The following is a 144,179-nucleotide window of genomic DNA, read 5'->3' as shown; positions in this document are numbered from 1 at the left end:
TTTCACACTTCCTTGATTCAAACAAGCTTCTTGATCGATATCAGTACGGTTTTAGAGAAGGACGGTCTACAACCGACCATTTGGTGCGCATTGAAGCAAACATTTGCGACCCCTTAATACATAACCAATCCTTCTTATCCGTGTTTCTCGATATGTAAAGGGCGTACGATACAATTTGGCGTTACGGAATCGTGCGCGACCTGTCCGCGCTGGGCATCCGCGGCAATATGTTAAAAATTATAGAAAGTCTGAGCTCGGCATGCAAGTTCATTCTGCGCAGCACGACGGCGTCCGACGGGCTTGCCGAACAGATCGATGAGCTTTTGCTCACATACCTCCTGTTACGTTTCGCCTACGACGCGCGGTTTAGCCGGCGCGATTGCAACAAAGCGGCAGACATTTTGGCCCGTTCGGCGTCGCCGCTACGCTCCCCGCCAGGCGTTTCCAGGCGTTTCCAGGCGTTTCCAGGCGTTTCCAGGCATGTTCCGATGCCACGTGTCTTCATGTGCGTGTGTGAGTGTATGTGCCATTGTGCCCGACCGGCGGCGATGCGACAGCAGGGGGTCACCTTCTCCTCTCAGTCATTGTGCCCGACCAGAGGCGCTACGAGAGCAGGGAGTTACCTTCTCCTTCCAGTCATTGTGCCTGACCAGAGGCGCTACGAGAGCCGAGGTTACCTTCTCCTCCCAGTCTTTGTGCCCGACCGGCGGCGCTACGACAGTGTGCGTCACCTTAGCCCATTGTACAATCACGTGCTCGTCTATTGAGGGGTTCCTTCTTGCCCTCAACTGCGAGAGTATAAAAACAGCTGCCCCCGGACGCCAAAAAGAGGGCTCCGATTTCTTCTGTTGAGTAAAGTGCACTCCCGTCTCTCTACTTCGGTCAACCTGACCGCCAACTCTTTGCGATGTTAAAATAAACAAGTTGTTTTGTTGTTACCAGTCGACTCATGCTTTGCCGGGACCTTCGGATGCTTCCAGTTGTACCCCAGGCCGCCAGGCCAACGCTACCCTTGGGGCTTGCGACCCAGGTGCAACAACGGGCGTCAGCGCCGAGTTCCCAACCGATCGCACCAGCGGTGCGACCACAACAACTCGCGCCATCGGTGCGATCCAAACAACTCGTACCAGCGGTGCGATCCAAACAACTGTCTGCCAGCGGTGAGATCGCGACAACGGAGGCCAGCAGCGAAGATATGCAGTTGACTGTATGCTGAGCAGCTCAACAACGATCCGGGAGCAGTGCAACGAGCCCTGTGTGATGACTGGTTGCCTGCAGCGGAACGACTGCGCTGAACTCTTGACTGCGAGGTTTGGTGAGTGCGGGACTTTCTTCTTCTGAGCTTTGCCAGGCTTTTGTTAGTGTTAGAAACAGAGCTGGTAATTGTGGTTGTCGTTGCTGCCGGGTTAGTTTGCGGCAAGACAATAGTAAGCAGTAGAGAAAGCAGCATTCAGAGCAGCCATGGATTTGAAGTCGTTGCGCAAACCGAAATTGCTGGAGCTTGCAAGAGAGTTGGGTCTGGATGTCTCAGACAAACTCAGAAAACCTGAACTGCTAAAGGCTATTCTTGAGTTAGAGGCTGAGGATGACGAGCTGTCGGAATGCCTTGAGACTATTGAGGAGAGGTCAAAAAGACAGGAGCGCGAACTTAAAGAGCAAAAAGAGAAACAGGAGCGCGAACTTAAAGAGCAAAAAGAGAAACAGGAGCGCGAACTTAAAGAGCAAAAAGAGAAACAGGAGCGCGAACTTAAAGAGCAGAAAGAAAAAGAAGAGCGTGAACGTAAAGAACAGAAAGAGCGAGAGCAACAAGAGCGTGACCGTCAACACGCTTTGGAAATGAAGCGTCTTGAGGTAGAGATCGAACGCGCTCGTAATGGAAGTCAGGCACACGGTGCAGGAGAACGCGTATTGTTCAAAATGACTGACCTGATGCGGCCGTTTAAGCTTGGAGAGGACATTGGTTTGTTCCTGGTTAACTTTGAGCGAACGTGCGAGAAGCAGGGGTTCTCTCGGGAAACGTGGCCACAGCGCTTGCTCACTTTGTTACCCGGCGAGGCGGCCGACGTAGTCGCTCGCTTGGATAGAGAGGAGGCAGAGGATTTCGACACAGTGAAATCGAGTCTTCTAAAAAAGTACCGGCTGTCTGCGGAGGCGTTCCGTCGGAAGTTTCGGGAAAATGAGAAAGGCAAAAGTGAGTCATATACAGAGTTTGCGTATAGGCTTATGTCATACATGCAGGAGTGGCTCAAAGAAGAGAAAGCGTTTGGTGACCACGATAAAGTTCTGCAGTGCTTCGGGCTAGAACAGTTTTATAGTCGGTTACCTGAGAACGTGCGGTACTGGGTCTTGGATAGGCCAGACGTTTGTACGGTGGCTAAAGCCGCTGAGCTAGCCGAGGAGTTTGTGACGCGTCGGGCTCGCGGAGCTAAGGACGGTCAAAAGGGTGAATTTGGCTCGAAGTTTGAGAGGCCGAAGTTCACACCCATGAGAGCAAAGGGGAACACGCGCAGTGCGGATGCGAGTGGAAGCAGTGCGACCGAACCTAAGGAGACGGCGGCAGCCGAAGCCGAACGCAGAAAGCGGTTCGAGATGAGGCAAGCGCGCGTGTGTTATACGTGCCAGAAGCCGGGTCACTTTTCGGCGCAGTGTCCGGAAACAACACCAAAAGTTGTGTTTTTTTCAATAGGCAGCACTGACGAGAACATGAAGCTTCTCGAGCCTTACATGCGAGACCTCCTCGTGAACGGGAAAGAGTGCCGAGTGCTTCGCGATTCCGCAGCTACGATGGATGTAGTTCACCCCTCTTACGTAGAACCCCATATGTTCACGGGCGAGTGCGCATGGATCAAGCAAGCCGTGGAAGCTCATAGCGTGTGTCTGCCAGTAGCAAAGGTGCTTATTGAAGGACCTTTCGGAGCGCTTGAGACGGAGGCGGCAGTGTCATCTATGCTGCCACCCCAGTACCCGTACCTATTTTCAAACAGGTCAGATCACCTCCTGCGCGAGAAGGGGCTTTTGTTTGGTGAGGCTAGCGTTCAGGCCTTAACCAGATCGAAGGTTCGGCAGCTCGCTGCAAAGGCGGTAGTTGCGGGGCCGACGTTATCAAACAACGAAAAAGGGTCAGAGGCGCAGCAAGCTGATATTCAGAGCGCGCCCGAACTGAATAAAATTGAGTCTGTAGCTTTGAAGGCGCCAGATACTGGAGAGGAAATGCCCGATAAGGGAAAGTTAGAAGAGCTATCTACAGATTTGCTCATCGCGCCTACGTCAGACGGACTTGATAGGTTGCTAAAAGTCAGCCGGTCGGCTTTGATAGCCGAGCAAAAGAAGGATGGTAGCCTAGAAAACATACGCTGCAATGTCAAGGAAGGTATCGCCAGGAAAAATGCGCGTTTTGTGGAAAGAGGTGGAGTCCTGTACCGGAAGTATCTAGACCGAAGAGGAGTGGAGTTCGATCAGCTGATCGTGCCTCAATGCTATCGTCAGGATCTGTTGCGCTTGACGCACGGGGGTTCGTGGTCCGGACACCTAGGAGTTAAGAAAACTAAGGACCGTCTCTTGCAAGAGTACTATTGGCCAGGGTGTTTTCGGGACGCAGACCATTTCGTGAGGACATGTGACACTTGTCAGCAGGTGGGCAAACCAGGGGACAAATCAAGGGCGCCGTTGAAATTGGTACCTATCATTACGGAGCCTTTTAGACGGCTCGTTATTGATACAGTGGGACCTCTGCCGGTAACAGCCACGGGGTACAGACACATTTTGACTGTGATCTGCCCAGCGACAAAGTTCCCTGAAGCAGTGCCGCTTAAAGAACTCAGCTCAGTTGAGATAGTCAATGCACTACTGTCCATATTTGTGCGAGTTGGTTTTCCTGCGGAAATCCAATCAGATCAGGGCACAGTGTTTACTAGCGCTTTGACGACAACTTTTCTCGAAAGGTGTGGGGTAAAGCTGCTACACAGCTCCGTGTACCACCCACAGTCGAATTCCGTTGAGAAGCTCCACTCCGTCATGAAGCGCGTGTTGAGAGCATTGTGTTTTGAACATCGAACTGACTGGGAGCTGTGTCTGCCTGGGGTGATGTTTGCATTAAGGACCGCGCCGCATGCAGCTACGGGGTTTTCGCCAGCTGAACTGGTGAACGGTCGCTCGCTTCGGTCTCCGCTTCGCATGCTTCGAGAATCGTGGGAAGGCAGGGGCGACGACCCAGTCGTGGTGGAGTACGTGCTTAAGCTCCTCGAACGCTTAAGAAGGGCACAGGAGTTGTCAGGTGAAGCAATGGCAAAGGCCCAGCAGAGGGCCAATGTTTATTATGATCGGACCGCCAGGGCCCGTCGTTTTGAGGTGGGCGATGAGGTCATGATATTGCGCACATCGCTAAACAACAAACTAGACGTGCAGTGGGAGGGCCCAGCACGAATTGTTCAGAAACTGTCGGACGTTAACTACGTGGTAAGTCTGCCAGGAAAGCGGAAAGCACAGCAAGTTTACCACTGTAATCTGCTCAAACCTTATAGACAAAGGGAAGCAGTGGTGTGCATGATGGTAAACGTTCCTGAAGAGCTTCCGGTCGAGCTTCCGGGACTAGGCTCAGTGACGAACAGGGAAGACACCGGTCAAGTCATTAGTGACCTTATCAGTAAAGCACCGCTGTCGCCTGAGCAGAAAACCGAACTACACCAGCTCTTACAAGAGTTTCAAGGTCTGTTCTCTGAGAGGCCTGGTAGGACTTCTGTACTTACTCATGATATAGAACTTACCTCCCCAGAGCCAGTACGATCCAAGGCGTACCGGGTGTCACCCCGCCAGAGCGATATTATGGAGGCTGAGGTAAAGAAAATGCTACAGCTCGGTGTTATTGAGGCAGGTGAGAGTGATTATACCTCCTCTTTGATTTTAGTTGAGGTACCGGGCAAGGAACCTCGTCCTTGCGTCGACTACCGCAGGCTTAATTCCATCACTAAGGATCAAATTTATCCGATCCCTAACATCGAGGAGCGCCTTGAGAAAGTTAGTAGCGCTCAGTTTATTTCCACCCTAGATCTTGTCAGGGGTTATTGGCAGGTTCCACTTACAGAAGAGGCTAGTAGGTATGCGGCGTTCATTTCACCAATGGGAACATTCCGTCCTAAAGTGTTGAGTTTTGGTTTGAAGAACGCGCCATACTGTTTTTCAAGCCTCATGGATAAAGTGTTGCGGGGACAGCAAGAATTCGCTTTACCGTATCTAGACGACGTAGCGATATTCTCCGCATCCTGGTCTGAGCATATGGCACACTTGCGGGCAGTGCTAACCCGCCTGCGCGAAGCGGGCTTGACAGTCAAGGCTCCTAAGTGCCAGTTAGCACAGGCCGAGGTTGTCTACCTCGGTCACGTGATTGGTCAGGGTCGTCGCCGCCCCTCTGAAATAAATGTGGCCGCTGTGCGAGACTTTCCGCAACCGCGCACGAAGACCGATATTCGGTCGTTCTTAGGTGTCGCCGGCTACTATCAGAGGTACATCCCCAGGTACTCTGATATCGCGGCTCCCCTGACGGATGCTCTAAGAAAAACAGAGCCTCAAACAGTCGTCTGGGACGAGACAAAGGAAAGAGCGTTTAGCGCCCTAAAGAGTGCCCTAACAAGCCAGCCGATGCTACGATCGCCAGACTATACAAAAGGGTTCGTTGTTCAATGCGATGCTAGTGAGCGAGGCATGGGCGTTGTACTGTGCCAACGGGAAAATGGAGAAGTAGAACACCCCGTCCTGTATGCTAGTCGTAAGCTGACCAGTCGTGAGCAGGCGTATAGCGCCACCGAGAAAGAGTGTGCATGTCTCGTGTGGGCCGTTCAGAAATTGTCATGCTATCTAGCCGGCTCGAGGTTTATCATTGAGACGGATCACTGCCATCTCCAATGGCTGCAGACCATCTCTCCCAAAAATGGCCGCCTCCTGCGCTGGAGCCTCGCTTTGCAACAATATTCCTTTGAGGTGCGTTACAAAAAGGGGAGTCTCAACGGTAACGCCGATGGCTTAAGTCGAAGCCCCTAACGTAGGAATCAGCCTCAAAATTGTTTGTTACTGATGTTTTTCTTCCTGAGGCAGGATTTTTTTTAACATATTGCTTTTGTTTAGTGTTTCAAAGTGATGATATGCTTTCTAGTGCAATTTTCCAATTTGTGGACGCGTTCTGAGTGATGCTAGACTACTGTAAGGAACTAGGCAGTGGTATAAAAGGGGAAAGAGCCTGGCAGGGCTTAGTGAGGGTTGTGCCGTGCTTGCTGACTGAGCGCTTGAGTTTCAGCGTAATTCTAACGCTTGCCGGGAACGAGAACAGGAATGTGAACTCTCCCGAGGTCACTTTGCAGTGTCCCGTGCGAACCTGAACGAGAGAACGAGGCCTTCTCTGTGCGCTGCGCTCAAGAAACGTCGAGGGACGCCCGACTTCGGTTATGAGCATCATCGAGCGACATCCCTCCGGACAGCGGATGCAGTCCCCTGTCCATCGGGATCTCCTTCCCCCGGCGGGGCGGTCTGTTACGTTTCGCCTACGACGCGCGGTTTAGCCGGCGCGATTGCAACAAAGCGGCAGACATTTTGGCCCGTTCGGCGTCGCCGCTACGCTCCCCGCCAGGCGTTTCCAGGCGTTTCCAGGCGTTTCCAGGCATGTTCCGATGCCACGTGTCTTCATGTGCGTGTGTGAGTGTATGTGCCATTGTGCCCGACCGGCGGCGATGCGACAGCAGGGGGTCACCTTGTCCTCTCAGTCATTGTGCCCGACCAGAGGCGCTACGAGAGCAGGGAGTTACCTTCTCCTTCCAGTCATTGTGCCTGACCAGAGGCGCTACGAGAGCCGAGGTTACCTTCTCCTCCCAGTCTTTGTGCCCGACCGGCGGCGCTACGACAGTGTGCGTCACCTTAGCCCATTGTACAATCACGTGCTCGTCTATTGAGGGGTTCCTTCTTGCCCTCAACTGCGAGAGTATAAAAACAGCTGCCCCCGGACGCCAAAAAGAGGGCTCCGATTTCTTCTGTTGAGTAAAGTGCACTCCCGTCTCTCTACTTCGGTCAACCTGACCGCCAACTCTTTGCGATGTTAAAATAAACAAGTTGTTTTGTTGTTACCAGTCGACTCATGCTTTGCCGGGACCTTCGGATGCTTCCAGTTGTACCCCAGGCCGCCAGGCCAACGCTACCCTTGGGGCTTGCGACCCAGGTGCAACAACGGGCGTCAGCGCCGAGTTCCCAACCGATCGCACCAGCGGTGCGACCACAACAACTCGCGCCATCGGTGCGATCCAAACACTCCCAGCTCGTAAGTTCCTGCTCGTGGTTCAGAAACCACACTTGTGCCGTGTCCGCAAGGTAAAATATGATGTTCTCGGGCATCAGAATCGGGTCCCAGTTGTGCTCACCCGTTCGTACAGTTGAAGCCAATCTTCGGCGTCGGTGTCGTCAGAGCCAGAAAACGTACCTGGGTCACGCCATTGTGTGAAGACGACGGGGTGGGTGGCGGCGGATGATTAAGGTACGGTTGGTGACCTGCTCGAAGCATCCTCGTCCCCGCCGTGCGCTGGCATTGTAGATGCCGCCAAGGAGCGTCCGCTGCGTAGATCCCTCTTGAAACTTCAAAAACCTGCACCTCCACCAAAAGGTTACGGTGAGAAAAAAACGCTTGAGAATATGTTGCTACGGTGGCAAAGGAAGACAAGGTCGTCGACGTTGAAGACGACGAGGTGGCAACAGCCTCTCGGGATCCTCGGCTGCTGTCTATATTCACCCTGTAAATACACTGTGTAAATAGTTTTATACCTGTGACATTTTGGTGGACGTGCGGGGTACGCCTCTTCACCACGGAGCTCCGCAGCGGACGTCTCACCAAGCCTGCGACCATGCTTCCAGTGGAAGGCGCCGCATTTACAGCAGCAATGCCAACTACACACACCCAGTACGTTGCTCTACCTCAGCCGCAAGACCCCGGCAAGTTCAACGGCCTCGATGGTGTTGACGTAGAAGAATGGTTGAGGATGTATGAGCGCGTCAGCAAGGTGAGCAGGTGGGATCCGACCATAATGCTGGCCAATGTCGTGTTCTACCTCGACGGAACACCGCGAACGTGGTTTTACACACACGAGGAAGATCTAACCAGCTGGGACTTGTTCAAAGAAAAACTGTCCGATGTTTTTGGTAATCCGACCGGTCGACAACTACCTGCCAAGCAACAACTCGCCACGTGTGCCCAAGCTGCTACCGAGTGGTATGTCTCCTGCATTCAGGACGCCCTAGCCCTCTGTCATAAAATCGACACGTCCATGCCAGAGGCGGACAAGGTCGGGCACATTATCAAAGGCATTGCAGACGACGCATTCAACCTTCTGGTCTTCAGAAACTTATCGACTGCCGACGCCATCATGAAGGAATGCCGCCGTTTCGAGCAGGTGAAGAGTCGCCGTATATACAATCATTTTACACGGCTTCCAAATACTGCAGCGACGTCTTCCTGCACCAACCCCACCGACCAATCTAGCTCGCCACCATCAAGCGAAAACGTGACCCGAATTGTATGCCGCGAACTTGAAGCAACGTTTCCTGCCTCGCCTCAACAGGCGCCCTGGAACAACACTGCTGAGACGATATCGCTGATCCAGTCCGTCGTTCGCCAGGAAATCGCTAATATGGGTCTTCCCAGCGCCTGCTCCTTGAGTCGCCCTGACGCCCGCCCTGCTCCTATGGCTTGGTCCTACCGTAGTCCACCTCACAGTGTCCGTTATCCCTACACTAACAGGAATCGCTCGTACTGGCGTACACCCGACGACAGGCCGATCTGTTTCTGCTGCGGCCGAATCGGTCACGTTTCCCATCACAGCCGGAGCCGCTGGCCGCCCCCTCCTCGAAACACCTTCAGGAATTCAAGTTCGCCCCGAAGTTCCTCACCCCGTCGCTTCTACGACACTTCCGACGCCACTACCTCGACTCGCCGCTACGCTCACTCGCCGTCGCCACAACGTCGCCAGCCGCGTACGCCCCAACTTCACCGCTCGCCGTCGCCGACCTACCCAGAACCGTCCCAGCAAGAAAACTAGGCAATGCGGCACCTCGAGGTGGTGCTGCATTGTGGGATTCGCCGCAAAATCCTCCTTTGACGCTATTTACAAGACGTAACCTTCTTGACGTTCAAGTTGATGATACACCCGTCACAGCCTTCATAGATACCGGAGCACACATATCGATTATGACCAGCCGCCTACGCCACCATTTAAAGAAAATTGTTACGCCTGCCGTTACTCGGTTCGTACGAATAGCTGACGGTAGCATGGTGACCGTGGTCGGAATGTGTACTGCACGTGCGAGCATTTCCGGCGGCCATACTGTCGTCCTTTTCACCGTGCTTGACCAGCACCCCCATGACCTAATCCTAGGCCTAGACTTCCTCTCCGCCCATTCAGAACTCGTCGATTGTTCCTCAAGTACTGTGCGTCTTGATCTGCCCCTACTGGACGTTCCTCCAACACCACAGGAAATTCGACTGAGACCTACTGATTTTGTTCACATTCCACCACAAGTCTTGACATACATCGAAATGTCGCCTTCTACGCCACTTCCCGATGGTGATTACATCTCCGCTCCCATAACTGCCATCGTTCTCACCCGCAGCGTTACTGTCACGCATACAATACTGGGGGTCACAGACAATCGAACGTACCTCCCTGTGGTGAATTTCGGGCTCGCTAAACAAATTCTGCCTAAAGGTATCAACCTAGCTACAATCGCTGCCTTAGAAGCTAGTTGCGTTGAGACTTTTGCCGTCGACGCTTCCTGTGAGCCTTTCCGGTGTGCCGAATGTACTGACAACGACATTAGGAAAATGATCGCCCCGAATCTCACTCCTGTGGGGACTGAACAGCTGTGCAGTCTATTACTTTCCTACAAGGAAAGTAAGACAAGGAAAGTTCGACCTGAACAACCGAATCTTAGGCCAGACGTTACTTGTCAAACATCGTGTTCATACAGGCGATAATCCACCCATCCATTGGCAACCCTACCGAGTTTCAGCTTGGGAGCGTCACGTCATCAAGACGGAAGTAGACAAGATGCTAGAGAAAGACATCAATGAGCCATCGTCAAGTCCCTGGGCGTCCCCTGTCGTGCTGGTCAAAAAGAAGGACGGCTCATGGAGATTCTGCGTTGATTACCACCACCTCAACCGCATCACGAAGAAGGACGTCTACCCACTACCTCGTATCGATGACGCCCTCGATTGCCTATACGGGGCACAGTATTTTTCGTCCATCGACCTACGGTCCGGATATTGGCAAATCACTGTCGATGATCTAGATCGTGAAAAGACCGCCTTTATAACCCCTGATGGTCTTAACCACTTCAAGGTTATGCCTTTTGGGCTATGCAACACTCCGGCTACCTTTGAGCGTATGATGGACTCACTACTCCAAGGTTTCAAGTGGTCGACTTGTCTCTGCTACCTAGATGATGTTATTGTGTTCTCGCCCTCATTCAGCACACACATTGAGCGCCTTTCAGCTGTACTTGCCGTCTTTCGCAAGGCCGGTCTACAGCTCAACTCCAAGAAATGTAACTTCGGCCATCGTGAGATTACTGTTCTTGGACATGTCAATGCGACTGGCATCCGGCCGGACCCAGAGAAAATTCGCGCCTTGAAAGTGTTCCCTGTTCCACGGTCCTAAAAAGATGTCCGAAGTTTCGTGGGCCTTTGCTCTTACTTCCGCCGCTTTGTTAAACATTTTGCCACCATCGCACGCCCTCTCACAGATCTCTTGAAGAAAAGTGTGCCGTTTTCATGGGGATCCTCTCAGGCCACTGCCTTTTCGCGCCTTACCACAATGCTCACCACCCCACCGATTCTAGGACACTTCGATACTTCAGACTCTACAGAGGTACGCACCGATGCCAGTGGCTACGGAATCGGTGCCGTCTTGGCGCAAGTTCAACACGGCCACGAACGTGTCCTCGCGTACGCTAGCCGTCTTTTGTCACCTGTGGGGCGCAACTAATCTATTACCGAGCGCGAATGTTTGACAGTTGTCGGGGCAGTGGCGAAATTTCGCCCCTATTTATACGGCAGGCCTTTTTCCATTGTAACAGATCACCACGCTCTCTGTTGGCTTTCGTCTTTAAAAGATCCCACAGGGAGGCTTGGACGATGGGCTTTGCGGCTACAAGAGTATTCCTATTCGGTGGTATATAGGTCTGGTCGCCTACACAAGGACGCCGACTGCTTGTCCCGTTACCCTGTACACAAGCCAGCTAACGCCGACGTGGACGCCTCCGCAAGTGTTCTTTCCATTTCCCAGCTTTTGGACATGGCCAACGAGCAACGCCATGAAGCTACTTTGAGGACGCTCATTGACCGCATGGAATATGTTCCTACTGATCCATCGTTACGGTGGTTCGTTATCAACGACGGCATATTGTACCGACGTAGTTATCATCCGGACAGCCCTCCCCTTCTCCTTGTCGTCCCTCAACACCTACGCTCAACCCTGCTTCAGGAGCTTCATGACGCCCCAACTGCCGGACACCTTGGGTTTGCTCGCACTTACGACCGCATGCGTCGCCGCTTCTACTGGCCCGGCTTCGCAGGCCAAGGTACGCCGCTATGTAGCTGCTTGCAAGCCCTGTCAACTTCGCAAAAAGCCAGTCGATCGACATTCCACCTGAGCCATTCTTTCACGTGGGTTTGGACCTCCTTGGCTCTTTCGCCGAGTCCAGCGCCGGCAACAGGTGGATCGCTGTCGCTACTGAATACGTGACGCGCTATGCCATCACTCGGGCACTTCCCTCTAGCTGCGCAACCGACGTCGCAGATTTCTTACTCCGGGATATCATTTTAGTACATGGCGCCCCGCGACAGCTCCTATACTGACCGCGGCCGCACATTCCTTTCCCAAATCATCACCGATATCCTAGGCTCATTTTCTACCAAGCAGAAACTGGCTACCTCCTATCATCCCCAGACCAGCGGCCTTACTGAGCGACTTAATCGGACCATTACTGACATGTTATCAAAGTACGTTTCACCCGACCACAAGGACTGGGATGTGGCCCTCCCTTATGTCACTTTCGCCTATAATTCATCAAGCCACGATACTGCTGGGTATTCCCCCTTTTACTTGCTCTTCGGTCGTGACTCTGTATTACCATTGGACACTTCACTCCCCTTGACACAGGATTCAAGGACCGAGTGTGCCCGCGATGCCATCGCCCACGCTGACCATGCGCACCAGCTTGCCCGTACTTGTCTGTTGGCATCGCAGGAATCTCAACGGCACGCTTACAATCGCCGCCATCGTGACACCTATTTTTCACCAGGCTCTCTCGTGCTACTTTGGTCCCCTTGCCGCCGAGTGGGGCTCTCCTAGAAACTCCTTCCGTGCTACAAACGTCCTTACCGTGTTCCACGTCAAGTGACCAATATCACTTACGAGATAATCGCCGAGACTTCCGTCATGCCACCCGGTTCCGCATCACCTGACGTCGTCTCGGCTTAAGGCTTACTATGCCCTCACCGACGGCCCCGTCTGAAGCACCAGGACGGTGCTTTTTCCGCCGGGGGTCGTGTTACGGTGGCAAAAAAAGACAAGGTCGTTGACGTTGAAGACGACAAGGTGGCAACAGCCTCTCGGGATCCTCGGCTGCCGTCTATATTCACCCTGTAAATACACTGTGTAAATAGTTTTATACCTGGGACAATATTTACACAATATATACAACGGGCAGAAGACAGGCATACAAGATCGAGCACGTGCGCATGACTATCGACGATTGCTACCCAGTCCCGCATCACTGTTGATGCGGGACCAGGTATGTGTCACTCTTCAGTAAAACTCTTTCGCCCAAAATTGGAGCACTGGCAGGGGCGTAGCCAGGGGGGAAGGGGGTGGGCTTATGGGGCTTCAGCCCCAACCCCCGAAATTTTTCCATGCTGTCCATGCACCGCCGACCAAAGCAACCCCCGGTGCAGAAAATCACTCTCGATTTTGTCTAGAATGTCTTTTTCACGCTCGAAAAAACATTTCACCGCGAACATTCGGATTGGATTGGAAAACATTTATTGGGCTCTAGAAAAGAGATATTCGCGACTTCAGACGGCCTCTTCCATCTTCTGATGGATTCTTCTGTCTGCAATCACAGGGTTGGTGCCCTAGTCCAAGGCTCCACTGAGTATGGTCAACCCGCGAGCTCGCTCTACTGGGCGCTTTTGGCCGTTCAAGCTTACGCTGGAAAGCATACTCTCCCACTGTTCCGCACTCGGGTTTTTAATTTTATAGATATAGTTGGGAACTCAATATTTTGACAGGCCCATGATATGTGGTATAGATCTGGTTTCTCTCCGCACCATGGGCACTTAGCCTCATACCATGTAGGGAAAATTTTATTGAGAAGGTTTAGATTCGGGAAAGTACCCGTCTGCAGTTGTCGCCATGCAACAGCATCCTCTATGCTTAGATCCTTATCTTGGGGTGCGTACTTCAGTCTGACCCCTTTATAATAATTTAGGATATCTGAGTAGCCCATGGGTACTGACTCGGTTTCATCAAGGCTGGATGTGTTGGACGCCCGGTTGGTATGCCCTCGAGCTATCCTATCCGCCTCTTGGTTCCCTATTATGCCAATGGGCCTTGGTGCCCAGAATATGGTATGCTGAACTTTGTTTCCCGGGACACATGAGCAGAGTATGTGGCGTGCTCTGCGCCCAATTCTGCCGTTTGTATAATTACGACATACTGCTTGAGAGTCTGTTATTATTGTTAGGGACCTGCCAGATCGATAGCCCTCCAATGCTGCCAGAGCCACAGCTGCCTCTTCGGCCTCGACTACCGTGCAGTCCTGTAGTGATGCGCTGGTGATCTCCTTGAGGTCCGAATTAACCACTGACGCCACTGCTCTGCTGTTTTTGTCTTCCGTCTTTGACGAACGTTGCCGTGTCCGTATACCTTGTGTTGTCCTTGTTCGCCAATGTTCTCTGCACGTACTCCGCTCTTGCTTCTCTACGCGCCTTGTGCAGGTTCCGGTCCATATTCTTGGGTATCGGTGCGACTCGCAGTGTACTACGACACTTGTCCGGAATGGCCTCGGTACGTTCGATTTCTTGGATCATGTTGCCGCCGCCGTATCTTCGCAGGAGCACCCTTCCCGTGGGGGTCTGCATCAACCTACGTGCCTGAGAGCATAGTAGTGCTTCTCTTAGTTCACTGAAGGTATTTTGCAGTCCTAGGGCCAGCAGTTTCTCGGTCGATGTGCACTGCGGCAGGTGAAGCGCAGTTTTGCACGGCTTTCGCAGTATGGCGGCCGCTTGTTCTTCTTCTTGCTTGATGCATTTGTGGTAGGGAAGGCTATACACCACTCTGCTAACCACGAGGCTCCTGACTAGCCTGTGTGTGTCGCTCTCCTTCCACACCGTGTCTCTTGCTAGATACTCTGTTTATCATACGGGCTACCTGCTTGGTGGCAGTCTTCAGCAGTGTCAGAGTATGATTGCACCGTTGATTGGACTGAAGCCACATCCCCAGGATCCGAATGGTGGTCTTCTCCGGAATGCGTGGTCCTGCGAGGTATACGTTGAGGCTGAGCTCATCGCTTGTAGGGACCGTTCGATTTTGTTTGCCTCGCCACAGCCTTAGGAGCTCGGACTTCTCCGTCGAGCGGGCGAGGCCCCTGGCCCTAACGTAGGTTTCTACGCAGGTGGCCGCTTTTTGCAGGCACTCTTCTTTTTCGCTGAGCGATCCCCGGTTCACCCATACCGCGATGTCGTCAGCGTACATGGCGTGCCGTATGCCTTCAAGTTGTTCGAGTTGTCTTGCTAACCCGATCATTGCGACGTTGAAGAGGATGGGGGAGAAGACCGACCCTTGAGGAGTTCCCTTGTTTGGGGTGCGAAACTTCTCTGATCTGACTGCTCCCAGGCCGATTGTTGCTGTCCGGTTAGAGAGGAAGGCCTTGACGAAGCCATGAATCCTTCTACCACAGTTCAGACTATCCATTCCTGTGAGGATGGCTTCGTGGCTGACATTGTCGAAGGCTCCTTTAATGTCCAGTGCCATGATGACGTGTTCGCTGTTCCGTGGGACGTTGCTGAGCACCTCCTCCTTGAGCTGGAGGAGCACGTCTTGCGTCGATAATTCAGCGCGGAATCCAAACATGCTGGGGGGGGGGGTACAGCTCGTTGTCCTCCATATAATTTTGTAGCCTCATTGTAACCACCCGCTCGTACAGCTTGCCTAAGCATGACGTGAGAGAGATTGGTCTAAGTTTTTCTACTTGTAGTTTTTGCCAGGTTTTGGAATCATCATTACCTTCGAATGCTTCCACTCTTCGGGTACTGTCTCCTCCGCCCAGTGCTTGTTGAGATAGTCAGTAAGCTCGACTACCAGCTCATCACTGAGGTTGCGAATCAGCGCGTTCTTTACCTTGTCTGCGCCTGCAGCCGTATTCCTAGTGGTATTTCTTATTGCTGCGTATACTTCCTCTTTGGTTATAGGCCTGTCCAGATCAGAATTTTCTTTCCCCTTGTAGCACTCCGTGTAGGCTGCTGGGTCACCGTCCCCGAAGCACTTGTGCCTTACTCTTTCTATGAGCTCATACTCTGAGCCCCGAAACTGGTGAACCAGCCTCTGTATGGCCTTGTTGTTCTCCGACTTGGTTTTAGTCGGGTCCAGGAGTGCTTTGAGTATGCTCCACGTTCGGGCAGTACTCAGGGTTCCGCTTGAGGAATTGCTACATTGCTGCCAATTTGCTCTCCCCAATTGTTCCGCATACTCTTCTGTCTTTTGCGTAATTTCCGCAATCTTCAGCTTTAGCTTCCTATTAAACTTCTGTCTCCTCCACCTTTTGGTCAGGCTCTGTCTTGCCTCCCATAGCCGAAGCAGTCTAGAGTCAACCTCCGGTATTTGCTCTGTGCGGTCAATCTCCTTGGTGTACTCGCTTTGCCTTTCCTTCAGCATATTCCCCCATTCCTCGACTGACAGTATCGCGCCCAGCGGATGTCCATCACAGGCTTCTCTAAAGGCATTCCAATCCGTTATTTTTGCTGTACCTATCCGACGCTTTACGTGAGCCAGTCCGATTTGCGTCTTGATGATGAAATGATCACTACCCAGGCTTTCCAGCATATTTTCCCAGACCGCCTGTCTCGCTCTTCTTACGAAGGTGAGGTCAGGGCTGGTGTCCTCCTGGACGCTGTTTCCCATCCTGGTGGGGACCTCTGGGTCCGTTAGGAGTTGGCAGTTTATGTTGTCAGCCGCCTCCTTGACTATCGTACCCTTTTTATTGGTGGTCTTGTATCCCCAGCTAGGATCCTTGGCGTTGAAGTCTCCAACGATTACGAGCGTGTTGTTTTTAGCCAACCTGCTCACACCGTGAAAGAGGTGCGTGAATTTGTCCTTCTTCTGCTTTGGAGGACTGTATACGTTTACAATAAAAGTACTTCCCCCGTTCTTATTTTTCGGTATAATTTCGGTAATCTCATGATCTATGTCTGTGTCAGCAATCTTGTCGTGTGCTATGGCGGCAAGGGTGTTGCTGATCAGAATGGCTGCTCGACCAGTGACCTCGTTTGCTTGGCATGTATACCCCTCTAATTTTGGCGTGAAGCCCCAGGTCTCTTGCAGAGCAATGACATCGGGCGGAATTAGCTGCTTGTTGATGTACTGTTGTAATTGTCCTTGTTTTCTTCGGTAGCCTCTGCAATTCCACTGCCAGATTTCAAGTTTTTCGTTTTTGCCTTTTCCTTTATTAGTTCTGGCCATGATTAGTTATTTGAATACAGGCCTAATGTTGGACGTCGCTGGTCAAATTTGTCTTTGACCCCTTGTGTTCTTTCTTGTTTACGCATGTTGCGTATGTCTGTGTTTTGCATCTCTATTCGTTGCTCTATTATGTTGAATTTCTGTCTCATCTCTGCCATGAACTTGACAAAGTATTCGGGTGCTTCTGATGCCTGTTCTTGTGGATGCGATGCCCTGTGAGGGGCTCCCAATTGGAGGTCCCTAACTGCTCTCATTAGCTCTTCAATCTTTTTATCCTGCTCCTCTACCTTCTGTCTGAGGACCTTATTTTCTTTTTCTACATGAGTCTCGTGTGTACTGATGTTATTTCGACTATTGATATCCGAGTGCGGAAGAAGCGATTTGGGAGGGCCTGCATCCCAGCTCACTTTGCCGTTGTTATTGTTGTTGTTGGGCTTCTGCTTCTTCTGGTGCCGCTGCTGCTGCGGCTGTTGCTTGACTCCCTTGATGCCTTGGGACGACTGGGGAGCGTTGGTCCGTGATCGGCTTCGCGAACTGTTCCGTGAACGGCTCCGCGAACTCCCCCTCTGCTCCTGGCTCTGGTTCCGGGATTGGCTCTGGTCGCCCTCTGAGCTGAGCCATCTCTTCCGATGCTGCTGCTGCTGCCCGCTCCGGCTCTTTTGGCGGCTTTGCCGCCCGCCGTAGGCCGGCCCGCGAAGCTCCTTGAACTGCTTCAGGCGCTCCTTGCAGTCCCTGGACCCGGTGGCATGGTCGCCTCCACATACCAGGCACTTTGGCTGGCATTGATGTCCTTCCGGCGGGTTCCGTGCTCCGCACTGCCTGCAGGCCTTGGAATCCGGCATCGGACATACGTCAGATCTGTGGCCTTGCTGTCGGCAGTTGTAGCACACTTGCCTCGTCGGTCGGTATGGGTGGCATTTGTATTCGCCTCCCCACCAGTTGACCATCCTGGGAATGAAGGGTCCGTCGAAGGTAATGAGGGCTGTCTTCGACTTCCCCAGCATTCTGGCCCCCAGTATGGTTACACCCTGGGTGCGCAGTGTCAGGTTTTCCATCAACTCTTCTTCCGTGCTCCCGGCGTCTATCCCGTGGATCACGGCACGCTTGCAATCTTCAGGTGTCGCTACGTAGGTGTTGACTTGAAAGGAGCGTCCTCCGAAACTCAAGCTGGCGATTCCTCGAATTGTCTTCGCGGTGAAGATAATGCGGAGAAGATACTGCCGGTGAAGGCACTACAAGGAGCCGATGTAGCGAAAGCCATCGGTGCGGCCTGCGGAAACAAGATTAGAAGCGGCAAGGACTTTATCATCAGATTGCGACTAGGCTCCAACATCATAATAGCGAGCACACCAAGCGACGAGACCACGAACATTGCGAACTTCGGCTGGATTTCGCGGCAACGCCCATGCATCGGGAGTCACATAACGCAAGCAGCCCCATCCGAGCACAAAATTTAAAGGGCGTGTTGATGGCGAACGGGCTCGCCGCGGCATCTCGCGGAGGCCGCAGAATCTATGGAGTGCATGGATGTCAATTCCGAAACTTAATGGGTATAAAGTTCTCATGAACTTTTGCAGTGAAAGGTGCATCGGCATCTCCAAAGTTGTGCTTTAGATCTTCAATTGCAGAACTTTGTGATTTTAATGTAGTCATAAACATTTTATGCCAAAGGTGCATTGACTTTTCTAACGTCGTACATCGAAACTTACAACGACACAAGCCAAATCAACACACTGTCAGACAAGTTGACAAAGCACGCAGCGAGGTCCGATGAGACGAAGCGTTGAGGTGGCTCATTTGTGCCGTCATGTCACAAAAAAATATTAACATTTCTTTTTCACTTACGCCGAAGACTTTATGTCAAGATAGTAAAGCCAGCAAAGGTAACTACGTTCTTATTTATTGTCTCTATTTTGACTTTTATTCGCGAGGACACATTGAGCCTCTTCAATTTTTTTGTTCTTGTTACCCCACCCGCGGGCTGCCCGACCCAGCCAGGGCGCATGCGTTTTTCTGGTGTTGCCCCGACCACCGCGCGGCGCACTTCCGTGCGAGTTCAGTTTTCTCTGGCCGAGTGGATTTTCGCCTGGCAGAGTTTTGGACGCTTTCTATCTAGCAGACCAGAAAAAGAAACAATGGTCACTCGCAGCCATCGCTGTGGGGACTCGACGGATTGCACCGCGTTCGCTTGAGCGCAACCACTCTGGAAAATCTTGTCTCGCCGGTGTAGGATACAGAGCAGTGGTATGCGTATATGGTTCTCGGTGGACCAAGCGTCTCACGTTTTTTTCGATATTCCTTCGGTAGCCACACTAGGTGCCCAAAGTAGGCATTCGATTATGGCCAACATGCTTTCCTTCGCGTTTTTTTTTTTCAATTCCGTGTTGCCGCCCCACGAAAGAAAGAAAGACATTGTCGCGGCGCAGCAAATTGTCGCATGGTGAAAGATCGACTTTGTTACTTTTTTTGCAGGAAGTAATGGGCCACGGGACGCTTCAGTTACCGGATACTCTTACTATATTATTGCGATAGCAATTATATGGAAATCTAGGCGCATTCCTGCCGTCGCCGTTGTCCTCATGTTTCGTATAAAGACCGAGGGCGATAACATCGTGACCGCGCGCCGCATGCTGTATGTGCGAGTGAAAGCGTAGGGGGGGGGGGGGGGGGGGTGGCATGAGTGAGCCGACAATGGCGGCTCAGTCTTGTGTGCGCAAAGTAAAAAAGCGGGGAGGAAGCGTGCCGCCTTCCGTCGAGCGCGATATATCGAGGATGGAATGGGGGCGGGACCCAGGATTCTGTGAATTTGCGATTGCTCAACATGTTTGTTTGCCTTGTTTGACGCATTGTATCAGTGGTTTTTTTTAGATATGCAGATTTATTGGAGACTTATGCGTATATTTAAATATCTTGTGGCGAGGTTTTGTGTATACGTGCAGTGAACTTTGTTCCCGGTGACACCTTTTTGCCTTATATAAAGCTGTATCTCCGCATTCGTATATGCCATTGTATCTTCGCATTTATGATGTTCCAAGGCCAGTCAAATCAAAGTGAGCCAACCCACCCTGCGCAATAATGGGTCGGTTCATTATCTGCGAGGCATGCACGTGACCCAGAGGCATCTCTCTGTTACAAAAGTGACACGCAGGTGTGAGTATCAAGGTAGTTTAATGCTCTCATACACTGGATTGAACATGGTTGCGTGACGTAATGGACGCTCCAGAAGTTGAGCAGCGTGGTGCCGTGAGGTTTGGACAGCTGAACGTGTTTCCTAAAAAGAAATTAGTGGCCGTATGGCTGCCGTGTTCGTTAAACATTGCATTTCATTGGCCACTGTTAAGCGTTTGAACAAATGGTTCAAAGAAGGACGTGAAAGTTGCAAAGGTGATTCAAGACCGGGCCAAAGCCACCATGCAATCGTCGCCAAAAATGCAAATGTTGATGAGCTGGTAAGACAAGAACGGAGGATAAGCATCGATGAACTGGCAGAGCGTGTCAGCATCAGTCACGGTTCGGTGCACGCCATAATTCATGAGCATCTCGGTTATCGGCTCTTGTGTGCGCAATGGATGCCCAAGATTTTGAACCACCGCCATAAGCCGGAGAAGTTTGACGCTGTCTTGACTCATCTGATCCGGTATCACAGTCAGGGTGACGACTTCTTGTCTGCAATTGTGATTGGGGACGAACCATGGTGCCACTACTTCGAGCATGATGCACGACGGCAAAGCTTACAGTGGAAACATCGGTATTCACCACCCCCAAGAAAGCAAAGGCCGTCGTTTCCGCCGGAAAGGTGTTGACTTATTTTTTGGTCGTCAGGGGCCACAACGGATACAATTTGCTAAATCTTGAGACTATTAATTGTTTCCGATATCGTGAAACGCCAGATCGGCTGCGTGTCGCAATAAGAACAAACGACGTGGAAAATTGACGAATAAGGTCATCTTGTTCCACGACAATGCCCGTCCCCACGTCGCTAATTTGGTTAGCATAAATATGGCAAAGTTCAAGTGGGAAACGCTGCGACATTCGCCATGCAGCTTAGACCTGTCGCCTTGCGACCTCCATATTTTGGGGCAACTGAAAAAACAACTCAAGGGAACCAGATTTGTGCCGGACGATGACATGAAAGAGTCAGTTGCAGACTTTTTGAAGCATCAATCCAAATAGCTTTATGAGACGGGAATCACGCGACTCATTAGTCAAAGGGACAAATGTCTAAATGCTCATGGAGACTACTCTTAAATAAAGTACCCCGTTTGTTATATATTCGCACTGGCTCACTTTCATTTGAATCGCCCTTGTATATTTTGCAGACCTCCTGCTTTTTCTACATGCTCTCTGTTACGACTAGAATTTCGGTGCAATTACTCACGATACGTGAGTGATGACAGCTGCTCCTGCATAATACATTGGAACAAATCACAGAGTCATTGAGATATTTCACTGGTCGTTGTATGTGTACAAAAATGTAAACAAGGTTCTTGAACGACATAGTTTCATTAACATGTTTGTCATCAACTTGTTCATTTCATGGCCCTTACATTTTTCATATCAGCGGCATGCACTTCTTTGCTGGTTTCGAACTGATATAGTTCTAAAGTTCATGTGATATTTTCTTTACTTATTAAATAGACAAACAACATGGAAACATTGATATCAGTTATGTTGGGCGCAACTTTTGGTACATACGAGTGTATTCTTTTATTTAAAAGTACATAATTGAGTTGTTTTGACAGTGCGTAGCGTTCAAGAATTCGTTTGCAGCATTTTTGGCAATGGCAATGTAGTTATTCATGTATTTGATCGTTCGACAAATTGTTTAAGAGGAAGCTTTAGCTCGGGCCCAACTCTAACGCGGCCTATTCGAGTACATGTAAAACGCGGAAACGTTTTTCTAAGATAACCCCTGGATAGCGTTTAATGAAATTTGTTGCATTTGGGAGGGAAAATTGAATTCTAGTGTCTGTTGAAAGCGGAATTTTGATTGAGGGCCTGAATCTTGTTTAAAATATTTTGAAAACATCGAAAGTTCGAAAAAAATAGAACGACGTTTACAAACTAATAGCTCTGCATCAAGAAAAGTTATCGCGGTTGTGTAAACGGCATCTACTATAACAGTCAAAGCGGACAAATTTGGTATGTCAATTTGTATCTTACGTCAATTGGTTACGTTGTGTACAAGAGTTCTGCAAAAGCCGTATTTACATACTAAATTTTTTTACATTCATGTGTAACATATCAATTTTGTCCGCTGTAGATGTACTGTCAGATGCAATTCACCGAATTGTGATATTGTTTTTCATTACTGAGTTACAGAGTTTTAACCTTGATAGTTTCGTTTTCTGAAATTGCGATTTCTGTCAATTTTCAATATCGAATTGACAACCTAAATGAAAAATTCCAAATAAACAGTCACTAGAATATGAGTTTTTTTTTTAATGCAACAAACCTCGTCAAATTTGATGAAGTGGTTGCCGAGAAAAACAAATTCTCCTTCTACATGTAATTAGATTCGAGCACCCCAGCTAAAGCTTCCATTTGAGGATGAGGCCGAGCTGTAACTCTTTGATGCCGACTTCGAGCGCTAGGTCTGTGTCAGTCGGTCTGTGCTCGTCCCCAATACACCTCCTTGATGTCGATATGGGTCACCGGGCCTTTGTCAGTAGCTGTGTTCCGCTCTTCAATGAACGTCTGTGACGCCAACACGGCCAATTAGGTATGTGCCGCTGCGAATTCGCCGCTCTACAATGACGAAAAACGTCCATGTTGGTAGGCGGCGCAAAGATTTGCAGCGACACTAAACAAAGAACCAAACACCACAAGCACTAAATTCAAGTGAAATTTGATTCAGAAAGCGCATTCCTCTATGTCATGAAGACGTAGGAAACAGATTACACAAAAGAAACTCATCACACGTCGTGCGAAGCGCGCCAGTCATCCTACACTATCGTTCACACCTGCTAGATATCTCATTCCTTTTCTTGTGAGCAAAATTGACAGTGCGCTGTTGTCTTTCCGGCTACGAAAACCACAATCAAATTGAAACTGTCCCACATGACAATATCAACAGCGGCAGAGCTTGCTGTCCTGCGTTCTTCTGTCAAATATCTCCTGCAAGAGACTCAGAGAAGGGTCATATTTTGCGACTCTATAAGACAGCACTTCAGAGTATGCATTTTGCCCTATATCATAGGACTCATGAGCAGCTGACATATGAAATGAAAGAAGATCACCATCAAGCTATCACTAAAGGGCATGAAATTATATTGCATTGGTTACCTGGACATACCGGCATTGCTGGTAATGACCACGCCGGCGAAGCCACCCGGTATGCCCATCTGGTTGCCCGACCAGTTCCAATCCGCTTATCAAGAACCGACGCTGCAAGAAAGCTTCATATTGTGGCTAAACCTATGACAGACAAATACTGGCCTTCTCCCTGGCAACCTCCCGGAGTGTCATCTTCATAGGCTTGATCCATCCTTAAAGCTACAAGTGCCATCAAGAACTTCGCGCTCTGAGGCGACAGTATTGTGCCGCCTCTGGCTCGGGGTGGCATTTACGAAAGCCTACTCCTTCCGCATTGGAATGGGGGATACGGCCCTGTGCGACTCTTGCGGAACCACAGAAACGATTGAACACATCCTATGTACCTGTCCCCAATACCACACCGAGCGCGAAGTTCTTCGGACAGCACTGAACCGGCTGGACCATTTTCCGTAATGAAGATCCTCCTTGAACCCTGGCCGTACCCGTCGATGGCACAGAAAGCCACGAAAGCGCTCTTGAAATACCTCGAGTCGACAGGTCTTGGTAACTGTGTGTAGACTCGGTGCGAACCTTACACTGTGCGCGAAACTGTGCTCTCTCTCTCTCCTCTATCTCGCTTTATCCCCATACCGCCTTTCCCCAAACCCGACGAGTAGCAAACCGTACTTTCCCCAAACCGGGTAGCTAGCAAACCGGACGTGCGCCTGATCGACCTCCCTGCCTTTCCTGTGTTCTATTTCTCTCTCTCTCTCTCTTTAATCAACCTTTCGCCAACTTGGGTAACTGTGTATGTTCAACTGGGTGTGCGCCATGGGCGAGGAAGCAATTCTAGGTGTTTACAGACACCGGCGCGCCACGCTTCTATCTCGGAGGCCACGCGAGGACTTCGCGGCAGCGCTACCAGATGGCGCAGCGTGTCTCGAAAGAAGATTGAGAGAGGAGTGCGGCTGCCGCATGACGCGCTTAGGTGCATTCCCACGCAACGCTGCACCATCCATTTGGCATCATACGCACCGGCTCCGCGGTGGTGTTACTAGATGGCGCCAAGTGTTCTTAAAGAAATGCGAAACGGGTGTCTCGATGCAGTACATGCCTCATACATACCTCGTTTCGACAGTGGAAGTATGTTGTGCCACTATGTTGATTCAATGCTAAACGCATTACCGTCGACAATCATCGCGAGACTGATTCGAGCGCAATTTAGGTCATTGCCAAATGCTTGTTCAGAGACGTCCTTTCACGAAAACGTGCATTGTGGAAACCCTGCCATACGTTTCTCGCATAAAAGAGGTATCACGCACATGTAACCTAGACGAAGAAGTGAGGAAGGTACCCCTGAAGACGAGGAAGTGTGGGGCTTTTTGAAAACCAATTAGGCATTGCTATAAACATTAAAAACATTCTCTCCTTTGAGACAACTACATTGGGTTTTAGCCAAAGGAATATATGCAGGGCCGTATGCGATTTCCTCGGTGACACAAAGAGAATACCTTGTTAAATTACTTATTTATTGTGTATTATTTTACGAAATTCCTATTTACGTTAATCTACTTTTTTATTAATTTACGAAATTCCAATTAAAATGTATTACCTTCTAGCTTGCTCTCCTTTCAACACCACTCGTTTTCCTACAACTGCTTTCCGTTTAACCGCCTGCTTCTTGCCCAATCCCCCGTGTACGTGCCATGGATACGAAGCAAGCAAGCTAGGAGTGATGGTCGCCTTGATGGCGTAGTCACTTGTTCTTTTAATGCTCATTCACACAAGGCCAACACGAAACCGACGCCGATCTCGAGCAGATAACGACTAGACGCCGACCATCGGCCGACTAGACAGACTGTGTCGCTGAGAAGCACTCGCACTAGGCCGATAACGCCGGCGACACGACTGACGACAGCGTGTGGTCGCAGTGGGACAGGCTTTCGTGACGCCGACAAAGCCAGTCTGCCGACCGTCGTCCGCGGCAAGTCGCCGTGAGAGCGGTGGCAGGGCGAAAACGTCGCACTGACAGCGCGATTGCCGAAGCAGCTACGCTTGTATAAATGCTTAATCGCGTTCAAAATGAATGGAAACTTGCTTCAGTTGAAATGCACGATCGCCAGTATGCGTAAGCTGGCATTGTGCGCATTCGGAGTGAACGCAGGCAAAGGGGGACGGCGTCTGCAGTAACTCGAGTGTGTCATCTTTCAGTGCGTTGCCTCGTTGGTGCTGCTACAATTTCTTGCGTTGAATATGCAAAATGATCGGAGAATGTAGACACGAGACGTATTCCTATCCAGCGTCTGTAAGCTTCAGCGTCTTCGAGAACTAACTCCTGCATAAGGCTTTAACGCGATATCGAGTTAGGGGCCCCGTGTCGCAGAAAACCCGGCGCCGGTGTCCTGCGTCGGACGTTGCTTCGGCAAAAAGAATTTCGAACCAAATTGTGAACCACGCATACCCAACCACTCTTCTACCACCAAAGTTGCTCATACTTGTCTTTAATTCTTTACAAAGCTATTCCTCGTCATTTTCAGAACGGCAGCCCACAAACAAATGTAATTTTAAAAAAAAGCCGGCAGCGCCTATTTATTATTCTCATACTGAAATATTAACAGGAGATCGACCCACGCAAACGGCCGCGTTTCTACCAGAAAGCTTGCCTTCGTGCGTAGCATTCGCTGCCAGTGTTTCCCGCTAAACGTTACGGTTACATAAGCTGCAGTTGCCGGGAAGCATGAAAAGCAGTCGGGGGTCTTTGAATGCTATAGCGTTCCACTCTTAAAGGCGAAGCGTAAGCACCCTCCAAATTTGTTTCGTATGCTCCCTACGTCTTCTTTTGTTGCAACTTCAGTTCGACACGCTAGTCGGGTGCTCCTTCTGAATCCTCCACTTCCGCCGACTCTGCAACCCTCCTTCTCCTCTGTATTCAATCTATCCCGAATAAGCACGCCTTTCTGGTATCAGAGCGAATATGGAGCGGATTTTCTACCTTTGCTGTCACGACAGCTGATCTCGCTGCGTAGTTGCAGTCGTAGTAGATGCTGCAGCGGTCGCCGCTAGCACACGACAGTGCGTGGAAGGGCACTTTTAGATGTGTTCCGTGATTTTAGATGTGCCCCCCTGATTGGTCGAAGAAGCCTGTAGTTTCCACAGTGCTGCACGGTACTACTGAAAGAGTGTAGCGACATTGCAAGGCATATAGACTTGGAACAAATTCTAATAATGGCACCGGTTTCGAGTTATGCGCCTTCAAACTGCGGTAAAAAATGCCTAGTTGTTCCGCTTACTTGCTTAAGAAAACGCTGCTTTACACATTGAAGCAAAAAAGTGCCTGAAATTCCAATGCAATTCGTCGCACACTGACAACTAATATCTCGAAAATGCAGTCGCATTAAACCTGGTGGCACATTAAAAAGCTATCAAATACTTACCTGATTAAGTCTTTGGCACCACTTTTTAAGGATGGCTTTCTTGACAGAAAGCATGTGTTGCAGGAAATAAAGCTCCCGGAACTTCCTGAAAACGTCCTATAGAGCTTATGCTGGCCTCGCGGATCGCACCTGACGGGATCAAATCGTCCGCTGTGCAGCTAGATAACGGGTCGAATGCAGTTGAACATTTAAAACGAACTTTAGTTACACTAAGAAGGTCAAAAAAGCAAGTAAAAAATACACAAAACGTTCAATTTTAGCCCCTAAAAAGTGGTCCTGTCTCTAGGGACGCTGGGGCGAGTCTGCCCGTTCCGCGCTTTTCCAACCGCAGTTTCCATCCCCGTTGCCGCTTCCCAGGCCCGGGAAACATCACCCGACACCTCGAAGCGTCGTCACTGGGTCACTTCCAGGAACCTAACGCAGGGAGCGGATCCTTTCTCTCGAGCACAGCTCGTAGTCCGCGGGGGGTCCGTGAAAGAGAAAGCAATAAAAGTAAGGAAGGCTCGCTTCCCTCTTGAAAGAAAAGTCCGGCGGTGCATTCGTGATGCGCACAGAACACTGGCCGTCTGGTGTCTTTCGTTGTTAAGATGCCACCACTATATCACAGTGACAACAAACGCACAACTTCTGTGGTTGGTCGGAAGAATGTTTTCACAACCCCGTCTTTGGCTGTTTTCAACTCGACCTTGCGCACCCTTCCATCCGCGCTGGGCAGGCTTCGTGTATTCACTCCGACGGGCCAGTCGTTGCGGGTTGCTTCTTTATCCCTGAGTAGCACGACGTCGCCTTCTTTGAGGTCGGGTTTTGCTGCTTGCCATTTTCGGCGTTCCTGCAAAGTAGTGACATACGTTGTGCGCCAGCGCTTCCAGAACTCGTCAGCCAGGTTTTGCACTAGACGCCAATGCTGTTTGTAGAGGTTTCTTGTGTCTAATTGCCCAGTTGTTAAATATGTGCCTCAGTGTTTTGGGGTTAAGAGTGTCGCCGGATTTAGGATTGTGGGATCTTCGGGGTCAGACGAAGTGGGAGCTATGGGCCTGGCATTAATGATGGCCGCAACTTCTGCCAAAAAGATTGCAAGGATGTCATGCTTGAGCCGTTGATGACGTGACTGCATGGGCATTGAGTCAAGAATGCGGCGTGCAACGCCGATCATCCGCTCCCACGCACCGCCCATATGGGACGCGTGCGGTGGATTGAATATCCATTTGCAGCCGTTTCCACTGAGGAACTTGCCTATTTGTGAACGATGAATTCCCTCTGCTCTGATTCCAAGTTCTCTGCACGCTCCGATAAAATTGGTCCCGCAGTCACAGCGTATTAGCTTGATGGGCCCTCGCACTGCTAGGAACCTTCGGAAGGCAATAATGAAACTCGACGTATCCATTGATTCGATCAGCTCTATGTGCACTGCGCGAATGCTTAAGCAAGTGAACATGACTGCCCAGCGCTTGCTGTTTGCAACACCACCTCTCGTTCGGCGAGAGGCAATCATCCAGGGACCGAAAGCATCAATTCCAACATTCGTGAAAGGAGGATCTGCGTTGATTCGGTCTGCCGGAAGGTCAGCCATCTTCTGGTCGTGAAAGCGCCTTCGCAGCTTCTTGCATGAAATGCATGCTTGCAGCACGCATGAGATGCACCTTTTACCTCCGACGATCCAATACCCAGCAGCTCGTACGGCTCCTTCTGTGAAGTGCCGGCCCTGGTGTTGTACGCATTCATGGTGGTGGCGCACGAGAAACGTCGCCACATGGTGCCGACCCGGCATTAAGAGAGGGTGCTTCTCATCGTCCGGAAGGTCGCTTCTGTTAAGCGGCCGCCAACGCGGATCAAGCCTTTGGCGTCTAAGAATGGGTCAAGCCTTTGAAGCGGGCTTGTCTTGTGAACTTGCTCTCCTCTCTTGATACAGCATATCTCCTCAAAAAATGCGTCCGGCTGTACTGCGAGAATGATGACGAGCCTGGCTTTCGAGAGCGCGTCAACGGGAGCTATTCTTGGGACGCGTTTTTTGCGCGATGGACAACTTGGATCAGACTTGCCACAGCACGAGAGAGGGATTGCCAGCTCGAGAACCTATGAAAGTGTTTGGCTCCGAGTCGCTGTCGTTTGTTCACCTCCGTCGCCAGAGTGCAGACTTCAGGGCGTATTTCTTTGTCTCCATCAGGATTTAGGAGGATGAAGCTCGACGACCGTGCTTCCTCTTCTCGTCGTGAGAGAAAATCAGGTCCGGACAACCAGTTCGTGCTCTTAAGCTGTGCCGCAGGAATCGCTCTAGTGGTGTGGTCTGCTGGATTTTCGGCTGTGTGAACGTATTTTCATTGGCCAGGTTGCGTGCTGCTACGTATCCGCTGCGCCCTGTTGGCCACATACACGTAGAACCTTCTTGTTTCGTTGTTATATGTAACCCAAGACCACTTTGCTATCCGTGTAGAACGTGAACCTTCATTCGGCACTCTATGATTTCTCTGGAGATATCATTGCATGCCCTTAAACCAGAGGAACCTCAGGTAGTTCTGATGGTCCTCGCGAACCATGAAACTGTAGAACATTTGCTGGACGTCTGCTGTAACCGCCACTGGTCCTTGCCGGAAGCGCATCAAAATCCCCACAAAGTTATTCGTTAGGTCAGGGCCAGTCAGCAGAACGTTGTTCAGAGATACCCCTTCATACTGAGCGCTGGAGTCGAATACGACTCGGATTTGATCAGGCTTCTGCGGGTGGTGAACGCCGAATATGGGCAGATACCAGCATTTCTCGTCCACGTGAAGTGGTGGAGCTTCCGCTTCATGACCCGTGATGAAAATCTCGTTCATGAAGTTCACGAAACGTTCCCTTGTTTCTGGATTTTTTCTTAGGGTACGCCGTAGCGAGAGCAGACGAGACAGAGCTTGTTCTCTGTTTTTCGGAAATCGACTGCTCGGTGTGCGAAAGGGGAGAGGGGCGACCCGATTGTTTAATTTGTCTTGGGTGAATTCACTATTCATTATCTCGAGGAATGTCTTGTCTTCCATGGAGAGAGCACGCTGGTTGTCAAGTTCTGTTGTTTCGAAAAGATTCGGGGCCAGGGTGTCATCCAATGTTGTTGCCAATTGTAAGTATTTTGGGACCTTATCCGCAGCGTAGAGAATCGGCGTCTCCTTTACAAAGAAATGCCTCGGACATGGCTCAAAAAGAGATGGTCGCCCACTGTCCAGCACAAGGGTCTTGAACACGTTGACGCTGCCTGTTTTCCGCGTTCGCCAACGCAAACGTAGCCGACAATGACCCATCCGAGGGCGAGCCTCTGAGCATACGGTGCGTCGTGGGGTCCGTTGATTGTCTGACGAACCTTGTGAGCTATTAGGATGTCCCGGTCAAGGAGGAGCAGAATTCCAGCCTCCTCAAGAGGCGGAATGTGATTTGCTACAGACTTCAAGTGCGGGTAGTGCCGTGCAGCGTCAGGTGTTGGAATTTCATCTCTGTTTTCGGGAATTGCCTTGCACTCGAGGAGAGGCGGAAGAGGGAACTTGATTTCGCCTGACACGCTCTGCACGAAGAAGCCGTGAGCGACTCTTCCAACCACTTCGGTACTGCCGGAGCAAGTGCGGAGCGTGTATTGCGTAGGCGTCTCCTTCACTTTGAAATCGTTGAGGAGCGGTTACTCTGGTCGTCAAGAATCGCGTACGCTCTGACTGTCTTCTCAGGCTGAGTCTCATGGGTCACCTCTACGAGGCAGATTTTAGCACAGGACTTTGTGCCGTTACCAGCGCTTGCCACTTCAGTACGCCTAGATGTAACTCTTCTTTCTGAGTTATCTGTGGTACTGTCATCAGACCCATTAGTCCTTGACGGCTCTGAGGTTGGCGATGCTGGGTGAAGCGCTGTGCCGTACGTGGCTGTCGCTGTCGCATATGAGGCATATCAGAACTGCCTGACATTGCCACTGCATGTGGTTCTTGAATGAGCAGCATCGTAGGCAGATCCCTTGCTTCTTTATGAAAGATTGCCGCTCTTCCAAGGTTTTCTCATGGAAGGCGCGACACGTACCTTTCCAAAGGGTGAGGTTTCTTGTGATATGGGCACCACCTCTTCAAGTGCTTCGATTCCGGTTGCCATTCGTTAGCAGTGGCATCTTGATTAATATTGGCAGAAGAAGGATCCACTTATGTTTTTCTCGCTGACACAGATGGTCTTTGCCATGTGGTCTTGGTAGCATTGTCTTCCTTCCTTTGATAGAATTCAGACGAGGCATTTTGTGGATTCAAGATGAAACTCGGGTCGTTCCTCATGCTGGCCTGATCTCTAACAAATTTACAAAAGAAAGAAAAGGGCGGAAATGGAGTGTTGTGATCTTTCTTGTATTTCGACCCCGACGACATCCAATCTTCTTGAAATCCAGATGGCAACATCGAGACAATTTTGTTCACCCCTCTTGCGGTATTCAAATAGCCAAGACCGGCAAGATACGGGTCAGTTTTCGCAGCCTCGAGTTCTAGCAGGAGGTAGCCAAGTTCTTGGAGTCTGGCATTTTCCCGGTAAGATATCTTCGGGAAGTCTTCCAGCCGCTTCAGTAATGCATCCTCAATTGCCTCAGGGTGCTCGAAGACGTCGTCTAGCCGTTTCCACACAACGTTCAAGCCCGTTGAAAAGTCATCGACGTGCACAGATTTCAACTTCCGAGACTGATTTGACGATTCAGGGCCAAGCCATTTGATGAGAAGGTCGAGCTCTTCCTGGGCGGAAAGACCTAGATCTCTGACGACATCTTTGAACGGCGACTTCCAAGCGCGAAAGTTCTCAGGTCCATCATCAAACTTTATAAGACCGCTTGAAACAAGGTCTTTGCGGCACAGTAATTTAAGGACACCAGCTAGCTCCGAGCTTGAACTGTTGTGTGCCGGGGCGGACACAAGCGGCTGCGGATCAACTCGCAAGTCCATAGCACGACTCGTAGCTCCGGAATGCTTATAACTTGGGTTGTTAGGAGCAGCATGGTAGTCAGGTGGACGTTCATAAGCTCGCAGACACATGGAATTATTCGCAGCTGTGTTGGCCCTCGGCGACGTGTGAGCATTGTTTACATCGCCGCTGGAGTTGGTTCCTTAGTAAACACGAGCGCAGAGTTGCGCAGGGCATGCTGTTCATCGATATCGCTCCTAGTCTTCTGCGTTCGGTCCACAGGAGGGAGCGTGCGCATGCGCTCCCCGCCATCCTGCTCCACGGCTGCCTCGAGAGCATTCGCCTGTGCGTTTGCAGCTGCCGCTTCTTTTTCATGCTCCAAAATATCCAATTGAGCCTCGATCCTTGCCTTCTCAATACGCATCGCGGCCTCTCCGCGACCAAGCTCTGCTCTGGCCCGGACGGCTTCAGCTTGCGCGAGTGCCTGTACGGCGGCTAGGCTGATTGTTGACGAGCCCGACCGTCGTGACCTCGAAGAAACGCTTGAGTGGGCCGATAGAGAGTGCTGCGACGTTACCTTTTGTAGGCGGTCGCGTTCTCGTCCTGTAGCCTCACGTAATTTGTCGCTTACAGTCACATAACGATCTGCGTCGATTGCTTTCTGAAGCTCTCATTTTTGCTGGGTTTCAGATCTGCTCGTTCTGGCGAGAAAGGTAGCGTATCTGGTGGCGACGTGCTCGTAGCGCTCATAGCTTGCACGAAGCTGCGTTGTGGCGCTGTTAATGTCTTCCTCTTTCGCACATGACACTGTCGTAATACCGGTATCCCCGTTCTTGCAGGCGGTGTCTATTCTCCTGCAGTACTCTTCGCGGCTCGTTTCATACCTAGACGAAAATGGGAGGTTAATTTCCAGCTGGGAAAGAATTTTCCAGCTTCATTTCCAGCGGGATTTTTCAATACCAGCTGGAATGAAAGTTTTTCAGCTCGAAATGCGGCTGGTAATCACATTATCCAGCTGGCCCAGTTTCCAGCCGGACATGGTCCAGCTGGAAAATGATCGCTAGACTGGATGGGCTGCCAGCTGAAGCTGGAAACAGCTAGGAATGTTTCCAGCTGGACGATAGTTCAGCTGCCAGCTGGAAATGCTCAATCACAGAATGTGGATGGAAAATAATTTTCAGGAGGATGACTGTACTACAGAGCAAAAGGGTAAATGAAGCTCTGGAAAGTCCTGTACTGAATAGAATTCTTACTTTTAAAATGACTATGGCAAAGAGCTGCCCAATATTCAGATGAAGGCATGCAGCACCAAAAGCTCAGAGGATGTTGGTTTCATTAAAAAGTAAAACAACTGCCTGGCTTTAGTTTGCAGCGAATTGTGAAAAAGTGAGTATGTTTGCATTCCCTAGTACACGTTAGCAAACTTGAAAGCTAGGCAAGGCTTAGCACTTTTTCCGAAATCCTGAAAGTTTTCTTTTTGTTTCTAATACACATTGTTTTGGTGGTCTGATAGGCTTGTTGTGCCTTGCACATGGAAATTCAAGAGTTGTGAGAGTGAAACATTTTAGACCAAGTTTTTGGTTCCAGGCTCATATTTTACTGTCTTGCTCTTCTGTTTGCTTATAGGCAACAGAAATGATTAAGGCACAAAACTGCATTGTAATTCATTTTCAAGACAAGAGTATTTGATTCAGGACTGACTTCATTCTATATGATGTGCTTCAGAAATATATGTCCCTTCAGCACGTGGATATATGCTTTTAGTGTGCAACACTACCTAAAATATAATCACCAGAGATCAAAAGAATTTATGATAAGCAATAGTCTGATGCTGAACACTGCACCACATCATCTTTGAGTTCTGGAGTGCCATCATCACAGTCACACTTTCTTTTTTTTTTACATAGCACATGCTATTTGAGATGTTTTTCTAAAATAGGATGTTTCAGCACTAAAGTGTGCACACTTAAGTGCAATTTTGTTGAACAATACGCTAACATATAGCAAAAACGACTTGGCATACTGAACGTGATGTGTGAAACTTGATGTGCATTTTAGGATCGGCTGGAAAGTGAAGACACAAAACCATGGCCTACAGAAAAAAAGAACAATGGTGTTGCTAATGCTTTTTGTGGCTGATAAAGGCATCACAATAAACTACGTGGAAGGTCCCCTTGCTACCCAGCTTAGCATCCACGTCTCTGCCAAATATTTTTCTTATTAGTCACTTTGACCAAACATTATGGGTGTAAAGTTACTGCAGTTTGAGAAAATTTGGCACTAACGGAGATACAATATAGAGAGCCCCAGAAATGCTGCTACTACCACAATCTTGGTGCATACCCCAATTTTGTTGAGGGAGTTTTCAAGTGGGAAAAAGTGTGTATGCACTTCATAATTTTTTTTTGCGCAGGTCAAAAGGAAGCTGTATGATGAAACCAGCGATTCAACAGACGATGTTTTGCATCTTTTCGTGCAGTTATGAGCTCTTTTGAAGAAACCAGCGATTCAACAGACGATGAATCGCTGGTTTCTTCAAAAGAGCTAATAACTGCACGAAAAGATGCAAAATACTGGAAAATGCAGCGCCGCATTGAGCGGGAGCACAATGCGTCATTGAAAAAACACATAGAGTTTTTGGAAAATAACATTAGAACACAGCTGAACAACTGTAAGCATTACTTCATTTTTATTGTAGTTGAGTGTATTATATACTGTCGAACAATGACCACTTATCATGTTTTCCTAGTAGCCCAAATACTTGACATGCAGAGAAGTGAGAGATGTGAAGGTAAGCAATCATAAATGCAGCACTGTCAGCTGTGAGGTACTTAATATCCTGTATTATCAAGTGCTCATCATAGTGTCACTTCTGAAGCTATGTTCCTGGAACATTTAATAAAACAACTTATTTGCAGTCTTGTGGCAAGTTTGCAGGTGTATTTAACAAGCATTCTCTACAGTATACATTGTGTTTGTGTAGCCAACTATTTTTGTTAAGTATTCTGATAAGAGAGAAGAGAAAGCTTTGCATGGGGAATTACAGCATGGACATTCGTACGGGATAACAGCAGTTAAGCTAAAGACCATGAATACATAGTTTTTTTTTCAAACAGACAAATCAGCGCAGGTCAAAGTAACTCAAGTGTATAGTTGCACGAATAACTCAAGGTTTCATTACACAGCTGTGAGCCAGCACCAACTGCAACAGCAGTTGTATTGCCGCTGGTCCAACAGCTAGTCTCAAATGGCCACTGGCCGTAAGAGTGCTAGGTGTACCAGCAATACCACTCATTGCACATTTATGGTGACTAACGCATATGTATCTCAAACTTTTTATTGTACAGGTGAGAGACGACAAAATTTGGAAGCACCACTAGTGGCACCTGCTACAGAGCAGCCTCAACGAGTGGCTACTTTTATCGAAGACGGTGAATGTACTTGCAACATAATTAATTGAACGAAATTTTGATGCGAACATATTTTAATTATACTTAATGTCTGTCTCACATTTGCTGCTTTAGCACCAGATTTGCCTGTGCCAGATGCCTTAGACGATACGAAATGATGCCAGGACGGCAACTTTGTGGCCACATCTGATGGACGTGCGAGTATGGTTGTTGCTCACCTATACCACAAATTTATCGTTAGCACCCAAATTCAAATAAAACTTGTTCTTCAAGCTCTTCACATGGATGTGTTATAAGCAGCAGTTACCTCTAGTGCTGTAATTCTAGTTGACGCTGTATATAGCAATAAACACCTTTTTTTTTCGCTTTCTTCCAGTTCCACTTGTCTGGTGGAATTTTCGTCATGTCTGAGCAAGCAGAAAAACTGTTCAGAAATAAAAAGCCAAGCATCCTTGTGAGAGACACGGCCCAGGTGATCTGGGGCAATGAACTATTGGCAAAAAGAAGTGTCAGCGGCAGACTCGCACCAACAAAAAGTGGCAGCAGCGAGCAGCCATCCAAGCAGCTGACGCCTGCAAAGGTGGAGGTTGTTTATGGTAGGTACTTAAGGTTTGTTAAAGAGTATGCATTTTTCCAGCTGATCACTGTGATCATTTTCTTGAGATACATTATTTTGATTGTAGATTGTCTGCGGCACTGGGGTCAGATACACAACCAGGTCATCGGCGCTGCGGAGCGTGCTCTGCCAAGGACCCTCAGTGAAAAAATTCAAGATGTAAAAAGAAAACATCGCCTTCCACACTAAAAAAGTGCTGTCAAGTACTATAGTACCACTGTAAATATTTTTAAATATACGTACATTGTGTTTTGGATGCTGGAGTTCTTTCCTCTATGCATATGGCTGAGTGGTTGCTCAAGACAACAAGCTATACGCCCTTCTCCTTGGAAGAAAAGCACTGTATGGAAGTGTGAAACGTAATAGATCCTGTTAAACTTTTTTTACCAGTGCAGAACTGAGCTTGATTTAATTCTGTCTACCAGAAGGACATTTCCAGCTCGGTAGCTGAGACTCCAAGTGGAAATTGCTTCTATTTCAACTGGAAGCGGCTTCGATTCCAGTTATTATAGGAACCCTTTCAAGCTATATTGAGAGCATTCTCTAGCTGGAACAGGGACACTTTCCAGCTGGAATAGGAGCACTTTAAAGCTGGAATAGGAGCATTCTCCAGCTGGAACAGGAGCACATCCCAGCTGGAAGAGGAGCAATTTCCAGCTGGAAGAGGAGCAAGTTCCAGCTGGATCAGAAGTTCCAATCCCTGCTGAAAAGAGTCATTTCCAACTGCAAATTTTTTCAGCTGGGAAGGGGTTCCGGTTCAATAATCCAGCTGGAACTGGAAATTTTTTCTATCTGGGTACGTTTCTTTAGCTTTCATGGAAACCATAGTTGCTCTTTGTGGTCGAATATTTGCCGTGGAAGCTTCATGCTCTGCTGTCATAATTTGAGACGTTTCAGGCGTCAGCTTGTCCTGATCCAATTTGGCATGCGTGCTTCACGACATATCTCACTCAAAGCGGACGTATGTGGTGAAGCCTGCTAACCTGAGCGATGAAATTTGAAACGAGCCCACCTTGTCGTTGCCCTTTGTGCCGTCAGCTGCTCAACTTCTAGGCGATGCCGTGTCCTTGCAATAGGCGGATGTCGTGGTCAAACCGGAGGTCTTGCCGTGCGACGTATTCCACTGCATCGGATGCTGAGTTGGCGGCCGATGGCAGTCGACTTCACTTTTTCACTATGCTGGCCTCGCGGATCGCACTTGACGGCATCAAAGCGTGCGCTGTCCAGCTAGATAACGGGTCGAACGCAGTTGAACATTTAAAACAAACTTTAATTACACTAAGAAGGTCAAAAAAGCAAGTCAAAATACACAAAATTCAGTTTTAGCCCCTAGAAAGTGGTCCTGTCTCTAGGGCCGGTGGCGCGAGTCCGCCCGTCCCGCGCTTTTCCAACCGCAGTTTCCATCCCTGTTGCCGCTTCCCAGGCCTGGGAAACATCACCCGACACCTCGAAGCGTCGTCACTGGTTCACTTCCAGAAACCGAACGGAGGGAGCGGGTCCTTTCTCTCGCAGAAAGCAATAAAAGTAAGGAAGGCTCGCTTCCCTCTTGAAAGAAAAGTCCGGCGGTGCATTCGCGATGCACACAGAACAGAGCTTGCTCTGTGGTTCTATTCACGGACTTGCGAAAATTTAGATTCCTATTAATGAAAGTTATCTTGCATTGCCCAGATACAAAACATTTAGAAAGGCGGTTGTTCTATTGAAGTGGCGATTCCATGTAAGCGATTTCCATTAACTGAGAACATACTGTATGATATTCATAAGCTTAATAAAAAAAATTGTGATCAAGTCCGTGTGAAAGAATTGCAAGCATTATATCTATGATGAGCCGGCGGAGGGTCTACGATTGATTTTGATTTGTGACTTGCCATGCCAATATATGTATTGTGAACAATGAATTGCAGATGTGTCTTGCACGATTAATATGAAATTGTGTGATACAAGTGATCACATGGTAGTGGCTCATTGACTTGGCAACTGCACACTAGCCAGACAAAGCCATTGGCAACAAGGTGCACACATGGCCAGATCGTGCCCTTTTAACTTGCACTGGCCACATATTTGATATTTTTGCCACCAGAATACATATTTTGAGTAGCCAACCAACCAAATATTCACTTCGCTGATGCCGTTATTTCCTTGGTTTCTTCATCTTTTAGGTCTTGTTATGCAGTACAACACTCATTAAATAAAGCATGCCAAAGCAATTTCGATTTCCTTCGTTATATCCAATAAGTAGTTATAGGCATTTTCATTATGCCGACGTTCAACAGTAATAGACTGGCATGAGTCTTCTCTGTGCACACTTTTCAAAGCAAGTAAGTGTGCCAAATATATATATGCAATCTACTCCAACGCACAAGCGTTGCGCCAGGATTGAGGCAGGTTGTAATAAGAAACGAGTTGAACGAGACCTGTGCACTATGCTCTGGGGCTCGACCTCAGAGATGGTTTTCACAGTTAAAGGAAACAAGGCCAAAGCAAGTGAGACAAACAGCACAGCTTTAATAAAGCTACTTCATCGTCAGGACAAAAAACAAATAATTTATGAGCTGCTGTTGGAAGTATGTGTACATAAAAATTGCACTTTGATAAGGCAACGCTGGTGACAAAGTTGCAACAAGGTGTCAAAGGATAAAGGCAGCAATGAAACATGATTGAATGATACAACAAACGCACATGCTGACTCTTTTTGTACAGCTATTTACAAGTGCAAAAGTTATTCCTGAGTTTGTAAAAAACCACAAGATTCAGTCTTCACATCAAAGTTGCTCTCTACATTCCCGTGGAACAGCTCTTTGAACACCTGTCCTTCCTCGCGCACCACAACCAAACAGCGAACATTGTCGCTCACTGCCGCTTCACTGTAGCAGGTGCAGGCACTTGGTCTCTTGCATCAGGGATGACAATGTCGCACTCATGTCATTGATCACCATGTTGCTGGTGCACAGGAGAGGGGAATGTGGATGTGGTCTGTTCTCTCTCGCACTCAAGGCCCTGGCAGGGTTCACGGAGTTCTTTTGGACCGTTGCTTTGTTTGGTGAAACCTTAGGTGATGGCACCGTGTTGCAGTTTTCTGTTGCACTTTGCTGCGTCTGCTGCTGCTGCTGCTGCTGGTGTTGCTGCAGTCCTTCTACCAAGTGGCACTGCTGTACCTCCGACTTATCTGTGGTGCTGGTCACTTTGTTGCAACCGGGAGAGAGGACCATACCCGCCTGAGCTGGTGTGTCCGACGGCTGCAGCACAGCACTTGCTGGCCCCCCACCCACTGGCTGAGCAGCAGGAACGGCCGGCTGCACAGACTGAGGCTGCAAAACTGCTGCTGCTGCAGGCTGAACAGGCACTGGCGGGAACTCCTGAACTGCAGGTCCTTCGATGGCATTTGTGGCAGCGAGCTGCTGACACTGCTGCACGTATTCTAACGTGCGCCGATATGTGTCCGGAGGCATGGCTGCACGTGAGGACTGGCTAACGCTACGGCACTGGATCTCGGGCTGCGACCTTGAGCAGTTGCTGCACCTTGAGCATTTGTGGTTGCTGAGGCTCTGGCTAGCTTGGCTGTATTGAGCATGTTTCTCCAAACAGCTGTTTCTAGCAGAGGGCGGGTAGCTGCTGCACTGGTTGCTTTGAGATCTGTGCATGCAAGCTCCCTGGCAGCTGCTGGATTGAGACGTTCCATACGTGGCCACGGCGGACTGCACAGAGGGCGTCTGGGGAGCTGGTGACGGAGGAAGTGGAGCACTCATGGGCGATGCGGGTGGGTGGCAGACCTGCTGCGGCTGTACAACAAGATTCGGTTGAGGCATGTGGACAGCACTGTTTGGCATGGGCCTGTAGGCATTTCCATTTTCTTGATATGTTTGCGCATGGTTCGTTTGGTAAGTGCCATGGGTGGATGGCTGTTGATGATGCGGCACATTTTTGCAGCTAGTTGCACCGCACTGGCAGTACCAGCTACTGCTCTGATGGTGGCCAGGAGAACGTGGACCTTGGTGTGGCACATTGCCATGTTGCTGCTGGCAGTGGTTTTGCTGGTAGGGTGGCGGTGGTGGTGGTGGTGGTTGCATTTGAGCATACAATGGGGCCGGCGCATGGCCATTCACCTGGTGTGAGTGGCAGTCCTGTGGCAGTGGGTGACTTGTCTGTGGCTGATGACAGCAGTTCACTGGCTGGTTTTGAACATGGTTATAACTGCCTGCACAACTATGGCTGTCCATTTGACCACTAGCTGCAAACCTCTGCTGGGTGCTGCCACCATGCCCGAATTGGTTTCTATCACAGTAACTAGGAGGAGGCATGTTGTAAGTAGGATGGAAGCTTGATTGCTGCTGCTGCTGCTGCTGATGATGATGATAAGGTACTGAGGCTGAATATCCTGGTTGGCGGACACGGCCTGGCTGCGGAGCTTGCCTGTAAGGCTGCTGCTGGGGGCCAAAGCTAGGCGCTTGTTGGTGCATGTGATGCGAGTTCTGATGGTTATGATGGCCTGGAGAATGTGGACCTTGGTGTGGCACATTGGCATGCTGTGCGTGGAGTGCTTGATGGATGCCTGAATGGTGAACAGGCTGGTGAGGAACTTGGTGTGGCGGTGGAACATGTGGCACGTGACCCATTGGAACTGCGTGAGGTTGCTGCGTGATGGTTTGGTGCTGCTGCTGCTGCATATGCCAGCTGCCGGCAGGTTGGCAGCCCGGAAGAGCTTCCTGACTAGCTTGATAGAATGTTTGGTTGCCCCCCGTGGCAACGGAGGAGCCTGCTGACTGCGGACATGCGCCGCTGCCACAGCTCTTAGGCTGGGAGCCCATGGAACATGCGGCGTTCGGTTGCAGGTTGCTTGCATGAGGCTGATGACTGTTCTTGGCAAAAGAGGAGTTAGAATAACACGAGTGACCATTGCTCAGAGAGCCACTCGCAGTGGTTGCCCCACAGTTCTTGTTGCGGATCTCATCGTACTGGCTAACGCTGGATACAGCTTGGCTCATGGCAGAGCCCGGACGCTCCCTCTGCGCGAGGTAGTTGATGAGCTCGTCTGGCAGCACCAGGTCATCCAGCTCCTCCACTGCTTTGTCAGTTCCACAGCTGAGCACTGCTCCCTCGTTGGGGTGTTGCTGGTCACCACCATACTCCAGGGCTCCGGGAGGTGCACCACTTGTACCACTCGTTGTACCTTGAGCACAAGCGCCAACCTGCGTGTTCTGTGAGCCAGGTGAGCCCAACTGCGACTGCATACTGGAAGAATCTTCCTGCTCATGTAGCACTTCCATGCTCTGTGGTGTTGCGGGTGGCAGCATCAGGCTGGCAGTCATAGCTGCATTTTGTGGCTGAACAACAAGGTTGGAGGTATTCGCCAAGGTTGGTATATGGACCCTTCGGAAGTGAGTAGAGAGGCTGGAGATTGGATCGTGCGCCCTTCTTGAAGAGCAACCGCTGGCTATTGGGTCACATGACGAATTGGTTGCCAGACTGCGTGAGGCTTCGCTTCCAGTTGAGGCCTGGGGGCTTGCGTCAGAGCACATGCTGCTGTAGAAGGAGCTCACTGTGCTTGTACTGCTGCCTCTGCGACTTATCAGTAGGGTGGTCTGGCGAGGAGTACAACCTGCAAAAAAAAAATAGATCTCTCTTCACAAAGGTGCCATTGCAACTTGAACAAAAGTTTCATGGTTTTATACCTTAAAAAGTAAAACATTTGCCGATAAAGTGTCAAAACATTGAATGCTTTAGGATTCCAGAAAAGTACAGTGGATTCTTAACACTTTGGCAGAACAAGTGTACAAGTTTGTTGCATGCATCACTCCAATGTCCTTCAGAAAAGTGAACTGAGTACTATAGGAAGTACAATGATGGGCGTTGTCCATTGTGCATGTTTCAGCTAATACAAGCTCAGGGAACAAGAGTTGCTGAATGCTGACACTACCTAGTCACTTATCCTTGCTCCAGTCATTGTCCCTTCCTTACAATGTTCCATAACACCAAAACCATCTAACGCCTCCATATCATCACTTGAAATAAAGTAAGTTGCTTCTACCACATTAATATTACATCCAAAAGTAATTTCCAATGTCCCCACGCTACCTCTGATCAAAAAATACTGGGTGAAGGTACCATATGGTGGGAATGCAACAAAAAGCATGCAGCACACTAGCACTGTAGCATGCGGCTGCATTACTATATCTGTCTTTGGCAAGACACCTGTGTCTTTCCAAAGTGTCCGTTATGTACCGGGTGTAAGAGCCTATCAAGTTGCCCTCAGCGCAGCTGTTCTCTCACACCCTCATGTCACTGGAACACGGAATAAAGCCAATGCAATAAGGCCACACAAAATGATGCAGACAGCAAAAGGTCAAAACTGCACAAGGGTGACCCTAGTGTCTTCTGATCACCCAGTCACCATGAAGGAGTGTGTGGCACGCCAGGAGAATTGCTCAGGGAGAAAGTGCTAGAGTGTTAAACAAGTAGCCCCAAAATGTTAAATATTACCATAAATGTGCTACCATTGCAGAATACGCTGTCCATTTTGCAAGAGTGCTACCACAAAGTGGTCAGCATATTGTGGACGCAACGACACATAGCCTAAATTATGTATTACCTGGAGCCTGAATTGTGTTTGCCGAGTTGCAAAAGCTGGCCACACTTTTCTGGTTGTCGCCTCCATATGGCTGCCTGCTCCCGCCATGCCGATGCAGGTGTCCGCCTGCGGCAAAGACAGTGGCAAAAGTTGGTTAAAAAAAAGGTAAAGCGTGCATACAGCAAGATCGCACAAAACTTCAGGCAAACAGCAGAGATAAGAATGCACAATGGAGAGAAATAATGGCATTGTAGTATTTGCAAACCAGGGAGAGCATATTTTGTAACGAGCCTTCTCGCCTTACATTCGTCTTACCGCATGTCATGGGCCTGCCCGCTAGCACACTTTCATTATTGCCAAAATTGGCCATACAGCACAATGAACAAGCAGAAATGAATAGAAAGTGAAGGAAAATAATATTCACAAAATATGGCCCTCTGGCTGGGTTTCACTTTGTCCATTTTCAACATTCGTTAGTTTGGAGAATTCTCTGGAGAACAATCAGGACTGGGAGACTTAACTAACCTGTGCCTACTTAACACAGAAGCATTTTTCATGTTTCGGTGTTTAAATGTGTTCTGTGTTTAACATTACACCAATCATCTTGCACATCACTGCTCCAAGTACAGTCCTTGCATTTCTTCTTTTTCTGACCATGGCATAATGTATCAACGAAGTTCTACTGAAGCTGCCTACTAAGCTGAGATGTGAGCACTTGCCTATTTCACTTATGTGTGGCCCAGGTACATATGAGCCGCCTCCTATATTCTTGAACGGGGCATGCAGCTTCCCTCTCAGCCGGTTGTGGGCATTCCTCTCAGCTTCTGTGTGGTTGCCGGATGACGTTACTGCGCAGGTGATTGCTGCTGCAAACTCGTCAACCTGAAAGAACATGAGCGCCGATTATGTTTTACATGCCCTTAATAATGTAGGAGTAAAAATAATTGCAACGCAGCTCGACATCCTTTAACACAACATGCCCCCTATGCACAAACAGAGCAGAGAGAGGACTAACACTTCAGTATACAGTGAAGAGCTCAAAAGTATGGAAAGCTTGTTAAGCATTACCATAACTAAAATTTCCTTATGACATAACTTGGCGCCATTTTCAGTCATGCAGCTATGAAGATCAGGAACCACTTAAAGCGTTTTATTGAGTTGAGTTTTACAATTCCATAGCTGAACTTCAGATCCAATCTCTATAAGCACTAATTTTATTTTAATTCAGGATACAATGATACCCTTGTGCTTCTGATGTGGCAATATGGAGGAGCATCATTCGTTACTAGAATAAAATTGTTAGTGCTGATACCTTTTTGTAACAAGCAACTTGCCATTGTGATGCATATATGCTTAGGGACATCCGGCAGTGGAAGCACGCATAACTGCAAGGCTATCTGCAGATTTTATTTATAAAGAGAGGCATAGGTTATTGCCATATATGCTACACATATGGCTATGTTTGCCACTGACTTAGAAAGACCTGTAGCGACATGCAGGTATTGCAAGGAGACTGTAGGAAACCTTTGACTCTTACCTCGAGATCTGCAGGGTCCATGACATCCCAAGCATTGTCATTAGTGTCAAGGGCTTCCAGCTGGCCACAGGTGGTGGAAACACTGTTGTCACTAATCGGAGCATCCAATGAGCCTTGATCGAATGACCCAAGGCCATCCGTGGTGCTTTCTTCACAGGGACTGCTGTCATTTTGTGGGGAGCCCTGGTCCTGCAAAAGCAAAGACAAATTGCCACGCAGACGCTACAGGGGATGACACAGAATGTGCTTTTGTTAAAATAATACACAGCAATGTGATCACGAGCAGAATGTTGGGACGTGGCAACTACACAAAATTAAATCCTTCTTTTTTTTTCCTCATTGTCTGAGGCTTTCTTAAATTTTGGCATGACTGTCTTCCCTAAACTAAACGGTCGGACAATCACTGAGGTGTCCCAACTTTTTAAAAAAAAACCATACCTAGTGTTTGGCGCATGATAGCGTAAGCTGCTTATGTGCCATTAAACTCAACTCAACTCAACTAAATGGTCGGACAACGAAATGGTCGGACACCTATTCAAGCTTGAATAGAAGACAGCAGCATTTTACAAAGTGCAATGATTTACCACAATGGCTTAGACTTTACACAACTACTGCTGTGGCACTACTTAGGCCCTACAATGTTAGGGTTGCAACATAAACAGGAGTAATATGTACAAGTGTGGCTGTTACATATGCCTATACTGTATGGCCACGAAAAAATTTAGTCACAGTTTTGTAAATGTAAACATCAGACTTCCTTTGACACGAGCTTTGTTGGCTACATTGTGTGTGAGGCTAAACAGCTTGTAGTCTTGTCTTGCATTGCCAAAGTACACATCTCCTAAGAAGCACATTTAATAGGGTCAACAGATTTACAAGGTACCCCATTTATTGCTTGGGTGTTTGTAGGCACTGTTTTCGTCCTGGCAAAATAAGTACTATACTATACTATGTCCCGATAATGCCAATGGCGCCAGGGTGCCATTTTCAGACCAATTTTAGGATTGTTAAAATATGTTTCTCGACCTCTACACTTGCTAAGTCTCATACTTTGAGATGCAAGAAATGGATGTTATTTCAGTAGTTTATACAAGTATGAAAATATGGTTCAGTACTCGTGAAAGAGGAGATGCTTTTAGTGAATAGAATGACGGCCTTGCAAAAGTTTTCAGGTTCCTGTAAGATGTGATTGTCAAGGGATTTGAAGGTCCAAACAAGAACATGATCAGTGTCAAGGGCGACTAAGACAGCTATTTGTTGTTAAGCTCATGTAGCTCTTTCTTTTTGGAACAGTGTTTTGTCTTCTCAGTGCCTTAACAAAGTTATTGATGCAATTTATTGCACTTCAGCACCATCTACCACAGTAAAATCTCACTAATTCACATTTTACAGGACCGAAAGTAATGTGCAAATTAACCAAATGTCGAATTATCAAAGGTATCAAGAAAAAAATACGCAAATGCTCACTATGTCCACACGCTTTTATTTACTGCATGAATGGGCCAATCGTGCTTATATTTTGAACAAAAGCAGCGTGGAAGCTGCACTTCTCATCATCTCGTCACTTACTAGAGCTCACAGCGAAGAAGGTCTTGCGACTTCATCTGAGACAGGCTTATTACTACCGCGCGCACATCCCATCATATCTTATTTTGTTTTTGCCAGTGAGCTGTCCATTAACAAGGGTCGAATTACCGAGGTTTTACTACTTCCAAGGCAAGAGAGGCAGCCTGCAGGCCTGGACCTCTCTGGACATTATTTCTTAAGCAGAAGTAGCTGCACTCCTGCTTCTTAAAGACCAATTAGTGTGCCCAGGTGCAAGGACGAAGTGGGCAGTTGCTTTTTAAGGAATTAAGTAAGAATGAGGTCTCAGCTCGCCACGCATATAAAGTAATCACAATGCAACACCAATACACGAACGAGGCCAGGGCTCGCCCACCGTTCAAAGCAGCTGTGCTCACCTCCGACTTAACGCTGGGACTGGATACACTGGCAAGCTTGCTGGCACCATCATCAGAGCGGGGACTGCCCTCGCTGCTAGCGGCGGGATCCATGCCATCTCTGAGTGCCCCGCTGCCGTCTCCAGAGCCACCTTCAGAGCCCTTGTGCTTCTTGTTGGCGTAGAACTCCGCCCCATGCACCGTCTTCACATGCTTTCGCAATGAGCTCGGGTCCGTGTACCGCTTGGTGCAGCCAGGAGCCTTGCACACGTAAGGTTTCTGAAAGAATGTTGAGAAACGTTGCTGTTACCTAGGTTACAGACCGCAGCATACATGAGAGTCAACACGTCCCTTTAGACTATTCGGATTATCGGATTCTGCACTCTTTGCTCATATCTAATAAACACGTATGCAATGTAACATCCAAAATTTCATTTTAGAACATTTAAATAACCAGGAACAGGCGTTAAGCGTCGGCTATATCAACGTGTGACTTGACATGCAAGCAGGTAGTTCAATACACTCTTAGCTAGAGCAATACAGCGAAACCTTATTAATAGTAGGTTACACCACTGAGCTAGTTGGTGGGTCATCCTTAAAAGTATGCTTACAGTGCAAGACTTCAGGTGGATGAAAGTAGAGACTAGAACAAAGAGGCTAGAACTGTGTCCTAGTCTCTTCTTTTGCCCACGTGAAGCCTTGCCCTGCAAGCATACTTGCACCACAATTTCACATTTAGAATGGTTGAGCTGAACCCCTAACTGGACTCCTTACTCTAGCGAAGAGAGACGCTAGTGGGTCCAGCGCTACTGGCTCTAAATGCTAGTGAGTCGAGCGCTCCTGCTCAGCAATGGCTCTCGTGCTTGGAAGCTGTGACTGCCCTGCCCATCGACGTTGCACTGCTCCGAGCTCTGCCAAATTAACACCTTAAGATTACAAATAAAATACATTTAATGCCTACTGAGCTTATGGTGGCGTATTGTTCAACTGATAGTGAATACGAATGATTTTTTCCACATACTCAATCCAGGCTTGCTCTAACAGCAATCTCGTATAGTGACAGCGGGCTTTGATAAATATTAAGAGTACAAGAACAATGTCAGTACACCACTCGACAGATCACGTTTGACTCCAGCATCATAGCTAGCCATGGAATAGTGTGCAATTCCCTTAGTGTTGTTGGCACACTTGCAGCAGTGCAAGCATTTCGATCTTCTTGAAAGTAACAATTGTTGCCTTAATGCTGCCTCCATGTGGGTGCACATTTTTGCCCACTTTGAACATTTCAACATGTGTAATACATGTTCTTGAGAGGATGGCAGGACACAGAGTGAAAAACAGGCATCGCATTTCAAGCATGTTCTCTTTTGAGCTGTAGTACTTTTCTGTATTATTAGGGCAGAATGAAACATGAAAAGGAAGAAATTAATTTCACGATCTCTCACCTAATGTCACATAACCAGGTGACATGAATGGTTTTAGCACCAGAACTATCTTTGAATGAGTCACAACAGTGTCACACACAAATCTGTAGAGGCAATGAACGTTCTAGTACTTTCTTTCCCAGGGTTTGCATTCTATTCCAGTGAGATATACGATCAGTTACCTTACCCCCAATCCCAACAGCCACAATTTCACTAGGTTATAGAGGCATTGAAAGTGACAATCATAGAATTTGGCACTTTAGTCTGCCACCAAAATACTACCAGCATCTCAAATAGGGGTGCGAAAAGGGAGAATCCACAGTACAGAAACATTAAAAAAGACATCATGGATGTATGTAAATACATTTGTACATCAACTAACTCATTACTCTACAACCAAATTGCTCATCAAACACGGCGTGTAAGGCAGTTCTCAAATCCTTTAAAAGCCTCAGGGGTCTGGTTTGCAGCTGGCCAAATTCAAAAATTTGCAAACACTACATCTGAACTTAGTACCATTATGCATTAAGAATCTGAGGCATGTTCTAAGGGTGTTCCTGTACCTGCAACAGCTCTACCAATTTAAGCGCTTGGCTGCACGTTTCGGCCCTGTGGCCCTACGGCCATTTTAATGCGACAGCATTAAGGAGCTCGTGTCACAGAAAGGCCGGTGTCAGCGGCGTTGGCCGTGAGCGATAAATCTCAGAAGGCACTTTATAAATAAAAAAGATCTTGCAAGATGGGCTGGTGGGAATCGAACCAGGGTCTCTGGAGTGTGAGACGGAGACGCTACCACTCAGCCACGAGTTCAATCGTTCAAAGCGGGACACAATCGCCTCTAGTGAATGCGGTGTTGCCTTCGAAACGTGCCGTAGAAAGTTATACTGCGGTGTATATCGATAATTATGACCATGTAAATTACAGAAGTCGCAGTTTCACGAGTAGCAAAGTACGTTTCCGCTACATTTCTTCTGCGCTATGCGCACACGCAGAGCCATCTTGCAGCAAGCACAGAAGACCCCCTCCTCGCAATGTACGGCGCTGCCCCGAAATGTGGCATGCCATTCGCCCCATGATCGCGTCCGCCTTCATGGCGCGTCGCGGCCCGGCTGTTTGGCTCACATAGATCGTTTGAGTAGGCGGAGCGAACGGGGTGCGATAACGCTATCGCGTTCTACTCTTGTAGGCGAAGCTTAAGCGTCCTCCAATTTTTGGGGGACTGTGATGCAGGCTGCACTACTCACTGTTCTTAGTGATTGTTCATTGCAGATGTCTGGCTGTGCATATTTAATGATGCCCTGGTCAGACAAACCCTTCGTTTCCACTACACAGGCTGTGTGTGTTTTGCTAGGTGTTTACCCTCTGATAATGGATACAGTAACCACAGTGCCATGTTTCAGTGTTGCCGCACAAGGACTGCTCTGGAACTCTCCTTGACTTTACTGTTTAGAAAAAGAAAAAAAGAAACAATCGAAAGGATGCACACCTCATTGGAATGGGTACGGTTCTGGTGCTTGGCCCTGTCCGAAGCATTGCTGAAGGCCTTGGTGCATCCGGGAAATTCGCACATGTATGGCTTTTCACCTGTATGTGACCTCAGGTGTGTCTTGAGGTTCTCCAGGCGAGAGTAGGCTTTCGAGCAACCTTCAAACTGTTTTAGAGAGAAACAAGAAAGCACGTTACTTGAAAGGGTGCCACCAAAAAAAGTGAAATGCGAAGTGAAGAGGACAACTTACGGCAGATTAATTTAGTCAGCCGCCTCCCCACTTTCCAGATAGCCTTGCAATAAAGCTTTTTGACAGAGAGAGAATAAGGAAGCCTTCAACTTACAGAGCGCCACAGATGCAGATCCTACAGCATTTCGAAATTACTTTGCCAGATAGCAGGCAAGCACCATCAACGTTGAGGACATGTGGTAATACAGCTCCATCATTGTCCTACATTAAATAGGGGTCCTTGAATAATTAAATTTATGAATTGATTATGAAAATTTAAGAAAAATATGCAAATACCCTATCAAACGGAATATTTTCTTATTTCTAACGAAAGTGAAATATAGAGGTTGTGTGGAGCCAATTTGCCAATAAATAAAGAGGATGAATGCTTATTTACATTATTTGATACATGTATAACTAACAACTGAACTTCCAGTAAATTGAAGTACTTCGAAATAAGAAGCAACTAAAAATATCTGACACACTATGACAATGATAGTAACGAAACACAGGAACAACATGTGACCAGAAGCTGAAGCTGTAAGAGCAAAGTGTAAAACTATAATACAGCACCACACACTGTTTAAAGGTACGCAAACATTGTGACACTGTTCAAATGATAAATATTGGGTTTCTTAACTCAACAAAGCTGATTCATAGGCTACCTAAAGGTGTAGAGTCCTTCTTGAATGGCTGGAAATATTTTGGCGTAAGTTAGCTACTTCGTGCATTCTTTCGGCAACTACATAGTGAGGCTCCACAGCAATGCAACTTCCCTGCAGCAAAATCGTTTGAATCAGTCATCACTCCTTGCATCTGGCTTTCTCCCTGCAGAGTCTAATACATGTAGTTATCCCCTACATTTGCACTGCGAGCTCTCAAATGGAATAGTTTTAATCGAATAGCAAACACTATACGACTCATATTTGAAGTTTTGAATAACTTCAGATTTTGTTTCGTTCAATTACAGCAGAATCTCAATAAACGGAAATCTCTTAAATGTAACTGCCACTGAAACGGGATATCATTCTCATGGTTGGTTTGCGTTGTGTTCATGCAATCCTCTGCAATGTCTCGAAGTAAGTGGAACTCCTGATAAACAGAATCAATTTCCCTGGTCCCTTAAAGTTCCGTTTAAAGAGGGTCCACGGTAATTATCATTTTAGTATGTTAATACCCTCCACTGGACGAGGACCTCTTGATGCGATATTTAATTACCCCTGTCCTGCATCATACTTATACTTCCAAATTTCCCGACTCGATCACACAATCTTATCCCTTGCCAACCCCAAATGCATTTTCCTTCCATTTGTGGATACTCTGCCCAACATTCCAAATCTCCAACTGCCCACCTTGGGCCCAACTGCTCAAGATTATCAACAAAAGTGCCCAGTACATGCCCACTCTCAACTAAAGTATCAAGTACCTGTGTAAGATCTTTGATTATAGGGCAGTACATTGATCAATGAAAAGTATCCGGCTTCCTTCCAGCGCGACATCTCAGGCAATTAGCCTTTCATAAAAAAATTTAACCATAAAGCTTTTGAGCTCAACAAAACTATCATGCATTAACCACAAAATTTTTGTTTAGTGACAATTCCATCAAAACTAAAACCAAAGAAACCATTCGTTTAGGATTGTGCAAATAGCATATTTCGAGTTCAAATTGAATTAAAAGCAAATAGTAATTTTGCCTGAATATTTTCTAATTGAATAGTTGCCATTCAAAAATCTTGGCCGTGAAGTGGCAAGATAATAATTGGATATATGGAATTATTAACCCCACAAAGCCCAATGTATCATTTCTGAAATGCTGAATTTGATGCCTGAAAAGTCTGATTTAGTGCTGTAAACCCAATGTACAGCCCATACTAGCCTTTTTGATATTCTGGAGGGAATGTTAAGTTGTGGATAGTCCAGCAAATTAATTAATAATTAAGTATACGAATTAATTACTCAATTATAATTTTGCTGTTTTCTTCATACCTACGTACTCTCCATAACCAGAAATACATGAGAGCAAGTTGTTTTAATTTTCTCTGACAAGCAATGGTGTTTGAACTTTGTGGGGTTAAGTGGTGTAACTTGTGAGAATGATTCCACAAATACTTCAAGTACGACTTATTTATTGAAACACTGGGCTTTGTTTTCAGTGGGAAGTTTGAGATATATTGCCAAAGTGGATTTTTCACGCTGTCGTTCCAAGTCAATCTTTCTGAACAGCCAAGCTTTCGCCATATTGACAAAGGTGATGTCATTCACTCGTCTTATCGCTTTCTTTCGGAATATTATAGTTAACATTTTTTTTAAATGGTTATGATTTCTTTCACGAACAAAAGTTTCTGAGAAATTATGAAGCTTATGAGAAATTTTTAAAGGTATTTATTTTTATCTGAAACATGTTTTACTAACTTGGTGTCTGGACACGGCGGTGGTGAGAAAAGAGTGTGAGCAACCGGGGTGCCAAAAGTGTCAAAGGTGGCGCCGGCGTATACCGGCGTATCTGGAGGTCGTTGCTCAGTTTCTTACGCCCATTGTTTAATAAGGTTGATGAAATGACAGCAATTATTATATTTGCGAGCTCCCACCAACATAAATATCTATACAATATTGCCGAACGTGTCAGACTTTTCATTTTAAAAATTCTGCTTTACTGATAACAGTTACCGTCCAATTTTCAGACTCCCTAGGGGCTGCGAAAACGTCTGAAAAATTGGGCAGTTCAAAAAAACGAATGTGTGCCTTTTACTGCCCTCAAGGGCTCAAATCACCACAGGCACGTCCAAATAGCTCTGAAGGCTTGCCAGTACACTTATTAGGCATATCGGTGCTCGTACTGTGACAGGAGACTGTGGGTGCGCATGTGTACAATTAAGAAATACGTACTGTCTCCCATGACAATTGCCTCTTCCTGCTCTTGGTGTGCTTCACCACAAGAGTTCGCGTATGCTTCACCGCGCAACAATGCTGCATTGAGGCGATGCAGATTTTTGGGAACCGGTTTTATGCAATGTGTCGTGCTCCCCGAGCTGCCAAGATATTGATGAGGATTACGAAGGCGGAGTCCGTGCCAATGCTAACAGCGAAATTGTTCAGTGGAAAACACCGCACCGGACAGCAAGAAGCTTAGTAGCAAACGTCGAAGTAGCTACGCCTAGCGTTTCCGCGGTAGTGGCTACAACTGCCTGTTCGAGGTGGACGAGATAATCAAAATGACGGCAGTGGTGGCTTCGGTCAATGCCATTTGGGACCTGCGGCCGTGGCAACAAGTCCAGAATTTTTGCGTTTGAAATTTCAAACGTTCTTGTACTTTGACTCTATGGAGTACCATGGTGATGCCACGAAGGCTTCCAACTTATCGGGCATGTCCGAAAAATCTGGCGTCCGGAAAATGGGTCATTGGCTGTATTAGTCAGTAAACCAACTCGCGACTGTGAGTTTGTCAACACTTCCAAAAGCATGAATATTGCAGCTGCTCCCAAAGCAAATATCGAATTGCATAATAATCGAAACTACCATTCGAAAATCCGAATATTTGCACAACACTACATTCGTTAAAAGCATGTGAAGCAGCATTTTATGCGACCAGCAAAACATGTTGAACGATTGAACATTCAAAGAAAACTAAGTGAGGCAATGTTTAGTACAGAGCTCAGATCTGCAGCAACATGTAAATGAGTGGTCAAAAGTAGCATCTGCCTGCTGTGTGCTGATAATTACCAATGCTAGAGGCACAGGCAAGCTCAAGCGTATACACTTAGCGTAGCAGCTTTTGCTTGCGAGGACTCAAACACAAGCTGTGGGAACTAACTGATGCAGCTGTCAGCACAGACAGCTTGCAAGTAGTATTGTGTCATTCACGAGTACATGTGTTCATAGTTGTGACGCTCTTCGCAAAAGCTGCAATCCACACCTCTTAAAGCCTATTTCCCATGTTTCAATTCCTTCACGAATTCTACTTTGTTATGTGAAATGTACATGACTGGACTGTTTCGAATTGTACTGGCAATGTCACCTGCTGGGTGTCAGTAAAGTCACAATGCTGTCAACTGTGACACCAATATGCATCTGAACCCGCTATGCTTCCAGAATTCCACACACTGCGTGCAATGTGCACCCAATGTAGAATTCACCACTGCACACCAAATTTTTGTCGAATTGATGAGTATCTTTCGCCATGCATTTCTATGAACGTTGGCAAGGACATTTTATGAGTACAAATTTATCCACACATTCACGCTGGCATGTGCCACTTTAATGAGGTCTCACTCTAGTAATAACAAAGGTTTTTGAAAGATTGGCACACTTACAGTACACTTGTGAGGTTTTTCTCCTGTGTGGCGACGCATGTGGACAACTAGCATGTACTGTGCCTTGAATGGCTTTTCCTCTCGCGAGCAATCCTTCCAGTGGCACACAAACGACTTCTTGTTGCCATGAATGTGGTCGTTGTTGATGTGCTGTAAGAAAGGAAGCATTGTTGAGTGCTTTGACAACATAGGGTGCAAGACCACCACAGCCAAGCAGCTGACGAAGGGAAGGTCCTCTCTGCTTTCTTTTTTTATGTGTTCATTATATTCATATTCATTTGATTAAATGTATTTCTACGAAACCTACTACGAGGCTTTGCTTGTAAAAGAGGGCTATATAAAAGAGGGTGAGGGAGAGGGCTATATAAAAGTAGAATAAAAAAATTTGGCAGCTGCATAACTTGTAAAACGAGAGCAAAATTAGCGAAATAAAACCAGTCATTTTTGCGAACAAAGAAAACAAACAAAAATATTGCTCACAGTCATATAAAGGTATATTATGGCAATCACACTGAAAAGAATCAAAAGCACATAATACGAAGCACAACAGATGTAAAGTAAGGAATGCAAATCAGCAAATGCAAGGTGGAGGCAAAGCAAGAACAAGAAAAGCTTGTCATCATTTAAAGGAAAGAAAATTATAAACTACAATGCAGATGAAATATCACTGGTCACAAAATGAAATGGATGAAAAGGACACAAAGATTGTCAGTTAGGTAAGAAACATTATGCTGGCCACACCTATACACTCCAACTAATACAATCCCAAATCATCATTGTTGCCTACTTTCAATTGTGGCATAAGGGCAAGACCTCTTCTCGTACCTTCACTGTGAACAAATACCGTATTTACACGATTGTAAGTCGACCCCTTTTTTAAAATTTGAAAGTCTGAAGTCGGGGGGTCGACTTACAATCGAAACCAAAACATGGCCCCGCCAAGAAAAGCCATACCAACGAGAGCTACAACGTAGTTACAAATTTATGTTTGCTCTATGGCCCTACCCGTATCTTTTCGCTATCCCGCGTGTTTGTTCGCTTTTCGGAAGGGTTTTTCAACATTTTTGACAGTCTTACAGTGCATGCAACACTCATGGGGGGGGGGGGGTGTCGATAGTTGATAAAAGCGCCGCTGTTCCCATTTGCGGCGGCACCCTCAGAACGGCGGCACCCTCAGAACGGCGGCGTTTGCGGGGAGTATCGATAGTTCATGGAAGAGCAGACACCGCTCGCGGGTTTCTCTTTCTCTGTTTAAAGGCATTGGTATTGGTTTGACTAACTTCTTGACGCGCTCCACTTCGGCTACGTGCTACTTCTACGCTTCCCAAGTCGTCATGAGTGCTGCAGGCCCACTAATCTTTCGGCACTCGTTCACAGCAGCGTTCAAGAGGGCTGCCATCCTTTACGCCGAAGAAACAAATCACTGCGCAGCGGGCCGCAATTTCGATGTTTCTAAACGGGTGGTGCGAGAGTGGCGACTGCAGCGAAGCAAAATTTTCACCTGTGTGACGGCAAGTGAGAAATTTCCCACGTGCCGAAGTATGGACGCTTTCCGGAGCTGTAGGCTAAGCTTGCGGCGTACGTCGCTGAAATGCATGATCGGTCCCTGCCAGTGAAGTGCGACGCGGTCATGAAATAAGCCCGGACCTCCGCCTTAATTCTAAGGTTCTGCTCCGCCGTGAGTACAACGAGTGGCTGGCGGCAGAAGACTGCGAAATTACGCCAACCGGACCTGTCAAAAGAGCCTCCCTGACGGCTGCGTGTGGTTGGGTGCATTTGGCGTGGGCTGCTGTTCTGCAAGATGTCCTGGTGCGGTCGTTTGCCAAATTTGAAATTTCGCTGGACCACGACGCGCTGTGGAACCGCAGCAACGATGACGATGGCAGCACTAGTGAAGACGAGTAGTCCAATGACCATGTCAGCTACTAATAAATTTTCGTTATCGAATGCGCCCTCGGTTTTTTTTTTTTTTTCCGGTCAAGCGATATGGGGGGGTCGACTTACATTCGAGTCGACTTACAATCGTGTAAATACGGTACCAACAATCACATTAGCATGTGCCAAGAAGTGCACCTTTGCATTTGGGAGCAATCAGCGCATCGACATTCTCTTTCAACACCAAACATTAGGAAAGTGGCAAAACTCCACAGAAGAGTAATGGTAAAAACAAAAGCTACAAGTAAATTTTCGTCAAGGAAGAGGTTTTAGGAAAGAACAGTCCCCTGTTCTTACTTGTGATCATAACATTATATTTTATAGGGTGCTTACGGTGAAAGTATGGCACCAAAGTATGCGCACAATGCCCTTGCATCAGGCACTGCACAATGCCCGACGTGAAGTGTGGGCGGGGGGAGGTGCTCACCTTGACCAGATCGTCCTGCGTGGGGAACTCGCGCGTGCATTCCTTCCAGTGGCAGTTGGTCTCGATGAAGTCGCCCGGTTCGTCCTTCATGTCCCCCGAGCCGTCCCGGTCATCGTCTACCGAAGCACCGTCGATTTCCTTCTTGACTCGTCGCCGGGCCTCTTCCGTGTCCACCGTGCTGCTCACAATGTTGCTGGCTGTCTCCCGGCCACTGGCAACATCCTGCGTCACCAGAAGACAGGGTACAACATTATGCATTGCCGACATTCATAATAATCAAACCCCAATATAAAGAACACGGATCTAACGAAATAACGCATATATGCTTATAATGACTATCCAATATAGCGAAAATATTTGTGTTCGATGCGACATCATAACGCAATTCAACTGCATATGCATGGTTACTCGAAAGTCTTAATATCTTGAGTTATTAGCCAGCTGCCTGCTCCTAGATCATATAATACACGTACCTTATGATTACCTTAATGTCCCACTACCACCACAACAATTGAGTGGTGCTGGCTACTACTACAAACACATGCAGTACACAAAACAGTGAACACACAGACAGCTGTTACCATAGCTCAATTGGTACAGCATAGCATGCTTCGTGAGGAGGCCACAGGTTTGGAAAATGCCCTCTTTCACTTCATCTTTTTCGTTAGAAATAAAGATATATCAGTTTATGTCAAACTGATTCTATGCGGTCCTTCGCTTTACTATTAGTAGGCTTCATAAAGTGTGTGTACGGAGAGCTTCTCCATAAAAACACCTATGTATCCTGCCACACATTTTCAGCCTGGGTATCTTGAACAATCTTTTTCTCTCAATTGCTGGGAAGAAAGACTTGCTGGCCACTCTGATATGTCGTGCAAGTAATGCGTGCATCTCAAATAAACTGACTGAAGTAGCAGCATTGTGCTATTTGCCACAGGTGACCTCTAAGAAATCTGCATAACCAAAAAAGAAAAGCAGGATGTATAATGAGCCTTGCTCATTCATTCTACTATGAATTGCATTGAGAAACAAGAGATCACTTTTCTTATAAAAGATGTCAGATCAAATTATAGAAGTGTACAAATTAATGAAGAATAACAACTGCAAGAGTACGAAAAGGGAAGACAGAGAGGAAAAGAGTTAGGCCAGTCAAGCAATGCACAGAGCACATAACTAGACTGGAAGTATGGGTGTCAATGGAACAGAAATGCGACCGAGGGAAGCAAATTATTGGGTTGTATGATGAGATTAGGCAGTCTTTAAGCATTGGAGAAGCCAGCCGACAAAAGACAAGAGTAATCGGAGATCGTTGAGAGGTGTTTGCCCTTAAGTGAAAATAAAGGAAGATAATGATGAAGGCAAAGACGATAGCGTGCTAAATGAACACATCAGGTGGGCTTTTTAGTTAGGCTCGGAGTCTCTCAGTTCGCTGCAGAGAGCCAACACAGACATGCTCTGTCGGCTGGGAGCAAGAAAAGGAGATGCGTGCTCACCTTTGTGTCGACCTTGCCTTGCGGAGCACCCAGGACAACTGGTGCAGGTAGGATGGTCTGAGGTGCAAAGGCACCAGCCCCGGGCAACAGCAGTGGCCTCATTAACTGGTTTAGCTGATGAAGCTGCTGCAGGTGGCTTGCCACAGTAGGGGTGCCCATATTCATTGCTGGACTAAGTGTGCCTGTGGGAGAATCATGGAAGGACAAACTATTATGTATCAGATGTTAAGTTGACAGATGAAAAAAAAAAGTGTGCATTATTACAAATCGTCATGCACGAAGTATGGCTAAGCCCTTGTGCGGCCTTCCTTTCTACATAATGTATCAGTTAGAACTGCAAGGAGCTACGCATCATGCGTATACAGCAATATGCTTTATACCAGCTTGAGACCCAAGGTCTTCTAAGAACAGTATTTATCCGCAGATCACAAAAGGTAGATGCGCAGTTTATGAAAAGCTAGCAGCATGTGCATAGCAGTAACTCCAGAGAAGTGCATCAAAAGCTTCTCACATTAATCAAAAGGCATTCATACAAAATTTGTTACCAGATTTTTTTTTTTTTTTGCATGGTGCTGCACCCACTAAGTGCATTCCCATTTAATACTGTGAATAATGGCCACAGGACAATGCCTGATGACATGTGTTCCATGTAGTTAGTTGATCAATGCAAACACCCTAAGCTGCCTAATCAGCCATGATAATGATGTGACTATCACATAGTGCAAAATAAGCATGCTGATGGTAAACAACACCATGCCAGCAATATATCAATAACACATTCAAAATAGTTGCCGCTTATGTCACAGATATGGCATTCCGAAAGCCCACAGGCATGCGTCAGACGTGGACACTGCATACATTGCACCACAACTAATTGTTGCAGCCCATACAACAGTCCATTACATTTTCTAATTCCAGTGAAGGAATGTTCAACTTGTGTTGCCACGTACTATAGAACTTTGACAACTCACCAATTCTGGCCTTCCCAATATGAATGCACAACAAGTAGAGAGAAAAATAATTACATAAATGCAGTGACATTCAAATTACTTTTCAATTGTGGTTTTATAGTTTAAAAAATCTGCGCACAAATCGTACTTATCAAGAGACACTTCAGCCAAAAGTTAACAAAGCATGTTGAGGCCATTCCGGAGACTCAAATCATAACAATTACTATGCACTGGGGCAGGTTGCAGGGAAAGAGGTATACAAGCAATAATTTCAAAATTGTGCCATGACTCAATGTCATCATATGCAGGCAGTATATCATACGCATAAAATTAATGTCCGTTAAAAAAAAGCACCAGGAGGCCTTATGAATCCACATCATAGACATAAGGTTGTGCAATCAAGATTAATATTTTTGAAATTTGAGGTTTCTTGTGCAACATCTGTGAATATCACTTTTACTTCATTTTTGCTTGTACATTTTACGATGATGCCTTTAATAAAACATTTTGCTTTAACCGTTGTAGATTTTTCTTACGTGAAACACTTTCTTTTAATATTCATAGGCCCCTGTCATTTTGACCTGTACTTGACCTGCCCAATGTCACGTCATTATTTTGACATAAACCAGCACATAATTTAAATTGACTTTGCTCTCTATCTGCTCATTGCATATATTGTTTCCTGTTACTTTGCTAGTTGTGCAGTCTATGGCCCACTTTCAGGTTTCTCAATAATGCTCCAAAGTTTAGGCTCCAAAGGATTGATACACACGAGCACAACAAGACGATTGCATAACTTTCACCCGAAAGACATAACTTCCATCTGAAGGACATCGATAATCCACCATTTATGTTCTAGAATGCAGTTTACTACCATCTATTATTCCCTATTCGTAATGCCATGAATTTCCGAACTCGAAAGCCTTTGCACTTGACATACCTGCACAAGTAAATATTTGACAGATTACATTGGAATGCTAACATACCATAGGCATGAGGTTACACTAGACATTCATTCTGGCAATATGATGCAAACACATCTGTTGTTCCATATTCGTGATGGCACAGTGTTCTGCACCGAGAGCCTTTGTACCTGACATGCATGTGCACATGAACGTGCGACACTGGGCGCAGCGCCAACACACAATATCGTACCTGCTGAAAGGTGGCCATACGAGCCACTGGCACTGGAACTCCGGGATCCATTCATGAAGGAAACCAAAGAGTTGGGAGAGAGGCGAATCATGGAACCAATGTCAAAGCCTTCCGAGTAAGGTGAGCTGGAGAGTGCCCGCTTGCGGCCACGCGCTCCAGCTCTGGGACTAGCCAGCCGAGATCCTGCAAGGAGAAAAGATTTGACCAAGAATGTTACTCAACTAGAAGGGCAACCACAAAATCACAACACTGTGCAAAATCACAACGCTGTGCTTTGCAAAAGAATCAAAATACTATTTTACAATGTTCAAGTCTGTCAATTTGCTATTGGCTAAACATGAGCCAAAGAATGTGGCACAAGAGCAGATTCTTGTATGCACACACAACACAGCATTTGAATGGCAAGAAGCATTCTTGCAGAACTTCCACAGGCTTAGGCAACTCATGGCATGAGCGATAGCTCTATATATGTTTTTTTTTAGGTTTTGGGGGGTTTTATTATTAATAGACAACTAGTAATAGACAAGATATAGTACTTGTGACATCTTTTGTTTTTACAAATGGTTTACTATGTTACACTGTGTTACATTATGTTACTATGTTACACTGTAGTTTTCAAATCTAGATTTGAAGAAAGTTTCAAAAGCACTTGCTTTAGTTTTTCATACGGAGGGGGTGAGGCTGCGTATGAGACTGTATTGCAGAGACGTCTCCTCTATAACAAAAGCTGTTTTTTGCAATTTGCAAAGTTTTCATTGTTGTGAAACTGGTAATGGAGCCATGAGAGTGGGTGTGACCAGACAAAAATGCATGCCTTTCGGAGTTATTTCGCGTAACAATACCTTCGGCTGAGAATGCGATGTCCGGTGTGACCGCTGCACTCGCTGCATGAAAGTCCATAAGACCTCTTTGGCCCAGGGCTGCCATCTGCTGGATGTAATCCATGTGAATTCCTGAAAAGGCCCAACAGTTCATTAACATTGGGCACACACTTGCAATGTCAATGTGAATGTACTGCATGCATGTTCCATACAGTAGAGAGGAGAAAGAATATTACATGAACCGACTGGTTTATGGATCGATTTATTGATTTCTTCCAACATTTTAAATCATCACTCAGGTAATGAGAGAGACTGTACACGAGCACTGAGGAATAATCTGACCACCCACGTTTTCTTCATTGCATGATAGCACATGGTACAGTAAGCAGGCACACAAGAATTCTTGCCATTCCGCCCACACTGAAGTAGACACACAGAGACCAGAAATTGTACACTTGTCCTTGTGTTCAATAATTAGAGTGCCCTCTCTGGCACGTAATAATTTGGTAGTAGCAGTTCACGGGTCAACAATAATTTACTTTGTTTACTGCACAACGCTAGCACACGTAGGCATGTGCATTCATCCACGTCACAATGTGACCAAACAGTCTCAATAACCAGAAATGAATAAAGCACTGTGCACAATAAGGAAAACAATGGTTACCTTGATTATAAAATGAACCATAAGGCAGCGGTTTCAATACCTGGATTATTCAAGATTCAAAACAGAATTCCAAATTTCTGGACAGTAGAGCATTCCACGACAGCAGACAACTCAATTCCAGTCGCCGAATGTAGGTGCACGGCTAGCGGTATGCAATTTGTGATCCTTGGTATTGAAGCGAGCACATTTGGAACAGGGGGCTTAGAGAACACATGTTAGGTTCACATAAAATATATAAACTATCCAGTTAAGTTTTATTAATTATTTGCTTTAATCACCTACTAATACAAATTGTAATACAGTATTCAACTCATCAGCTCTCGCAAAGCTGAGAATCTTGTGAAAACTGTAGACCGAATGGCCTTCGTCGCCGACCATGAAAAAATTACAATATGTTCATGCCAGCTGATATAAGACAATACTGCACTTTGCTAAGCTTTGTCTTGGCCTCATCGCGTTTCTAACCCACAGTAATTGCACTGATTCCTTCGGGCTCCTTTGTCTTGTTAATTTTGTTAGTTCTATTACTATTACCTAATAAATGCGCATATGTGACTGCATGTATGTTTTTCTACTAGCTGACATTTTCTTTTTCTTTTTTTAAACAGTTTTTGTAGTGACAGTCTTATAATAATAGTATTTGGGGTTTTACGTGCCAAAACCACTTTCTGATTATGAGGCACGCCGTAGTGGAGGACTCCGGAAATTTTGACCACCTGGGGTTCTTTAACGTGCACATAAATCTAAGCACACGGGTGAGTGACAGTCTTAACGTAGTTGTTTCATTGTAAGATAGTTTTTCTACCCTTACTCAATGGTGACACTATAGAGTGGCCGCGGCGTTTTAATGGCGAGCACGAGGTCGAGGGTTCGATTCAGGGCCGCGACGGCAACATTTCGATAGGCGCAGAATACAATGAAGTGTGAGAACTTAAGATACCAGCGGCGCAATGGTCACAAGGCGATCCCACTTCGGCATGTCCCATGGCCCTTGCGGTGTTCTGGGGACACTGAACCACATCGAAACAAACCGGCAGTCACGTGCACCCGCCACGAACACGTGCTCGCGATGAACATACATTAAAAAATTGGAGCAGAAGTGTTCTTTTGTTGTGCCGCGGCAGTCACACAAAAAGGTGCACAATTTCATTCGTTGCAGTAGCTGCACCAAAAAGGGCTCTGCATGGATTTATTTGGTGCCTTTGCTATTTTTTTTTTAAACATGTATGCCTTTCAGCAATCCAACCAAATAACAAACGCACTGAAAGTGTCACGCGTTTGAGGTTACCACTATTGTGATAAATGAGGTCGCTAGACAAATCTCAGAGCAACGATGGCCTCCTATCGCCATTTTTTTGGAGAGTGCCGACTGCAGACGGCCGCTTGCGGGCCCCTATCTGTTCAGAGAAAAAAATGCGAAGAAAAAAAAAACAGAAGGAGGCCTCCAGACGAAACCTGGGCACCGATCGACCAGCCAGCGATCACGCGGGCCCCTAATCACCGAGCGGCTCGCGGGCGGTACGAGCCAGATGTTAAGATTGCAGGGGCGTAGCCTCGATCGCACGAGTCACGTGGTCCCGCCTCGCGAGATTCCACGAGCCCGTGTCGCCGCGACACTCTGCGTGTGCGGCAAAGCACGTGTGGCTGGAAGAGGAGGGGACGTGAAATTCGCGAACATGGTCACCTGGAACATTCCGCATTATTTAAAAATTAAATCGCGGTGGTTTTGCGCGCCAAAACGTCGGTCTGATTATGAGGCACGCCGTAGGGGGGGCGAGGGGGGGGACTCCGGAAAGTTGGATCACGTGGGGTTCTTTAACGTGCACCTGAATCTAAGTACACGGGTGTTTTTTGCATTTCAACTCCATCGCAATGCGGCCGCCGTGGCCGGGATTCAATCCCGCGACTTCGTGCTCAGCCGCCCAACAGCATAACCACTAAGCAACCGGGGCGGGTATTTCGCATTATTTAAAAAGAAGAAAAAAAGAAAGGAACGAAAGGCTAACCTAGATATACTCCCACTCCCACTCTCAACTATGGGGTTCAGCCGAAGCTTCGGCTTTTTTTTTCTCGAAGATGTGGCATACTTAATTTTTTTTTTTTAAGTTTAACCGGTCATAGAGTTCCCGTTCCTTTTCGGCCACCAAGTAGCTCACAGCACCAATTTATCTACTGTAACTAAGAGAGACCTTAATAAGTTACAAGATCTTGTATAGATATTGCAATTCTGCATGTCATCAGGATTACTTGAAGGGACACTAAATAAAGAAAAACATTGAATCAGTTTATATTGACAAAGTATTCTTGAGGCGGTTATGCATTTCGCGGTGACAGGTTGTTTATTAGAGGAGCAAATGGCGGTCAAGGTTTCGTTATTTTTTATATCGCGCCAAAAAAAAAAAAAAAACTCGAGGGCAGGCACGTGAGAGTGACATAACGAATTGCAAAGCTATTCTTTAGCATCTCGGCCACTGTAGCTCAGCGAAAGGTCTTAAACTTCCCAAATGCAGTCTTGCGCTCCATTAGAATACAATGTAGCTAAACTTGTTCGATAAAAAAAATTTAACCAGGCCCGAGTATACGGCGTCAAAATCGATGACGTCACGGCAAGCTGGTTCAGGAATTTCATGGCGGCGTCGCCACCTGTCTTTCGTGTTCCCGTCTTTTGTGACATACTAACCGTTTGCTAGCAATAAGAGTGGCTTATTTTTTTGGAGTTGCGGAAGGGTAATTTGCTAAGACAGCTCAAATATATTTTGTTTTTCTCTTCAAGGGGAGGCACTACTTGGGCCACTTGCACAGTGACCTCAGCTAACCAAACAAGATTTCACTAATCAACTCAGTAATAAATCACTTTCGAGTCTTAACTGTGAAACTGAATCCGAGTAGTAATGAACTTGGTAGCCGTTAAACAGAAATCGTCCGCTTAGCAACAGTTTATACGTCGTCAAATATGCTAGGGATGCATTGACGTTCCTGCTAACGCACTTGTCAGCACCGTGGGAAAGGAGCGCAGAGAAGGGTTAACTCGAGCATCAAAGACCAATGCGTAACATTCCTCTTTGAAATATTTAGCTCATACGCGCTAGTTGTAGGAATGAGAAATCTCTCAAAGTGAACGCAGATATCCACGTCAGCCGCACACCGCTGGCTGCCTGGTATGCAGCTGGCGTCGAAAGTTACGGAACCGCGGCGTCTAAGAAGACGCTCAATATTTCCACAACCCCACTATACAAAAAATAAAAATAAAGAAATACACCTTTCTGGGCGTATCTTAATCTTAAACAATATTTGCCATATGTTTTGATCGACTGCGTTTCTTTCCCTGAAAACTTTGCGGCGCTCGCTATTGTACTGTCAACAGTGCTATGTCACGCTGATACCGTTCGTGACCTGGAAGTTATACCCGGCGCGCAGCGATAACTAAAGACATGCAATAAGATAGATGACGACTATTACTTGGGAAAACAGATAAGCCGCAAAACGGGGAAGGATTCTCTTAGAGTGTATATATGCGAACAATACAGACTACTTTCGGTTTATGTGAGCCGCCATATTGGGCTGTTGCACGAACTCGATTTTGTGAGCAGTGATATATAATCAACGTGGCCGTGGAACAGCGAAACGAATCCGAACGAGTACGTTCGTTCATTCAGACGTACAGTTCCACCGGCTATACAGTCACTATACAGTCCGGGAAGTAAACGTTTTTCTCGGACGAACGCGGTCCGCAAATTTTTGACGCCGACTGCACGCGGAAACGGCGTGGCCGGCCGCCCACGCGTGCATATGGTAAACCGCGTCACTGAACTGCGCTTCTCTCGGTCATCAGCCGTGGGCGGCGCGGGCACAAACGTCCCGCGCAAGCACTCACACACCGGTGCTTCTTGGCCACCGAAAATAGACTCGCACTCCGCCGGCGAAGCCCGAATGGAACGCTTGTTTTAGAGTCGCCGGGCCCGCGCGCGTTTTTCTCTCCGCCGAGGACACGGCGCCGTGCCGAAGCACTCGGTCGGCACGACGACGACGACGACGACGACGCCGACGCGCGCATGCCAGAGCAGCCAGCGGGAAAAGCGGGTGCCGGATCGAGCTACTCCCATCTGCCGAGAGGTGCGCTCGGAATGGTAGCGATATGCGCGCCGACAAGGGCCGCCGGATGGCATTCGAATGAAGATGCGTCGGCTCTGCAGAGACGAGCGGGCGGAACGGGCGAAAGAGACAATGCGGCGAACGCTGCGCAACAGCGAACGCGAGGCCGTCGCGGGACGGAGGCGAGCTGCTGTGCCGAAACGTGACCGCCACCACGGCGTGCACCTCGATCGTGCTCGGCCACCGAAGGCAACGTCTACTCGCGCCAATGCTTTTGCAAGATAACGAAGAAGAGCCCACGACGCGATCAGTCGACTTCCGTTATCTCGACACTTGCGGGGTCAAACTGTTTGGTCGCATTATCCGAAAGTTCGAATGAACAAGTGGCGGTAAAACGAACAAATTCAAAGCTTTTTGTTGTTGTTGATTGAAGTACTTGGCACCATAATGTCTTTCTGCATCTTTCTGTTGAAGCGCAACTCAACCAGAATGCGGCGAAAAGCACCAACAGACTGCTATATTTAAATATGGCGGCGTGACACAACACAAAACAATCAAGAACGGTTGGTTTCACGGGCGGAACGACCATCGACAACTAAAAGATACAAAATAAAGAAAAACTTTATGCGTAGTGAAGCAGTAGCGCCGCCTATTAAGTTTATTTTTGTTTTCAAGCTCGTAGTAACGCTGCGCGCATGCGGCGCCTGTGGGCTTGGATTAACTGAATCGGCATGCCTTTGCATTCAAACTAAACGAGTCTTCCTTCGTAGTAACGTAAGGTTTGGCGCCTGGATTTTTCGGTGCGTTCGAATTAGGCGAAAACTCGAATTAACGGGAGTCAACTGTGCTAGATTTGTGACAGTGTGTAAGAGGCTGCTGGCCAGCGACACGCAGTGTGCTAAATGATTGAGCAGATGTGGGGCAACTTTCTTTAGGGGGCCTAGAGGACAGGTACCACGGTAAACAATATATATGTATCAATACGACAAATGTAGTAGTTTCGGCAAGTTGGTGAAGAACTTTAGTTCTGCCACGCTTTTTGTGTCGACCGTACGGTATTACCGCAATCCTGAGCCTTAAGGGCCCAGCTCCGTTTTGCCGGAGGGAAATATTTACGGTACGACTATCTTTTTTTTTTTTTCGTGCGGTAATGCCAAACTATCTAATAACGTGTGGCTCGGCGTAGGTAGCGCACGCCAAACAAGGACAAGTTATCCACAGGGACATGCGTTGGACTGTGCACCGTCCCTGCCTCTCATTTCGTTCCCGTTAATCGCTCGTTACACGTACACCGAATCAGCGCAGCCGCCGAGTGTGGTGAGCACATCACCCTCGGGGGCAACCAACGAGCACTCACCCCGGTGATCGAGCGGACTGAGCACCCGCATCGCCAGCGGCGGGCTCGCCTGGAAGGGGCTGTACATCTGGTCCATGTACGGGCTGAGCCGGTACGGGGACTGCAACGCCGCCGCCACGGCCGCCGCGTCGGCGCTCTGGCGACGTTGCTGTTGCTGCTGGACTTGCTGCTGCACCTGCTGCTGCTGTTGCTGCTGCAGGTAGGCCATGTCCTGCAGCCCAGCAGTCTGAAGGGCCGCCCCGGCCAGTCTGCGAACGGGGGAAAAAAAGCGAGCGACGTTGAGGAGAATGACAGGTGTGGGCCATTACAGTAATCTGACGTCGTAACTCACACGAAAACGCGCGAACGCAAACGTACAAGAGATAGGGAAGCGTGCCAGCAACTGCGTTCAGAGAGATCCGCCACGTTCATTTGCTTTAGGCAGAGAGACAGCCGGCACAGTTAAAGGGAAGGCAGGGATGTTAACCAGGGGCGGTGTAACGTAGCGTTTATTTTCGCTTGATTACGCGGCGGAAAGAAAGCACTAGGAAGGAGCAGCATTGCGTCACACAACTGAAGTCAAACGAGAGGGCCCAACACGCGATCGTCCCGTCTGAGCGCGCGGTAGGGTTTAGTGCTCCGCGGTCCGTCCAGGCTCCGCAGGCAGAGCAGCCGAACGAGTCCGCATAGGCTAAAAACTACCGGGAGCCAGGCATTCTCGGCCGATAGCCGGCACTCGGAGGCCATGTGTTGGGCCGACTTCTCAAGGGGAAACAGCGAAGGGAACGGCCTCGCGAGGAGCTGGCCTGCCGAGGCTGACTGCGTGACGCCAAAGCTCCCTCGTAGTTCATTTCCTTCCTCCATGATCGATTCCCATGCCTCGTTTTTCATCCACCGTTCACGGCCGGGTGATCGCGTTGATAACGCGGGCGGAGCCCCGCTGACGAAGCGCGATAAGCAATAACATCGGGATAGAATCGTTACATTATCCCGGACCAAAAAGACCGCCCGGCTGACCTCCCAACGCTGGGTCAAGGGAACAGGGAACAGCGAGATGGAAAGGGTGAATGCTGCCGGCGTCGAGCACTGAAAGGTATTCACGCAAGAGCACAGTTCTCACGAAGTGCCTCCGCTGCTTCGTAAGCCGTGTGCTCCATCTCACAAGTCGTTTGCAACACTGTCGTCGAAGCTACGAGAAGTACAGAGGTAACATGCTTGCGCAGCGGAATATAGCGGAGGGCGTAACTGCCTGATCATAGGCGGGCTTAGACAGCTTTATGTTTGCTTGGTACACGATACGTTACAGCGACAGGTAACATGTCAGGATACTTGAGCATCCGCGTCGTATACCACGTATTAATACGACGGTGAGAGGACGACGCGGTGCGGATGCACACATTTCGAGGGGCACTGGGTCTTCCTAGTGCTAAGAAGCACTGTAGCTTCCACTGTGCTCCAAACGACTTGCGAGGTGGAGCATATAGGTCAGAGAGGCACCGTCTCCCAACGCCAAATCGGTGCATTATGCAGCGCAATAGGTCGTCAATGTTTTGCTTCCTTTCGCGGCTAAGACATCGCATGCAGCGCTGTCAGCCCTTCCGACAGAGAGCAAGAAGACAGAAGGGCACACGGTGGGCGGCAGTCGGGTCGCCGGAGACGCGAGGAACTGTACGGCTCGTCACGTCGTACCAACTCGACGCCTGGCGGCTTCCTCGCAAAACGAGAATCGCGCACTAAGCAAACGGCGCCGAAACGGGTGAGAAACCGGAAAGAAGTGCCGAGTGTACATTGCCACTATAGGACAGTTTGCCATCGTGGCTCTGATTACTGCAGCTGCACAAAGAGAGAACGGAAGAATGCGCGTGGAGAGAGAGAGAACAGTCGCGTCGCTGCGCGCGGACTTTCGATGTTGACGGAGCGCCACCACTGGAAACGCCAACCGTCGGGGCCGCGCGCGTGGTTCGGGGGTCAACCGCACCACGACGGGTGCGGTTGACCCCCCGAACCAAAGGCAGAGCAAAACGTCACAGCTCTTTAGCTGCCGGCCATCGCGTCGCGGGTCCGCTGCGTGTCTCACGAAGCGCACGATTCGAGGATGCAGGCAGACGACGTGCGTGCTCGAGGAACATTCATCAGCGAGGAGGAGAGAGTAAGACACACGCACACGCACGCAGACACAACTCGAGCGGCGCCACGCGAGTCGTTGTACGCGGAGGCCGCGAGCGCACGCTCAGGACGCGCAGTCCCGAGTCAGCGAGAAACAAAGGACCGCGCAAACGGAGCGGCGCAGGAAACGGCAAGGACAGGTGCACCGGGAGTCTCAGGGCAGTAGGCCCGTGCTTTTTTTTCTTTTTTTTTTTTTTTGCGAACTCGGAAGGGTGACATCTGGTGAGAGGCACATCCCCGACGAGAAAGTGAAGAATCCCTTTCGCGCAGCAGCGTGACGCAAGCTGAACATCCAAGTATTCACAGAGAAGTGGTTCTATATGAGAAAGGGAACGGTTGTCCCTATGTTTTTCAGCCCCGAAACAGAGCGCGCCTCAGCGCCAGCATTCCCACTTTGTCACACACTAAGCATGTCAGAGGCGGCGAGTGATGCGGCTGCAAACGAGATGCCGTGGACCATTTAGCTCTTTCGATGTACCTTCGAATACAGTCCACTTGAAACCTCCATGAAAGGTACCATTTTTCCAGTTGGTGTTTTATTTGTTTTTGTTTTTTTGCAGGTCCATATATATCTTATTTCTTTATTTTACTGATATCGTCAAACCCTATCTGGTGGTCATTACATGGACGGTTGCAATCGTAGTCAGTCATGCACAGTATAACTACGCGATCATGTACGCGGAAACACAAAGTAGCACCGTGCTAAAGTGCATAGATAAAGCACTCGCTGAGCCTCGCCGGGGATCGAGCAAATCTTTATCGCAACATTTGCAGATAGCGGCTTTGTCGCACCAGCTCCGCGAAGCGCAGTGAAGGCTACGCGCGAGGGGGGTCTCGCCATCCCGGAGCACGGAACGAAAACCACAAGCAAAACGCACACCGCTCCGCGGGTCGGCGAGACGTCGTTTAAACGTGCAGCGCGAAATAACGGACGACGACGTAGCCACGATGAACGACCGCAACATTCCCGATACAGCTAGTTGTGCTTCACCGCACAATTAAAGAACGCAAAAACGCGCCAATCGCAACGCAGAACAACAACGCCCGCCGGAGAAAGAGAGGGAAAGGGGGAAAAAAAGAAACACACAATAGGAGGACGCGCTTCCAACCTACAATTATAACGGCTGGCGCACAGTGAAAGGCTTGCCTTCATTTGCACACCGGACCCGGTCTCTAAGTCGTAAAGGAGCGAAGGCAATCGGTTACTCGCGCTGTCCGCTGCGGGACAGCTATGCAAATGAAATGCATTAAAGGGGAGCAAAGCCGGGCACGACGATTTAGCAACCATGTTGCTGACGTTACGCCGCGCCGACCGGGCACAAGCTTCAGTCACGTACAGGACTCGCATTTACGCAGTCGGTGCGGAATTGGGCGGTCGCCTTTCATTAACCGCGAGGGAGGGAGGGAGAGAGGAAGGGTAGACAGAGCACGCGTAGTGAGCGAGCCCACGATGCGTCGAGTTGGCCCCCGGGTGCGGTGACCGGGAGGCGAAACAGTCGGGGAGATTAATATCGGTAAATATATGCGCATATGTGCGCACCAAGACCGGGGCTTTGTTTATCGCTGCGCAACATCGAACTCGCGTGGCGGAGAGGCCGAGATAAATGGCGAGAGGATTGTAAACGAGCCCGAGTTGAGTGCGGGAGAGAAAGACGGCTATGCACGTAGGTACTCGGTCGCTTACACACGCTGGACCCGGGCAGAGCGAAACTGCGCCGGACTTCGTCAAGGCACGTTCGAAATCCATGCGGTGTCGGCAACTACAGCAAGGTTCCCGCAAGAACACTTCGTGCGCCTGGCGAAGGGCCACCTTAATGAGTATAGAGGAGCGTGCGAGCAACGAACGCCTTTCAACGCCATACTGAACGAAACGTCGCGAAAATGGTCCCAAAATATTGTGCGAAGGGTAAGTAACAGACGATAGCTATGCGAAAACCCGCAAGCACGCTTTCCCACAGAGCTACTTTCCATAAGCAAGATGGCGGCGTTCCTGCTAGTAGCGCCGTTAAAGGTGAGGCACGCGTTTTGAAACATTGGACGATGCGGACAACGGACTGCGACAGGGATGATGTCACGTCCCTGGCCAGTATGTTGATACTTCAACTACGATTATAGTCCGAAGTCCGCCATCTTGGTTGTTTCAAAGAAGGTGTGCTGAGAAGCGCCCTTGCAGGTTTTGCATTTCGTCTATCGCTCTTCAAATGTGATAGCGCTGCGCGCGCTTTCCAGCGTACATTTCTCTACGAAGAAAAGAAAGTCGGCATAATGGTAAACCACGAGTTGACGACGATCGCTATAGATTCACGCCAATCAATCGACCAATAATAATTCGACATCCTACCGATATTCGGGACACGGAGCCCAAGGAGGCTCGATTGGGTCTGTGTCCCGAAAACATGGCATATAGGTAGTGGTAACACGGGTATAAAGAGCGGAAATTCATAAGCATGCAGACTGAGTTCATCGATGCAGCACGGTTCGTGCCCAGATACAGGGGAAAAAAATTAAGTGTTTCCAAGCATCGCAGAATTGTAGTGGACTTGGTTATAACTGGCGATACAACCAACGCTACAACCGGTAGATCAATTATTGCCCGTGTCCATCGGAGTTCGCGCGTTGCCTCGATCCGTGTGACGCTAGTCCCGTATGACAGCCGAGCTGGAAAAGAAGTTAGCAACTCGAAAGTACGGATTTCGTTATAACGAACGTGAGTTGCTCCTTAAAAAAGAATAATAACGCTAGTCACGCTTTTCTTTTTATAACTGATTTATTCGAGAAAATACTCGAAAAGCATATGTAATTTTTTTTAATGAACGAAAGGAGACCGAACAAGCGCACGCAGCATTACGTGATGCAAGCATACTGCAGCGGTAATGTCGAAATTACCGACGCAAGCTAGGCGAATGTCTTCGTTTCTCAACTGAACGCCGATGCCCGAATGTTGGCTACATCGATAACCGACATTGCGCAAACAACGATACGATCCTACGCTTCGTCACACTTAACTAATCAGAACCGGACGAATCGCGACCTCTGAAATCCTCGCGATCGAAGTGGCGCAGCGAAAGGGTTGCAAATTGCTCTTTTCGAGCGTGTCGCGTCGACACGAAGCCGACGGGCGGGTACGCAGGCAGACGACTACGCGGACGACCGGAGGCCCTGCCACGACACGTTCCCGACCCAGCAAGCAGTTTCACGACGCCCCGTAACAATCTGACCCGACGCGCCCGCCCCCCATTAATGATGATGAGGAAACGGGAGGAGGAGGCGAGACATTAAAAACAACGCCGACGGCGACAGCGCTCGACGTCGTCGTTCGGAGCCACCGCGACACAAGTCGAACAACTTCGCCCGTTGCCGCGCGACTCCCTCGGGATTCCGCGCAGTCAGAACGAGAAAATTGCCACGCGGACGCGCTCACTAACGCGCGCAGCCCGGCTGCATGGAGTCGGCGCCAGCGCAGCCAGGCGTAGCGGGAGGCAGCAAAACGGCTGGCGGAGAGATGGAAGACGAGAGCGAGGGGCCGAGGGAAGGGAGAAAGCTCCTCCTTGCACCGAAAAACTCAAAGAGGCAGCGTTGTTTCATGTATGCTCGCGGAGGGGGGTTACGCTCCCTCCCAACCTTCCGTGCCAACCAAACGCCCTCCCGCCTGCCAACCTTTAACAAATGGGCAACGGGAAAGACCGCGCCGGGGGCAAGTACACGGATGCGGTGAGGAATCAAGAGAGAGAGAGAGACGGGAGAACGTTATCGGCGAAAGGAGCCGCCAAACATCTTCCCCCAACTTCGTCAGGAGAAAGAGGTGGCTAAAGCAAGGAGAACCAGTTGCGAGGAGGACTAGGGGGGGTGGCGGGGGTCGAATAAAGAAGCTGACCGATATATAATGAAATATCTGCGCCGCCGCAATTGCAGGCCGGCCCTTGGGCGAGCATCATCGGCGAGATTAACCTGTCATTGTGAGCTGCACGCCGCCTTTGCGAGCGCGCTCGCCCTCGCCGCGCTTTCTCGTCCTTGTCGGCCCCGCGCACGGCCGGCCCGCGCAATTGGCACCGCGCGCCCTCGTCCGCACTGCGTCCGCGAGCGACGGCGGCCAGCCGCCGGACCGTCCGCGTGCGCGGGCATGCGGTATTTAAAGCACGCGCCGATCCGGAGGGAGATGCGAGCGGATGATAGGGGCACACCCCCCCCCGTTCCCTCCCCCCCCCCCGCTCGGCTGTGATGCGAGCCGTGCTCTCTCGCCGCCACAAAGGCAACAAAGGTTCACCGGTCACGGGGTGCGCGCGCGCGTGTCGCCGATCTCAACCGCTCTCTCCGAGAATCGCTTCCATGCCGGAGTACGACAAACCGGCCGTCGACCACGGGGGTAGCTACGGTCACCGCAACGGTCGAGCTCAAATGCGGGCGCGAACATATCGCTACGAAGAAGCCGCGAGTGAGAACGCGAGTCGTGCTTCGCAGCGAAGCAAGCGCGAACGTTTCGGTTGTGCGGATTGCAGCTTCGACCCGTCATCTTCATTACCGCGTCCAAGGAAAATAACAACGACCCAGCACGTACGCATACACGTCACAGGGTGTTGTTCCCACCAACAATGTTCACGGCTCCACCCCTAGTGCGCACAAAACGATCGGGCTAAGAAACGCTCTCACAGCGTTCAGTTGGGATGCAGAGAAATTACGCTCGGCGTTGCAGATTGCACATACGTAGCTGACAGCAGGCGCTCGTCGGTGCGGTCACTGTGAGCAATGGCTTTAGATACAGTGCCCTGAGTTTTCACTGCGGTCGTTACGTGAGGAACGCCTCCTTTCAGCTGCGTATACGAGTTTTACCTTTCTTGTCCGTACGTATTACATGTACGAGACCCCGGGTTACCGGAGACGGGAACGGCAATGGATGGATGGATGTTATGAGCGTACCCTTTGGAACGGGGCGGTGGGTTGCGCCACCAAGCTCTTGCTATTACACTGCCTAATGTCATACCTAGGTTGAAAAAGAAGAAAAGAATAAGAAGAACCAGTATGGACTCCCACAACCAAATTTTCTGACCACCTATTGCGAACTTTGCTTTTGTACGTCTCTGTTTTTTGTCGTTTTTCCTACTTTTCTTCCACCAATCTTCCAATCGCCTCTAATTTCTATTGCGTACATGTTTACTTTTCCCCTGCTCTCGCGGAACCCAAGGGCTTCAAGGAGGCCAGTGATGCCTAAATCGACCGCTGGGCAGATGTCTTCACATTCTAATAAAACATGCTCAATCGTTTCCCTAGCTTTACCGCAGCAAGCGTGTTGGACGCTGCTAGCAAAGTTATTACCGTAGAGCGACCAATCATGTTCTACTTAGCTGCTGGTGCAAAGTATCGGCATATTCGCTGACATGCAGCCTAGAAAGGGTCAATCTCGGAGACCGTGTATTAGTGCTAGTGAACTGCTCCAATCCCGGAGTCTGCGTCATCAACGGTTGGTTACACAAACTAACAAACTCGGTGGGCCTATCCTTGAGCCGGTGCACAATATGCGTCCTCGCAGTCGTTCTGACGTGGTTTGTGACGCGAGCCGATCCTGCACGCGGCGAATTCCTGATAACGCTATCGCATTACAGCCGCTCACGTGTATCGCCTAGATATGCCGTTTCGTTCGGGGTTTGGTGTCAGTGTGTCACACCTGTAGCGGTGGTTCTCCCACACAGCTTTGGTATAGCAAGGGAAAGCAAGAACAGATCTGCAGGACAAGGAACACTGACAAGCATCGCACCAAACTGACGCAACGGGAGACATCGACGGTCGCGAGACGGGGTGAATGATTGATCAACGTGTTCGTCAGGAGTGTCGAACCGTCAAACACGTACCGCTATGTTTCGTACTTCGCTGTACACACATTCTCCGTTAACAATGATTCCTTAATCAATCGCAAGATAACCCGTTAGCCTGTAAGTCCATCGTTACATCGGCGCCACATGCCACGAGAACTTGCATAAACAAGGCATAAACAGTTACGCAAGTTGGAAGTAACATACAGTTGCACGCATCGTGTGTCTCTTGAATTGAATACTGGAGTATCAAGTGCCAAAAGCCCGATATGATTATGAAGCACGCCGCAGTGATGGACTCCGGATTAATTTAGGAGGTCTTTAACGCGCCCCCATCAAAATACGGCCGCCGCGGCACATGTAATCCTTTAAATGAGCGTGGATAAAAATCTCAGTTTTATTCACGCTTATACCGCAGCGCCTTATTCGTCCTTGCGTGATCACGCCTTTTCGCGCTGCCGCGAAATGCACTTTTAGCACTTAGTTCAACTTTCACACCTCAATGTTGACTCACGATCCACCCACGCCTGTCTGCGTCGACTAATATGAGGCGTACGCGGCGTTTCTTACACATCTCACGACGGAGACGACAAGTGCGGGGCGAACAGCGTGAGCCGCGGTGCGTGAGGGTGAGTGCGTCGGCGGAAATCTCTTAAGTTCGCCGCTTGTGCGAGCGACGCGACAACATGCAACCGTTTGCGGGTCATATCCCCCGCCGCCGACGGCAGCTCCGCGGCAACGCCTCGCGCACGAGCAAGATACAAAGCGACGCCGGCCGCCTCTCATTAGACGCAATCACGCGACTCCGCCACGCAGTGTGAGACGCTGGGAAACCGACGCTGCAGGGCTAAGTCGGGCACGCGCCCGTGTAGAGTACGAGCTCTGCAGGAAGATGACAGCAGTACGCCCGAGGCACTGCAAGCGGTGATCAGAAGTTCGGCGGTGGGTCGCGCACAACCGCGCACTGGCGATTTGTACAGTCCCAATCTGACGCAACGCCAGCTTGTTACCGTAATCATTATCGTCACGAAAAAATAGTCCTCTCATCGATCGTTTACCTGCCTGCTACGCGAACCCCTTTCACTCGCGTGTCTTCACGAAAGAAAACCAAGAGAACGAGTTTGCGTCACATAAAAAAAAAAAAAGCAAAGGCTTCATTACACAGAGTATAACGCCACATTGATACTGGTTCGACTGGTGTTGCCCTAATTTATTGACGATGATCCGGGTCACCTCAGACTGCAATGGCTAAATATATGTACGCACTTGCAGGAGACAGTGCCACAGTGGAAACAGACGAGGCGACAACCGGCGAAGTGAGAATCGGCGAGACGCCAGGGTCGCTTGCTTCCATTCAAAATGCAAATGTTTCGATAGTTTTACTACGACCCCTGGGAACACTCCCGCGCGAACCCTTCGCTATGCCGCAAGCGAAGGACCGAGGCTCGCGAGCAGTCAAGTCCCCGGGGCTACAGCGCGGCCCGTCCTCATCACCGCGGCGCGGCGGATCGCTGACACAAGAAAGAGCGGCGGCACAATTGAGCCCCCTGCCAACCACCACCACAGCCGTCCCAACCAAGTGGATCAAGGGACGGACGCCGCCGCCGCCGACGGACGAGAACAAGATGATGGGTAACCTCCGCCGCGACTCACGCACCAAGCGCCGGCTTCTCCATCCGCCGCGCGAGCGCCTTTGAAGACGGGCCCGGTGGCGCCTCCTCGCCGCCGCAATCGCTCGCTTCTCGGCGTGATGCACGCAGGATGCCGCGTCGTCTTGACTGCCTCCCTTCCCCCCCCCACCCCATTTTTTCTGTGCAGAACGCCGCGGAGAGAGAAGACTCCTCCTTCCCGCGCCCGCTTCGCTCGTTCCTTTCTCGTTCGGGGCCTGCGCGCCGACACCACTTCATAACCTGTCAGCCAGCCAGCGATGAGGCCGGCGGGCCGCTGGCTTCGAGGCGCTCGGCAACAGGCGCCGCCGCGAGCAGGCTCGCGGAACAACGCCCAACACCGAGACGGACCCCGCGAGAGCAGCCCGTGACCCCGCAACCGGAAGGCTCTGCCAGGCCTGGTGAACGTCCCCGAAAAAACGGCGGCGCGAAATCTCGTACACATCTGCGAAGGTGTTGTCGCTAGGTGTGCGCATGCGGTGGCAGGGTGGATCGCTGTTTCTTCGTTTATACTTATTTCAAATCGTTTTCGGCATAATATCGTCCAGAAGCCCGTCGTAAACTTCCCACGTCAGACTGACTGCAGCAGCATGAATCTAGGCGTCACCTTCAGCGCAAGCACACCGCTTAGAAGCATTCGGGTTTCAAACCCGTCACGGGGGTATGAAAATGCGTCGCTCGCGAAGATATTAAAGATGAGCCAGGTCGAAAACGGTGAGAACCGATTCGTCAAAGCACGGATGAAATCGCAAATTTACCTTTAAGGCAGGATTACCCCACACCGATACTACCGACATCCTTTAAGCACCTTGGACAGGCGCCGCTCGTCCTATAGGTCAGGATTCTCGAACAAGCATCACGATGAGCCCCATGTGGTTTCAAACGTACGCGGCTTCATCGCAGCGTGAGGCAGTTTGACAGAGGAGAAGCAAATGGCGAATCTTCGGGCAGCACAGCAATAACGTAGCTTACAGCTGGGACGCCACGTGTTTTTTTTTTATTTTTTTTGACACGCCTATTGTTGACTAACGGTGCATTCGATCGAAGACCCGAAACCGAGGCACAGTCCGTACTTGCACGAAAACGCCGCGGAGGGCTTCCTCTGCGTTTCTCTGGAACACGAAATAGGCGGTGTCCAAATCGCATCTGGAGGCCTAAAGCGACACGAATCCATGACGTGCAGAACGAACGTGTTGGAACAAACATCCAGGACACGGTGGCATGATTTGTAGGGAGTGATAGATGAGCCATGTCATGCGATCATTTATCTGAGAGAGACGGAACGAGTGCGCATGTGTTTGTGTGTGTGCGCGCGCGTCGTTGCTGCTTCGTGCCACTTTACGCCCCTACGGTGTCCGCCACAAACCGGTCCAGCAAAACGTTTCGCTTCCAACAAAAAAGCGTTCTTCGCGTCCGTACACGCATTAGCTACAAAGTGCCCAAACCGTGTCAGGAAGAACGAAACCACGTCGCTCTCGATGGGATCTCCTTGTAGAACGCAAACCGACGGTGAATTTGAGTAAAGCCGTTTTCTCGGAAAAAGCACCAACCTGTGACAACTATGCGAGGCGAGAGCGAAGAAAAAAAAAAGAAACCACGACGGAAGACAGAAAAGAGTGATTGCGCCTCTCGACAGGGGACCGCGACACTTTCCACTCGGGTGAGAGGGCCACGACGGGGGGTGGGGGAGGGGCGTGCGATTGACAGTGACCGGTTGCAGAAGGAAGCCACCAAGAGTGCTTCGAAGAAGAAAAAAATGCAAACAGAAACAGTCTCGTCGGCATTCAAGAGCGGAACACGCCCGACCTATGGAGATTCGGGAGCGACCGCGTTGGTGAGGGAGAGGGCATGTAGGAAGAGACCCTGACCGAGTGAGAAAAAGAGAGAGAGATGGGCGCGCGATAGGGTTCCCCTGCCGCGGCCCGCGTTCCCGGAATGGGCTATACTCCCGGGCTAAAGGTGTTCCGGCCGCCGGCAAGCGAGGAAGCCCCCCTGCCAGGTCCGCCCGGTGCAGCATCATCTTCCCTTCGACGAAGCGGTACGCTTCCTGCTCGGCCATGTGCTGACGCTTCGCACTCGCGGGTGAAATGCTTTGCGCCTCCCTTTTGTGCGTGTGTGTATACGCGCGGGTCTTCTTTCTGTGGGTGCTTACGTAGAAGACGAGGCGGGCGAAGAACACGGGGGAAAAAAAGAAATGTGCGACGAATATCCCTCCTGAGTAGCCCGTCAGCAATACAAAAGGGAAACTCCGGCAATTTTTCTAGGTCCTCTGGCATTAGTAAAATTCTTAACCTACACCGTTCCCTTTTCCCTTCCCCCAGTGTAAGGTAGCAAACGGGGCTCAGTCCTGGTTAACCTTCCTACCTTTCATTTATCATTTGCTCCCTCTCTCTCTTAACCTACATTCTCTTTTGCGTTCTGATTCCTGGAAATGAATTTTTTAAAGATTGGCTTCATGTTGCCGACTCGTCCCCACAAATGCACGACTTTTCCACTGGCCACCCTGTGTTTGTGACGTCATCGCCTACACCGCGCCTTCGCCCGGGAGAGACGAAGCTGGCTTCTCTTTCTGCGAGACGACGGCCTATCGACAATCATCGTTCAGGCGGACGTGATGACCGGTGCTTCTCTTCGTCTTGCCGCAAGCACAACGCGTTGAGCTTGGGGTTGGGCAGCTGCCTCGGGCGTCGGCGGCGGGTGAAAAGCAAACGGCGGATCTTTCAGCGCTCAGATCGTCGTTGAAATCGTTGCCGAAGTCGCCGCTGTCTACTTCGAAAGAGCTGGAAAAGCTCGCCGTGTGCTCAGAAGACATCGTCGGCTTCGCTTTTTTCGGCGTTAGCACCACGTGTACAGCGTGTTTAGCACGAGCTCTTCGTGTTTACATTACGGTAGTGTAGGATCTGACGTCACATGGACCCATCGTGGACGTCACACGAAGCAGCTACCCGTTTGGGTCATCATTTATTGGTTATTTAACGTTATCGCTGAGTTTCTAAGCAAACTGAACCACCCTACCGGTGGCAGGAGTGGCAACGCAATTTGAAAATGACAGCATGTTAATATGGTTTTAAAAAGAAACAGAAAACAAAAAGAAAGATGCCGGAGTTGCCCTTCAAGCCACTCCCAGGCGAACGTACGACATTTTAGAGGAGCGCAATCACCGGCGGAGCAGCGGCATCGCACATACGGGAGGATACCGGTCTGCCAGCCGCGGCGGTGGCTCAGTGGCTGTGCTCAGCACGAGGTCACCGGTTCGAGTCCGCGCGGCGGCGGCCGCTTTTCGATGGGGGCGAAATGCAAGTGTATTGAAAATTAATCTGGAACCCCACCACTACGGGGTCCCACATAACCCACTGTGCAAACTCCACAATAGCACACACACACACACACACATATATATATATATATATATATATATATATATATATATATATATATATATATATATATATATAGAGAGAGAGAGAGAGAGAGAGAGAGAGAGAGAGAGAGAGAGGGAGGGAGGGAGGGAGAGAGATAATCGGCCCAACAGAACGCCGGTGCTTCTGCGAAGAGACCTGGTGCAGAAGACGTGTGTCATGTTTTCAGAAGCCTGCCTTTCGGCATAATCAAACATTATAATCTCAGGTGCTCTCCTGGGGCCTGCGTATGCCGGTACTATTTTGTTTTTGTGTTTCAGGCTAAATGATCGCATAGGACGAAAGCACGCACTAAATTTCAGTCCCTTCCCTCAGGAAGAGGCGCGCCCAGAGAGGAGGAAGAGGCCGGGCTTTCTGGAGCGTGCTGCAATGAACCACTCTCGTCGGCTGGAGCGTGGCACCTTCAATGAAACGGGTCGAATGCGCTCCGAGCGGCAGAGTTCGACGCCTACCAGGCGCTGAGCCATGCTCCCACGAGGGTATACCGGAAAGCAGCGCCTATTGCGTTTCCTTCGAATATTTCGACGAGCAAAATTTAAATTGCACGCCGGGAACGCTCTAATAAAACGACCACTCGAATGCGCCGCAAAAGAAAAAAAAAGGAAAAGAAAGCGGCGGCCTGGACTAGCAGGTTGCGCGCGTTGCATTTAGGGAAAGAAGGAGCCCCAGCAGAGGCACGGCGTCAGGTGCGGGGACACATAGCACCGCCCACCTGAAAGCACACTGTCCCTGCTCTACAGTATCAGAGACAGCGAACGCCGCATATCGTCTTTCCTGCCGTTTGCTCTTAACGCCTCAGCTGTTCCGCATTTTAAGTCGGACAGGCGCAATGCTGAGAGACTCTAAAAGAGACCATACCGCCAGGAAAAGAAAACAAGTCACGCTGAGTCGGTGTACCAAGTCCACCTCGCGGTCGAAAACACGAGGCAGAGAAGACGGGCCTCGTGCGTGCCCGTGGTGAATGCGGCGGACGTCGCATACGCAGAGCGCGCATAACCGCTATTGCGAATAGCGCCAGTGGCACGTGACAGCTCAGCCGATGCCGAGAAACTGGGACTGGGACACAGCGGGCGAGCAACGCGACAAGCTCTTGTCGCTTCACGTCGTCCGAGCCGCTTCCGCCCGGTGTTCGGGCAAGACGCGAGCTTCGACTGGACAGGACAAGCGAACGTCTCACGAGGGTGGGGAAGGAGGGGGGTACACACATGTAATGCCGGCGACAAGGTGCGGCTCGATTCATTCGCACGATTGAGCGAGTTCTCGTTTGTTTGTTTGTTCTTTGAAATTTTAGCGGCTCAACAGGTTCCGTCGGAACGAAGCGAACTGGAACCGCAGACAGCGGACAGTGAAGCAACATTTACGTAGTAAAATTATCGGGTGCAGACGCTTGTGCGCTGCGGACCCGAACGCGTGGTGCCTTTTGGGACAACGAAAAAAAAAAAAAAAGAAACGCGTGCTATCGTGCGCACGACAAAAGACGTAGGGAAAGTAAGGAAGCCGCGTGACTGAACGCACAGCAAAGCTGCATCGTGACAATCAGGCACGCCGCGATGCAAGACACCGGTTTAATTTCGATCACTCGCAATTCTACAACGCGCCCCGCCTTCCCCCTCCCGCCTCTCCCACAGCGGTGGGAACGTGGTTCCCGTCGTACCAATAAGTCTTTGGAATAGACGATTCGGAGCGCTCTGATTAGTGCCGCAATTTTCGGACGCAGCTTTCATACGGTGCACACGCGGCCGCTCGTAGAGATGCCTACGGCGGGAAAGATTCGTCGAAGCTTCACGGCGAGAGGCGCACAACGGGGCGGGCTACCACCACCAGGGTGCGCGAGTGGCGCCTCTTCGAAGGCGGAGGACGCCGTCGGCTTCGCAATGCAGCGCGATCGGTCTCTCCCGTCGTTGAACCTGTCAGCGCCGCATAAATCAAGCGCCGGAGCGCAGGCAAGGTACTACGTAGCGCATAACACGCGGCGGCAACAGGCTTGCCCCGGAGGCTAGCGCGTTCAAATTGTGCCCAGCGAGCGGTTTAGAGCGCGTCGTGGTGCAACTTGCACACGTGGCTCGCCAGCAGGGTGCGCTATCGCCGGGCCATCGCGGCCCCTCGCTTGTCCGCGCGCCGCTGACGCGACAACGATCGTCCGCGATCAGTCGCCGCCTAACCACACGGCGCGCCGACGCGCCGACGCGAGATGACGCCCCGATAGGTTACCCGCGCGCTCTTTTAAACGCGCATCGGAGAGAAAAGCGGCGTAACAGGGCATTTACCGGGGGTACCGTCAAAACGTGAAAAATTAGAGCAACGCCGGCGAGAAACAACGAGGGCGTATTGCACGCGGATGACAAGCGCAATTTAAAACAAGCTCGTCGAGTGGGGCGAACCCATACGGAAGGCTTTATCTCTCGGAACGACGGGACTCTTATCTGGGACGCGCGAAGGGCCGAAGCGACGGTAATCCACAACCCTTTATCAAAATATATCATCCTCCCCCCCCCCCCCCCCCCGCTAGAACAAAAAAAGTGGATGTACGACGACGCGAACCGATCTCGCCGCCACCATGTCCAGTTAACTGGCTGCGCCGCTTCCGCGAAGCACGCCGTGGGGATTTCGGCGACTCGCGGCTCGGGCGAGAGATTAAAAAAAAAAAAGAAAGAAACGCTCTATTCCTCGCTTCCCGCTCGCCACATTTCGGGCAGCCTCGCAGTTGTCTCGATTGCGATACGCGGTCGCCTAAACGCTTCTACTCGTTCACAAAGAAGCGGCTTTCGACGCTGCCGCACAGATAATCGCGCGTTTATGTGGACGATGCGAGCACACGGGTGCTCGTGCGCGAGCTCGCATACACGCACGCGCGCACATACACATCCGCAACTCGGCTCGCGTTCACACGCGGCGCCAGGTCGGCGATAAGGCGCGAGCTCGCGTAGCGGCGATCGTGCGCTGGGCTACGCGCGGTGCTCGGCGCAAGCTCTTTAAAGAGATAAAAAAAAAACGAACGAATAAGCACGAAATGCGCAAGCGCATGCCGGCCTGAAGTTACGAAAGCTTTTTTATTCGCGGGCAACGCGCCGGCCCTCAACACGGAGCTTCCGCGTACAACGATTTAGCCGGACGGGAGGTCACGCGAAAAAAAAAAAAGTGTGCGCGCTGGACACGAAGATCGTGCGTCCCGACCCCGATACACAATGCCGCGCGCGAGTGAAGCGGGGGAGGAGAGGGTGCATTCTCCGAAACCGAGTGAAAACGCGCCCATGAAGGTGCGCGAAAAAAAAAAAAAAAGACTGGCGCCCCGAAAAGCACCAGCGGGCCCGTTCCCTCGTCAGGGACTTGGCAGAGCTCGCGAACGGCCCCAGCTTGGCTTCATTCGCTGGCGCGATAAAAATTATTCTCTCTGCATGGCGGCGAGTTCGCGCCCGCACGGAGCAGCCGTCGTGAGTTCGCCCCGTCTTCGAGAAGCGACGGCGCCCGAGGCAATCCGACGACTCCACTTACGACCTCGCAAAAAAGAAAAGAAAAAGAGATTGGCGCGCCGTATGTAGGACTCCGGCCGGCCGATTCCTTTACAGCCTTCGGCCTCTCTAAAACGGGGTAAAATGCGCCGAAGAGCAGCAGAGGGTTCTCCAGAAATTTCGGCGCGTACGTGTGAGTTGAGCATCGCCATAACGGCACCGAATCCGGCCGGTCCCGGCACTTGCAGAGCATAGCTCACGCAGTCTCGCGCGCGTGCGCATACCCCCGATACTCGTCAGCGCATGCGCAGTGGCGAGGGACACAGCCGTAGCGTCTTTTGACTGTCTTGGTTATTTGCGCTTCGATCTCTCCGTCGTAGTAAATTTACGACGATCTGAATGGTTCAACACTATGGCGCCTGGGATATGACGTCGCTGCTGCGCACCAGGGCTTGCATTCATAAAAAAAAAGGACTTCTTGCGTTACAATTGTTCCTAAGCCAAAATTTCAGCCAACGTTGATGCTGAATAAATTATTAGCGAAGGGGGACCGGCCAATGGCAAAGACTCGGAGTACATGTTGAATTGAGCTAACCACGTGATTGTATACGAGCGTTCTTTTTTTTTTTTTTTTTCACTGCGCTCACACCGAAACGAGGCCCTAAGCCGAACCTGCGATCAGGTGCCTATCGCCGGAACGTCATATATATAGTCATCGAGCCAGTTGATACCGACGTCAGTGGATTAACCGTAATTAACTTTCATTCGTTATAGGGACGCTAAAGTTATCAGTGTTAGTGTAGGTTACACTTCTGCAACAGCAAAGCGGCCATTCTAACCAATAAAGGGGAAGACTTGTGAGCCAGCAAGGCTAAAAATAAAATGAAAGACGAATGGCGACGCCAACGCGAAGCGGCCTTGCGAGGCAAGCTTAAGTGACAAGACGGCGAACTGGACCACACCGCGGAATTTGACAATGTCACAATAGCACTCGTCTAGGGCCACGATGTTCGCGGCGGTCGGGGCCGTGGCAAGGTCTACAGTTTAGAATAAAGTGCCGGTCGCATGACACCTCGCGCCTGCACACACGTGAAGGCAAAGTTTTGAATATGAATGCGAGTTCTAAGTGATTGAGCGCTGCCTTTTTGCGTGTAAGATTAAACGCCTGCGAAGAGATATACAGCAACGATGCAGTCAGGCAAAGTTACGACACGTCGTCAGGCGACATCGTATTACGGCCGGGAGCCGACGGCATAAGTGCAACAACCTCGGTCCTTGTCTGCCCGCTCCACTTGTGCTGATAAGTGCCTACCGTCTGTCCCGGAAGAAATGGGCGTGGCCGGACGAAGGAGCGCAGAGCGACGGGGAAAAAAGGGAAAGAGAGGAATGCCGGGCCACTGAAATTACAAATATTCGGCGCAGACACCAAAGACGAATGTCACTTCCGCGCCACGCACGAGGACGCCTTCGGTCGTCGCTGAGGGCTCGCGGTAGAACGTTGTCGTATTGTAGTAGACGTCATAAGGCGATGGTTTTCTCCTTTTTTTTCCCCCCACTCGATACCAGCGCTCATTTCGCCGCTGGCGGAATGACTCAGCGACACGCGGGTGTACGCTTCCACCGCTACCCCGCAAAATCGCGCTCTCTCAAGCACGCGCAAAGCTGTTTTTTTTTTTTTTTTTTGCGTAGGCCGCAGCTTTGCCGGCACTGCAAAGGAAGACCGCGCGTACGTTACTGTTGTGTCGTTAACTGCCACGACAGCGATGCAAACACAAATGGGTTGTCACCGCCGGCGCAAATATACCGCCCCTATATAGAGGAAATGGTACGAGAAGATCGGATGTCAACGCAACCGACACGACCGCGCCACCCGGATGTGCTTTCGTTGTCGATATCAATTTACACGGAGCCGCATTCGCGGCGCAGTGTCTCGGACACTTTACTCTGCAACCCGCTTCGGGCGGCGAAGGGGAACGCTAGAACTGGCGCTTCGCGTACTTTACAACCCACACACACCGTTCATGCGTAGAACGACGACGCGCTTTGCTGGAGCAGTGTACTTCATCAGCCCCTCCCTCCCTGTCCGCGTGCGTGCCCGTGTGCCTCCTTCTCCGTTTCCTTATGTCACCTCCCTTCAGAAGAGCAGGCAGGCGTTGTGCCCCTTCCGGTGGCAGTTGCCAGCCTGCCCGTCGCTTTCCCTTTCCTGTAAACTGTGTATATGTGTTCAAAACAAATAATAATAATGTATATGTTCACTCGCAGCCTAATTGGTGACGTCATGCTGACGAAAGGTGTTCAGCACCGGGGCAGCTCCGTTCTTATGTCCGTGACGTAAACACAAGCAACTGCACGCTCGCAAGGAGCAATGATTGTCACTCTATAGGTGTTACATGTGCCAATGCGTTGCAGCATGACTCCCTCGTCGAACCACTGCTGCATGCGAAATGTCGCGTGCAGCGGTGGTGTTATTGACGGTGTGACGCTTCGCGACGGTGTTAAGAAGCAATTTTTAATTTCAACGTGGACCTGACTATAAATATAGGGTGACTTATTTGACGCCATCCTCGGCGCCGTTGCCAGCACCGGTACAACTCGTTGATGTGGTAAGGATAGCAGGAGACGTCGTACAAGCGCCATATACTATACATGTGCTAAAATCCGCATGCATTGCTGTCGCTGTAAAGACGAAGGTATTCAGTGTTTCTTAATTCTGTAGTAACTTAAGCAACGGGGCAGAACATTTCGAGGATGTTCTGTAGCACAAAACGGCGCCATCTAAAACTAAACCTTGTATGCTACCTCAAAGGGCATAAGTAAAAGCTCGAGATACCGAGAAAAAAGGAAAAGAGAAACTAGAATTCGTCGTAGCCTTTTATGGAGCGCGACCCACTGGTTACCTACATAAACTTCCACGCTTGGTCGCAAAGTAGCGGTAAAATTTCTTTTCTTTTTTTGCGATCTCCGTTCTCATAAAAGTTGTTGCGCAGTAGGGTGAACTGCATCAAAAGACTAACCCCGAAACATCACCCGGCGAGGAACAAAAAACAGGACGAAAATTCAGCCACGCGGGAAACCACTTAGGAAACCAAGAAAGAGGAACGGCTCCGCTACAGTGTCTGGTAGCAGCGGCCATTCACGCGGCAAACCGCAATACCCAACTTCACGTCGTTCTGCGGTATCACGACACCGGCTCGCTCGCGCGCACGCACACGCAAGAAGAAAGGCCGTCCATTATCACTAACCGCCAGAGGCCCCTAGGGAGACCGCGCTCCTCGACGCTTACTATATACGCACGCGGGGCTCAACTCTCGTTCCCTCTAGTTGTTCGCCCTCCTGCCAACAGGCATCGCTGGCTACGCTGGGTGCGCGTGATCGCCATTTACGCCCCAGGATTTATGCGCTTCGTGAGCACAGCTAGGCGCATTCGCCAAACAACAAGTGGCGGCCTGGGACGATGATCGGCGGGTGCTGTGCGTGTGCGTGGACGGGCACGCCAGTTCGGGGCCCACTGCCGGTCTCGCTCCTCCTCCCACACCCACCCCCTTATCCCGTGGTGCAGAGAGAAGAAGCACGCGCGCATGATGCGAACGAGTGATAACAGGCTCTCGATGTGAGCGTGTGTGTTTATTTCAGGGCGGCGTGTGAATGCCGACCGCAATTACTATTACGCGCCGATTCGTACCCACCCTGCACATTCACGGGGAAGAGTTCCCTTTTTTTCATTTTTCCTTTTTTTTTTTGCGAACGTGAGATATATATGAGCGAGGGCGCCAATCTCGGTGAAGAAGAAGACACTGAGCTTCGCGCTGGGCGAGCGAGTCTCGGAGAAGAAAGGTTCCGTGCCGAGGAGCGCAAATTTATTGCGCGCATTTACTGCGCACTTCTCGAGCAGAGACACATTGGCGGCAAAGGCGGTCCACTCTCCTTAGCACTACGGGCAACAATCTACCGAGACGTCAGAGCGGCAAATGATTACAGCTATTTCTTCCTTCTCTCTTTCCTTTCTTCTCTTGCGAGAGAGCGACAGCGGTGATATTCAATGTGGCTGACAGCAGGAAGATTGGAGCGCGAACTTATTGAGGCAGATCCGGTTACCCGCGAACGACCACCGCCAGCCGCCGATCTCGTTTTATCTAGCCTACCTGGATCTACTGCGAGCCGTGCAAATCTGATACGTTTTCGACGGCTTCTCGCGATCTGATACACCTCGGGGAATTGAGTTGCGCTCTTGTTTTTACAAGGAGTTAGACCTTGTGTTACAGTGTTACGGATTGCGAAGAGCTCGTTTCGTTAGTGTGGCCTGCGTGGCCTGCTGTGTAGTGAAAAGGCAGCGAGATTGTTTTCCTCTCTCCCTCTCTCTCTGTGGGGAGGAGCTAGTGTGAGTAAACGTTCCACAGTACAGGAAATGTCATTGACCTATGCGCAGTGCCACCACATTAGTTTGCTGATCAATCAGAGCACCTAGTCCAGCACCCCCGCTCCGAGACTGCCAGTGTTATACGTGCTGCTTCAATATTGGTCTTCGCCACTTCGGCTACCAGCCAAATTACGCGACTCTTCCTTTTTGAATCCGCAAATCAGTGGGAGTACTTAGCGTTTGCTCATTAATCATCGTTATAATGACATTGATCCTCATCACGTTTTACTGTCTACTTTTCCAAGACGAATGCCTTTCCCCGCAGTCGGCAGTTACTGCTTACACAGGGCACGCTGCAAGTCCCTTTCATTAGTGATCGAGAGAGTGAGTGATTCGATTAACGCGCTGGCTACAATAGAGAGCACTGGATTAAATTTCAGCACTTGGGTTTCTTTACTGTGCGACCGAAGCACGGAACACGAGCGTATTTTGCATTGCGCCCCCGCCGGAATGCAGTCGCCGCGACAGAGACTCGAACCCTAGACATCGCGCTCACCAGCACGATTGCCATCACAACTAAGCCGCTCCTAAGGACTAAAGTGCGAGGGTTTAAAAAAAAGCGAGTTTTCACGGGAAATGTCACACAGTTGTGCGGACTATCACATACACATCGAATAACCTTATAGCAGGAGTGCGAATGAGCAAGTCTTCGCCCCTATTTTTTATCAGCCAAAATAAGGTACACACAGGTAGTGACAAATATGCGTACTATTCTACGGTACGTTACGCAATTATCCCACATAGTCCCCACAGCGGTTCGGACCATTTGTCCCATCGCAGCACTAAATTTCAGATGCCCCTGTGTCGCCAGTCAGCGACGCACGCGGCCTCCCCGAACGCGTATTGTCATGCAGGTCTTCGCAGCCTTTTGCGAACTCGAAACATCACCTCACCCTTTCTCAACGCGGGACACCTTTCGCCATACGTGCATGGCTACGTTTCACTGGATTTCGCTGGGCGTTCGTCCCTTGCTTTCATAGAACAGGAATCGCACTTCGTTGCTCGTGCGCCGCGGACGTGTGAAGCACAACCGCCACCTTCAACAACTGACAGCAGCGCCGTGCCGCGGAGCTACCGGCAGATAAGACCGGGCCTACCAAAGAAAGTCTACCGCTGGGAATGGATATGTTCACTTCACATTTACAGCCGTAATTCCGCTTTAACAAAAAGGCGGAGGGGGGGGGGGGGGCATTTTCTGCATCTTTTTTTTTTTTTTTTTTTTTAACGAAGCCTACGAAAGGTCACGTTTTCTTCGGGCGAAGGCGAGAACCATGAACAGCCGCGGTTACGGCAGTCCGGGGCCATTTAGGCGCTTTCCTCGCTCCGTAGCCAGCGCTAGGCGATCGCGATCTTCGATTTCCACACCCGATCACGGTTTCACGCGGCCTCAAAAAGAAAAAAGAGCACTAGGGAAAGGCGTCCTTCAGCGTAGCAGCCGTTGCGAAAGGATAAATCTGAAATTTACAAACCACAGAACCCGTTGTCCAGTGGCACAACAAATTAATTTAATTCGCAAAAGTCTCATTTTTGGATCAACTGCGCCGCGGGCCTGCGGTTTCTACCAGCAGGCGACGGAAGCTCCGAGGACTCTCCGCCGGGAAAGACCCGATGCGCATCGCAACAGCTGGAACATGGCGATGGCGTGCTTGCTTGCCTTGTGTCGGGGAATGACACTGCAAGCTTGACTTGCCCTTCCGAACCAAACGAAGCTTTATTCATTCATCGATCCTGCTATATAACAAGTTCGTTGGTTCAGTGATGGATTAAATGACTGAAAGATTGATTGATTGATTTCAGCGTCCTAACGAAACAGAGAGTCTACGAGAGACACGACAATGAATGGTGCGGGGCTATAATGTATTGGCTAAACACATGTTCTTTAACACGTACTCGCACGCAGTTCCCTGTTGACAAGAGCACAGACGCACTGGGACGAGGCCTCTGCTTTCTTTGTGCTTAATAAACGTTTGAAAAACAACAACGAAAGTTCGGTAACACGTTGACCCGCCGTGGTTGCTCAGTGGCTATGGTGTTAGGCTGCTGAGCACGAGGTCGTCGGATCGAATCCCGGCCACGGCGGCCACATTTCGATGGGGGCGAAATGCGAAAACACCCGTGGTACTTAGACTTAGGTGCACGTTAAAGAACCCCAGGTGGTCGAATTTTCCGGAGTCCTCCACTACGGCGTGCCTCATAATCAGAAACTGGTTTCGGCACGTAAAGCCCCATAATTTAATTTTTAAGTTCGGTAACACCAGCGGTTCTGCGCTCCGTTCCGATGGGAGTGCGACCATTTAGCGCGGCCGGGAACCGAACCCACGACCTCGCGCTGAGCAGCGGAGCGCCACCGTGACCGCTAGAAAGCAACCTCGGCTAGTCAATGGAAAGGCCCGCGTAGTATAAACGGTAACGACGTAACAGGATTCGTCGTAATCACGCGGTTTCCGGGGCGGAAAAATAGAATAGTAACGAAAGAAGAAATTTCCCCCCACACCGCGCCCCACTCGCCACTCGAGTACCGCTGCGAGAACGCACCATGGCAAAGCCGCATTCCTCGCTCCTCCTCCTCCTTCTGTTTCACGTGCTCCCTCGCCAGAGAGAGAGAGAAAAAAATCTGACAGGTATATATAGGAAAAAATAACGAGCGACACAGACGCAGGAAAGGGCCGAGCATAACATATTCCGGCTCGACCCCGCGCTCGCGCGCGATGGACCTCTCTGCTCGGGGCGCCGCGCCATTAATCTTGCCGAGATTGCGGCGAGGGGGAGGAGGGGGGGGGGGTAAGGGGACTCCGCAGGAGCAGCATCCGTCACCGCGGCGCGCACAGCATCGCACCGACTCACGTGCGCGCGCATCCGCGGGCCCGTCGTGGCCGCACGCTCGAGCGCTGCACCCGAGGTTTCCCAGCCGCCGGGCGTGACCGACGCCGCGAGCGCTGACAGGAGCTCTTAGCGGCCCGCGCCATCCTTCTGGAAGGGGAGAGGAGGAGGGACGACGTAGCCTTCGAGTTCCACTCGCTCAAACGCGCCGCTGTTTTTCTTATTTTTTTTTTTTTTACGCCGGACACTTAAGTTGGCTGTCGTCGTCATTTACGAGAAATTTATTTCTCCCCATTCGGGCAAAGGGCGTCTGGGGACCTGGCCCGTACGGTCGACCTATAAGGACTGCGAGTGGACGATTTCGTCAGTGCGTTGGCCAGACGCAGTGGAGTTGACAAAGTTGGAGTTGGAGTGGACAAAGAGGTGGTGGTGATGGTAGTGGCGGCGGCAGCAACAGTTAGTCGTAGTAGTAGTAGTAGTAGTAGTAGTTAGTACCAACCTCGTTGTTTTAATTAGGGAATGAAAAATGCCGCAGGCATCTTAACTGCTTCACCTTTCGATGGACACTTCACTATTGTAGAATAACCATTCGGGCCCTCGTCGACTTCGTATTCGCCGAGCAGCTGGAGAACAAGCACGTCTGAAACACCAGTCCCCCCATTAAGGCCCCACTTCCCTATATTGACCTACCCGCCCTCCGGATGCCAGAAACACGAGGATGACACACCACACTACCCTAAGATTGCTAATAAAGACCTCTTTGTCTCAAATGACATGCTATCGTGAAGAGCCTTAAAGGCAACAGAAAGAACGGGGATAAGCGACAGGATAGCTGCAATGAAACGGTAGTAGAACGGAGAAAATAAAATGAGCAAACACAAAGAGCCGAGAAAGATTTTTGAGAAGCAGCAGCAAAACGCGGGACCTTTAAGACAATATAGTCACTGGCCACCTGGACAGGTTCGTCAATCATGCTTAGGAGCACTGCTCTTATTTGCGAGATCGGCACATCCGTAAGAAAGTTCGTAAGAATTTCGTGGTTCGACGCAAGAGCAAGCAGAGTACAGGAAGTATGCAGATGTGAGCGGACAGCGAACACGAGCCGGAAGTTAATCTGAGGGGTGGGTGGGGGGGTGTTAAGCGTTCGCGAGATGACTGATTCACAGAACTTAACGTCCCAAAGCAACACTGTGGTTATGCGAGACGCCGCCTAGTCACAGCTTTACATCATGGGGGGGGGGGGGGGGGGCAAGCTTTAATGAGCTCCCTTCGAAGATACGTCTGCAGTGTCGTGCAACACCGCTGTAGTGTATATGTGCTGCGATTGCACGTGAAAAAAGAAAAAAGCGGGACACTGCAGTAATTTACAGCTTCTTAACACTGCATGCCCGTAGTGTGTCCTCCGTGCTATACTTCTGGATTGCCGCTGCGCTACCGTCTGCTACCGCTGAACGCGCATGCTACGCACAACTTTCGCGGAGTCGTTTGCCGAAAATAACAAGAGCGCACTTTCCAGTCGCATCGCTCACAGCGCGACCAAACCACGCGAAAACTTTCGCTTGCAACAACGACAGCAGCACGACTGGAGTGGATGCCGGAAACGACGAGTGATTCTTATTTTTTTTTTTTTTAAACGAGAAAGCACGCGCTATAACACCGCTAACGTGTGCGTGACCATGCGAGTCAGGGGAGTTTAGAAAATGGCCAGGCATGGCACAGCCACCGCTACATATACCTATGTATATATATATGCCCGGTCGCACCGTTTCCTTTGCCGTGCCTCGGTTCCGTGCGTTCTTCGTGCTTCTTTCGGCCGACTCGCAGCCTAATGACAGCCTTATAACCGCTCCAGTAAGAAAAAAAAAATAGAGAACAGAGGTCGTGTGCAACGATAGCGTATATAGTTATGTAAGCGGGCATCGTAAACAAGGCACCGTTACTTTCGTCGTCGCATCCGTCAATTCAGTGAGCAGCTCGCTCTTCTTTTTTTAGCCGCCCTGCTAGTTTGGAAAGGAAGCGCATCGTCGCGCAAACACGGGGACGGCGGGCAGGGACGCACATTAGCGAGCACACAAAGAAACAAGAGACAGCGCGGACAGGCGGATAACGCGCACTGTCAGCCGGAAAGCCGACACAAAGACAAAAAAAGAAAGCACACCACGGCTCTACACAGCTCCCCTCACGCACACACACACGCAAACACGCCAACTCCACGGCAAAACTGACCGAGAGCGCTCGACTTCATCACCACATGGGTGATTGCATGGATCACCGGCGAGGAGGCTGCCGCGACGCCCATCGTCTCCCCTTGAGGGGGGCGGGGGGCCGCAGCTCGAATGATTGAAAACAAGGGCGCACCCTCCCCCCCCCCCCCTCCAAACAACGGCAATTTGGCTCGTCCGGGGTGCACCCCCAACAACGCTTGTTTACCCCTGATAAGAGGGTGCGCATTGCCATCGCCGTTGGCGGTGGGACGAGCAGCGCGTTAGTGTTTAGGTATAGCGACCACGGACGCCGCAACCAGGTAACGGAGATGGGCCGCAACCTGGGAGTGGCCGCCGGGGTTTACGGATTGCGAGCTCGCCCACAGCGCCGCAGTGGCACACTGTGTAATATACGGCGACTATTCGCTCATTCTTAACCAGTTCCGCGCATTGATGTGAAGACTGTCCAGCAGCGAGAGCGAAGACCGACGTTGTTCCGACGACAAAACGAACGTGCCTCATCAGCCTTCCTCTTCTGGCGACTGCGATTTTTTCTTTTATAGGCCACTACCTATTTCTGTGTCATATTGTTACACTGTACACAACAGCTTAAGCGCTCTTTCTCTTCGAATTCTTGAATTTAAAGTAGTCATGTGGCAAGTCTGTTTGCCACTTGCCTGCAACTTTCCCTCGTTTTCTTCGTCACTCGGCCGTACGGAAACAGTTAAAAGCCTTGGTGAATATATAGTGCGGCGATATATTTTATCGTTCTTTTCTTTTTTCTGTTGCCATCATCCGTGGTGCCGAGTTGCCGATACCAGCGATAGCTGCGGCATGACGACGTCGGAGCCAACGATGAAGAACATAGAGTTTCTCACTATAACACCCAGAGGGAAATCTGGCGCCACCGTCTATGGGAGTCTCTTAAGGGGGCACTGTGCCGTCATGGGAATGACGGTATATGTGTCTGCGAGGCTCGTGTTGGCTGGTGTTGTAAGAGGCTTCGTCTAAAACGTGGATATGGCTACACAAATAACACGTTCTTAAAGTAAAATCTTCCTAAAATGTTTCCATTCACGCATGTTACATCTTTATTCACCTACAATGCATGAACAAGCAAAGAAAAGCAAGAACAGACGCCAACTGTTTCAAAGCGAGCGCGAACCTTGTCGTCTGTCCTCCAACTTTAGCGGCCCGCTGATACTTGTTACGTAACATGTAGTCGTACACGCGATAACAAGTTCTCATAGTTAAACAAAACATGTTTTTGCGTAATAATAACGCTAAAACAGCTTTTCACCTGCTGTTTTAGTAGAAAATGAATCATTGTGACAGACGGAACGGTACTTGCCAAGCACGTCTTCAAGGTGTCCTGTCTCTCCGAAAACGATGCCAATCCGAAAGTCACAATATACCGGCATTCCCATGCATACCACAGCGCAGCAGCGCCAGATTTCCCTCTAGGTAATGTAGTGAGAAACTCTATGATGAAGAATGAGCAACGAGAGAATGGGCAACGAGAGAATGGGCAACGAGAGAATGGGCAATGACATCGGGATCGTTACAAAGTGTGACCGCTTCAGGCTGCAAACCCGCCGACCTTCTCCGGAAATATCTCTAAGGATGTGTGTCGTTCCGAAATGATGTCTTGTCCTTAAAACTTATTCGCCTATGGAGGCTTGAATGAACGCCTTAGCATGAGTTTATTTAAAGTATGCATATAATAATGCCAAAACTAACATAGTAAGTTGCCCCTGACACCGGCCCATTATGAACGACGGCTTCGTGCGGATCCCGAAACGTCGACAAGCTTTTGTTTTGACTTGGTCAGCGTCCCAATTTCTCGATGATACTTTTGCCTGCAGACGGTATTCCGTGAGACACTCGATTTCGTAAATTAAGCCCATTGAGATTTAAACAAAAATTACTGTAGGAAACTCTGACGTTAGTATCTGCGGAAGCTTCAAGTATCGATGTTAAGCCAATAAGCAAATGATGATAGGCAATACACGTGGATTTGCCTCAACTTCATCCTTGTGGCTTAAAACGGGTTTGTGACTTTGGCAAATGATCATTTTCCACAACGTGGCGTGTCATAAATGCAACAATCTTAATAATTCCGCATGTGTCCAGGAACTTACTGCCATGCTGTGTTTACAAAATTATCAGTGCTTGGAAATGTAATACGATTAAGCACTACAAAGACCGTCGCAATATCGTCCGAAGGCACAAGCACGACGATTATGCAAATTCGTGTACTAACCAGAATTCCCATGGCGGCTAAATGAATGTAGCTCCAGAGTTGCCTCTCGTTGCACGAAACCGTATGGTTTAAAGAGACACTAAATAGAATGACTGAATCAGTCTATATCGATAAAGTGTTTTTCAAGCGTCAATAGGCTGGTTATCAGAAGAGGAAAGGACAGTAAATACTTAATTTTTCTTTCTTTTTTTATATCGCGCCGAAAAAACCTTCGGACCGGCACGTTAGTGTAACGTCACGGATTGCAAGGCATGCTTTCTCATTTCCGCCATTGCGGTTGTGCGCGAGTTCTTCAACTTTCTAAGTTCAATCTTCGGCTTTTCTAGAATACAACTTGATCATTTTTTTTTTTTTTACCGATAAACGAAATTGACTGAAGTCGGATACAACTTTAGAAAAAAGGGGGCGTTTACTCCTCCGAGGCGGAGGCACACCAGCATCCACCAATGGGCGCGCACTCTGGACTAACGTCATGAGCCGGACGGCCGGTGACCGCGCCGACGGAGAAGATGGCCGCCCGGGCTTCGAACTGGGCAAGGTCATGTCAGCTGTGCGCTTCAGCCCCTAATCAGAGTGAATTCCAGAACTGTTTGTGATGGTCTATCATACCGGAAATGTTACTGCGAGCTTACGATGCGGCATTTGTGCTGCGTGCGTTTATTCTGAGCCCTGATCCGGCGAAGGAACATTGCAGCGAGCATCGCTGGCGCTGCGCTACGCTTTGCCTGAAAACAAGATCCCGCGGCGACCGCTACGAACCCACATTCTGCGTCTTTGTTCCATGTTGTTTTATTTCGCTCCCGAGTGGAGTTACTACGAGAAAAGTTTTCCAAACACTGGTGCCTACTGTAAGCGGCGGGTGCGTTAGTGTACTGTGTTGCTACGTCTTTCGTCGGACCGAGCATCTCGGCGACAAACTTGGTCGTGGCCTCCGTGCTGTATTCAGGTTCGCTGTTACGCCAATACGTGTAGCAGTGGAGGATCATGTTGCGTGAATCGCTATTCAGGATATGGCCACTCGTGATCTTCTTGTCGAGGCTCCTTGGTGGTGTGGAAAAAAAAACAAATTTTACGCTATTTAATATCAAGAGTACTTATTTAAAACGATGAATGAAGCATTTCTGTACCATCCTGCCTCGACCGTATTCTCCCCTCAGGTTTGTAATGGTGGCAATAAATGCATTGTTGTAGTTTTCCAATAGCAACTGATTCATTTTAAGCTTGGAAAACGAGTAGTAGATACGTCGTGTACATGTGAGCAAGCGCAAAAGCCTTGCAGAGCTAATTTTTCTACTTTTGTCACTTGCGATGAAGCTAAAGAGCAGACGACGGGCAGCGTTGTAGAACGCACGGGGTTATTTTTCTGTCGCTATCCGGCATGTCCTGTGGCACATGAGAGCTCTACTAAACCAGTCATCAGAATACAAAAGTATTTATTTATACCGAGATTTACGCGTTTCAGGAGCACGATTTCTTGAGCGGGCCTCTTTTAGTCGCGCAGGCAAACGGCTGTCGCGCTTCGGTCATCCGGGCGGGGCCTCCCCTTTACTCTAAAGTTGTATCCAACTATAGCCTCGAACGGACGGCGTCAAAAATCCGTGACGTCACGGCGAGCTGTTGCGGGAATTTCAAGGCGGCGGCGCCACGTGTCCGTCGTTCCCGCATCTTTTTCCGGCGTGCCAAGCGTCTTCCCGCGGCGGTAAGGGTGGATTTGTTTTGGTAACGCGAAAGGATAATCTACCTACACAAGCTGAAACCACTGCTCTCTTTAGTATACATGTAAACGTCTACCCCAGTTTTTTTTTTTTTCTAATTTCTCCAGGTATAAGGGCGTAGAGGAGCTCCAGAGCCGGCCACACCCAACTGCTAGAAAGCAGCGAGGCAGGCGTTGGCACGGTCGCGAGTGCGGCCGAAGGCATCATCGCACGAAAAAGTGCGCGCCACCACTGCCACACGAAACCAACGAACGGGCGAAGGCCGCGAGTGAATCCCGGACGAAATGCGCGCACAAGGCAGAACCCTTGTCCCGCCACGGAGAGGGTTCATCGGCCCGAAGAGGGAGCGCTGCCACAGAGGGCGCTTCGCGGTGACTCGCGCTGCGAAGCGGAGGGGGCCGCACGAGCCCGCGAAACTTAGCGAAACTCCTCCCCCCACGCCCCCATCTGGCGGCGGCTTTCAGCTGCACGAAGGCGGTATGAAATAATATCGAGGCCACTGGGATAAATATCGCCGCGCGCGCGCGCGCTGTTTTAACGTTTGACCGGTGGTCCCTCAGTCGCCGCTGCTGATGATCATGACGCTTTCGCGCAAGCTGCGCCCTGTGGTGCCGCAGAATATTTCGCGAACGTTGCCGTCACTTGGATAACGAGCGCTCATCGTGACCGGCTTGCACGGATCGGCTTGCTTGCACAAGAGAATTTCACAGGGAGAGATATGAAACTCTCCTGTCGGATATTTCTGTGCGCCCAAGGCTGTCAGAATGATTACATAGTTTTGAAGTGCATCTTCTGTCATTGCACGTCAAGTTAGAGCTCCTTGGTCGGTCTCTATAATTTCTTTTTGTAAGGCCCTAACGTTAAGAGTGTTACCAGTGCGACAACACCCTTACGGGTGTGAACATTTTTATAGTTCAGTGTAACGTCAAAGGCCGTGATTTATCGTCCGTTCATCGAAAATGTGAGCTTTCTTGTACCCCCCCCCCCCTCCCTCCTTTTCTTCTTTTCAATTTCGTCCAGCGCCATCAGCATGTTACGACGGAAATGACCATGCCAGCAGAGCAATTTGGCGAAGTGTGTAGGCGATGGCTGGCTTGCTTTATCTGACCTACACATCTTGCTCGCAGGCAATCTAGCGGTATTTGTATGGTACTAAGCAGAAAGGGCGTTTGGGCTGGATAACCCAGTCTCGCCCGGGCAACCGCTCGTTTAGCGGAGCAGCCTGCCTTCTTCCACGAGTGAAGGTCCACAAGTCGAATACGCACTCGTGTAGGCATCGATGTTCTCCCCGCTGCTGCATCTGACGAATTCGAAGAGGACGTTCGAATACGTCCACTCACTGCAAAAAAAAAAAAAAAATATACGGAGAGAGAGTCGACATGGCTCTGACCACACCGACTTACATAGTTTTGAAACGCCACTGCGCTCACGGAGAAATTATCGATGAAAATATCCGTACCAACCAAAAGGAGCGTTTCGAGAAACTTCTCCCGGACTATTAAGACACGACCACGTTGGCCTAACGTGCCAGGATACTACGCTGGGGACGAACGTATGAATCCGTGTGGAGCGGTGAAGTCGTTTCTGCTGAACCCTGCTTTCTTTAATTTGGCGGCAGAACTTTCACTTATACGGGAGAGAATTAATACCAGACTTTCCTCTCTCTCTCTCTCTCTCTCTCTCTCTCTCTCTCTCTCTCTCTCTCTCTCTCTCTCTCTCTCCCTCTCTCTAATTTTGCACCCAATCCACAGCGCCGGTAGGAAGGCCACTGGGACGTTACGTTTTCCAAGTATCTTTAATGGCAATGGAACTTTCTTGGCGCCGGACATGTTCTCTAGAATGAATCGTGTGTCACTTCAAAATGTACCGTGGTTTTTTAAAGATAAACAAGTGACCAGTGCGGAGAGGACGCTGTCAAAGCTGGTGAAGAAATATTCGGCCAGCGTCATCCCCCGTCGTCTTTCGTTTCTTCTCTGGCCTGACAAGGCTCACTCGTGGTAACACTGGTGTACTACCACAGGAAACTAGTGCCAGCACAGAATACTGGCACAGAATGAAGCAACATTCCCATTTATACCCCTGTCACACTGGGAGTTTTAATGTCATTCGAATCGAATGGCATTCGGTGCAACGAATGTCATTCGCCCGCGGAGGTGCTACACTAGAAAGATTAATGTCAGTTGGTGGCGATATCAATGGCGATCATTCCGAAAAAACGTGGCGACAAAAATAGAACTAGATAGGTATGAAGTGCTTGCATGAGCAATCCATATATTTAAAGATACTTTTGAGACGTCGCTTCACTGAAAAAAAATAATATTTTAGTAATGCGTATATAAAGAAAGTTTTATTTCCGACTACGTGGCCACTATAAGCCAAAACAAGGCTTAGCCACCTGAGTAGCCGATAAATTGAAGACAAACAAAATGGCCGACATGGCGACGCTGGACGACGACGCTAACTTGCAGCAGGTGAAGCGATTAGTTGCTGCGTACTTTGCATTACGAGCAAGGCGTAATGATCAGAGGAAACGATTAGACGTTCTATGGCCGACGAGCAGGGTGGCGGCGGCATGGGCGGCGGCCCGACGCTGCTGAGCTGGAGAGTAACAACATTTTGCGACAGCCTGCCGCACAGATTTTGTCTCTTTAACATAACAAGTCAATTAAAACACGCAAAAGTTATTATTTCTTTACGAGTACGGCTTTCAATTTGCAAACGCTCTGTCCTGTATTGCTTTGTTTCTGGGGTTGAGAGTACACATTCGCTCCGAGTGCGAAGCCGAATGAGTTTCTCGAACTCATTCGATTGCGGAAGTCATTCGGTGCTAATGGCATTAAATATCGCCGTGTAGCAGCCGAATAATGTCATTCGATGCTAATGTCATTCGGTTCCAATGAAATTAAAACGCCCAGTGTGACAGGGGTATTAGTGTCCCTTTAAAACGCAGTGAGCACATATCGTCCGTGGAGCCGGGTGGTAAAGCTTTAACTGCGTAGAAAGCCTAGTTTTAGACAGCAGAGATATAGGATGAGCCTTCGCTTACAATTTTTACGCTTGAAACGCAAGTTGGTGCGTCACGAAAAGCTCTAGAAATGCAAACTTTTTTTTTTTTTTTAGTGCCGAAGCTCACAAAAACGTCGCCATTATTGCTCGCCAGAAATTACGCAGAACTCGGAAGGCCGAGAAGAAAGCGCAACGCCTGGACACGGCCTCCGAGATCGCGCGGTGCCAGTGGCTCTTTAGATTTCGGATGCCGTATGTTCTGGAATTTGCGTCACACTTCGTGCCCGCGCCGTCTGCTTAGGTGCTCTTATAAATTCTGCTAATGGAAAATTTAGACAATTACCAGCGCTATAACTTTCCCAAGGTTTATACAATGGTATACATACTACTCATTTCATTTTTAACAAGCAGAGTGAAAGTCAAATTTCGTTGTAGTTGCCTTTCAAAGGCAACTGCAACAAAATTGTGACTTTCACTAAGCATAGTGCGACATGATGCGAGGCCCGATATCCGCTATAGGGGCAGGAGCGAAAGAAAGTGACGTGTTAAACATCCCCGGCCGAGAAGCGTCTACAGCGGCAAATCACGCGATCGGCGCATTTCGAGGGCGCGTTCCGAAAGGTTAAAGAGCAGGAGGATAGCGTGAAGGAAAGCAACTCCTCATAAAACAATTTTGCGTACCTTTCGCGCTCCTACACGGTATAGTCTTAAGTGACGGCATCAGTCTCTCCTTACAACCGAACGTTAATCTTTACCCGTCAAACGCAAAATAAACGAGCTCACCAAGTAGGCCTTATCTAGGCCCACTCGACATTCAAACTGCCGAAGGCACACCGACCACTTTATGCGTGTGTGTCTGTCTGTGCGTGTCTTCTGCGTCACTAAGGCGAAAAACTGTAACTAACCGAACCGAAAGTCGCACGAGGCGAAGCGCGGGGTGCCGAAAACGTTAAGGCGCTGTGAACGGCACTCACGTCGAACGCCGTGGCAGCCGTGCGGCACATTCGTTCTCCAAGACGGCCGAGCCCTCGTCAATGTCGCGTGTCGCGGTTCCCCCGAGAACGATTGCGAGCGCCTACGGCCCCGCGGACGGGACGATGAAAAGGGGACCGGCGGTCAGGGCGCGTTGAGAGTACGAAAATCCCGAGATATTGGGGCAGCTGCTTCGCCGGATCACGGCCATTTCTCTCTCTCGTTCAGATCCGATCGGGCCTACGCGAAAGACGGACGACCCGCGGGTCCCTAACGAGCGGCCATTTCGCAAAGAGCACGGCAGATAGCGAAACACTAAGAAGGTGGGACGGGCGGAGGGGGGGGGGGGGATTTCGGAGACGTTGACGCTGCGGGAGCGTAGAGGCCCGGGAGAACGCGGGCCTGCCTGTCCGTCGTCCCCCGGTTGCGCAAACGCGGCAGCCGCGCAATGTTAGCAAGTGCTTATGAGCCTCTCTCGCGGGCACAGAGAGATAAGATGGAGATCGTGATGCAGTATGATCTATGGTGCTCGAACGCGATTACGACGTCAGCCCCGGTTCTCGCGGACCGGGAAAGAGAACATGGTGGAAAGGGGAGGGAAAAGGCAGACCGTGTCGTCTCGCCCGCTCCTCCGACCGAGCCAGTTTTCCAGCCGACCGCGCGGAAAAAACGCATGGCTTCGACCTCTCCCCCTCCTCCGTCGCTTACGCGAACCAAAGGCCCTATTTCCCCCTCCACCGATCGCCCGGCGATCCACGAGCGTCCGCCAATCGTCCAGTCCGGTCAAGAGGCGCCGGCCACAGCCGTGGGACGCCTCAGCGCGTTCGCCTCGCCGAAGTGGACGAACGATGTATCTCTCTAGGATGACCTTTCTCTCTCTCGTCACCCTCAACCCCCTTACTAACCCGCATTGACCGCCGTCGGCTACCCCGAGATGAACGCGATGAGAGAAGACACGCGCCAGTTGCCGCGTCGAAACGATGAACCGCTCCCCTCTGTCAAAGCGCGCCGCGATATCGGCAAAGAAATGTTAACAGAGTAGCCCCGTCATGGAGTGCGGCAAGTGGAACCAGTAAGGGAAGACGTCGGGGAGGCTTGAATCAAACAGGAGAGGAAGGAATGACCCCTTAGGCATTAAAAAGAAGAAGAAAAAAGAAACGTAGCGAGTGCTGGTCGGTTCCGAAGTTTAAAGGGACACTAAAGGTTACTATTAAGTCAACGTGGACTGTTGAAATACCATCCCAGAAACCTCGAAACGCTTGTTTCGTGCCAAGGAGAGACTTATTTTAAGAGAAAATGCGTTCTGAAGCGTCCGCGTACCTCTAGCGCAGTTCAAATCGCCCGCCCTCCGATCGAGGAGAACTGACATCATGGTCTCATAGTGACGTTGCGCCATCGGTGAGTAGAACGGCGTCCGCAGACGGCGCTACGGCTTTTCTGCGCAAAACGCGAACGCGCGGCCAGAAACAGAGCCAAGACAGAGCCGACAGCAGAGCGAAAGCGGGAGTATGGTGGCTAGCGGAAGGAGAAACGAATTACGTCCCACGTTACGTCCCACGGCACACGGAGAGTCCGTTTTCGTTAAACTATAGGCTGCAGCGAGCTCGCAGCGTGGTCGGCGTGGTCTATGAGAAGCGACGAGCCTTTTCGCACTCGCAACAGGGCATAAAAATGTGCGAATCGACGCAAAACTCGGCCTAGAAACGTGCTTCGCCACAGCCAGGGCTCAATACGACCCAAGCTGGCACGACCCAGATGTCGTTTCCCGCACCGCCACCAGGCGCCGCTACTATACCTCACACTCCAGCGCAAGACGCCCATAAGCTGGTACTTCATTCTATGACGCTAACTTCGACGCTCGTCGCAATGGACCCTGACACCGACAGATTGGCTCGCGATGGTGGGCTCAACTTCAGCGATTTGAGCACCGACGAGCGCGACCTGCTTCTGAGGGCTCGCACTGCCGGCGTCGTTGCGTACAACGACGGCGGCCTCGACACCGGCTCTCCGGAGCGGGAAAGCAACGAGGGCTTCCCACGACATCACATGGACGTGGCATTCTCGCTGCTTGTTCCAAATGAAAGTTTCGCGAGCCAGCAGAACCCTCACAGCACGACGCGATAACGAAACTACTGAAACTCCAAAGCGTGCGAGGCGCAGAGTCGAGCGAAAACGAAACCTTTCGAACACCCATATTACTGAAGGGTAACGTCAAAATGTTATTTTTTCCTAGAATCGAATAGACGTAGACAAGTAGCATTTTTTCCGGCTTATAATCGAATGAAATGATATTTTTAATACGAGTAGTTGAGTATTAGTAACACAAATTATGAGGAGACCTTTCGTCATCGGGCTAGTACCGGAATGTCGCTGGGGGGTCTCAAATCGTGTCATGCATTTACCTCAATTTCTCGGTTACTAAAGCTCTGTTCGCGATTATATTGACGCCTTAGACGTTCTAGAACATTGCTCTACCACTTTAACTTGAGTTTCTGGTAACCTTTAGTGTCCCTTTAAGGAAGTGTCGGCGCACCAAAGGTCCCTTGCTTGTTTCTGTAGCTCCTATTATGAAACCCAGAGAAGAATCAAGCGCACCGCAACATCGCAGATTTTGATCGGCCCGGCACTTTCGTGTACACAAGAGACAACGCAACCGTCACTGTAACGCTATATAGTCACGTGGAAGGTAGCGTCCGTGGCAGGGAAACAATTTCTGTTACACGATTACCGTGGTTACCTGAATTCAAGCACAGATTTTTAAAAAAAATGCAGCGATGATGGGGATGCGGCCACCGCGGCTAAGAGTCGAACCCGAGATATCGTGTTCAGCAGCAGAACGCCCAAACCACTGAACTGCCACTGCGAGTGCTTGACAATTTGTTCGAAGTTTGGGGCCCACACACCGTCTCTGAAAGCAGTGGTGTCTGGGTCTGCACCTCAGAAGCCACAACAGTCAACTTTGTAGCAGACGATGACGACGATGTGTGCATCGCATAAGGGTTCTTGAGAGATTTCTTTACGTTAACTTACTTTATCGAAATTCTTAACAATATATTAATTACACTTCTAAACTACAGTTCTATAGTCCCACGCTCCACTATCAAATCTAGTTTCGTTTTACTTCTAAGCATACGGAAAACCGCCTGCTTCTTGGCCAATACCCCCTAGTGGGCATGCGCCACTGTTTAGGGTACAAGACGAGACAAGATGGCGGCGTCCACTGCAAGAGCCACTGCCTGTCGTAATAAATTAGTTCAGAGCCAGAATTTAACCACTGGTCTGGTGATTTCGCGTCTTTCTTTTTTTTTATTGCAATAGGGACCGGATCAACTGAATATTCAATGTTCCCGCCTAACATTCCTCTCTTTAGTCATTCGCTGCATACAGCGCATTCGGCTAGGCGTTTGAGGACGCCACGTGAAGGCTAAACAGAAGACACAAAACGAGAATGTTTAACAGGTAGACAAGCAAAGAAAGCAAGAAAGACTCCTGAAGCACAGAACATGCGCTACGCGCAATTTTTGTCCACCATATCTCACGGAGAAAAATAACGCCTTCAAAGCGAGTCAGGGAGACTACCGATTACACCGATAATGCGAATAAATAGGCGTCTGTGGATCATACGTCTCACAGTGTTTAATTTCCGGATATGATCGCGGGGACAGAAAAACGCCAGAGGGCGCGTACGCACTGTTCTTTGAACTATCCACGCTACAGATCGGACCATTTTCGGGGCAAGGGCAAGCTCCTGCTGCGCCAGGCGTCGGTGAAAGGGGAGAAGAGATCGGAGACAGAGATTGGGAAAAACCGGCAACCCAGGCTTCGGGATACCGGACAGGTGCTGCACTTTCGCCGTTTTGGCGATAACGTCGCGCGGGGAAGCACGCTGGCAGGCAAGCCGTCATCGGCACGTAGCAGAAGTCCCGCAGCAGACGACGTGCGTCGATATCCGGAGTGACACCTTGAAAAGGCTGAGCCGACGTTGCAGAGGGCAGAACCGCGAGCGGATGGGGAAGGGGAGTTATCGCGGCTGCCATTGGCCCCGCCGACGAGTGCCGACGATGCGATTGGTTCGCGGCGCTCCAAGAGCAGTAAAAAAGCGAGGGAGACAAAAAAAAAAAAAACTGAAGCGGGTCGGGGTGGTGGCCAGTGGAAGGCTTTTAACGCAGTTACGTGCCCCGAAGGGCTTAGGCACTAGCCAATCAGCGGATAGACGAAATAAGCAGCCAATAAAAAAAAAAGTGTTCCACTGTGCTGCCCACCTTTATTCGTTTTCTCCCGTCTCCTTCGGTCTCTTTGTTTTGTTTTTTTGTTTTTCTCGAGAGAACTCAATGAGCGACGATAGCTTTCTGGCGTCACGTACTGCTGGTGTCATAAAAGCCAACACGCGCATGAGGAGAGCGCGGAGCTACGCTTTCTCGCGCAGGAACGGTGACTTTATCTCCGCTGCACGTAACTATACGGTGGAACTCGATCTCGCAGCCACACCGCCAGGGCTCTCACTGTTTATCAGAGCCGGCGGGCCTGCCTCGCCTGGTTGTCGCGGTCACGTAGCTAATGGTGATTCGTTGCGAGAAACGTCGATACAAATCGAATTATATGTCTAGCGCTCCAGCCGTATCGGCCAGTCGGCATTCTGTACCGCGCGCTCGGCTTTGGATTAAGTCATTACGGCCGACTGGCGACGACAGCGACGATCGCTGGGACGAGGCGATCGAGTCGCCGACGTATTCTCTGCGGCGATTGTAGAGGCCCGAGCAGAGGTTTAGATGGCGCTTTTAAAGATGGCGGAAGCCAGCGGATCGACCAGCCGATTCGCGCTCGAGCCGATCGCCTACCGCACGCGTGCGGTCGTGCGAAGAACTGCGCATGCCGCACAACTTTCGCGTTTACACCACACGTGCGGACTCCGCATAAACCGAAATCTGTGCACCAGTGCGCGACGCGTGCAATTTTTCGCAACGACCGCACGCGCGCGGTAGGCGGCCCGTGCGGCTTGATCGCAAATCGGTCCTTAAAGAAGGCTCGGTCGCACGCGCGGCGACTCATTGCCGCGAGGCATGAAATCTCTGGACACAATTCGCGGCATTGCCGATGAAGGTCCGGCAATTTCGCCAGTAGTAGTAGTAGTAGTAGTAGTAGTAGTAGTAGTAGTAGTAGTAATAGTAGTAGTAATAGTAGTAGTAGTAGTAGTAGTAGTAGTAGTAGTAGTAGTAGTAGTAGCAGCAGCAGTAGTAGTAGTAGTAGTAGTAGTAGTAGTAGTAGTAACGGGGTGTTCCGAATTCACTGTTTCACGAGAGTCGAAGTCATTTGCCGCCGCTGACTGCATGCAGACGCAATGGTAACCGATGCACGCTTCAGGAGCAGGCTGTGAATTGGAGAGGCAGTGCAAGACGGTGTAGAACAACGATGGAATGAGGAATGAACACGTAGAAGACATGTTTTCAATCCGCGTATCATGTTTACGAGGAACGCCGTGGTGGGGAACTCCGGATTTCAAAAAGATTACCAGAGGGAACTGTGGCGCGAGTGTCTCTGGGAGATGCAGGCATGGCGGATAAGCCGGCAGAGGAATGATGATTAGGTACACGAATTGGCCTCAGCTTCGTCCTTACGGCTTCGGACGGCTTTGCAAAATGCTACTTTTAACGAAATTTTGCAGTATAAGTGCAATTATGCGCGATAAACCTGTATGCGCACATTTTCGTTGCCTTTTTCATTGAGGAATACAGAAATGATTCGTGATTTAAGCCGATAAAGACAGGCAACGCGGTAGTAAATAAAGCCGCAAGAACGTTTGAAGCGCGAACAAATCCATATGCTAAACCAATTCCCGTGGTTGCTGAACGGTCGCAGCGCCACATTTCCCTCTGGTAATTTTAACAGGAAACTCAACGGCAACTTCAAAGCTGGCAGCGACGACATGCTGTAACGTTTTTTCCAACTACAATGCGAACTACAATGCGTTCGGAAAAAAAAACTGTCGCGTGAGGCTTATCGCTGATGAAAAATCATCAAAGAGAGCGAACGTTAACGATCATGTCGCTAGCAACGCCTTTCATCAGCAGTCAAATAGGGTACGGCTAATCACTGCAGCATGAGCTGTGTGCGTTCTGTGGTTAAGCTCCGCTTCGTCACGCGATGGCGCCACCACCGCGGCTTCTCACGTATACGTCTTAGCTCTCCCCGTATCTTATTTATTAGAGGGTTTTACCAGTGCCGTAGTACGGTGCGGTAAGTGCGGTATACGGTACGGTATTACCGTTTCGTACTAACTTACCGCGATGACCGAAGACGTTTTAGCTGCGTGTGCCGCTCGGTGCGTACGGTAATGTGATAATGATGATAGCGGCTAACATTGGGGCTTTGCAGAATGCAATAACTATGCGCTGAGCGCGAAATATCCATTTTGACGAATAATAGAAAGCTTTAGCTTGTCCATACACGCATTATTATTTACAGAAGTTCTTAGCTACGGCAAACGTAGACGCCAGTCACAAGGCCGGCAGCGACATCATGTGACACTTCGTCCTGCAACACGTGAAACCTCTTGTTACGTAAGTGTTCTTACCTCATCAATACATAAAAAAGGTTTGTTTCTTGTAAATTGCACCGCTGCTGACACTTTACACCAGCAGACAAGTAAAATATAGTTAGTTACTGCAATAAAAACTCTGCGTCCTCTCTAAGTAAGCTCCGCATCACTAGATGGCGCCACCAACCTGGTTTTTTTATGCCATTGTTTACTTGTTACTTCGTCGCGCCGCAGAAGGTGATTTAAGGTGAACTCTTGCCTTGGTCCTATCATGGTAAAAAAAAAAGCATGCGAGACGTGGCCATGCACGACGTGGACTCTGTGGCCGACGCCAGTTACTCACTTGGCTTGGCGCGGCTCGGCTCGCAAAACACGGTGCGAGCCGAGCCTTACCGACTCCTTACCGCCTCGTGTGCCGTACGGTAAAGTGCGCGCATGCGCAGACCTCCACCGGTACGGTATTGCCGCACTTACCGTCCGGTAACTTGGCACTGCTAAAAGTCTCTATTAACTTTTTCTTGAAGTGTAAACGTGAGCGGACGGATTGCTGGCACAGAGACGACAGAGCTATCGCCAAGGGGTGCAGGGGCTGCCCGCAAACACAGTGGTGCTAGCACGCGGCGTTGGCGGGTACCGGTAACTGGTATCGGCTGGCACGGCGTCGCCTCCAATGACGTTGCAACCCTGCAACGGTACTATGAAGGCAGCGCGTGCTATTCCCGCGTACGCTCCACATCGGGAAACACTTTAGGACTAGTTGGTTACAAGTACCAACTCCAAATTCGAACGTCGTGCAAATTAGCGCAGTTTCCTTATAAGAAACGGGTAGTACGGTCACACGTTCACAGATGGCGCCACGGGAGTCGATGCAAGGGAGCGCGGAGTCTGGGAACGCGCACAAAAAAGGACAAGCGTCTCTTGCTCTCTCTCTCTCTCTCTCTCTCTCTCTCTCTATATATATATATATATATATATATATATATATATATATATATATATATATATATATATATATATATATATAAACTCGCGGGCAACTTTCTGTGGCAATGAAGAGAAAGCTAGGGGCGCGTGGCTGCTGCACAAGTGTTACCGCGCCCAGTAGTCCGCCAGCGTTTCACAGTGCTTTTAGTTACTCGGAACAGATGCTGAATCAACGCAGTTCCCACGCGCGACGGTTACGCGTTTGCCCAGGTGCGGAAGGGAGAAGCCGCAAAATAAGTAAACTTTCACATTCAGTGGTGTGTTTTGTCTTATTTCGCTGTTGCTAACAAGGGTGTTTATGCTTTCTCTTCCCCAGCCTAAACTAACGTGGATGAAAACACGGGACTCTTTTCAGAAGCGCTCTCACTTGGGCGCGCTTTGCCTTCACTGCCACATTGTCCGCGAGTATAGAGTCCGTGGCAGCATAATGCAGCGGCAAATAGACCGCTGTCAAAGAGAATTCGCCGCATTTGTATAGATGCGCCTGACAATTGCGTTCGATTCTTTCCGTGACTTATCCACGCAGACGAACTTTCAATATTCCTTTTTTTTTTATTATTCACGGCGTACGGATTTTTGTACGCGGCCGCCTTTTGCCTGTTCCCTCCCCTGGTGGCAATGAAAAGGAGAAAATACGGACCTGAAACTGCGGGTACGCTAAATCTTCTGCTTAGCCGATGAGGCTGCATTGCACTTTAGTCTGCAGAATATTGTCACACACAATCACTTCCCACCAGAGGCGCTGTTAGGTTTGACAGGACGTTTCAAGTTCGCGTTCCCTGAGCTGCGGTGAAGGAACGGTTACTTTTTCTAGCGGCAGCAGCGAATATTTAACTTGTGAATGTGCTTTGCGTTAGTGGTTTAATTCGACTTGATTAAAAAACGCGCGATTACCCCCGCGACTCACTGGACAATAAATCAAAATTTATGTATGTTCTTTTTATAAAAAGCATGCGCATTCATTGCAAATCGCATAAACGATCACGCTAGCACTTTGATTTTTGTTCTTTTTTCAATAATATCTGCAGCGCCCCGTAATAAACGTATGTAACTGATACATCTATCGACAGTCCTTCGTAATTCGTGACTGAAGCGGATATTGGCGTCCCTGGGGACGCTGCACACCTGTGTCTTGGTGCGCAGCGGCAGAGATGCCAGATGGACAAGGAGCCAAACACGAATGGCGGCACAGAGCCTAGGCTCCATTTCGCAAGTAGTTTGCGACACTGCGGAAGCTGCAGGACTCCTTAGCCAATGGGAAGGCCGAATGCCCCTCGACATGTGTTCATCCGCGCCGCGTCGTCTGCTCAGCGGCATACGATTCAATTCGCGGCACACGATGTGCATGCGCAAAGGTCCCTAATACGTCACGCATCGCTGTAACGTATCTTGTACCAAGAAAAAAAAACATTCTGATCCTGCCATTAATCAGACAGTTACGCCTGGAACTATATTCCGCTGCGCAAGGATTTCGCAGGTGTACGAGCCTCGTATCTTCGGCAGCGCCGCAAGCGACTTCGAGATGGAAGTAAACCCACGCTGCGCAACCCCTTCCGGCGATGTTCGTGTGCACGCTGACGCCGCAAAGTCAGAACTACAAATGGATGTAACGTTGTTTTACATCGTTTCGTGTGCCCCTACAGACGTTTGTGATAGCACCTACGCTGCAAAGTTGATTAGTATGCGCCAAGTGTGCCGGATGAAACAGTTGCAACACACAGCCACCTGGGTCTTCTTTATTCGCGACGCTAGTATGTAACCGTGAGGTGGGTGCTCTTTCTTTCTTTTAAAAGCGAATAACTTTCTTTGCCTGTTTCGACCGTTTTCGTGGTTGGTCGACAGTTGGATGGTCAGACCCGGGAAGGAAAACGTTTGTGCGCTAGTTCGTTGCGGCTATTCGCCTACAATGACAATTATCGTCGATGGGCTATGCACAATTTTTCTTAAATCATTACTGCCGGGTGGATTTTACAAATGGCTTAGCTTTTCTGAGGGCGCTGAATGTGAAATGGCCAAAAAAAAAAAAACGTGTTTCCGTATGTGCAGTATTTTTTCAAAGTTCAGGCATGGAGTGCTGCTGCTGTCGTCCTAAATTTCCGTGTCACGGCACTCAGTAAACTAGGAATTCGCAAGCTTTCTGGCCTAGGGGGCACGCCTCCCGATCTTCTTTTCCACACCGATGTGTTGATCCACGGTCTCGCGATGGCTGTTGCGACGAATGAATCCTTATCGCGAATACTACCGGAGTGCGGAAGTGGTGGTTTCAATTGCGAGGTTCAAACTCTGATGTAAAAATCCACCCAAGTGGGGATGCATGGAGCCGAATTTATTTTGGCCGCTCGCAGAACGCAGTTTGGGAACCCCCTGCCGCAAAGTATAGAAATAGTGTACGTGAGCACGCTAAAATCCGCTTTTCTATTGTACCGTGCTCGTCTAATTTGTCTTCAGCGTGCCTATTGTTCATGCGCGAAAAATAGTGGCGTTCCTTACGCGGCATTCGAAAACACATCTTTTGGTCGCCCCTGCTGATACGTCAGTATACTTCCCTTCTGACGCGGCTACGACGCACAATGCCAACTTGGTCAACTGCATATTAGAGAGACTTAGCTTGTCAGTAGACATGTTACCGTTTCCGGGATACCGGGTTACCCTCCCGTTGAGGTGTGCGGTAGCAACAACGCTGGGGGTAGCGAGCGACATCTCGTGACACGGCGTTTAAACCCAGGGAGCACGCAAAGCTAATGCAACGCTGGTGCAAAAACGTTGGCCAGCGACATAATCGCCAACACGCAGTGCTTGCACGAGAACACTCACACGTGTGAGTGCACAACACAAGAAAAGTCTCAAATGTAATTCGACAAAGCGTTACAAGATGTCGCCACCAGCCCTGCTGTCCAAAGCGCCCATGGCCCGCTAAACAGCAAGAAGTTTGCGGACAAGGACCCATATACCTTTACGCCGGACGCTACGTACGAATAACTGCGGAAGCTAACGGCATTGTTCAAGATCACGAGTTTGGCCTCGCACCGGCTATTAGAAAATGAAACGATTAATAGGTTGGTCTTCAAGCGCATTCAAAGAAGCTCGAGTTACCCATGAAAGAAGCCCATGAAATTAGTTGTAATGTATGCGATTACCAGACGTATTAATTACTCAGGGCCGCAATTATCACGCGTACGTTGTGTAGTTTTTTTTCTCGGTGACCCTTTTTTCACCGTACTGTCCCTCTTATCGATTCGACGCTCAGCGCAAGACGCATATTTCCTTACTCTACGGGCGCATACTGTATGCGAAATAGTGTCACGACGTAATCGACTATTTATTTTACGTACCTAAGTACACTCTCAGTGCGACTAAAGGGAGGAGCGGTAAGTTTATGATGTAGCAGCGTTGAATACGACGGGGATTACTGACGATGAAGCCGCGGAGGTGATTCCATTCAGATGACGTCGTCGGTACGAACGCATAATAAGAGCTACATAACGCATAGTAAGAACTACGTAACGCATGGTAAAAGCTCCATAGCGCACATCAAGAACTACATAACACATAGTAAGAGCTACAACGCGCGACCGCCTCGCGACGCGCTTTCGCGTTGTAGCCCATATTGAGCGCACAGCTCAGGGCGATTGGTCGACGCGAGACGAAACGTGGCTTGCGAGAACTGATCTTGTGAGAAAGTCGCATAAGGCGGGCACCGTTTCGCCTACAGGAGGGTACAGAAATTCAGCAGCTGAGGATTTCATCGAAGGCGCACTGGCGGTTAGAGATTACTTATTTACACTGAACCAAGCAGAATTGTTCTGAATGACTTCTGCACATGAGAGTGTAAGAGACTGAGGATCATAATTCGAGCTGTGATAACACTAGCGTTACGTAAAGGAGCAGTTGTAAGGAAACAGTGTACGTAGAAAAAACAATTCCGCATAAAAGAAAAACGAGGATGCGCTTATAACGTATTTAATATGCGTATTCCATGACAGATTGTTGTCGATATATGGGCACCAAGGTATATTTATTTATATAAACTGGCCAAAGGCAATTGAACATTATTAAGGGAATAAACGAAGGGGAATGGCGACGTATGCCTGCGAATAATACTACGGACAATCCCTATTATATTATATATGTTGACACGTAATTCATTCGAGCACAGATAACACCGGAAAGTAATGGTGTTGCTTACTTCTCGGTATACGAAAGATTCATTGGCGAATTGTCTAATCATTGAAGAAATGCAAGCGGCGATTGGGTCAATGGAGATGAATAATAATAAATGACCGAGGACAGAGCGTAGCCAGGCATAGAGAGAGAGAGAAGACAACAGGTTTAAGCTGGAGAGGTTAACCAAGAAGCGAACGAAGAGATGCGCGAGTGCTAACGTTCTATCAACAAGGTTTCACAGGGCTATCGAAAACGTATCGAAATATTTTTTTTTATGATTACCGCTGTCGATACATTTATGCAATCGCATTAGTAAAACACAGTCGGTCACTGATAGAAAACATATGTGCGCTGTCGTTGAACACACCGAAGAGAGATGTCGCTAGCATCGCTTTTGCGTTTGCCTGGTCGACTCAATGTCTTGCGGCACTGTAGCATTCTGTTTTATAACCAGGATAGCAAGACTCGGCTATGCTAAAGTTCTGGATTAAAAGGCCTGCGACGGTACAACTCTGTCATGCTGAAGCTGTGCATATAATATTTTTTTTTTTTTTGGGGGGGGGGGGGGGGGGGCGTAGTTATTCAAGTTCGACGTGAAGCCGCAGCTACAAGTTCGCTTATGATATGGCCATCAGAAGGAACTGTGCTTGCAGTGCGAATCAAGTGTGCGGACTGCTTACTACACGACAGTGCAAACTTAGCATTACAGTTAAGCCACTTTGCACAACTAGGTGTCATCTCGGTGCCTCAAATTCGCAACGACAGTTGTCGCAAGAGCTAACGATTTGGAGAAATTATGAAAGTCGGCTGCCCTGCAAAGCTCTTTTTTCAGTCACGGACAGTCGTCCGTAGTGGCATCGTGGACTTCTTTCCTTTCGCGAAAAAAAAATGTAACCGTCACGTTTTTGTCGTGTAAAAATTATTTTCACTTCGTTTTTGCCGTTCGTCATTTGCTGACACGACGACACCAGTATGTGCCACTCGCTCGAACGAGTGGTAAAAAAAAAACAATACAATCAAAGAAAAAACTCTTTTTTTTTCCATCGCTCCCTCCTTTGCAAAGTAGCACGTAGGCAAATAGTTCAACGCCGGCAAACCTCCGCATTTTCAATAAAGTGTCCCATCTCTCCCTCTAGGTTGTCGCGACCGCAAGTTTACTGCTCCAAAAACTAGCAGACAGTATAGTAGTTCCGTTCAGACGTAAGAACGGAGAAGTGCGCCTTGCGGTCGAAGTATGTCTCGTCATTAGTGGCGGCAGCACGTGTGAAAGTCCGCAGTCGATTAGCTGGAACAAAGCGTAACTGTCGCGCCTGTACAGTTGTGTTCCGCGTTTGCCCGCTCGCGTTTCCACGATCTGACGGGTTCGCGCCGCCTACCCTCGAGCATGCGCAAATAAGTCGTGTGTCTTCCCGCTTTTCCCCTCCTCAGGGCGAACTTTCTTTCAGTTGACAGTCGGCGTTCGTGTTGTCCGTTTCGTTTCACTCATGTTCCTCGTTTCACGCCAGCCTTTCGGTCACGCTCTCCGTGTGGCTGCCCATTTGGTTCCGCGGCATTTTAAGAAAGCGCGGCGCTGTTTTCTCTGTGCCTTTTGTCACTAAGCGCTGCGCACTTGGTCGCAAAAGAAGAAGGGATGGTTCGCGAGGCAACCGACCGCCAAAATTCTGCGAAGCGTCCATATGCCTTGGGCGCGAAACGTGTTCGTTTTGCAATTCGTAGTGCTGACTTTTGCCGGTAGTGCGACGTGGCATGACGCCGCGAAATGCAGTCACCATCTCCAGGTGGCACGCGCCGACGAGACAGCGTCTCTCGGCGATGATCCGCCGGACCCGCGTGGGGCTCCGGGGCGGAACAGTGCTATGCGGAGAGGAGACGTCCGATAGGTGACGCCTCTGTCCCACGACGGGGAATCCATGCAAACCAGGGCGGTTTATGCACAATAACTGCACGCGACATACACGTGTAAGCCGAGTGAGGGGCTGTTTTTCCGAGGCTGCGAGCCGAACCTGGAATGCGGGAGTGGCAAGCGGTACAGGCACCACAAAAACGGAGGCGATGTTCGTACTGCACTGCGGACAATGCACTCACTGCAGGCGTTGGCTTTACAGCGGTTTGTGCTCATCCTTAGTGTCAGGCCAGAGATATGCGCAGCTGCCGAAAGGCAATCTCCGAGGGCCGCATGCGTATTCGTATCCATGGCTCCGTTTTTGTGGCGCGGAAGCAGAAGGATCTGACGTGACAGAAGCAAGACCTTCGGAGAAAGCGAGCGATGTGCGCCCTGGCGAAAGTATCATAGAAGAAAGTGGATTCTACGCGACACGCCGGCGTCCCGAAGCGTGTCGGATTCGCGTAGCCGCAGTTCAACCGTCGTCCCCGAGCAAATTGTCGCGGCGGCGCAGTCATGGTTGTCGAGAAAATTGTATGTTGGTGCACTTGCAGTTACGACATTCAAGTTATGTAATGTGTCGGGTTTGCGATAGCGATGTCTACTTGACGGATACGCACGAAGTTTAGAAACCAGCTATGTTAAGTCAAACTTTCTAAGTTTTTGCGCCTGTCGACGACGGATAGAGTGGTGTCAGAAAACAGACACACTTGGTGTTCGGACGACGAAAAAAATTTAATTGGATAACACGCAGTTTAGTTTTTGTATTGTCAGCAAACAAATGACTGTGGCTCTCCCATTTAAGGATAGTATATGCAAAACCCTTCATCCTGGACAGTACCACATAATATCCACGCTCAATTTCTCGGTAGTGAATTATTAGGTTGTACATTAAATATCCACAAATACTGATCTCCTCACGAGGTAATGGTCATACTGCTCGGGTACTCGATTCTTCTAAGCTCAGGGTGTGTACGTATCCTCTTTCGCAACAAAATACAAGCGACACCCAAATTACATTCTCAGAAGGCTCATGCCTCCAGGAAGCACGCTTGCTTACATTCACGATTAGTTACTTTAACGCTGACAACGGAGAAGCATGGCATGCCGTGCTTGACGCCGTTGGTTGAAGACTCGACGAGTAACTTATTGGAATCCCATCGGTATGTTTCGCGTCCTGTGCCTACTGCAGCAAAAAAGCGCGACAGATGGCTTCGTAATTTCTTAACCGCTTTGCCAACGGCTGCATTCGGTTGAGGTCCCGCAAGCAGACGACTTGAAGATGCGCAAGATGCCGAGAGGCCCTCAGTGGCTTCCTGAATCGTTCGACTGGTACGACATCGACTAGATTTCAGACCTCCAGCACTCGAGTCCGCGCTTGTGTGGTCACTGCCGCAAGTGATCATCGCCACCGTAAACCCGTCCGCGTGTCGGGAACAAGCACGTTCGCAGCCTCAGAGAGGCGGGAGCGCAGAAATGAAAGTGGGTCCAGCGAGAAAAAAACAACGCGAGCGCTTCACTCACCCAGCTGCCGGGCCATGTGGAAACGCGTGCAGCCGCGGCTCCCAGACATAGCGTCCTTCGTGCGTCCGCTGGTCCACGGGGATGGCGGCGTGCACGGCCGCGAACGCGCTGGGGAACTGCAGCGGCAGGCCCGCGGCCGCCAGGCGCGGCACGTCAGACATGGGTCGCCAGCTGCTGCCGCTGATGCATCCTCACGCGCACGACACCGCCGTCAAAGAGAGGGCTCCGAGATCAACAAGAAACGAGCACGGCGCACACGCTGTTACGAGCACTGTTGTTGGACGCCGGGGCGCGTCGGAGCAGGGATGCGCCGCCGGTGAAGAAGCAAGCCGGGCCCGCTCTCATAACAGCGGCCCCGGCGGACAGCAGCCGTCCGGCAGGCCCGGTCCGGCGTCTTCCATCGATGCCGTAATCCTTGTCGGGCGCGTTGGCGAGTATCCTGAAGCTAGCGCGTGGAGTTGGCGGGTACGGCGCGCGTAACCCCGCGAAAGCGTATTCGCGACGATTCCGCGCGCACACGGCAGAGATCGGCGCAGAAAACGCACGTGCACCGGGCGACAGGCAGGAGCAAATGAAGACGCCAAGGCGTTTCGGCCCGCGATGACACGCCACGGGAACGAGAGTATGCGCCGCTCGCTCGCTCTCGCCGAGCGCGGGGCGGTTCCTCCTCTCCGCGCCGCCGCTCTCGCGCGATGGCCCGCCTCCTCACCGATGCTTTTCCTGCTCGGCCGGCGTGCTTTGCTTGGAGGCTGCTCGGTTCTTGCGGGGGGGTCGGGGGGCGGCCTCCTCCTCATGTCTTTCGCCGGAGGGCGAGGAGGGGGCGCACGGCTGCTCCTTTCCCTCGTCGCCTGTATGACTCTATCTTCGACGGCCATGTTGGGGTCCAACGTAGCAACACACTTACCTGCGGCAGGCTGAGCTGGTCGAGTCATGGCACTTTGACGCCGCCACTCGCGAGAAATGGGCACCCTCCCTCACCGGCGAGCTGCCGGGAAGACAGCAGCGGAGCTGCGATATGCATTCCTTGTGCTCTTGCAAGAAGCGCCGTGGTGTCCCGGTGGCAGGGAATGTGACCGCAGCGTGGACAGCATGCTTCGCTTCATCGGTGGCGTCATTCAGTCGTAAGAATGACGAAGCGTTAACGTCTTTGTGCGCAAAGCGTAAGTTAGCTTCCCGAGTCCAAACGCCAACCGACCAGCATTACGCAGTGTCGCAGGATTAGCGTTCTAGCTAGAGCGAAGAAAATGAACAGTGGTTAGATGTGTAGCGGAGTAGACTTTGCAGCGTGCTTCGCAGCGTACTGGAGGGAACACGTCGTGACCATAGGTTAGTTAAGCACTATGAGTGTTGTCAGAAGCAGCTCAGAGCACCGTGTTACCCTCCGCGGTTGCGTAGTGGCAATAACATTGCGCTACTGAGCACATGGTCACGTGTTCTATTGCCGACCGTATTTCGATGGGGGTAAAGTGCTCGTGTACTAAGATTTTGGTGTACGCTAAAGAAGCCCAGATGGTCGAAATTATTCCTGAGCACCCCCGCTATGGCGTGCTTCCCGATGAGGTCGTAGTATTGGCAAGTAAAACACCAGAATTTATTTTAAATTTTACCATTGTGTTCCTGCCTGCACCGTAGCAAGGAAACGTGCACCGATGTGAGTGTACAACGTATCCAGGGACCCACAGAACACGGTACTGTCGCGCCACAGTCTGCACAATAGAGAAAGAGGGGATGAACTTTAATGAAAAGGACGGTTCAGTGGCCTAAGCAGGGGTGAGGGTCAGTGGTGGGGATCATACAGAAAGTGGTCATCCTCTTACCGCAGCACGTCCAGTGGCTTTCTCAAATGCCGAGACCTGTGGACCTCTGTCGCGTCCCCTCTGACTAGGCCACTGGGGATCTCCGTCTGGAGACGTACAATTCGATTGGGCTCTGCGACCCACAAACAAACATTCCCGACAAGATTTGTTTCTCCCTATTCGCACCCCCAGCGCGTCAGAATAGCGACGGCCGACCTTTCAGTGGTGCCTCCCCGACCTTACCGAAAAGGGGAGGGGAAGTGGAGGCGTCACAGTTGCGCCACGTGCAAGATCTACAAGAGGTACCCGTCCACCGGCGCCGCGTACGCCGACTGTGACGTGTCATCTACATTTCAGCGCGAGAGACGCCTTCGGCCTCAACGAGCGAACTCTTCGGGGACAGCCTCCGGAGGAGCTGTAGGGCCGCGGAACCGCACCTAGAGGTCCGCGAAGTCGCACGTTGTTGGGCGCAGCTGCCCGCGAGCTTGGCGCTCTCGAACAAATTGAGAGAAAAAAAAGAAAGAAGCCGATCGGCGCGGCCGCTCCCGAGGACCGACGAGGCGGCCATCGCGGTGAGTGGCCTGGCGCGGCGGTGTAATTAAGTTTTCACGGGGTTTTCGAGAAGAGCGCGCGCGCGGATCGGCCCCGTGGGGTGGAGGAGAGCCGAGCAGGAGGGGCAGCGCTCGCAGAGCCCTCGGCCGTCAGCCGCACGATGGATGGCCGCTGGTGCGCTCGCGCGCGCTCGTGCACTGTGAACATAGGCGCGCTGAGCGCAGCCGGCCGGCCTGTTTCCACTGCGTTTGCCCCATCGCCCCCCCCCCCCCCCCTTCGCCGCCGCCGGTTGATGCGCGAGCGGGCCCGCTGCGCTGCTGTAATTGAACGCCGCGCAATCCGGCGCGGGCACGACCGAGGATCCGCGGGCGGCCCCCCTTTCCCTCCTCTCGCGAGACCGGCTGCAGCAGGGGGGGGGGGGGGGGCAGGGGCACGGTGCGCTTGCAGCTCGCTCGCCTTCGAGATGCGCATTCGCGACTCGAGTGCGAGCGCTCGATGCTTCTGCGGCCGCGCGGAGTGTATCTACTCTGCTCGGCGAGCCGGCACGAGCGCGTCGCGGAGAGCCATCGGACGTCCGACCAGCTGTTGGACGCACTCGGCGTCCGCGTTCTTGCGGTGACCTCGTACAGACCAGACCACTGTGGCCGAAATAACGCGTACAATCACTAATATGTACGAACGGGTTACCTGAACATAGTCCGTAAGGGAGCGGCGGACAGTTTCGTAGCAGCCTGCGCGGGGGGATAGGCCTTTCTCCATTTGCGAAAGAGACGCACAAAATAAAAACAGCAAGGTTTAACTATGAGGGACTCCTTGTCGGCTACTCTACACTGGGAGAGGACCAAAGGAGGAGGAAATGTATGCACGCTGGAGGCGCAGAGAAACTGAAATTTTCCGCATGGCTTCGCAAATGGTCATCCAGTCCAGTCGACTTGAGGAACCGCTGAAGCGCTCAAATGACTTTCTGACTCTCTGGCTTCATCTTTAAGCTTGAGCGAGAAGTGTATTATGGTTTGGCTCCGTTTCCGTTTGACAAAATGGCGTCAGAGTAACGCAAGTCGAAAGGTTTACGATGTACCGTATGTCAGTACAATAAGTATATGATTCCAAGTTAAGACGATTGATAGCGCTAATGACACGCCGACGCTCATAGCCGCCGCACGTTGCACCATCCTTACCGAAAGCACAATCAATTAGTGCGGGGTGAGACTTCCAACCGAGGTAAACGATTCGGTTTTCAAGGTCTTCATTAAACGAGAGAGCGCCAAGTAATGAACGTAGGTTCATATATATAGTCATAAGTCATATCATAAGAAGTCAACAAACAAAGACACTAAGGGCCGCTTCATAGCAAGGTTCTCGAATCCGGCAGCATTGCTGCCTTCAGGTAGCATGTGTAGGTTTATTGACCAGTTGCCTTTAGAACGTTCTCGTACACGTGACGCCTGCGGCAGAAAGGAGGTTCCACATCCGCCGCCGGGGCTTGTGAGTGGTGGCGATGGCTAACGTTCCCAGGTTTAGTTCTAGTAGGTAAACAAAAATTCCCCCGAAAGTGGATGAGAAAACGGCGCTGCGCTAACTCAGTTGGTAAGAGCATCGCACGCATAATGCAAAGACGTGGGTTCGTGCCCCACCTACGTTCAGTGGTCTTCTTTTTTTTTTTTCGTCTACTGTCATTTCCATTAACTTATCATTTCTTTAATTCAATTAATAACTACAAGGCGACGACGCGAATGGGGCGACGCGGTCTTTTGTGTCGACGCATGCGTCCCATCATATATAACTGTGGATGAGAGACGATTCCTCTGAACGAGATAACGAGATTTCCCTATACTGTCTGTCCTTGGTGTCTTTCTTGGCTTCTTATGATGTGACTAATAAATCGGACCTCTCGGTTTCCTTTCTTCTCGTTCACACACATACACACTATATATATATATCCGCAGTACGAAAGGTCACAAGCACCCGAAACACCGACGGTGTCACCTCTTTCGTAAGTTCTTACATGACTTGCAACGCGTGGATAGAGACGCGCACGCGTACGCTGTCATCGGGATACGAAGCAAAAAAGCTCCTCGTGGGTCGATTCACTAGGGTTGAGCATTGGGCGAGCTCGTATTGCATTCTAAAAGTGGTGCAGCGTACAAATTGGTAAATTGGTACATATCTGGCCGCCGGCTCGCCTTGTTTCTTCCTTTCTATGTTTCGCTGTACCAGTTTTATAATCGTGGGACGGGTCGCAACCGCACGCGATGGATCCCTCATCGCCGACCTAAGGCACACCCACGCACAATGTGCAACTCCGTCGCTTGTCCCATAGCAATGGCTGGGCGTTCACAGCCTCTTCCGCGTTTTCCGTAGCGACTGCGTTTTTCGGCAAAGAGAACACGGCGAATGCGCGACTAAAGAAGAAAGAAACCCTGGCGACTGTGACCGGCTCGGCCGGCCGCGTCTGGACTTGCGAGACGCGCTGCAGGGTGTGCGTACAGGCAAGAAAGGCGCTTCCGCGCGATAGTCGCGCTCTCGCTTCTCGCACGCATCCTCTCCTCCCCCTGGGGCCGCCTCGACCGATGCGCAGATAGAGGCAGCATGCCGGACGCATCATCTCGGGGCGATGCGGAGGGGACAGGCCGGCATCTCTTGTCCGTCTTTGTGTTCGGCCACCGTAATGATGACGGATTCGCCCTCCCTCCCCTCCTCCCCCTCTCGCCTGCAACGAGCGTGATGAGCGCGATGTACGCGGGGCCCTCCGAGTTTTACCACGCGTTGCACCGGCGTGAACAGCCTCCGCGATGCGGGTTGACGCCGCCGACTAGAGTCCTCCCCGCCGAACGTGCGCCGCCGCCGGTAGCCCCTCGCCGCGCTTGTGTAACTCGTCTCCCCGTGGTCGCGTGGATCTTCCCGAGTTGTGGCTCAACCGCATGCCGGAAGGGACTCCGGGCTCCGACGACGGTGGCATCGGGGCCTCGATCTCGACGCCTTCCTCGGCCCCGTGCAACGTTCGCGGAGGTGTCACGCGCTGTCCCTCCCGCGGGGCCCCCGAGGCACGTTATTTGGCGTCGTATGCATGTATATACACACAAAGGAGGCGAGTTGACGCCGCCGACTAGAGTCCTCCCCGCCGAACGTGCGCCGCCGCCGGTAGCCCCTCGCCGCGCTTGTGTAACTGCGTCTCCACGTGGTCGCGTGGATTTTCCCGAGTGTGGCTCAACCGCATGCCGGGAGGGACTCCGGGCTCCGGCGACGGTGGCGTCGGGGCCCCGATCTCGACGCCTTCCTCAGCCCCGTGCAACGTTCGCGGAGGTGTCACGCGCTGTCCCTCCCGCGGGGCCCCCGAGGCACGTTATTTGGCGTCGTATGCATGTATATACACACAAAGGAGGCGACGCGGTCTTTTGTGTCGACGCATGCGTTCCATCATATATAGCCGTGCATGAGAGACGATTCCTCTGAACGAGATAACGACCAGTTCGAGAGCGCCATAGGAACTTCTTTTTTCTCTTTCTCGACTCTTCGGTTGAGCGTTAGGGTTTGTGCTGGCAAAATAGTGATTGTTCAACTGTGAGGATCCGCTTCGACAAGGTAAAAAGACAGAAAGTGGAAGGATCTAGGGAAGAAGCACCGCCAGTGTACACAAACGCGAGAGGGAGCTAGGGCTCGTCCCTAGATTCGTAAAGTCTGGACAATCGACGGGAGAAAGCGTAGCAATGCCTGTGTTGCTCGGTGAGCCTGCAACGAATGAAGTCTTCTCTTTTTTTGCTTTTTCTGTCCATCTGCGTGTTTCTTCTGGGCTACGATTTGTCACGATGCCACTCCAAGAAGTCCAAACAACCGCAATTCTAAAATTCTAAGGTCTTAGTACCTAAAAATGCTCTAATGATCCAGTCGGTTTAACACACTGCGAACAAGGTCGAGCTCGACATCGTAACACGGCAGAAAGCACAAGACGTGTTCGATTGTTCCAGCAGGAATCCAAAATCAGTTAATGGGTGAACAGGGGATCGCTTCTTGGGTAATGGAAAATAATTGGTAAAAAAGAAACGCTAGATGGTAACGGAACACATGCTGAACACAATGTCGCCCCGATGTACCAGAAATTACTTTCGAGGATTGCCTCAACATGGAGCCTATATTTCAGCAAGGGGACTGATTTTCTTCGTTCGCCCGCTCCTGATCAGTCAGTGTGATTACTGAGCGTGAGATTATCAAGTGTGTGTCGATCAACGAGCGTGAGATAGAACATTCAAGCGAGATCACGTTTAAGGCCTACATGTCGGCTGAGTTAGCCCAAACCTGACAAACTCTGTTCACTGGCTCGGGAAGACACTCTGGAGTCCTCCTATCCTCCATCGCAAAGCCTGACGTTGCATTCTGCACGAATTGCGCGGGAGTTGAGCTTTAGAAACGACTATATGCCCCGACAGTCCATGAATTTCGTGTGAATACATATGAAACGACGGAGAATCGATTCACATCTCAGTTAAAGAGTTTTGCGCGAAGATCTGTGGTAAATGATGTCATATGCCGAACGTGAACACCTACTACGAATATGCAAGTCCGCGCAATATCACGTCACTTATCCGATGTTCGTCCACTATACGGGTGGCTACTAACGCACGGATTCAACCCGCAATGTAGTGCGGGTTGAAACCGTGCTTAAAGCTTAAAACGACATTAAATCATAGAATAAAATTTGTACTTAATGTCGGTTCCACAGTGGGATCTCTAAAACACGAATATCTTTCTACCTTTATTTCTTATATTTGTTTCCATTCATTACAAATGGAGGAGGCATAGGCAAGAGCTGCATGAACGCAGCTTGAGGTGCCCTTAGCCACCAAAATGGCAGCGGCAGGAGTCACGTGATATAGAAACAAATAAGTATATAATAGCAACACAATATTACAAAAAGATATTGGAAATGACAAAAACATCGCTTACGCCGACAGGATAGCGCGTGTAGAAGTTATAGCAACACACTTATGGCATACAATGAAAATTAAATTAGAGATCGTAGAAAGACTGGGAAATGTTTTGTGAAGCTTCATACCGGATGCATTGTGAGAGTCTAGAAGTCGAGGTGAAACGTTTCTAATCATTTGTTCACCATATTTAGTTGTTGAATGACGGACGTTCCAGAACTCTGAATTTCAGGTGTTGTAAGATGGTGTATGGAGCGTTAAACTGGCAATATGTCCAAATGTACTCTGCTGGTATTGCAGGCAAGAGTACCATGCTCGCAAAAGTGTTGGATTTTAAAGGGCATATACAGTAGATATGTTGTAGCCCGCAAGAAGGTTCCCAGTGTGGTGGTTTCCAGTGATAAGGAACATTTGCTATTACGCATATTATGGCTCTTCTTTTTTTTTTTTTGCAATAAGAGATCTTTTTCCAGATCCCACTAAAAGACTTCATGATATTCAGCAGCTCATTTGATTTTCTTGAATGTCTTACATTTGGCCTGCCACATTCTTGAGCATTTAGGTGCACTGGAAGCTAATAAACACAATAAATTACGACATAAAACATTTACACATGATGTCGGCTCCTATACGTATCTCTAACGCTCAAAGACCATACAACATAAACTGTGTTAAAGTTGCCAGCTTCTCCGAGTTTTCCGAAATTTTCCTTACAATGGGGCTCTGACGTTTTCGGCCCAGTCGCGATGAATGCGTACGTGTACCTTACTGTGTGCATGTGTATCTTAACACCATTGTCGCCTTGACAAGCATCAAACATTGCCTTCGTCCCTATGGCAACGCTGCGTCGATTTGCATCCGCGTGGACTCGTGCTTGCGTTTCGCCGCATCTTCTTTCCAACGGTGTACAGCGTAAGCGTAAATAGTGAATGACATTCAAGTTGCGACCGGTGAGGTGCATAGAAAAAAGCATTGCATGAGGTTATGCGTTGCATAGCATGAAAACAAACACGCTTGTATACCCATCGCATTTAGTTGCACAGGATTTATAAAGATAATGGTTTCACTAAAGCTTCGGTTCACGTAGGTTACAACGTCTGCTCTGAACCCGCGGTTTTTAATCATTTAAGCTTTGTGTTGATCGCGCGAAAAAGACGAACTTGTTCGAAAGTCGCTCGCGGTTTGGAATTTAAGCCTTGCGAACGCATGGCGAAGTGCCTTGCGAACATAGAGCGAGCTTGTTTCATTGCGATAAGCAACACATTAATGAATCTTTTGACGTTGCCATGGCAGCGGCAATTTGCACTGATGATTGAAGGAGGTGGGAAGGAGCTGCCGCACATTGAAGCATGGCGGGCCAACCCCAGGTCGCGACCTTGGACTAGTCGTCCGTTGATGATGAGCTTTCAAGATATGGCACGTACCCACAGCGGGGAATGGGCCAGTAATCGGAGGGTCTGGACGCACTGATAGGAAGAAATGGAATAATTAATAAATTTGTAGCAGGTGACTACATGTGGGCAATTAAAAAGAAAACACGTATCGCCTCTTTTTCCTTCACTTTTGGCGTAAACCTGTTGTGGGGGATTCGCCAAAATTCGGGTGGGAATAGGAAATATAAGTTCAGTTATAACTAAAATGAACAAGACTTTTCGGGAACAAATGACTGAGAAAAAAAAAAGTTATGCAGGGGCCGCATAACGCAAAACTATTCCAATATGTTTTTATTCCAATCTCCTGACGTCAAGTTTGCGTAACCGCCGACGCAAGCATCTGGCGGTCACCCGCAGGGTTGTCTCAACAAACCAATCAAATGCTGCGCTCGTTCAAAGGAGGTCACTTTTGTTTGCTTGAAAAACGAATAATATTGCCTGCACTGAGCGGCTTGTCTTATCTAATTGGCTCGCAAAAGGCGAGGAGCATGCTCAAGTGGAGAGGGATTCGATGGGGCCGAACCACTGCATGCAGTGAATATTGATAAACGTATGAAGAGGGTGGTGCCGGTATCTGCGATTGGTCCGCTTTCTCTTACTTAGCTTACAGTGGCTCGTCGACAATCGCAGCGGCATGCAACGGAAGCTTACGAATGACGCTAAAACGGAACCTCAGCAAAGAAGAGTTCGCAGAACGAGGTCGCAAGCGTGCCAAAATTTCTCGAAAACGTTACACGCCCACGCAAAAAGCTTTATGACACGCAAATAAACCCGTGTTCTAATGCAGGGGCGAGTAGCCAGTGCCGGAGCGATCGGTGGCAGCCATCTTTTATTCCTTTCGGAACAGGGTAGCCTGTGGCTATTCAGAAGAAAATTCACGTTTGTTCGGCATATTAATGCATCTTAAATGCGTACACGTCACTTTGACGCGGTAACTTTTAGCGGTTTTGTGACGTCGCGTGAGAGGCAGGTGAAGTGGATGCAGCCCGCAAACTTTTGAACAATGGCCGAGGGCTAACGGTGAAAAGGCGTCAAATCAGAAATAACTATTTTTGTTTTGGTCGGTCAAATTATGCACATTCAGTGCACACACGTCATATCAGATGGGAGCTATGGCGGTTTTCGTGGCGTCGCTTGACAGACAGGTGAAGTGGAGGTGGTCCAAACAATTTTCTGACCAATCGCAGTGGGCTGATTGCAGAAATGGAATAGAAAATTTGGAATAGTTTTACGTTATAGCGCCCCAGATTCCGCGCATTTTTGGAATCGATGTTAGGCGAAGCATTTCGCAGATGGCTGGCTACCCAGCATCATTCAGGGTTATGCAAAATGTTATACAAAATGGCACGTTTAAAAACTTTCTTATTGCTGTTAGGGCACTCAGCTTTGTTTAAACATATATAGTTTAGGAGGAGCGGATATCGCAACTTCGTCACATCAGCTTGATTGCAGCGCGATGTTGGCTGATTAACAAAGTTTAACTAATTATCATCGTAACGTCTTCTATCTTGTTCTTTATATTTTGGGCACACATACCGCAACTGACCATTTGCGATGATGTCACTGCGATTGCGCGAGAAAGATACTTTCCCAACGAAATAATCTCGACCACAGACTAGCAGAACGAAGTATTGTTCTTATTCAAGAGGTTCACCTTCCCCTAAACCTGCACATGCGTCTACTCTGTCAGCATTTTTGAATGCCAGCAAATACGTTCCCAGGTGTAGCGGTCAGTCGCCCGCTGTGGTGGGTGTTTGGATCCGACCGCTGGTACGATCTGTTGGGAACTCGGCGCTGACGCCCGTGGTTGTACCTGGGTCGCAAGCCCCAAGGGTAGCGTTGGCCTGGCGGCCTGGGGTACAACTGGAAGCATCCGAAGGTCCCGGCAAAGCATGAGTCGACTGGTAACAACGAAACAACTTGTTTATTTTAACATCGCAAAGAGTTGGCGGTCAGGTTGACCGAAGTAGAGAGACGGGAGAGCACTTCACTCAACAGAAGAAATCGGAGCCCTCCTTTTGGCGTCCGGGGGCAGCTGTTTTTATACTCTCGCAGTTGAGGGCAAGAAGGAACCCCTCAAAAGACGAGCACGTGAATGTACAATGGGCTAATGGTGACGCACACTGTCGTAGCGATGCCGTAGCACCATGTCGAGCACGATCTCGTAGCACCCTGTCGTGGCGCTGCCGGTCGGACACAATGACTGTAATGAGAGGATGGTCCCTGCTTTGGCATCGCCTGTTTCGGGCACAATGACTGGAACGAGATCCCTGCTTTGGCATCGCCTGTTTCGGGCACAATGACTGGAATGAGATCCCTGCTTTGGCATCGCCTGTTTCGGGCACAATGACTGGAATGCGAGGATGATCCCTAGGCGGTCGCATCGCCGCAGTCGCGCCTGGAAACACCTGGCGATGAGTGTTGCGGCGACGACGATCGGGCCAAAATGTCCGCCGCCCCGCCGCAGTCGCGCCGGCAAAACCACGTGTCGCAGGCGAAACGCAACATGGGGTAGTAGCGGCTTTGGCGTGGCGTTGCTAAGCACCCCCCCCCCCCCGTCATCAAAAAAAAAACGCAAAGAAAGAAAAAACACCTTTGTACAGTGCATTGGGTGGTCGTGAAAGACACCTACGCGGAGGACGCATGCATCTGGTGGTTAGCGGATATGACGCAAGTCCTGCAGCTCGCGTCGCCTCGGAAATTTTTTTTTTCGTCGCACCGTGGGCGCGCCGCTTAATCTCAGAGGCCATGCTTAAAGTCCTGCTCAGGAAGCACGCGTTCTCGAACACGTGTCAAACCTGTCGGGCAGTAATGGCAGCGTGTGTGTGCGCGTGTGCGTGTGTGTGTGTGTTTTTGCAGTTTTGGTATCCGAAACGTCTATTTTTTTTTCCTCTTTCTCGTCGTTACACATGCACTCGTGTTTCGAGCGTAAAATTTGTCGCGCAAGTTCGCCGTGCATCTACACGTTTCTACACCATCTGAAATCAGACCTTCTTTACGGGGCCCGAAATTTATTCGGAGCTGGTCTTTAAAAATACCACAATGATTTGTGTGTCAGCGAATTCTGGAGATGACGGAAACCGTATCGTAGCGATGACCAAGCTTATATATATATATATATATATAAAAATCCTCGTTGCATATGCGCACGCAGCATAGGCGACCCCCAGAGTTCGAGGCGCGGCCGCTTCGATCGCAGAGACGTCGGGCCACTTCGGCGGCTGGCTGACGGGACTCCCGATCGGTGTGCCGGAAAGGGTGTGCAGAGCTGCACCCCGTCGCCTCGTTTGTGTACAAAGACGTTACAAAAATACCGGTTTTGTGCGCCAGGTTCATGGGCAATCCGCGGCGGCTCCGCCGGGCAGATCGAGTGCCGCATATTCTCGCGTACAACGAGCGCCGGATTCGGGCAGCGCGCTTTGCCCGATGTGCTGTCGCTTGCGGATGCGCGCATGGGTTTGAGAACAATAGACGGACGGTGAGTTATGCACTTGAGCAGCCCATTAAAAAAAAAGAAAGAATCTGGCCGAGAAAAACTAATTTCTCTTCCTCTGTCTATTCCCTTTTCCCCATCATTGTATGGTAGCAAACCGGGCGTTCGCTTGACCACCTTGCGTTTTATACTCTCATTGCTTTATCTCTCTATGTATAATAAATTAATGGTTAGAACGAGGCGAAAAAGGTAATCCTAGAATAACTCCCTCTAACTTTTATGCTGTGCACTTGGCTGGTCTTTTATTATTATTATTATTATTATTATTATTATTATTATTATTATTATTATTATTATTATTATTATTATTATTATTATTATTATTATTATTAGATTGTATGTACTTACTTGATTCTATGCCCCCTCCCCCTTACTCAATCCCCATGCAAGGTATTCGTAAGGTATTTTACAAATAAATAAATAAAATAAAAGTAAGTGTTTTTCGCCTCCCAACACGGCATTTTCCTTAAGCACTACAGAACTTTCTCTCAGGTCATCCCGTTCAGGTGTTGACCTTTTATAGCATCTGTCGACTGCATTTAGGGTTTTTACTTGCGAAAACCGCGACCTGGCTATGAGACACGACGTCCTTCCCGATGGACGCTATATACGAGCCTTTTCACGCGTTTTTGCTAGCGTCGGCCGGTATTGAAGCCGCGACCTCGAGCAGAGCAGCGCAAGGTCAGGGCCACTGAGTTACCGCGGCGGTTCGTGTTTATAGCACTGCGTGGTCTTCCTTAGCTGCTAATTAAGCTTCTTTTGTAAACCTTTAGTTGCAGCGTGTATTAATGCTAAAGCATACTGTATGACCAATTACGCGAGAAACCGTCGGCATAGTCGGCGCGTGACCGAAAGACGGCACTAAAAGAATGGCCAACGGCGCAAACAGTCGCAAAAATTCTCGAATTGACGTCAAAATTCTCGGAGAGGTTCCCGTAAACGAATTAATGGCTTTGAAAAGCAAATTTCGTAAACTTCGGTCTAGGTGGGAAGGCCTACGGAGTGTGAGAACAGCACGCTTCCTCGACGCCACGGCGGGTCCACGGTTCCCGTTGACTAAAGGCGTGGCCTATAGTGCGCGCGTCACTGCACACGTGACGGTGCAGCCAATGGGGAGGAGGTGGCGCCACGTCACGAGTGTATAAAATAAAAAGCACCAATCTCCATCGGAACGACGCTGAGTGGTCCTTGGAGTTACGAACTCCTCGCAGGCAAGCGAGTACGGTGAGACGCTTGACGCGCTCTGACTTGGCCTTACCGAGGCGCAGTTAGAACGCGGGCGAGAGCTTGCGCGGACAAGGAACGTGCGGGAAAAAAGCAAGAAAACATTTCACCTAAGTGACTGCATTGCTTTCGCATTCCCACACCTAAGCAGTCTTTTCCGAAGAGCGTGTATTTCCAGTCTGGCTTTGTTTTAGTGCGCAATTTCTGCATTTGTTAACGCTTTCACCTACACTGTAATGCCACTGAGGGCGATTGACTAATGTAAGTTAGTAACTAGAGAAGTTAGTATCCTTGGTGGTAGTCCTAAGCCGCTTGTCGGCAGCTGGAATGCATTATCGGGACAACTGTGGGTCGCAAGTGGTTACGCAACCAAGAACAATACGTATGCAAACTACAACTAATAAAATACAAACCGATTACTGAGCTCGGAAACGGCGTAGCGTGTTAGAGCTGACGCACGTTGTGCCCAGTTGGTCTTGTTACATCTCTGGTGACGGGAGGATATTGATGAACATTATGCTATAGTGCCTAGAATGTACTAGTATATTCTAGGCACTATAACTATGCTAACTGACGATGTATAGATGCTATAAGTGTCCCCTTTGAAAGGGGGGAGTGGGTTGCGCCCCCAAGCTACTTTTTCTTATTTTGCCTAATGTTCGACCTATCTTTTCTTTCTTTTTAACACGAAGAAACTTCCCATCGTCAAACTGGGAATTGGCTAAATAGTGAGAACCACTTTGTGGTTTCGAATCACGAACTCTGCTTCACAGATTGCATTTCTCCCTATAAGTGCCCCCCTCCTGAAAAGGAAGCGCGAACACGACGGCTTTTCAAAAATTACTGAGCAAACTTTACACTCTCATAGTCACTCCGCACACTGCATCTGGCCAATGGGCTGCTGTTTTGAATCGGACATGCAGCGCCACTGCGGCGAGTGCCGGCAGAAAATACGCGTTCCCTGCTCAGCGTCACCTATAGATTGGCCAGCGACGCTCGTCCGCGGCGAAAGAAATCAACATCTGTCGACTGGTGCGTGTGCAGATGTCACAACAATGGCCACGAGAACACTGCCGGCCGGGAAGCTGGCGAAGGTGGAATTTTGCAGACTCCCGTTGAAGTCGTACACGGGGCCGATGGCAGCCGTCCGGTGCGCGCGCAAAGCATAAACAGAGACGTCTTCTCTGCGGACGCTTTCTTGTGCTTGCTCTTCAGTATGTTAGTATTAGGAAATATAGCCGTGCCCCTTGATCTCACTTATTATTGTCAGCGAACGTGTAATGTTTCGAAACACGAGCTACTCGATCGATGCAACTGCACCGAGGAAAAAAAAAAAACTGAAAGCTCAGTTTGTTGGAACAGCATGCCTTCGTTTATAGGCGTCCTGTAGTCTGAGGCCGCGAGCTCACTTTTAAGCTGTACCAGTACTCACAAAAAGCTTCTTGAGCTAGAATTGTTCGTAAGACAAAATTACACAGCCGATCCTGATGGCTGACATACTATGAGCGACGGCGGCGAGTCAATGGCGAAGAACGCTTTGAACGAGCTAGCTTTGCGAATTCGGGCCCGTGCCCGCATCCTGCTATGCAGTGTCAAGCCCAGGCTTGGCCGCCAAACTACGGCATGAGCACATATGTATGGGGCCGGGCCCCCGCGTGAAAATGCAAGCATTACAAAACAGGTGCTACAATAATACCGGTGAAACGCGACACATCTGATCGCAATCGGGACCGATCTGGATCGAGCTTGATCCGGATAGGGTGTTGCTACACGGTCATTTGCGATCGCGATCTTGTGGGATCCGGATTTGGCCGATGGCGATCCGAGAATTGCGATCGGGCCCCTTGATCGCAATCGCAGGCTGTCGTCTGCGCCCACTAGCGCAGCATTCTGAAAACGCTATAAACAAGACGAGAAGGCAGCTCAATAATAAAAAAAAGCTTAAAAATGTTTTCGCCTGCAATAGAAAGCTGTAAAATCGAAATATTGTCCAAATTTCTTGTTCTTGTGCGAGCTGTGCGCTGCGCTACCTTTACAGTGAAGTGACCTGTAGAAGGAAGGATCTCGGACGCTCCAAGCACTTCGTTATAAAGGCGTCCGACTGTATTGCACCTCCATCGCCTGGCTGGCGCGTATACGTCACGTTCCACATAGCAGGAGCCAGAGCAGTTGTGTGCGATCCAGCTTCTGTTAGGCCACGAGAATTAATTGCCTTTTTCCTTGCGCCACGAGCGGGAGCGTGTCAGGTCGTCCCATTCTTGCCTCGCGGCAGCGAAGGCCTTGGGACGCTGCGCTGAGCTGCAATGACAGCCGACCCCGAAGGGGTCGACCCTCATCTCACAGTCCTTTCCTCGTGGCAGGGCGCTACGAAGAAGCTGTGAGACATTGTAGCGCCTTCGGGTTCTCCCCAGGTTGTACTGTTGCTTTTTGAAGTAAAAAAAATTACTGCCGATTACGACGTCCCCTAAAGCAACATCTATATGTGTTTTGATTTCCCATTACATTGGCTGGTGCGGACAACCTGTCTTGTGCGGCGCATTGCAAAAGGACCGAAGTGTGGCGCGACTATACCTCGCTAATCGGGAAATCGCGAGAGGCAGCGCCTGGGTGACGCGTGGGCGCGATTCACAGGAGAAGCCGAAGACAGACCTCCGCTCATGCAGCGCTTTGTTTTGCATATGTCGCATCGTTGGACGCGCTCTACGAGTGTCAACGGTGAGCAGACGACGGCGCACTACTCTGACGCAATCTCGTAGCGGTCGTCGCCGCAGAGCCTATCTTGCGCGGCGCTAAGTTTTTCTAATCACGATTTCGACATACCCTCCTCTTCCGCTTTCCGCGTCATGGTTACGCTGCACTCTCCTCCTTCGCTGCACCCTCCTCGCGTTCTTATCGCTATCGCCGCCTTTCATTCCCCGCTGCGCTCTGCGTTCGCTCCTTCATCCTTCGCCGCTGTGCTCGTTCGCTCGGTTACGCCTACACGGACGCTCAACGCAGGAACGGACGCCTAAAGGCCCAACCACTGGCACGCGTCGGCACGCTTCGGTACGCGCCAATGCATAAAATGCGCCAAAATCGTCGGTCGCGAACAAGGTGATGCGCGGCGACGCGCACAGATTTTGTCGACTACCGTTGCTAGAAAATCAGTGACGCGTGGCGATGCATCGCCAGCGTGCACCAATCAGAGGCTGCGACGCTTCGCCGGCGTCCAACAATCAGAGGCTGCGATGGCTGCTGTGCCTATGATGGCCGCCGAGGCGAAGACGCCGACAACAACGATCGTCCGAGTTCTTTGGACGCACGACGCGCGCGACAGTGTTGCCGAAAGACAGTGTTGTGATACTAGGCCGACAACGACACGATCGATGACCATGGCTTCTGGCAGTGCGACGTGGATCCGAGCCGATTTCGAACGACGCCGACAAATCCAACCTAACCACTGCGTTCCACCGGTCTCAGTGCAATCGTCTGCTAAAACATCCAACCGAATCACGGTTGCTACAATGTCTGTGCTTGGTGTATATGTGTATTTCGTCGTGCTCAAAACGAAAGGAAACACGCTTCCGAACTCCGAAGCCTGGATAATCAGCACTCGTCTACCGCCGATGTTGTTTACGTTACGCGTTTGGCACTGAAGCAATTTGAAATATGGTACCCCAGTCTTCGTGTGGTGTGTGATGTGGTGAATGAATGGTGTGGAATTTCTGGTGGTGAACCACGGCGTGTTTCGTGTGGTCTCAGGTGACTCAGTTTAAAGGGGCTAGCTCTGCGCTGTTTCCAGCGGCAAAGATAACTTGCGAAAGCGAAAGTCGCTATAGTAGCCGAACAATGGGAAGTACGCACATCAACAGCCGTGCCGTCCATTTCATCTAGTGTGCTATTCCATTCAGCATGTTAATCCAGTTCCGTACAAGTTCACAGTACTCCTTCACTCACTTATTTCAAGTGCATGCGTCTTATGGGCTAGCTGGGGAGAAATCTTTCATGCAGCACTCGAGAACGCTGACGCACAGAAGGAAACATGACACAGCGCAGACATGTTTGAGTCAGTGTGTCCTTAATACTTGAGCACCGTGCATGTGCACCCTGTGCAATGCATAGGAGGCCTTGTATCATGCAAGGCCTATGCATGCAGCCGTGTATACCAGTATTGCTTCGATGCCTGCTTGAGAAGCAGCACGTACTTAGTCAGGAAAACTGTAATTGGCTTTTGACCTCTTCTTTTTTGTTTATAGAAAGAGAGGATGGTGTGAGTGCATTGCGGAGTAGGGGAAGAGGTGTCATCAGTGCTTTGTGCAGTCGGTATGTTGAAACTGCCCAAATCATTTCCGCTTCCACTAAAACGTTTCTCGCTGCGATACTATATATATAAACTGTAGTCAGGAAAAAGATCAACTAGCACTAACGCAAGACGCGTCAGTGCTCCTGTCTGAGCCGAAAAGTCTTCTGGCTTTGTTAACACACAAAGCCGCCCATATTTAGCACTTAGGAGCTGCGCTGTGATTTTTGACAAGGTATATCTTATTGCATGATCATTACTACCCATAATAACCTCGGAAACAGCGTACTATCCTTCTTAACCCGATTTGATATTCTTGCTCTGTCCGCATTTAAGTGTCGTTACTATCTTTCAGACAGTTCAGGTCATTCATTAAGCAGGGTCGCAGACTGCGACGAGCAACAGTCTCCTTGCAATGAAAGCCCCGATTATTGGCCTTATCCTGCTCTGACGGAAGAATCCAGAACCAGCGGCGCATCAGTGCCTGTGATGGAAGCCGCAGAGGTGCATGCTGAGGAGCCATACGTCGAACTATAAAGTCACCTTAGATGACGCAAGAAGAACGACAAACTGCAACAAGGAAGCAGCAGCCAGCCAACTCCACCGTGCTGGAAAACTGTTCTGGTCGAACAATGGCATGTTGGGGTGTTTCATACAAAACAGTAAGGACAGAGCAGAAGATGCGGTGAAAATCGCAGCGCATATGCCAAACATAAATGATCAGCTGCTGTCAGAAATGATGAGCGAATAAACAACGAAGCGTGTTGCAGAGATCCCGTCCGAAGCACCCTTCGACTCATACCAGGCAATCCGCACTTCCTCTCTCTTATTGTTCAGGAGCTCTTCAATAGCAAAAAAATTGCCCGATTTTCGACGGTTAGATCGAGCCACCTGGCTTCCCAGAACAGCAGCCCAATGCTAGAACCTCTCGGGTGCAATCTTGGGCTTTATTACCACAGCGAACAATGTGTACCCAGCAAAACGCGCTTTCAGGGCCCTCTCCATGAACTGTATTAGCAAGCTGCCATTAACAATGCTGATGCTATTGGGAGCCATTCAGGCTCTGGGGTTTGAATCTGGTACACTGCAAAAATTCCGCAGAAAATGGCAAGACAGGTATAGACCACCGTTAGGTATCCGCCGACGCCTCTCCTGGAATACGTTCCGACTGAACTACTGAATTTGACATAGTTCTTCCAGTGTAAATTCAGAAACAGTTCGCAAAAACAGGGGTGAGTTATATGTAAAAAAAAAACGAATCTGGGAATTAAGTGTCAGAAGTACAGGTGTGGCAAGCTCAATACCCTCTGGCGCCCACGAACCCGGTCCTTTATTCGAAGCAGCTGAAGCTAAGGGGATGCTCTCCGACATTGATTGTACCACCCTTTCCGGATAGGTCCAGGTCATGTAATGACGGACGTTTTAAGGTTTCTTTGCCGGAGTACAAATAATAGGTCGTCGTGCCATCGCCACCGCTATGACCTTACTTTTGTCGTCACACACATGCTCATTTCCCAACAGTCACTGACGTTATACGATCACGATGGTCCACCTGGTAACGCTTTGCAGAACCCAAAACGATGCTCGATAGCCAGTTGGCTGCAAGTTGCTTCGCCCATAGCATGCATTCTCTTAGTGTGTGGGTTATGGAAATTTTTTTTTAGAAAGTTTATCGCACAGCACTAATTAGGTATTTATGGTTAACTTAAAACCTGAATGATATCACTGTCTCAAAGCAGCACTCCAGGTTTCCTGTTTCGTGGCCTAGGCTGGTCATGTGTGGTTAGCCCTCTGTGAAAAATAGGTTGCCACCGATTCTCTGACATTTCTCCTCTTCAAGCGCACACTTCTCCTGCGGTGCGACGGCTGAACGTACAGAGCGTCAACACCACCCTCTTCGTTCTCTCACGGCTGTCGAACACTATCGCTCAATTCTTCACATGTGTATTCGGAATGCGACACTATATTCTCTTCTCAACAAGGCACAAGCGAGCTTTCGTCGTATACAAAATGCGTTTCGATAATCCTTCTTGTTTTTGGAAAGCGGGTAGCCGAACTTTCTGTCGGATGACCCACTTCGGGCATGTGCAAATTACATGAGTGAGGTGCGTCGTCAAGGGCTATTTTATAATATTATTTGGGGTTTTACGTGCCAAAACCACTTTCTGATTATGAGGCACGCCGTAGTGGAGGACTCCGGAAATTTTGACCACCTGGGGTTCTTTAACGTGCACCTAAATCTAAGCACACGGGTGTTTTCGCATTTCGCCCCCATCGAAATGCGGCCGCCGTGGCCGGGATTCGATCCCGCGACCTCGTGCTCAGCAGCCCAACACCATAGCCACTGAGCAACCACGGCGGGTGTCGTCAAGGGCTGGTCACACAGTAGGGCTGGTCGGCACAGCGTCGCCCTCTACAACGTCCACGCAGGGGACCTGAAGTGGTCGCCTTCAATAAGGGTGTTCAACCCTGAACGTGCGCAAACACTTGTGTCGTGGACTCGTGGCACCTGCCTGGGCTCCCCGTATGAATTTACCGAAAACGATGACGATGGTCCACAAGAGTCAGCAGTATGATGCTGAAACAGGATAGCGTCGTGGGCGGCGAGTCGGTCTAGTTTCATGGCCTGAATGCAGCGAAGAGCGCCAAAGTGCGGCAAAATAGCTGTCTTGTTAGCGGAAGGAGGCACAAACACAAGCTCTGACTACCTTTTTCAGCCGACCGCACATATACGTTCCCGCACTTGTGCTTTGCACTCCATTCACACCGTGAGGTTTGATGCGGCGTGTGCAAGAAAAAAAAAACTTAATGGAGTAATTCCCAGCAGCAGTTTACACAAATATTTTCTACACTATCATCCCATTAAAGTATAGCATTCACCACACCTGGAGCATACCTGGAACTAAGGGTCAATGCGGCCTCACTGCCTCCTCCTCCCACCCCTTCACATTTACTTTTAAAGACAAAAGCAAGCACTTCTGTAATGGAAGTGCTGTTCCCAAATTTTAAAATTTCTGATATTTAAAATAGACAGGACATGATATCGGCAAATGATACCAGTGCGATATATATTTCAAAGGCAAATCTATGTAATCCTTCGTAGTTGTAGTAGTAAGCTACACGTTCTTGCGGAGGTGATATGGGTAGGTGGCACACGCCCATGGCGCCGACGTCCTGAGGGATAAGCCGGTTACAGCACAGAACTTTCTGATGTGTGTCGCCATTTTGTCTCGACTCCTCGTGTGCACCCACTTTCTCTCGAGTCGTTCGATGACGGCAGTGAAAAATGGATTCGTAACACTCGCAGTTGAAACGGCCGATCCACGAAAAGATGGACGATGGTTCGGTCCCGAGCTGTTGTGGCCTGTGGAGCCTTATAACGATAGCAGGTGACTGTCTCTCTTCTCCGACAGAGGCATTTCCATGTTTGCAGCCATGCCATCCGCAGCAGATGCCAGTGACTCCACTAAGTACCTAAAGGTGGCACGAGAAACGCATTCAGCGAATGTTTGAAACGAAACCAGGTGAGGTTCGGTATAGCGTTTCTTCAAACCACCGCTCATTTCGCTAAAATCTCCTCGCACGCCGGCAACCCATGGGCAAAAGCTTCAGTCCCGATGGCAACAGCAATGAACTGGTTTGCCAGCAGCTGGTCTTCTATTTCTCGTGCGATCGCCGCTTCCCCTCTCAATTTCCATGTCGAGCATCCCCAAGTCGTTCGTTCCGATCACTTGAGAACACATCAGTCAAGCCAAAAAAGCACCTGGAACGCTAATTTTCGGCACCTGTCAAATCGTCCGACACGCATTCCGCCATTCTCATTGTCTAGATTGTGTGCATGGATGAGCAGTTTTCTTTTTAATAAGATAGTAACTGTTTTCAAAACTCCAAACTGTAGAACTCATATCGAGCCTTGTGACTTCGTATATCGGCAATGTCAGCAATCTCGAATGGCACATCGTTTTGCCGACGCCGCCAAAGTGACACTCAACGAAGGGACGCACACCATATGTCGAAGTGTAGCTACAATTACCCGCCTGACTGGGGTAATGCCCGTCTGGCGAACTGGGGACATTTCGGAGGACTAAAATAGAGAAAAATAAGTCACCTTTCACGTATTTCTCGCTCTCGTTCCTGAAAGCCGCTTTTCGGTCTCTCGACTTTTATTAGATGAAAGCTTCCGCGCACTCCTTCTGAGCACCGGCTGGTCTTCTTTATATTACAACAAAAGATGCTAGTGAAGCTGACGACGAATTTCTGTCAATGTTCTGTCACTTGTGTGACGAATATTTACCGCACAATATCGGGAAGGTAAAAAAAAGAACGCACCATGAAGCATTAGGTGCACCCTCACCATGTTAAAACGATTGTACGTAAAAGAAATGATTACGAGAAAGCGTTAGATTCAGTCGAAACCTCAGCAGTCATGGAGGCATTACGGAATTGAGGTATAGACGAGCCGTATGTAAAAATACTGAAAAATATCTATAGCGGCACCACAGCCACCGTAGTCCTCCATAAGGAAAGCAACAAAATCCCAATAAAGAAAGGCGTCGGGCAGGAAGATACGACCTCTCCAATCCTGTTCACAGCGTGTTTACAGGAGGTATTCAGAGACGTGGATTGGGAAGAATTGGGGATAAGAGTTAATGGAGAATACCTTAGTAACTTGCGATTCGCTGATGATATTATAGCCTTGCTTAATAACTCAGGGGACCAATTGCAACGCAAGCTCACTGACCTGGAGAGGCAAAGCAGAAGGGTGGGTCTAAAAATTAATCTGCACAAAACTAAAATAATGTTTAACACTCTCGGAAGAGAACAGCAGTTTACGATAGGTAGCGAGGCACTGGAAGTGGTAAGGGAATACATCTGCATATGGCAGGTATACTGACCGCGGATCCGGATCATGAGACTGAAATAACCATAAGAATAAGAATGGGCTGGGGTGCGTTTGGCAGGCATTCTCAGATCATGAACAGCAGGTTGCCATTATCCCTCAAGAGAAAAGTGCATAACAGCTGTGTCTTACCAGTACATCACGTACGGGGCAGAAACCTGGAGGCTTACGAAAAGGGTTCTACTTTTTGCCGGCTAAAGGATGAAGGCTTGTCTATTGCCAGGCATGAGGGAAGGGGAACGAAAAAAAGGTTGCGCCTTTTGTTTCTTCGTTCCATCGCTCGTTGAGCGCGCGGTCCTCCGCACCTTCTGGTGAAGCTGCGTCGTGATGCTCCAAGTTATGACTCGGTAGGAACTACAAGGCTGTTTACTATACCTCGGAAAATGCAGGACGCCGGCCGGTTTCTTTCGCCGAAGGCAGGTAGAAAGAGAGATGGACAGAATGAGAATAGACGGAAAACAACAAGTAGCGCAACAAGAAGAAGACGCGTCTCACGCGGCCAGCTCCTCGCCAGAGGTCTCGCCATGCAGCGGCGGCGGCCACTTCTTCATTTGGCGGCCGCGCCGGGTTGGATGGCCCGAGTGACAGCCCGTCATGCGCGAGGCGCCTGTGCCCGGACCCCGAACAGGTTCGCCCGAATTCCTGCGTCACAACGCCGCGCACGCGTTGGCCCGGACGCGCGATGATGAAATCGTGAGCCGAGGGCTAGCCCCGCCGTCATCCCCGCTGCGCTCCTTGCGTGCGAGGCCGGTCGGCCCGCTGCTGTGGGAGCAACGGGGGTCAGCGCGCGAGTATCTGCGGTGCGTGTGTGTGCGCGTCTATCTATCGGCGGGGCTGCGACGATCTCTGAGGTCATAACGCGACATCGAACGCGCCTCTGTGCGCTTTGAAGCGGCACTGACACGGGAAAAGTATAACGCGCAACAAGCTCTAAGGTTGGGGACACGGTGACGCGCATCTCGAGGCGAAGCTTTCTTGGCCCATTCCACGCCGGCTGCTGCAGGCGCTGCTGCTGCCTTGCTGATTATGCAGCAACTTGCGTCGCTGGGCATGTGCAGCAGGGTATGTATGTGCAGGAATAGACAACTTGGGTCACTGGATATATGTGCAACACGGGCATGTGCCACTGCGTAGATGAACATTCTTGGCCGATCCTGCAGAATGGCTGTATACCCGGCCTGCAAGATTAGCCGAAAATATGTGCCACTGAGTAAATGCCCGATGAGACAAGCAGAGCTATAAAGGCACAAAGCGATGAAGTCAGCTACGCAGAACCAGTTGGAAACAAAAGCAGCCAAGAGTTGAGGAAGAAGTTAAGTGAACAAAATGGTATACCAAAGCGTGTTCTGAGCGAAGCGCATTGAGCTACATAGGAGCGAAGATGGACAAGAGATTTGAATAAACAGCAAAGAAAGCTCCGCTTATCACCAGTTCCCGCAAATGCGTTGGATCCTCTTAAATAAATTTTAAGAATGTTGATAACAAAATTCGTGTCAAAATGGCGGACCTGAAGTCACCCGACAGTATTGTGGCAGCATGACTGACTGCAACATATGCTGAAATCGTGCAGCAGTAACGCTAGGTGTATTGACATTGCTCACAAAATAAGAGGAAAACATAATGCAGAGCCCATTTAACGACGAATCTCTGCATTAGTGCAACTAGCATTCTCAGCATTGTAGCAACGCACCGTGTTGCTCAAGACACCTTTATTTACAGTCTGTAATAATAATATTTGGGGTTTTACGTGCCAAAACCACTTTCTGATTATGAGGCACGCCGTAGTGGAGGACTCCGGAAATTTTGACCACCTGGGGTTCTTTAACGTGCACCTAAATCTAAATACACTGGTGTTTTTGCATTTCGCGCCCATCGAAATGCAGCCGCCATGGCCGGGATTCGATCCCGCGACCTCGTGCTCAGCAGCCCAACACCATAGCCACTGAGCAACCACGGCGGGTAGTCTGTATTGGTCAGTCTGAGATTTGCATCGCTTCGACTTTATTGTATACGACATACAATGTGTCCGGAGTCGGCCCACTTCGCTGTGACACTCGCTCAAAGTCAAAGGCGTTTACACAGGTCAGTCGGCCTCAAGGAACACCTGCAGAAGTGCCTTCAACAGCCTGTGGGCCGGTGAGCGATACAGGGTCCCGGTGCTCGAGTAGTGCCGGCACGGAGGACGGCCGATCGTCCAGTCGTCGCAACGCGATAGCGCTCGTCTTTGTGATTGAAATCGACGACAGCGGCAAAATAATTGCTCGATGTTCTCTTCGCTGCCACAGGCGTCGAACGCAGCGCTGTCGGTCATTCCTATTGGTGTCGTGTAAGCCTTCGTTAAGGCCACTTCCAACCACAAGCCGGTAAATGCCTCACGTCGATGAAGCGCGGGTGGTTGTCGGAACTGGAGCGAAGGGGTTCGGTTCGTGTAACCTGGTGCGCCTTATATTCGTTTTTTTTTCCTGTGCTAAAGAGAGGCTGCGAGCCAGGTGACGGTTTGCTGTTCTGTAATGAGGAATGGGAACGCTGCGCGTTAGTACTGCTTTAATTAAGTGTAGGCGCTAAATGACGGAGACACACGGAGGCGCTTCCCCGCTTCCCCTGTCGTCGCCCTCACTTAGCGTTTACTGTATACATGTATACTATAGTATTTATTACCAGCACTCCGACGCCCGCCACTGAACTTGCACTCTCTTCGTGAGAATGGGACGGCTAGAGGAGAAAAAAAAAAAACCCTGCCGGCGCGAGCCAATTTCTTGGGCCGTGGTCTTACATATAGGACGAGGAACCCAGGCATGTATTCACGAAGAGGTTCTTACGCCTGAGCGACGCGTAAGAACAGGCGACGACCAGTCGCGTCGCGGCTTCCGACGTGACGAGAAAAGTGCGCGCTGCATTTCAGCCGTGTGGTCGTCGCACGCACGCAAGCGGTGGCAAGAGCTGCAAAAGTTTCACTGCCGACCTCAACGCCTTCCCTGCCGGCTTGTGCTTCGTGTTTGTTCTCATTCAGGGCACTTTAAAACTGCATTCTAAAATACACTGAACAAATGGCGAACACGCTTAAATTGAGAGCGAAATTCAGATTGCTACACGACGGCATCGAATTTTTGCTCCGTGTCACGGTGTAGCGCCAACGATGCGAGCTCTGCCATAATGAGAGGACTTTACTATCAGATTCTTATAGGCGTTTACAAACGTCCATGCTTGGCAGCCGTCATCTTATCACGCGCGAGAAGCGTGCGGTAATGTGTCACTTCGAAAAATCTGCGCCAGCAAGCCTTTAGGACTCCCTTACAACCGCGAACAGTGAAAACTCAAATAGCAATAATTATGAAGCTTACCGTCCCGAAACGGGACAGTGGGTTATGAAGGACGGCGCAGCGGACGGCGTCGGAATAAACGTTGACCTCGTGGACCTCTTTAATGAGCACCCGAAGCACTGCAGAGGGTGTTCATGCGTCCCGCGCCCCCATCGTAATGCGGCTGCACTGCCGGGATTCGAACTCGCCACATCGCGCCCAGCAGTGCAACGCCGTACATCCGCAGAGCCACCTTACACGGCGGGCATATAAGAAGCGGCGAAGCTAGGCGCTGTGTCTCACCCGGTACACACGCCTTTGAAGCACACGCCTCAAGGTCGCAAAAGCCGATTCCAGTTAGAGAAGGCCATTTGTCATACACGACGCAGTGAAGCCACTTCGCTTAACTGCAGCCGCATGCTGCTATACGAGGGAAAAAGCGAAACCTCGTTGTTTGCTTTTCGCGGGACCACATACAACGCCTGCGCTCGTATGTGTATAGATAACAACAACAACCAGAAAGCGCAGGAGCTCGGAGGCAAGCTGTAGACAAACAAGCTCGTCAAGCGGCAACGAGCTCGGCACTGGGGAAGAGAAGGCGAGCGCATTTGGCAACGACCGCAACAGTGAAAGGCGGGGTCCTTTCTTTGCTACGACGACACTTTTCGGGGGTCGGTGGTGTAGCGCCGCCCGCATCTACTCCGGTGCAGAGGCATAGCACGCGGCGTCGCCACCGTGTACACCAACCAGCCTGTGCGGCGAGCAGGTTTCTCCGGCGACGGCTTGTACACACGTTCCGCCGACAAAGGTGTGACCGACTCGTAAACGGCGAAAGCGTCGCTCATCTACGAGCCGCGGCTCCTCTGGCTATACAGCCTGTCCATTCATCCCCAGACTTCCACGCTCGCTATCCGCCAATGAGCCGGCCTATCAGCCCCACGTCTTCCTCCGCAATGGCCTTCTTTGACCGCGGCTCGCCGCCGCGACACCTTTTCCGGCGGTAGCTCGCCCTCCGGAGCGCAGGTTTCGGTCGATGCCCTCCGAAGACCTCAGGCGAAGGTGAAGCATGGATTCGGTGAGACGACGCGATGGTAGTAGCGTCGAAAAAAAAAAATAAAGAAATAAGGGGGAGGGGTGCTCTATGAAGAGAACCGCTGCTGCCGGAGGAGCTGTTGACTAGTGCGGACATAGTGGCGGCGGCCTTGAATCGGTATGCCGACCTTGCCTCACGAAGAAAAGGCGGCTCTTGTGCTCGCGGCGGCGCTGGCGGAGGTGTCGTTTCGACATGACGCTGGGGCCATCGCGCGCGGGACAGCAGTCGTGCGCGCCGGGATTGATGATCACTTGACGGCAGCGAGCTTTCTTTCTTCGTTTCTTTTTTTTTTCTGTCTCCCTTTCTATTTTCTGGTCGAGTCAGGAACACCATTTAGTAAGCTACGCGTCTCTTTCCGCCCGAGGCATTCTCTTTGTCTAAACGAGCGCGCCCGAAGAAGCCGGGAACAAACACTACAGGGAGCCCGCGTAGCGCCGCGAACGCCAACGAAAGAAAGAAGAAAAAGAGACGCTCCTTGGGCGTTGGCTACGCGCGCGACCTGGGCGAACGGGCCCTTTGTGCGAGCCTGTAAGGGCGCCCGCCGGCAGAGCCCTAGCAGCGGCAGGCTTGCTCGAATCACCGTGAAAAAGTTTTTTTTTTTTTTTTTTTTTTTTTTTGCCGAGGGATTTACACTGGCTTGTGCCCCTTGCCTTTGTTTCCACGTCACCGGTGAGGCGAACCTGTCTCTCGGACCTGCTCGAAGAGTACGGGCGCAGCAACGCCCTCGTCGCCGTCGGCGTGACTGCTTCCCGGGCAATGTATCGTCAGGCTGCGTTCAGTCATGCATGGCAAAACAGCGGCGCCGCGAAGGGCTCTCTCCTCGGCTCGAAGAAGAATCTGTGGACATTGTACAATGTAAGAGAAGCAGCTCAAGGATGAAGCGACGGCAGCTGCGGGAAGCGTGCCGGCATAATGTGCTTTCCGTCCAAGTTCAAGGTATGACGGAAGTCCGTCTGGTAGGAATGAGACATAGACATGACGTAGGAGTCTGACTAAAAGAAGCTATTTCGTCTGTGTGGGAACGAGGCTGCCGCGTCAGAGTCGAGTTGTCTTCGTTTCAAGTTGTCATTACGGTTTGCACGTAGCGGATGTGTGTGTGTGTGTGTGTGTGTGTGTGTGTGTGTGTGTGTGTGTGTGTGTGTGTGTGTGTGTGTGTGTGTGTGTGTGTATTTCTTTTTGCCATCCGTATAGTTGCGCGCTGTTAGTGCGTACGAAGCAGAGCTATAACGAACCGAAAGTGTTATGAAGAGCATTCGGCATTCAGTCACAAAAATCAAGCTCGCGTGCCGTTTGAAAGCTGACGGTTGCTGTATGTCCCTTTTTTTTCTATAGTATTGATTGTCAAGCTCTGATGATTGCGTCACGTGGATTGCGCACAGCAAGGATGGGGTTACATCTTGTTTGCCGTGCTACAAGTATATATATATGCAGATATATGTGACGACGGCATGTTACCTCCGCTACAAGATTTGCGACAATCGCTCACAAAGCCTTGCGCGTGCGTATACAGGTGTGCTTTTGTGTCTGTGTGCGTGCGTGGCACACTAGGCAAAATACTAAACAACAAATTACCTATTCAGGCGGTGTGCCGACAGCTTGCAGTTAATTCTGATTCGATTACCATTGAACCGCCGTAACTACATTATCCGAGGTAGGTCTGGCATCTGGGGCAACAGTTCCGACGTCTGATAAACGTGGAGCGCGAATGTAAGATGCGAATACAGGTTTTGTGGCGTCGAAACAGGCGCTGTGGTCCACTCGGTCGCTTCGTTTGCAGCATTCCTAGGGAACTCAGACTGCGAGTGAAACATCTCTCTATAGGCAAACACACACACACACACACACACACACACACACACACACACACACACACACACACACACACACACACACACACACACACACACACACACACACACACACACACACACACACACACACACACACCCGCTCGTTCGTTCTTGCGTGACTAGGCGCTGGCATACAGAGAGGGCGCAAAACTAAACAGAGGCTCGAGCAGTCGAGGGTACAGGCATGCGAACAGATCGTACTACAGCTTTAAACAGGATACAAAAAACAAAAGTAGGTGATACAGTATTCAAGGCAGAAAATGCCAACGACACCCGATCGCCAACCGTGACAAGAAGCAACGGGGGGGAGAGAGAGAGAGAGAGAAGAAACTGCATACAAACAGTGCGTTCGCCCCAGTCTGCTCGTTCGTGATATCGTGCATGTATATACTTTACGTCTCCGCACGAGTTTTTTTTTTTTTTTTATGTAGGTGCGCTACTTGAGGCTCGCACCAGCGCGTACAGTACCGACACGTGTCTCTGCTCGGAAATGAAGCGCTGCCAACGCCGCGCCGTCGATGCTTCAGCAGGAAGCCGGCACAAGCAAAGACGCCAGGTGAAAAAAAGATGAAATTAAAGGGGGGGGTGGGGGTTGCGTACTGCTGCTGTCGCTGGAGCCCCGGG

At 49.9% G+C, this 144,179-nt stretch overlaps 1 protein-coding gene across 1 annotated transcript; it reads right to left on the bottom strand.

Annotated features, from left to right (window-relative positions):
- Positions 1-37,844: 37,844 nt before the first annotated feature.
- Positions 37,845-115,295, bottom strand: ci (transcriptional activator cubitus interruptus). The gene is made up of 13 exons (XM_075693668.1): positions 114,715-115,295; positions 65,745-65,992; positions 59,653-59,763; positions 58,811-58,993; positions 56,706-56,887; positions 55,213-55,434; positions 52,851-53,000; positions 48,312-48,476; positions 45,423-45,680; positions 43,462-43,650; positions 42,644-42,806; positions 41,946-42,050; positions 37,845-40,955 (listed from the first exon to the last, which is right to left on the bottom strand). The coding sequence occupies exons 1-13, from the start codon at positions 114,873-114,875 to the stop codon at positions 38,221-38,223; spliced, it is 4,872 nt and encodes a 1,623-aa protein (XP_075549783.1). The 5' UTR covers positions 114,876-115,295; the 3' UTR covers positions 37,845-38,220.
- Positions 115,296-144,179: the final 28,884 nt, after the last annotated feature.

Source organism: Dermacentor variabilis, chromosome 5, assembly GCF_050947875.1.
Source record: "Dermacentor variabilis isolate Ectoservices chromosome 5, ASM5094787v1, whole genome shotgun sequence".
In the NCBI taxonomy this organism is placed as follows: Eukaryota; Metazoa; Arthropoda; class Arachnida; order Ixodida; family Ixodidae; genus Dermacentor; species Dermacentor variabilis.
This window is presented reverse-complemented; position numbering and strand designations above follow the sequence as displayed.

Bases quoted from the DNA above. Each gene is read 5' to 3' on its own strand.
- ci (XM_075693668.1), bottom strand. From the start codon at position 114,875: ATGTCTGACGTGCCGCGCCTGGCGGCCGCGGGCCTGCCGCTGCAGTTC. The intron at 59,764-65,744 runs GTGAGTGCTCGT...GGGCCTTTTCAG, and splicing joins CAGTCCGCTCGATCACCGGG to GAATTCACATGGATTACATC. The intron at 55,435-56,705 runs GTGAGCACGCAT...CTGGTGACGCAG, and splicing joins AAGGCAAGGTCGACACAAAG to GATGTTGCCAGTGGCCGGGA.